The sequence below is a fragment of the Delphinus delphis genome, chromosome 1 (assembly GCF_949987515.2).
Source record: "Delphinus delphis chromosome 1, mDelDel1.2, whole genome shotgun sequence".
NCBI lineage: Eukaryota > Metazoa > Chordata > Mammalia > Artiodactyla > Delphinidae > Delphinus > Delphinus delphis.
This window is the reverse complement of record NC_082683.1, coordinates 12,676,689-12,794,177: the sequence shown is the minus strand read 5'-3', so window position 1 is coordinate 12,794,177 and position 117,489 is coordinate 12,676,689. Positions and strand designations below refer to the sequence as shown.

Sequence of the window (117,489 nt, the reverse complement as noted above, 5' to 3'; positions counted from 1 at the left end):
GATGTGGAGATTACATGAGCTATGTGTAGGAGGGTTAGCACAGTGCCTGGCACCTAGTATTCACTAGAAGAAAGCCTGGCAACTATTACTAGTCTCCTCATTTTACAGGAAGAGTCTGTATGAGGGGACAGAGTCCCCACCTCCAGAAATGCCCAGACTGATTAGGGAGATGGGAAACACACAAATGGCATAGACGTTTACTTGGTTACTTTTGATTTCGAAGATCTTCCTGGAATGATCCTTCTTACTGCCAACATACCTGATTGCAAGTGTTCTTGATCTGCAAAGTTCATTACACCCAAAAGCACTGAGGCAGAGTCTAGATTTGCCACATGGATACGGAACCCAGCAAAACAGCACTTCAAGGATGCTCAATGATTTTGTTTCCATCACTCTCACCCCTCCCCATTAACCAGGACCTGAGCCATTTTGTTTATCTGTAATGTAATGTGGAGTGTATAAAACAGGTTCCTGAAGAGCATGTGGGGATATTCCCATTAGAGAAGGATGGATGGATGGGTGGATGGATGGATGGGTGGGTGGATGGATGGGTGGATGGATGGGTGGATGGATGGGTGGATGGATGGATGGGTGGGTGGATGGATGGATGGGTGGGTGGATGGATGGGTGGGTGGATGGATGGGTGGGTGGATGGATGGGTGGATGGATGGGTGGGTGGATGGATGGATGGGTGGATGGATGGATGGGTGGATGGATGGATGGGTGGGTGGATGGATTGATGGGTGGGTGGATGGATGGGTGGGTGGATGGATGGGTGGGTGGATGGATGGGTGGATGGATGGGTGGGTGGATGGATGGGTGAGTGGATGGATGGGTGGATGGATGGATGGATGGGTGGGTGGATGGATGGGTGGATGGATGGATGGGTGGATGGATGGGTGGGTGGATGGATGGGTGGGTGGGTGGATGGGTGGGTGGAGATATTGGAAAGAGGGAGGAAGGCAGGTTGGTGCATAAAGAGCTGTCTGCAAAGACGATGATGATAACGGTGAGGCCAATGGTGATGATGATGATGGTGATGACGATGACAGGTGATGATGAGATGCTAGCAAACGCATCCATAGCCCTCACTGTGTGCCAAGCACAGTTCTAAGCCCCTTCCATGGATCTACTTATCTAATCCTCACGACAATACTGGTTGACAGGTACTGATTAGGCCTGGAATCCCAAGTTCAAACAGACCACAGCCTGGGTGTGCAGGATGTGTCCTTTATGGGTTGTGGGCAGGGTAGGGGCCTGGGCAGATCGTGGTGTCTTAAAAAGAAATGTACTCAGAGCTGGAGGAAAGGAGGAGGCAATAGCAGAGAGTGGGCAGAGAGGCTGAGAGGAGCACAAATATCCCCATTTTACAAGAAGAAATCGAGGCACCGACAAGTAAAGACCCTCTCAAGATCCATAGCTGGAAAGTGGTCATGCCAGGACTTGAGCCCAGGCCATCTGACCCTAGAGGGGCTTATACTGTGGAGGCCTCTACCTGGGAGGAAGAAGAGCGTGTCCTTTTTACCTTTTCTTCGTGCTCAGTTTTTATAAGCAAATATTTTTACCTTTGAAAAAAATAAAGTCTCTCTTGGAAGAAAAATAAGAAGAGTTTCCTGCTCCCAGTCTCCCTGCCCACCCTCTGCAATTTGCTCCCTTCCTCTAGTTTCTTCTGGTTCTGAGAACACTTAAGACACCAAGACCTGCCCAGACCCTTGCCCTGCCCACAACCCACAAAAGGTACCTCCTGCACACCCAGGCTGTGGTCTATGTGTACTTGGGATTCCAGGCATGATTCGTCAGGTCTGGGAGGAGGAGGGGTGGGGGAGCCAGATGACGTCATGGCCCCTCTCCCTTCTGGCAGGTAGGACACAGCTGGGTTTGCCTCCAAACACAGCGCTGTGCAGGGGCAGAGGCCTGGGGGTTGCTGGGTGACCATGAGACTCCAGCACAACTCCAGGACGTCCCTGGAACCACCCAGGGAAACTGTAGCAGGGAGGGGTTCCGGGGCTGGTGCTACCATGCCTAGCGCCTCATTTTCCCCATTCTTCAACAATTTTTTTGAGCACCTACCATGCGCCGGCATTATTCTGGCACTAGGGATACAACAGTGAAACCAAGTCCCTGCCCTCATGGGGCACACAGAGTAGCAAGAGGAACAGAGAATAAACTGGGAGGCTAGAGAGGGGGATGTCAGGAGGTGATGAGGACAAACAGAGCAGGGTACGGGACAGAGAGGATAGGGGTGCTGCTTTGATCAGGAAAGGTCTCCAAAGAAATGATACTGGGACAGAGATCTGAAAATGAGACCTTTGTGATCTCAAGGGCTCTTCCAACCTCTAGGTCATCTAGGATTCCATTCTCCCTGCTCCAGTCTCCCTGTCCACAAAGCAGGGCTGTTGATCGAGCTCAGAGTTTCCAAATGCCTTCAGGGGTCAGGCAGATAACATGTGTGAAGCTACCAAGTACAAGACGATAGGGACAAGTGACGACTGTGGCAAAGGGAATAGAGCCTGCTTTGCCCAATGTATTGAAATTCAATGTTTCTTAAAAACAGAACACTATGGCTCAAGAAAACTAACTCATTTGTAAGTCAGACCTGACCCTTGGGCCTTTAGTTAGAGACCCCAGCACTGACTGTTTATGAATTGCTGGGTAAGGAGGGTATAACTCTGGTTGGGGAAGTCATATGATGCCCACAGGGATAAGCTACCTGGGCCCAGGTGAGCCTTGGCACCATCGGGGCCTGGAACCTGCCTGTCTCGGGCCTTGTGACCAGTCAGAGTGGGCTCTGAGCTGTTCCCATGATAGCTGACACCAGCTGTGGGCTCTTCCACTCTGGGGGAGCCCCCCCCCCAACACACACACACAGAGTCTGTACCTGAGCTTTCCTAGGACAACAGTGGAGGGAGGGAGGGAGGGAGGACCTGCAGAGCTGAGCTCCTAGACACCCTGCCCTGTGGCCTTTCTCCATGCCCCACACCCCTGAGCACCACGGGAACAGTTCCCTCTGCTTTCCAGAATCCTCAGCTTCAAGCTGGAAGGGTTCCTGGAGACCATCAGACCAACTCCTCCATTTTCCAGTTGGGTGAGCCAAGGCTCAGAGAAAAGCAATGACATCCCTGAGATGACATAGCAGTCACTGGATCCAAGGTTTTCCTTCCTTCCTTCATTTCTTCATTGATAAAACACCTATTGGGCACTTTCTGTATATAGGTGTTGTTCTAGAAATCAGAGTTCTCACCACCTGTTGAGTCCTCTCAGTTTCTTATATGGACACACCCCTCTGGGACCTCCCAGGTCACCCCCAACACCCTTCTGTGCCCCTGATACCCAGAGCAGGATCCTGGACCCCCAGGTGGATGGAGGAAGGGCCCCGAGGGCTCTCGAAACCAGTAGGTGGCATTTTGGGGGTGCTTTGAGAAGCCCCGGTTCTTTATGTCTCAGAGCAGAAAGAATTCAGCGAAAGGCAAAGTGATAGATAAGAAGTGATTTATTAGAATAGGACGCTTGTGAAGCTGACAAGCGAATGGGCAAGAGGGTGCCACGCCCCAAGAAGTTAGTGGGCTACAGTTTTATAATCAAAGGAAAAGTGGGGAGGAGGAAATAACCACCTTCTTCCTCATTCTTGAGCAGATGTCATGCTTCCATCATCAGCTCCTCCTCCAAGTTGGGCCAGGGAGTTTTCTTGTCCCTATGTGGTCAAGCCACGACTGTAAATGATTGATTTTTATGTGTGCAGAGAGCACGTCCTAGGGGTCATTAACTTACTGAGCTCACTGGGCAGGATGTGGGACTCATGCCACCATTGTTTTATTGTTTTGGGGCATGTCTCGTGCTTCTGTTGAATTGTTTCACTGTTAAGCAAGCTTGCTTGCTTTTGTGGCTAAGCAAACCTGTTTTCTTGAGTGATCATTAACTTACAGGGGTCTCCCATACTTTTTTCTTTACTTACAATCCCCCAGTGGGATTAACTGTTTAATTTGTCCCTTTACTCTCTCCCTATTACTCTGACTTAGCCATAGTGAGAAGGCAGGATTCCCACCAATTCCTGCAGGGCCAGAGTGCCTGGGGCTAGCGGCTCTAAAGGCAGGAAGTGGAGGGGGCCATGAGTCACCCAACTGGATCCACACTGTCCCCTCAGAGCCCCGAAACCCCAGCCCAGGTCACCAGGGACCTTCAGGAATCACCAACTCCTTCCTCGGCTCTGGGACATCTATGGCTCCGCCGCGTGGGGGGACTGGACTGGGCAAGGTCTAGGCCTGCGGGGCTGTGGTCAGGTAAGATCAGCCCCATCTCCGCAGGTGGCCGACTCAGCTGCCTCCGCAGCACATCTTCTCCTTCCCCACCGCCAGCATCGAAAGTCACACCACCTGACTCGTCTGCTCTCCCTCCCAAATCTCTCTTGACCCCACCCCATCCTCTCTGTCCCCACCCTCATCCCCGTTGCTACCCTGGTCCCAGCCACCATCATCTCTCAGCAGAGACCTGAGCTGCCTCCTGGTCCCCCAGACCCCAGACTGACTTGCATTCCACGCTGCAGGCAGCAGTGATCTGTTTGAAACCTACATCTGATGACATCATCCCCTGAGAAGCCTTCCACAGCTCCATATGGTCCCAGGATAAAGGAAGGTGGGCAAAGCCTACAGCTGGGGGCTGCTGTCTGGGGTTCCAGCCTGGGCTCTGCCATTTCTTAGATTTCAGGACCCTGGGCAAATGATTTACCTTCTCTGAGGCTCAGTCTCCTAATTCATAAAGCCTGGAATAATGTAGAAATTATTAAGGACATATGTAAAGTGCCTGGGGCAGAATGGATCCTCAAAAAATAGAAATTTAGGAATTCCCTGGCAGTCCAGTGGTTAGGACTCGGTGGTCTCACTGCCAGGGTCCTGGGTTTGATACCTGGTCGGGGAACTAAAAGCCCATAAGCCACGCGGTGCGGCCAAAAAAAATTAGAAACGTAGCCTGGCATTCAAGGCTCCCAGACCAGGCCCCTGACGAGCCTCCTTCACTCAGTACCTGGCCCCTGTCTTGATCATTTTCCTCTGGGCTGCACTCCTTCCCTTCCTGGGGGTTGCTCCCTGACCTGGGCTTTTCCATGAACCTCTGGCCATCAGCAGCCTTCCTGCTCTCCCTTCCCCGTTTCCACGTCTCTTCCTCCAGCATCCACTCCACAGGAAGACTCAATGCTTCCACTTCTTTCATGGATTCATAGCCCACATCCTAACAGAAAGGATTTGAGACAGCTTACAAAATACATCCAGGATGTGACTGATCTTTTTAAGTGAGAAAATGAAGTCAAAGAGTGGGAAAGAAAGAAAAAGACAGGGAGAGATGTTCTATCTGGTTGGCAGACTTAGCTGTGAGTTTCCTGGTGGCCCAGGAAAAAAAGGAAATGCAATCAATTCTGTGAATCATGGTGCTCAGAAGTTAAAACTAAACCAGTTGAGGAATAGAAGCCTGGCTCTTCCAGGCCCTGAGAACTGCGAGAAATGCCCCCACCACTGGGTGTAGTTTAATAAATGGGGCAAGGGTGGAATATTAAACTAAGTGATTCACAACATCGCTATGGCTGGGTTTGGCTTGATTCACAGGTAGATTGGGGAAGGGACTGTCTACAGAAATATGTGCTTTGTATCCTTCCAACTCTCCTCTATGAGCATCCTTATTTTATCCAAACCTTTGATTAAATAGGGAGTGGCAGAGGATTTGGGGGTATCCTCTTTGATATTGGCTCCTCCTTGTGCTGAGAAAGCAGAGATTCAATACCTTTGAATGTCAGCCAACCTGGCAACCACCAACATCCCACTGTGAGAATAAGCCTGGATTCAACACCTTCTACCGGCTTACCCAGAGCTGGAGAATCATTCCTGGAAAGGGGCTTGGGGACAGCAATGTGTTAGGGGGCGTCCCCTAATGCTGAACTCCACATCTAGGCAGGCCCTTCCAGAAAACATGGTCTGCGGGCCTCACAGAACACACAGAGACTGAGAGGTCCAGAGAAGGGGAGTGACTTGCCTCTAAAGACACAGCCGGGTGGAGGCAATGTGGAGTAAGAGAGAATCAACCTCAGAGCTAGACACTTGGATTCTCAAGTCGTCGGACACTCCATCTGCATCTGACCTGTGCAACTGCTGTTCTCACCAGCTATGTTACTGACGAGACGCCATCAGCCAAGACTCCCACTGGAGAAACCACTGTACAGAAGGGTTCAGCATCTTGCCAAAATCAATCACCCATTTATTCAACAAACATTTCTTGGGCATCTACCATGGGCCGGGCCAAGAATAGATGAGAAAGACCAGATCCCAATTTGCCTTATAGGAAAGCATGGTTTATGGGGAACGTGGACGTGTGAACGCGTTGTCACGAGGACGTTTTGTAAAAGCCACAATAAGGGGATGTGCTGAGGACCAGGGATGCATGCACGGAGGGAAGGGAGTGTAAGAATGCGAGCCAGCGCTGACTGAGCACTTATGACGTGCCAACTAAGCGCTTTGCAGGCATCATCTTTTCTTCTTGCATCAAACCTAGGAGACAAGCGCTGTTGTTGCCTCTGCTTTGCAGAGAAGGAAGTCTAGTCTCAGGGAGTTTAAGCAACACGTCCAAGGTGTCCTGCTAATGAGGACAGAGGCAGAGCTGCAGCCCCATCCATGGGACTCAGAGACTGTGTATTGATCACCATGTTCCGCTGCCTCCAAGGAGGATGAAGCCAGGGCAGCTCTTGTGTTGTTATAGGCTGCAGGGGCCACTGGCCTCAGCCTCTCCTGTTACGTCACATGCACCCCCAGCTTCTGCCCTGGGAAGGGCGAGACTGTCCTGTGTCTGGCCTGCTGGTCCCAGAGCAGCCCCGATCCCAGACCCCTGCACAGAGGCCTGATGGCAGGAGGACCCAAGAGATACCAGTTCCCAGACACCTCACACCATTAAGGTCCTTTGGACACCGGCCACCCAACTCTGGCAGCCCTTCAAGCCCTGGAGCCTCCCAGGACAGGGACCCAGGCCATCCAGTCCCTGCTGGCCTTGGCCTGGCCTGAGTTCTGGGGTCGGGGGCTAGCTTGGGGGCAGGGGGGGCCCTGATGGCTGGGGTAGAGGAGTGGGGGGTACATACGATCCTAGAAATTCAGGGAAATAGGAGGCTTTACAGAGAACCTGGAAGTTCAGGAGGCCACAGTTAAAACAGATTAAAGAGCAGACCCTCGGGACCAAGCAAGGTAGGGGCTCAAAGCCCACATGCTCACCTCCTTCCCCCTCCAATAGGTCCTGCAGCCCTAGTATGGGGGCCTGGGGCTCCTCAGGCCCTCTCAGAAAGCCACTGGTCTGATTTGTCCCAGGTGATACACCAGAGAGGGCCAGCAATTGATCCAAGGCCACACAACCCATTCTCTTTACCCCACGTCCAGGGAGGGAAGAAGGGGCGCTGCGGATCCAGGGGCATCAGCAGCTGGGGAGGCAGTACCAGCACTGCACAGAGCATGGGTCCAGCCCTGGCCCACCGTTCGCTGGCCGCATGGCCACGGGCAGCCACTTGACCCCTCTGGGGATGCTTTGGCCTCATCTGCAAAAAGGGACTCGTTATGTACACACCTGGTCCAGGTGCTGGGTTTTACAACACACTCTCCTCGACATCTTCCAGGTGGTGGCTGTGCTTATCCCCACCCGGCAGAAGAAGAAACCAGGGAGGTTTCTAAAGCACCTAGCACAGTGGACATCCCTGGTGGTCCAGTGGGTGAAACTCCAAGCTCCCAACGCAGGGGGCCCGGGTTCGATCCCTGGTCAGGGAACTAGATCCCACATGCTGCAACCAAGAGTTCACATGCCGCAACTGAAGATCCTGTGTGCTGCAACGAAGACTCGGTGCAGCCAAATAAATAAATAAATATTGAAAAATAAATAAATAAAGCACCTAGCACAGGCTGAGCTCCCGGGCCTATTAGGTTCCCTCCTGGTCCCTCATAGACCACCTCCTCCAGGAAGCCCTCCCAGATGGTTCTGGTTTCCAGAAGTGTTCTGTTCTCTAAGTAACCCCCACAGGCTCTGCCCTGGGAAACCACCTGCTTCAACCACATTCTTCTCCTCGTCCCTCTGACAAGACGTCACCTTTCAGAGGGACAGGGAATGGCCAGGCCTTTGGCTCTGGGGGATCAGGAAGCTGGCTTAAATGAAAATATCTAGACTCACAGTGGTACAAGGGTTCTCAGCCACCCATCCCATAGATTCCGTAGCCAGTCAGAAGCCCCCACGTTCCCCAGGCAGAGGTTCCAGCCATCCCTTAACAGAGCTCTGGGGCTGTCTGGCCTTTATCTCCTTGACCCTGGCACTGAACTGAGCATGCTCAGGGACCCCAGTGTCACCTGAGAGCAGAGCTTCGGCCTTCTCCCCACCCCACCTGGCCCAGCAGTTCAATGAAGCCAGAGGACCTCCAGAGAGGAGAGAGAGTGGGAAAGGGAAGGAGAAAAACAGAAGGAAACAGTCTGAAAAACAGAGACAGAGACAAAGAAGGCCCAAAACAGAGAACAAAAGGGAGAGAGTGAGGAGGAGAGACACAGAGAAAAGCAGGGACAGAGACAGAGCGAGATGCAGAGAGAGACCGAGACGGAGAGAGACAGGCTGAAAGTCAGAGCGAGGGACCGAAACCAAGAGAGAATGAAAGGCACAGAGACACTGAGGAGAGAGGAGGAGGGAGTCCTAGAGCCCACAAGATCCTCTCTCGGCTTCCTGCTCCCCCAGGGTCTGTTCCTCCAAGCCCCCTGCTCCCTGCACTCGGACAGGTACTGATCACCTACTGTGTCCCTGGACTGGGTGCTGAGGGGACAACCCCTTTCACATCTCCCAGGTGGTAGCTGTGTGTATCCCCACTATGCAGATGAAGAAACTGAGGCTGGGAGCCATCGGGCGACTCAGCCAAATAAACTGGATCCAGCAGCACTAGGGAGCAGGCAGGAAGGTCATGGACGGGGAGACTGAGGCCCAGAGATGGGTGGTGACTGGCTCTGGATCACAAAGCAGCCAGCCACAAAGCCGAGGCTGGAAACCAGCTCACCTGGCACCTTACCTGGCTCCAAAGATAACAAATAAATCTCATGAAGTCTTTGGCAAGGAAGCTACAGGGCTTATCAGATGGCCAACGCCCTAGAAGCTGTCAACACCTCCCGCCACATCCGTCTTGCCCACTCACCTCCCACTGCCTTTTCTGGGACCAGCTGCCCAAGCTCGGGACCTGGGACCCTTTGCTGCAGTGCTGGCACACAGACAAATGTCTCCTTGAGCAACAAAATACAAAGTAACTATAAGGGACTAAAATAACTGCGTGCATGTGCAGTTGGGGCAAATGATGGACAGCAAGATACAAAAAGACCAAAAACCCAACTGCCACTTCTGAAGAGCCAGGAGCAAAAGCAGGGTACCGCGCATGCCCTCTGCACACACCACCACCAAAGGGGAGGGCAGACCCCCTAAGCCACCCCTCCGGCCTGACCCCTGGACACACCCCTACCCAGCTCACCCCTCCTCAGTGAGCCAGCAAGTGTTCTCGCTCCCTCCTGCTGCAGCAGGAGCCCCAGTAAAGCCTTGCCTGAATTTCTTGTCTGTCTTCTTATCAATTTCTATTGATTGGGGAAGGCCAAGAATGCTGATTGGTAACGCCAAGAGCCAGGTCCCTGGCTGTGGCAACTCCAGCTCCCCAACCCCTGCCCTCCAACCTAGCCTCCCATGCAGACAAGAGGCAGGGTGGCTGTCCCTACACCCCTCACTTTTGCTGACATCAGCAAAGTGTGTCCTGAGGCTCCCCCAAAGTGCCCGGTCCCCCTGGAGGAGGGGAGGGAGGACACACACTGAGACTCTGCTCTAAGCACTCACCACAGCTCACCGTGGTCCCTTGCACCCCAGAAGGGCGGTTACAGGTGAACAGAGCATGGCTCAGAGAGGAGCAGCTGCCTCCCAGAGTCATACAACTCATTCGGGACAGTTGTGACTCTGAGCTCGTGCTCCTGCCATCACCCTGGCCCCCAAGGCTGATGACTCTTATGTGCTCTGCATCCGTCCCTGTCCTGGGGTACCTGGGCTGAGAAGGGGGAAACACCCTCAGACTGGTCAGAGCCCTGATTGGGTTTTCCTATCTGCGTGTGTCAGGGGGCAGGGGATGGTTTGATGGTCTCTGAGGGTCCGCAGGCTTGCCTTTCATGAACCTCACCTTGCCCACGTGCCGTCTGGGGCCCGAGGTCCTTGCTCCCCCTCTCCAAAGTGGCTGTGATTCCTCATAAGCTGATCCCAGGATTCCCAAGTCTTCAGGACACAGCACCCACGGTTTCTGGGGGCAGGGGGCATATAGACACGAGTGTGGTCGTCTGCCTGGTCCCCCTGCCCCTGCCTCCTGACCCAGGGAGGCAGAGAGTGCGGGGGCAATAGCTCAGGGGCTCGAGGCTGCTCACAGGGGCACCACACACCCCCATAGTGCTGCCCCGCCGTCTGTGCTGGGGTGGGACACAGCCCGTGCCCTCACGGAGCTCTGGGGGCCTGGGACAGTCTCAGGCAGATGCAGAGTTGACAACACAGGTCTTACAAACAAGCAGAAAGAGATGCCCCCAATTCGACGGGCTCCTGGTCCAGCGCGGGGTCCGGAGCCTTCCGGTCAGAGGTATTGCTGGAGCCTCCTGTGCCGGGACTGGGTTTTCCCTCGCTGATTCAGAGATGCCTCTTGCTTCTCTGTCTTTCCTCCAGGCTCCCCAAGGAGGGAACATGATCCAGCGTGTTCACGGTCCCTCCTTCTCAGTCACGCTTCAGAGAACGTCAGAGCCGTGGAGGCCACTTCACAGATAAGAGAACTGAGGCCTCTTAGATAAGAGGGGAGTTGGCTGTTGGCACGTGGCAGGCCAGGAACAGGGCCCGGGCTGGAACCCAGGCCTCTCTGCCCTCCTCTGCCTACCGTCACACTTCGGACACCCTGCCCCCAGCCCGCCAAGGCCCCACCATCCGTGCACTGGAGGGCCGTGGACGTCTCCGTGGCCTGGGCTCCACTTCCGTGCCAGGCCCATCCGACCAGCCTCGTCCTGCCCCCTTTGCTCCAAGGGTTGGCCTCTGCCTCCGTCCTGCTCGCAGCCTCCCGAGTCCCCTTCAGGGCTGGCAGCCCAAGGGTGGGAGTAGAGTCTGGCTCGGCCTGACATGGTACTCACAGACCCCAGGACAGGTGAGGAGTCCTAAACTGGACCCAACTTTGCAGAATATTCATCGGGCCTGACCCCACCCACGCTTCAGACACTCCCAGGCCGCTTGACTCACGTCCCCTGAGCACAAAGAACCGGGTTCCAGGGTTAAGAATTCGACCACGTCCTGGTGAAGCCACCCAAAACCAGGGCAGAAACCAGGCAAGAGGTCAGGGGCTCAGTACACGTTCAGCCAATGGGGCTTGTGGAGTCAAGGAAGCTTCTAGAAGCAGCGCTCAGTGCACAGGATTTAAAGACCCAGCCCAGAAAACACGGGGAAACCTCTCTTTTCACCCTGCCTGGACTCTGAAGAAAGTTTTGATAAAACTTTTGTAAAGAAAATCATGTTAGCTTGGTGAGAGAAACTGGCCTTTCTTTCTTCCTCATTCTAAATGTCTCTCCTCCAGAGATGTGCTCCGTTTGAGGGCAGGGACCACATCACATGCACCTCAGAACCCCAGCACCCAGCACAAACAGGGTCTGGCCCATTCATTATTTTTTTTCCTTATTTTTTTTAATTGAAGTATAGTTGATTTACACTGTTGTGTTAATTACTGCTATACAGCAAAGTGATTTAGGTATACATATATATATATTCTTTTCCATTATCATAGGATATTGAATAGAGTTCCCTGTGCTATACAGTAGGACCTTGTTGTTTATCCATTCTATATATAATAGCTTACATCAGCTAACCCCAGCCTCCCACTCCACCCCTCAACATGCTCCCCCTTGGAGCATGTCTGTTCTCTATGTCTGTAAGCCTGTTTCTGTTTCATAGATAGGTTCATTTGTGTCATATTTTAGATTCCACATATAAGTGATATCATATGGTATTTGTCTTTCTCTTTCTGACTTACTTCACTTAGTATGATAATCTCTAGTTGCATCCATGTTGCTGCAAATGGCATTATTTTGTTCTTTTTTATGGCTGAGTAGTATTCCATTGTATATATGCACCACATCTTCTTTATCCATTCATCTGTTGATGGACATTTAGGTTGTTTCCATGTCTTGCCAGTCTGTTCATTATTGATGCTCCTGGAATGAGCTGATGACTTAATATTCCACGTAGAAGAGAAGATACTCGTAATCTGTGTCTCTGACAAAGGACTCACATCCAGAATACATAAGGAACGTCTACAAATCAGCATGAAAAAGATAAACCACCAGCCCTGCACAGTAGAGCAGAACTCAAAACTCACACACTGCAACTATTAAGCAGGAACGTTCAAGGAGTTTCTGTGCTCACAGCTAGCTTCCCCGGCTGCAACCCCAGAGTCCCTCCAAGGTGTGTATCTGGTTGTGCCTTTACTCAGGGGTAAATTCTGGAAAGTATCAGGCTCAGTGTCCTGGGTAAGAGGGGCTGGGAAGTCTTCCAGACAGCACCCAGATTTGTCTCTGGGTTATCCGGGCTCAGTGCTAACAGTGAGGTTGTCAGGGGCGGGGGGTTCTATCCACCCTCAGATGGGAGGAGAGGCTCCCTAAGAGCACAAGCTGAGTCTCCCCAAGAAGCAGGCAGGCAGAGTGGAAGGGGCACTGGGCCAGGAGTCAGAGCCTTGGGTTCCAGGCTCAACACCCTGCAGACTGGCTGGGTGGCATGGGCACCCTCTGTATGACCTTGGTCTTTACAGCTGCACAAGGAGAGGACTGAGTAGCTCTGATCCGCGGAGAGCTGTCCAGCACTGACTCGGTGACACTAGGCCAGGTCTGCACCACCTGCTACCCCTCTCTCATCTCCTCCCCAACAGCACCCCAGTGCCCCCAGCCTCAGCGACCCACTCCCACTCCAAATAAGCAGGTGAGGCCAGGTGGGGTTGGACTGAGTCTGGGCAGGCCTGAATCACCCAGCCCGACCCTGGCCCTCTGTCCTGAGCTCTCAGTGCCCTCGTGGCCCGGCAGCCTCGTTCCGAGCCGCTGCTTTGCTTTAATACGCACTTCCCTCTCCACTTCCCCTCGGTCCACGTGTGGCCTCCTTTCTCCCTGACGTTCAGCGCTGGTCCCCAAGGGCCAGCCCCGCACCCAGCAGCAGTTCACAACACAGGTGTCCTGGGCCCTGGCTGGGAAGGAGAAACACAGAGGAGGACAGTGGGGCCCCAGTCTGAAGGGGGAGGCACAGCCCACGCTCTGCAGAACCCCCAGACTGAGAGGAGAGACACACTGCCCGTCCTCAGGAGATTCCTCTCTGAGAGGAGAGGACAGGCCCTACCCTCGGGAAACTTCCCATCTGCTGGGGAGGTATAGCCCCTGACGACACGGATCACCTAGTCTGATGGGGGAAAGACAGCCCCTACCTTACAGGAGTTAAGGGTTAGGCAACGCCCCTCTCTCTCTCTTTTTGAAACTTCTGATCTAACAAGGGAGGCACAGACACTATCCTGGAGGAATCTCCAGTCTGACGGAGGAGCCCTCAGGAAACTGTCTTCCTGTCTCTTCCTGGAAGGGAACTGCTCTGTCGTGAGGGTCACTCTTACGCAGCACATTTGCTCAGTTCTGGCAAAGGGCTTTCACACGCTGTCTCCCTTAAGTCTCAACACCATCCAGGAGCAAGGCCAGCCAGAGATTGGCCCCCCTGTTTGACAAATGGGGAAACTGAGGCCCAGAAGGAGAAGTGACAGGCCCAAGGCCACACAGGAAGGCAGGACTAGAGTCCAAGTTTATATCCAAAGGGAAGGAGGGAAGGAGAGAGGCCGCAGACAGGGTGCATGACTAAGGGAGCTGGTTCCGCACACCCTTGGGCTGGGAGGGCTGGGCAGCTGGATGCCCTCTGCACCACTGCCCCTGTTACAGTCTGACTCAGGGCTGCCCAGAGCCAGCCTTTCTCAACTCTGCTTGGAAAACACTTTTTATCTGAGGGAGGCCTGCTGCCTTGCCAGACATTTACGAGCCCTGTTTATTGGTCTGGCCCAGGGAGCCTGGGCGCAGCTCCTGCATGAGCCAAGGAAAATGCCTGCTGGGGTGCAGCCCTGGCCCAGGCCACTTCTCTGAAAGTCACAGCTGGGTGGAGGCTGGAAATCAACAATCAGAGCCAGAGGGACCCCAGGGCTGAGTTGGCCCAATACCTGCCTTTTATAGGAGGGAACAGTGAGGACCAGAGGAAGGGCAATGACTTGCCCAAGGTCACACAGCACAACAGCAGCAGAGGCTGGACCTGCCACTGGTCCCCTGACCCTTGGCCGTGGCTCTAGCCTGCACTGGGGCCAGGTGGAGCAGCTCTACACCTCAAGCTGTCCTTGGGGGGACAACTCAGGTGTCAGAAAGATTGCCTGTATTTGGGGTATTCAGGGATCACCTTGGGACTGGATCCCCCCTCCTGGCTCTGCACCCTTGCCCCTGAGCATCCCCTAAGGAGGCCATCTCAGGTCCTGGCCGTGGTAGGAATTTGCCACTATGGAGGTCGTGGGGCTTGGAGGGTCACCTCACCGCTCTGCCCACCACTACGCGGTCAGCTGGCAGAATGCCCTGAGCAGGGGAAAGGCCCGGCTGAGATAGCTGCAGGAGGAGAGGGACTTGCTGTTTATTGAGCACCTGCTGTATGCCAGCCCAGAGAAAGCTCTTGAATATTACCTCATTCGAGCCTCATGCCATTGAACTGGACATCTTTATTAGAGGAAACAGAGGTTCAAAGATGTTGAGACACTTTGCCCAAGGTCATGCAGCACGTACATGGGGAACTGGATTGCCCGCCCGGCTCTGAGCGCTTCTGAAGCCCAAGCTTTATTTCTCCATTGTACCCGCAGCCTCTGGAAGGGCCCCAGGGGATGCCCACCTCCTCTGGGGAGTGTCCAGAACCTCCTGGAAACCTCACCCTGCTGACTTGGGCCTGTGGGGGATGGGCTCTCCCCATGGCTCAAAGCTGGCCTTGCTGACCCCCACCCCCAGTTGTAGCCCTGCTCACGGGGCTCCCTAGGCTTCCCGAGGAGAAGCAGTGAAGACAGCCAGACCTGGCCTTGGTGTATGCATGATCCCATTGGCATCCCCAGGCCAGCACAGGGCAGCACGAGATGCCCAGGGGCCCAGCTGAAGAGGATTCATGGGCCAGACTCAAATTTGCACAGTTCCAAGACTGGGATGGGAGGCTTAACTCCCAGCTGAACTCTGCCATATGCTGCTGTGTGACCTTGGACACGTTGCTGGCCCTCTCTGAGCTGCAATTGCCAGGAGCTGGTCACGGACATTCTGTGATGCATGAGTCTACACATGCCTGGTTAGGTTCAAAGATTCAGACAGGACCATTGCTCAGTCACAGTCCGCAGAAAGAGAGCCAGGCCAGGAGTGGGTGTGAGTTCCTGGGCCGCCCCTCTCTGGCGGGACCCTGCCAAGATCATCCCTCGCTAGCGGCAACATCAGCAGCTACCAGAGTGGAGGGTGGAGGGTGTCTTGCTCATCTGCAGCAAGACATGGCAGGTTTCCATTTCTTGTGTGAGAACTCAGCAGTGTGCTGGTGGCTGCCTCTGCACTCAGTGATGCCATATTGGTAGCTTGAAACTGGCTGTGGTGGGAAAATTTACACCACAGAAATTGGTAAACGCTACAAATGAGCAGATTTTGTTTGTGTGTGTATGTGTTTGGTTGGTTTGGGAAGCCAACTGTTAAGCATTTACCAGCACGCTGCTGGTTGTGTGGATGTTATCTTTCTCTAGAAATTTGTCCATTTCATTCACCTATATTTTCTTTTCATTTAAATTTAGTTTTGGGGCTTCCCTGGTGATGCGGTGGTTAAGACTCGCCTGCCAATGCAGGGGACACGGGTTCAATTCCTGGTCCGGGAAGATCCCACATGCCGCGGAGCAACTAAGCCCATGTGCCACAGCTACTGAGCCTGCGCTCTAGGGCCCGTGAGACACAACTACTGAAGCCCACATGTCTAGACCCATGCCCTGCAACAAGAGAAGCCACCGCAATGAGAAGCCCACGCATTGCAATGAAGAGTAGCCCCCGTTTGCTGCAACTAGAGAAACTCCGCGCGCGGCAGTGAAGACCCGACGCAGCCAAAAATAAATAAATAAAATAGATAATTTTTAAAAAAATAATAAATAAATAAATTTAGTTTTAGCAACTAAAGAAAAAATAAATTTGATTTCATCAAAGTTTTAAACTTTTGTGGGACTTCCCTGGTGGTGCGGTGGTTAAGAATCCGCCTACCAATGCAGGGGACATGGGTTCTAGCCCTGGTCCGGGAAGATCCCACATGCTGCGGAGCCACTAAGCCCGTGTGCCACAACTACTGAGCCTGAACTCTAGAGCCCACGAGCCAAAACTACTGAGCCCCTGTGGCACAACTACTGAAGCCTGCGTGCCCAGAGTCCGTGTTCCACAACGAGAAGCCACTGCAATGAGAAGCCCGCACACTACGATAAAGAGTAGCCCCTGCTCGCCACAACTAGAGAAAGCCCGCTCACAGCAAGGAAGACCCAATGCAGCCAAAGATAAATAAATAAATTAATTTTTTAAAAAAAGTTTTAAACTTTTGTGATTCAGAGGACAAGAGAGTGAAAAAACAATCCACAGAATGGGAGGAAATATTTGCAAATCTTATATCTGATAAAGGTCTAATATTCAGACTATATGAAGAGCTCTTACAACTCAACATTAAAAAGAAAACCCTATTACAAAATGGACAAAGGATTTGAGTAGACAGTTCTCCAAAGAAGAGACACAAATGATCAATAGCACACGAAAAGATGTTCAACATTATTGGTCAGTAGAGAAATGCAAATCAAAACCACAGTGAGGGGCTTCCCTAGTGGCACAGTGGTTGAGAGTCCGCCTGCCGATGCAGGGGACACGGGTTCGTGCCCCAGTCCGGGAAGATCTCACATGCCGCGGAGCAGCTGGACCTGTGAGCCATGGCCATTGAGCCTGCGCGTCCGGAGCCTGTGCTCCACAATGGGAGAGGCCACAACAGTGAGAGGCCCACATACTGCAAAAAAACCCCACAGTGAGATGTCACCTCATACCCATTAGGATGACTACTACCAAAAAACAGATTATGGCAAGCGCTGGTGAGGATGTGGAGAAACTGGAGCCCTCATGTGTAGCTGGTGGGGATGTAAAATGGTGCAGCAGCTTGGAAATGCAGCTTGGTGCAGCCCCGTGATAGTCTGAGAGTTCCTTTACCTCTCAGGACGAGGCGAGTGAGGAAGGAGGTATGAGAGGAAGGGACTGTGACCCTGGAGACTCTCTTTGGAGAGGTAGCAGACACCTCTCTGGAGGCCTGGGCTCCTGTGTGTTTGCATGTAGGAGTGTGAAGGTTGGCTCCACAAGCTTGGCTCCCAGAAAGATCATAGGACATGGGTGTCTCCCCTCTTGGGGTCATTCAAAGGCCAGTAGATCTAAGATGGTCTCTATCTTCCCATTCCAGGCACCAAGGGGGTTTCCTTGGGTTTTCTACGTACAGCTTCATCCTCTCCTGTGCCTGCCTCATTAAGTCCCTTTGTTTATGCCTTTCTCTTTTCCCCCAATGAATCGCGTCAGAAGTTTACCAGTTTAATTAATCTTTCCAAAGAACCAACTTTTGGAATTTTAAAACTCCCATTTTTTTTTTTTTTTTTTTTTTTTACCATCTCTCACTTTTACATTTACCTTTCCTTTCTTTGGGTCTATCTTATTTTTCTAACTTCTCAAACTGGGTGCTTAATTCATTGATTTCTTGCCTTTCTTATTTTCTACCCCAAACGTTTAAGACTATGTTTTTGTTCTAAGAACCAATTTAGCTGAGTCCCTGAGTTTCCATATGTTGTCTTTTTCACTATTGCTCAGTTCATAATTTCCATCAATGTCTTTGATCAGTAAGTTCTCTAAAAGACTTCTTAAAATTTTCAAACAAATAGGATTTTCTTATTATCCTGACTGAGTTCTCAGTTAATTGCATTAGAGTCAGAGGATGTGGTCCGGATGATACAATTTATTTTGATTCTGTTGAGACTTGCTTTGTGGCTGGTACCCATATAGTCAGTTTTCACAGGTGTTCCCTGTGCTTGAGAAGAATGAGTATTTGTCCATGCTTGATGCCCGGTTACGTGTATGTTGATTGGATGGAGTTGTTATTTTTTTTATTATTATTTTTTTTTCTTTTTTTTGCGGTATGCGGGCCTCTCACTGTTGTGGCCTCTCCCGTTGCGGAGCACAGGCTCCGGATGCGCAGGCTCAGCGGCCATGGCTCACGGGCCCAGTCTCTCCGCGGCATGTGGGATCCTTCCGGACCGGGGCACGAACCCGTGTCCCGTGCATCGGCAGGCGGACTCTCAACCACTGCGCCACCAGGGAAGCCCCTCCCTTTTTTTTTAATGTCAGCATTTAGTGCTATAGATTTCCCTCTCCACATTGCTTTCATTGTGTCCCATGTATTTTGGTATGATGTACTTCTATTTTCAGTTTAATGTACTTTTTATTTCCCTGAGACTTCCTCTTTGACCCATGTATCATTTAGAAGTATATTATTTAATTTCCAAGCTTTTGGATATTTTCCTATTATCTTTCTGCTATTGATTTTTGTTTACATCTCCCTGTGGTCAGAGATCACACTCTGTAAGTTTTCAATTTTACATTTTTTGAGATTTGTTTTATGACCCAGGATATGGTCTGTCTCGGCATATGGCCCATTGGTCCTTGAAAAGAATGTATATTCTGCTGTTGTTGGGTGGGGTGTTCTATGCATGTTAAAATAGATACTGTTGGTTGGTAGTGTAGTTGAGTTCTTCTATAACTGCTGATTTCTGTCTAGTTTTTCTATCACTTGTTGAGAGAGTTAAAGTCCCCAACTGTAATTGTGGATTTGTCTATTCTCTTTTCAGTTCTGTCAGTTCTTGCTTCATGTATTTTGTAGCTCTGTTGATTGGTGCATGCACATTTAGGATTTCTATGTCTTCTTAGTGAAATGATTCTTTCATCATTATGTAATGTCTCTCTCTGTCCCTGGTAATTTCTTTGCTTTGAAATCTATGTTACCTCATTATTAATGCAGCCACTTATGCCTTCTTTTATTACTGTGGGCATATTATATCTTTTTCCATCCTTTCATCTCAGCATTGGTGTATGGTGATTGTCTTTTCTCATTCAAGTTGAGATCGTCCTAGTTCTTGGTATAACAAATAATTTCCTACTGAAACCTGGACATTTTGGGTGTTATGTTATGAAACTCTGGATCTTATTTAAACATTACATTATAGCAGGGCCCCTCTGACACTGCTGTAGTCAGGAAACAGGGATGCCACCTCACGGCTGCCAGGTGGAAGTGTGAGCGCAGTTTCCCTGTTTAGCTTCTATTGACAACTGCCGGGAAGGGTCTCCTGATTACTGTTGTGTGTGAATAGCATCTTAGGCTCCCCAGTAGGCTGGGAGAGTCAGGGGTGAATTGTTACTGCTCCCTATGTGGTCTCTACTGCTACCACGGGGGTGGGGGGTTGGCCTCCTTACCCTGGATGGTAGTGAAAGTCCTGACCCTCTTCTAGACCTCCTCTGACACCACGTCAGTGAGAAGGAGCCCCTCATTACTTCAGGGTGGTGGGAGACCAGGCCCCCTCACGTGGTCTCCACTAATACCACAGCATCGGGGAGGCACCTCATTAATACCCAGTAAGAATGAAAAGCCCAGCTCCTCAGTTTCCTCTGATACCAGCACAGCGGAGCAGTTGGGGCACCTCCTTATTGCCTGACAAAGATGGAAGTCAATGTCCCCTACTCATCCTTCGCTGGCAAGGTAAGCCTGGGGTCACAGTCTTTCCTACACCGTTTGGCCAAAATAGGCGGTTATTGTCTAGAAGCTTCCAGTCTTGTTCAGCTGACCTTTTCCTGGTCATTTGGCTAAAGACAGCAGGCTTTAGTGGGGTTTTTTTGTCTGTGTTTTTGTCTGATGTTTCTGGGTTGCTGGCTTCTCTGGTACCTGGTCTGGGATATACAGGCATAAAGAAAACTCAGGAAACTCAGCTTTGTATATTTTGAATTTATGTTATTAAACCATCCAAGTTCAGAAGTATTCTAGCTTTCCAATGTATTGAACGTTTTAACATTATCTGGTAACTGCTTTATTATATTTATTAATAATGTATGTTTTCTATATTTATATACAATTATATTTATTAATTATATATTGTATTTATACATTAATATATAATTATATATATTAATCATATATAGTTATATATATCAATCATATATAATTATATATCAATCATATATAATTATATATGATTAATATATATAATTATATATTAATATATAATTATATATATTAATAATATATTGCATATATAATATATACATACATTATATATATATATATATGAAATAAAAATTCATATTCTAAGGCAAGTCAAGGAAAATTTAAACATAAAAATGTTTCTCTGCCCCTTGGCCTCCTCTCTCCCCTGGGCTGTGCATCGCATAGCTGCATTATGCATTGATGAGACCTCCCCACCGGCAGAAATACTTTATGCTCAACCATAAAGAACATTCTCCCAGCACCAACAAGACAACTCCTTAAAAGACAACATTCTTCCTTAATCTTGTAAGGGCTCATCATGACCTACCTCTCTGTACCTGTAGATCTGGATTGTGCAAATTACCTACATCATTTAATGTACAGTCCTCTGTCTCCAAGGCACATATAACGGTGCTTTGACCTCTAATGGGCAGATTAGAGGAGATTTCCAAGAACTGTTCCTCAACGTGGCTCAGGTAGAGTTTTCCATTTCTTTCTTAGATGGACTGATTTTTTTCGTCGATAGTATATATACATACACAATATATAAACATAATTATATGATTGTTCCCTAATAATATTTTATGCACAATTTCTAACGCCACGCCAGCTTCCTTCGGGTTGGCTTTTCTTTTCGTATGTCTTTTTCTATTCCTTTACTTTTCAAACTTCCTGTGATTTAGTATCTTGGGACTTTCTCTGGTACAAAGGTGTGCTTTTTTCACCCATTCTGACAGTATATGTCTTTAAACTAGATAATATAATCCATTTCTAATTATTGTCGTTGCTGTCTCATTATCTTGTTCATCCAAATATTCAGCTGCCTACTATGTGCCCAGGTGCTGGGTTCTAGGTGCTAGGATTTGGCAGTGAACCAGAGAGCTGACATCCATGGCCTCGGGAGAGTCCGAGTCTGGTTGGGGGAAACAGGCAATAAACAAATGACTAAAACACGCATTGTTTTAGTCATGCATGAGAATTCCAAGTAGTTTATGTAGATACTCTCCCCTCAAGGAGGTAGAGCTTAAGTGTGGGCTGCACATAATGACTTCCTTCCAATGCATAGAAGATGGCAATGGGGAAAAGAGCGACTTTACAGCAGTGTGTTGATTTCCTAGGGCCACCCAACAAAGCACCACAAACAGCGGAGATTTATTACCTCAAGTCTGGGAGGCTAGAAGGCCACCATTAAGATAGCAGCAGGGTTGGTTGCTTCTGAGGGTTGTGAGGAAGAGAGCTCTCCCAGGCTTCTTTCCCTGGCTTGCAAATGGCCGTCTTCATGCTCACATGGTATTCTCCCTGTATGTGTGTCTGTCTCCAAACCGCCCCATTTATTATTAGGTCACCAGTCATATTGGATTAGGGCCTACCCTAATGACCACGTTCTAACCTGATTACCTCTGTAAAGCCCTTATCTCTAGATAAGGTCACGTCCTGGGGTCCCGAGGACTTCAACATGGGAATCGGGGTGGGGTACACATTCTACCCATAACAAGTGGAGAAAACTAACCGGTTGGTCAGCCGGGTGATCAAAGCCAACGTCAACAGTGAAAAGATGTGGTGATCAACACCATAGATCAGGGCAAGTTCGCTGCTTTATACAGGGGCCGGGAAGCCTCTCTAGCAGAGTAACACTCTAGCGGGAACTTGAAGGAAGTGAGGGAACAAGCAATGGGTGTATCTGGGGAATCCGAGTGCCAGGAAGGGGAACAGGATGTGCAAAGCCCTGATACAGGTGCTTGGTTGGCACATTCAAGGACCTTCTGGGAGACCAGCATGGCCAGGGGGTGGAGGGAATGGGCCAGGGTACTAGGAGATGAGGTCAGAAAGGTAGAAGGTAGAATCGTGTTGACCTTGAGGCCAAAGGAGAGGTCCCACTCATCTGAGTGAGATGAGGAATTATTGGAAGAATTTAGACAGAATCCCTCTGGATACCTTTCTGACCACAGATTATAGGGAGGCCGAGTGGAAGCAGAGAAAGCAGCTGGAGACGGTGTTAATAATCCCAACCAGAAACAGGCAGTGGAGCGGGGAAAAGTGGTCAGATTGAAATTATTTTTTGGAGGCAGATCCGACAGGGTTCACTGATGAATCAAACGTGGGGTGTGAAAGAAAGAGAGGAGCCAGAGATGACTCCAAGTTTGACTCCAAGTGTAAGTAACCGAAAGCATGGAGCTGGGACTGAGAATCTGGGGAAGGCACAGGTTTGTAGGGCTGCAAAGCAGGAGGACAGTTTTGCAGGTGTTGAGACTGAGGTCCCAATTAGACCCTCAAGAAGTGAACCGCAGGAGGGGACTGGGCAATCTCGCTGGAGTTCAGAGGCAAGGGCTAGTTTGGAGATATGAATGTGCGCGTTGTCTGCAGTTTTGAGCCAGGAGACTGGGTGAAAGCTCCTAGGGGGTGTAGATGGAAGAGAGGCGAGGCCCAAGGACCACATCGTGGAACCCTCCAATGATTAGAGGTTGGGGAGAGGAAAGGAGCTGGGAAGGAGTAGCCAGGGAGGTAGGAGGAAAACCGAGGAAGAGTGGGCACGTCCCAGAAGAGGAAGTGTCTCCTGAAGGGGCATGATGAGCTCTGGAATGCTGCAGACGAGTCTAAGAAAGGGATTGAAGATGGACCTTAACCAAGCCTCCCAACATTTTCCAAGTTACGGCACACACAGAAAACACCAGTATTTGTGTGACCCCCAGGGAAACCGACAAGGCTGTCGAGGATGAAGGTGACTAACTTGGGACCTCTGGCCACCCAAGGCTCTGTCCAATGCCCCAAGAGTGAAGAGAACCCACATCTGGGCATGTGAGACCCTTCCGTGCATGGGACTCCAGATGGAACACTCTGGACAACTGGGCTCAGCAATGTGGATGTCGCTGGTACCCTTGACCAGAGCTGGGACAGTGGGCCATGGGAACAAGTACCTTATTGCAGGATTTGGGGAAGACGTGAGAGGCAAGGTATGGAGACTGTTCATGCAGCCACCTCTGCAGTGCTTTGCTGAAATGGAAGCAGAGAATCAGGCAGTGGCTAGAAGCATTTGGACTTCTGGCGGGGGGGGCATTAGTTTCCTCCTCATGCTTTTCTCCCTCTCTGTTTGTTTAAATATTATATCCTCTATTTCTGTTTTTTCAGTAGTTAAAAACTTAAAAGCAGTTGTTGGCAAACATTTTCTACAAAGTGCCCAATAGTAAATATTTTAGGCTTTGTGATAAAATATTTTAGCCATACTGTTTCTGTAGCAACCACTCATGAAAACAGCCATAGAGAACACATAAAGGAGTGGGCATAGCTGTATGCCAATAAAACTTTATTTGTAAAAACAGGCACCGGTCCTAATTTGGCCCAAGGGTCATATTTTGCAGACCTCCGTCCTAACGCATATGTAAAAAATCTCTATATTTACTCTCCTCCAAAATCATAGAGCAGCCTTAGAAAGCTTTAAACCTGATCACCCCTCTTGGCTTCCCATGCTACCGTTGTCTGGTATTTTCACTCTACTCTATTTTTTTAAGCTCTCAAAAAAGACATTATCACCACTAATTACAGATTCGCCTTTTCATTCGATTTACTCACATGTTTGGCATGTTTATTATTCACATTTCCATCTGTTTAGACTTTTCTTCTAAAATTATTTTCTTTCCTTTTGCATCATAAAGGATGTACTTTATGATTTCCTCTAATGTGTCTCATTTGGAGCTAAACTCTCAGCTTTTCTTGATCTGAAACTGCCTGAAACTCCCCCTCACTTCTCAGAGATAATTTCACTAAGTATCCAGTTCTGGCCAATAGCTAGTTTTCTCAGCACTTTGAAGGTATCATTCTACTGCCTCTGATACAAAGTGAGTTATCAGCCGAATTGTTATTCCTTTGTAGGTGATCTGACTTTTCTAACTGCTTTAAAGGCCTTCTCTATCCTTGGTGTTCTGCAATTTCAATATAACTGTCAAGATGTGTATTTCTTTTACGTGTTCCTGGTTGAGTTTCTGAATTTGAGGATTCGTCTCTCATTAATTTTGGAAAATTCTCAGCCATTATCCCTTTGAAAAATGTTTCTCCTTCTTCTCCCTATTGTCCCTATCTAGAATTCTGAATCCGTTTTAGACTTCTTCATGTCATTCTCTTAAACTCCCTTCCATAATTTTCATCTCTTTGTCTTTCTCTGTTGCAGTTTGGAGATTTCATTCAGCAATCTGTCAGTTCACTAATTCTCTTTCCAACTGTGTTTAATCTACACTCAACCTATCCATTGTCTTTTCTATTTCAGTTTTATGTATTTCATCTCTAAGAAGTTCAGTCTAAGTCTTTTTCAAACTGCCTGATAAGTGCATTTTAGTTTTGAAATTAACTTTACGGAGGTATAATTTACTGAGATGTAATTATATTGTCTAAATTTGCATACAATAAATGCATCACTTATAAGTATACAGTTTGATGAGTTTTGACAAATGTGTACACTTATGTATAACCACCACCACGATCAAAGCATAGAGCCTTTTCATTATCCCAAAAAGTCCCCTTGTGTCCTTTTGCCATCAATCCCCTTCTCCACTCTTGGCCCCAAGCAACCGTTAATCTGCCTTCTGTCACTATAGATTAGTTTCTGCCAGTTCAAAGAGTTCATATAAATCAAATCGTACAGTGCATACTCTTTTGTACCTAGCTCCTCTCTCTCCACATAATGTTTTTGAGATTAATTCAGGTAGTTGAAAGTATCCATAGTTCATTCCTTCTTATTGCTAAGTAGTATTCCATTATAGACCACAATTTGTTTCTCCGTCTACGTGTTGATGGACATTTGTGTTGTTTCCATGTTTTGAATATTATAAACTGTTATAAACATTCATATACAAATCTTTTCCAGGACATATGTTTTCATTTCTCTTTGGCAAATACCTAAGTGTGGAATTGGACTCCTACGGTAAATATATGCCTAATTATATAAGAAACTGTTCCTGATCATTCTTAATAGTCTCTTGTACCATGGTGATGCTCCCAATACTTCCTTTTATTTGTTTAAATTATTTAGCACCCTTATTTCCCAGTATGAATGCTCTAATTCATATTAGAGCTCAGGTGTTTGCCAGTCTGATTCTGCTGCTTGTTTCTATTAAAACTTGCTCATGGAATCTTGGGTTTTGTGTGTTTTTAAAATTGTTCATTGTAAGCTCATGATCATTAGAACTCTATCTGGAAATTTTATAAGGCTTTGATTGACACGTTTTCCTCCAGAAAGGATTTCCTCCAGTTTGTTTTTGCTGGACACCTGAGAGCATTACTCCCTAGGAACTACTTTAAATTCTCAGCTTGAAGTTTCCAGACTAAGCAAGAAGCAGGAATTTGGGCTCTGATCTCACCTGAGGGTTGATCCAGGAAGTAGTTTATTTCCCCTTCCATCCTGAGTCAAAGCCAAGGCCAGTCATTTTTCCTGCCATCTCCTTTTGGAAGACAGGTATTTTTCAAGTGTACCCTTTCACTAAAGATGTTGTCTACAGAGGTTCTGACTTTATGAGGGATCTCAGATCCCACTACCTGGTCAGCTCTTGGGTTTTGTCTCCTGCCTCGTGCACACCTGTTAAAAGCAAAGGTCCACTTGCTGGCCCTGGAGGGGATGCAAAACGGCACAGCCACTTTGGAAAACAGTTTGGCAGATCCTTATAAAGTCAAGCATGTACATACCATACACCTCAACAATCTCACCCCTAACTCTTTACTTAAGTGAAATAAAAACCTACAGTTAAACCATAACCTGTACACAAACGTTTCCAACAGCTTTATTCGTAATCACTAAAAACTGCAAACAACCCAGATGTCCTTCAACAGGTTAATGGTTAAACAAACTGTGGTACAGCCGTACAATGGCATAAACTGCTGATATACACGACACCGAGGAATCTCGAATACATTATGCTAAGTAGAAAGAGCCAGACACAACAGGTGACCTAGTGTTTGATTCCATTTATATGACATCCTGGAAAAGGCAAAACTAGAGGGACAGAAAGGAGATCAGTGTTTGCCAGAGGCTGTAGATGAGAAAAATGGTTAGAGGGACACAGGGAAATTTGAGGGGAGGTGAAATGACTCTGTATCTTGATTGTGGTGGTGAGTACACAACTATATGCATTTGTCAAAACTCGGAGAACTGTACACTAAAAAAAGGCGGATTTTACTCTATGGAAACTTGGCCTTCATTTGAAAACCAGCAAAGCTCTAGTTTACAAGAATTTTGCAGGGAGCTGCAGTTCAGGGCTCACATAACTCTCCTGACTTCTGCACACATTCTTTTCTATTTATTATTTTTTAATTTTTAAAACTTATTTATCTATTTTTTGCTTTGGAGTGCTTCTAATTTCTTGCCAGCTCAGTCACGCGTTTTAAAACATTCTCTTAGATCTTTTGTCCAGAGGACCAGCCCAGTGAGGGAGATATCATCTTTATCCTCAGAGGATAAAGGCAATGGAGGAAGACAGAGCAGGCTAGCAAGGAAGAGCCTCCTCCCAAGCTTCATCCATGGATAGCAGCCCCCCCGGGCCTCTCGGGGCTTCCTGGACCTGTGAGATCACATACATTTTTCATGATGACAGTAATGGCTATAATTAACTGGCAGAAAAATGTGACGCACAGCAGGCAGCTGGCTGGGCTCACGGACAGGGAAGTGGCGCTGCATGACTTACGGCACTGCTCTGGGTACCAGCAGGGCAGGCCAGAGGGACAAGTGGCCTGACCAGGCTCCAGAGAGAGATCTGGAGAAGTGCAGACATTCCCTCGCACAGGCAGGCATCAAGGTACAGAACGCTGAGGATGGGCCTGACTCAGTCCTAGTCAGCGAGTTCCAGAGCCTGTGCTCCCTCCACAAGGGAAATAAATGCCCACAGTTATCAATTTCACTGGCAACTCTTAGAGCTGAGTGCTCACCGGGGCCAGACATGTAGCCTAGCCTTTCGCCAGCATTACTGCGTGGAATTCTTCGGTGCCCCTGTTTCAATAGCACCTGTCTCATGCGGTGGCTGTGAGGATCCAGTTAGCTGCATTTGTAAAGCACTTAGCATTGGGGCTGTGACTCAGTGAATGCTGGCCATTGGTATCACCATCCCCATTAAAAAGACAAGGTAACTGAGGCCCACTACTGTTAAGGGACTTGCCCATGGCCACACAGCTACTAGGTTGCAGAATTGGGAGTACGTGGCTCTAAAGCCTCACAAGACAGCCTTCCAGGAGCCAGGTCACAGCTAGACAGAAGTTTTCTGGCCTCAAGTGGGGCTTTCGTTAAAATATTCCAAAGAGGGCAAAATGGTTCCCCTGGGCCTTCTCCACCCAGCTCTTTGCATCTCTACCCTGTCCTCACTGCCAACCACCTATCCCTGCCTTGCATTTGTTTCCCAGCTCTAAACACCTCCTCCAGGGAGCCTTCCTTGATTTCCCCACCTTCCTTCTCTCAAAGCACAGGATGGATTCTGTGTCATTTAATGAGGGCCTATTTGATGCCAGGTACTGCCTGAGGCTCTGGGGATGTGAAAATGAAAGAGAGAGACAAGTCCCTGCCCTTGTGGAGCTGACATTCTAGTGGAGAGAAGGGATAATAAACAAATTTTAGGACAGTAAAGGTAATTGCAGATTGTGATTAGGTCTATGAAGGAATCAAATAAGGAAGTCTGAGAAAGCTTCAGAAACAAGGAAACATTTAAGCTGAAACCTCAGGGATGAGAAGGCCCCAGACATTGTCAGGAATAGAGTGTTCCAGGCAGCAGGAAAACAAAGGCCCCGGTGTGGAAAACAGCCTGGAGGGTTTAGGAAACTGCAAGGAGACATCTGTGACTGGAAGGTGAGGGAGGGAAGGGTTAGGGTAGAAGATGGAAGTGACAGGCGGGGGTTGGGTCATGCCAGGGCCTCCATGGTTTTGACTGAATAAGGTGGGAATCACTGCAGGGTTCTGAGTGGAGGATGCCAGGCAGGGAGTGGATTCTATGGAGGCAGGATAGGAAGAAGGAAGTTGCAGCGGTCCAGGCGGGGCTGATGGGGAGGCCTGCACCAGAGCAGCGGCAGTGAGGTAGCGAAAGGTCAACAGGTTGAATGCCTGAGGACCCAGGGCTCGCTCCTCTTCAACGCTGCTGACCACTGGTGCCACCCATCCCTCCTCTGGATTTATTTCCCAACTGCAAACACCTCTTCCAGGAAGCCCTCCCTAATTCTCCCACCTCCTCAGCTTGTATCCCAGGGACCCCTTCCCTATCCGCATTGCTGGCTGTTGAGAAGACCGTCCTGGAGCCGCACGCACCTCCATGCCCAGGGCCACCACATATCTATGGGATCAACAGCTTCAGCTCAGGACGGAGTCCAAGACTGGAGACAGTTCCTGAGACTGGAAGTTTAGGACGAGCTGTCTTCGGAGGGAATCTCTTTTCCCCAAATCCTTCTTAATACCCTTCTGCTCCAACAGAGGCTGCAGCTCTGGATCCAAAGGTTTGGGAATGGATCTGCAGAGGACAGAGCCTCCCAGCGCTGGCGGGTATTAACATGAGCCTCCCATGTCAATACCCGCCTAGCACTTTCCCCTATACTACCCCACTCCCTGCGCGACCCCCGCCATTAGGGCTGGTCCTGACGACTCTCCCTCCAGAACCTCACTCATAACTTTCCCCTCCTCATCAGCCCCAGGCCGGGGCCCTGCCTTCTTCATTCTCCCAAGAAACACTTACCGAGCACCTGTTGTGTTCCTGCTTCTGAGCTGGCCACCGGGATCAAAAGTAGCCAGGGCACAGCCGCGCCTCACAGTCTGGGGGAGGCAGATGGCAAACTGACGATGACAGTGATGGTGGTAATGAAGTGACAGTGGGGATGATGGGTCTGATTTGTTGAGGGCTCACTATGTGCCCAGCACGGTGCTAAGCACGTAACGTGTGTTAACTCACCTGGTCCTCATAACAGCCTTATGAGGTGACAGTAATTCTTTTAATAATGGGTAACGTTTACCACCTACTAGTAAAGTGCCAGGCACTGTTCTAAACGCTTCACAGGTGTCAACGCATTCGAAGTGGTACTAATATTACCCCTATTTTACAAGTGAGGAAACTGAGGCACGCAGATGTTTAATAACTAGCCCAAGGTCACATGGCCAGTTATCGTCAGAGCAAAATGCATTTGCTATGGCGGCTGAAGGTAGGGGGTGCTGTGGGGCACAGAGGAGAAAGAAGTCCATTCCTCCTGGGCAGATCAAGGAAGGCTTCACAGAGGAGGTGACTTTTAAGTCTTAAGGAAGTAGCAGGGGTTTGACAGGTGGGTGTGAGGGAAAGAGCATTCCAGGCAGAAGGTCAGTGGAGCAAAGGCCAGAAGCATGTTTAGGGGCAGGGTACGGTTCAGCTTGGCGAGAGTGTCGGGTGGGGAGGCTTGGGTTGGAGAGATGGGGAGAAGCCAGGTCACAAAGGGCCCTGGGGGTCAGGCTGAGAGGCCTAGACTGATCCTGCAGTCCCCTCCTTTCTCTCCTGACCTGATAAAACTAACTCCCAACACTGCTGGGCACAGAAGAGATAAGACTTCCTTGAATCAGACCCACGCAGCAACCTCCACCTGCCACCGGAAGACTGTGGGCCCTGCTTCCCACCCTGTTCTTGTTACACCCCAAAAGTGTTCTTGGTAGCCCTCAGGCCACTTCACTGCCACCCCTAATACCGTACCCAGATTCAGTGTATGGGTTTCACTCCACCACCACACTTCCCTGTACCTCCTTCCTCTGCCCGAATGCCCTCCATTCTCCTAGCCATCTGTGCACATCCTGTTCCTCCCCTGGGCTCAGCTGAGGAAGCCCCTCCTCCAGAAAGCCCTCCTGGATCACTGTAACCCAGGTGAGTTTCCGTCTTAACTCTTCCCCCCTACTTGCCCATCACTTGGGACCCACATCATGGCTGGAACTATGGACTCTCAGCTTGCTTCTTACCAGTGCTGTGTCCTCAGCTGGAATGTGACGTCCCCAAGGGTCAAGACCATATCCTATAATTATGTATAAAAGGTAGGCTCTGTTTTCTGAACGCTGCACACTGCGCCCAGCAGCAGGACCATATGAGGCTGTGCTCCGTGCTCACTTGACCCCACAGTCATCCTGCATCTTGAGGAAACAGGCTCAGTGGGATGAAGGGGTTCCTCCACAGGCACCCTAAGTCTGTCTGACTCCACACTCCATGTAAGCAGCTGCCTCTCACATCTGACCCACGTCACACACTCCTTACAGCAGATGCTCCGTAGAGAGTCAGAGACTGATCAAAGGCTGCTCCAACCCCAGGAGTCACCTTCTGTGCCATATCCTGCTTCAGCTCTGTTCTTTCAGATGCGATTCTCCCGCAGGGCTCCTGGCGGCCCTCCCTGGTACTGCTACGGGCACTGGCCGACGACAGTGGGGTCTGGGTGGCTGGAGGCTGAGACTCAGAGGTTCTGAGTTCCTCCATCAGATGCTGGCCTGGACTCACTCCAAAAGGCCACGGGCGGGACTCTGAATTGAGGCCCCAAGGAATCCAGCTGGGTGACAGGTGCAAGCGCTCATCGCTTTGCTCTACCAAATTGCAGCCAGATGATAATAGTCACAGGTGGCGTGCGTTGGGCACTTGCTGTGTGCCAGGCACCGTGCTAAGCCCCTCGCAGGCATTTCTCATTTCTGCTCCCAGCAACCTTGAGAAGTCAGTACTGTGACCACCCCCATTGCACAGGTGAGGATGCTTCATGCATTTATTCCACCATCCGGTCACCCGCCAAGTCTACAAATATTTACTGAACACCTACTACACACCAGGCATGGAGCCCAGAACTGGGATACAAAAATGTGCAAGGTGGGCTTCCCTGGTGGCGCAGTGGTTGGGAGTCCGCCTGCCGACGCAGGGGAACACGGATTCGTGCCCCGGTCTGGGAAGATCCCACATGCCGCGGAGAGGCTGGGCCTGTGAGCCATGGCCGCTGAGCCTGTGCATACGGAGCCTGTGCTCCGCAACGGGAGGGGCCACAACAGTAAGAGGCCCGCGTACCGCAAAAAAAAAAAAAAAAAAAAAATGTGCAAGATAACACACAATCCCGGCTCTGTAAAGCATACTGCTTTGGGTTGCAGGTACGAACCCTCCTGGGGGCAGGAGATGCAAAGGTTTCACTAATTGCTAATGGTGGGGAACTTAGCGTGTCCACAACAGAGCACGGGGAATTGCAGTGAGCCTGAAATCGTGCATCCTGTCGGGTTGCACTGGGCACCCACCCAGAGGGAACGCCCTGGGAGTTGCTCTCACAGAGGGACGGCTGAGCCTTGCTGAGTGTCCCCATCTCCTGCACCCTGCCAAGGGTGGGGGAAAGGAGGTGACAGTCGGGGCAGCCAGAGGGGAACCAGGAACCTGCCACGTTACCCAACCCAGGGAGGGTGCAGGTCATGAAATCAAAGCTGCCGTGCGGTCAAGGACTGACATTTGGCTTTGGCAGTGAGGACTTCCTTAGAAGGGGCTCTTCTGGGGGCACTGGGGGCTGAGAAGGACTGCGGAATGGAGCAGGCCAGGCCAGGAATCAGGGGTGGAGGGGGTTCAGGACCACATTTCCCAGACTGAGGGCTCCTGTGGGTCTGTGGCCTGAAGGGACTGAGCCATGGAGGGACAAAGGCTGTCCAGGGCTATTCCTCCCATTGGCAGATGGAGAAACTGAGGCCCAGAGAGGACAAGGAGTGGTCCGGGCCACACAGCAAGTGGGAGAGGGCAGACGGCCCGGGCAGGCCACACACCACCCTGCAGGGTAGCTCCTGAGTCACCAGGTCCTCCACACGGGGCTCTGTGGCTTCCTCATGAGGCCCCATCATGTCCTCATGCCTGGTTTCCTGGCCCCGGGGCAGTTACTCACAGGCTTGTTACAGAGGCCCCAACAGACAGGGGGAGGGGTGAGGCAGGAGAGACTGGCCTTGGCCTTGGCCTTGGCCGCTGGCCAACTCCCTGCTCCAGCTTCTCCCCTTCCTTAGGCCCTTCTCACCGCTGTTTCTTCCTTCCTGGGGCCTCTGTTGGTATCCAAGCTCCCCAAAGTGGGGAGCAAGGGCCGGGGCTAAGCCTCCCTCATTAGATTGGGGTCTCCTGCAAGGCAGGGCCTGTGTCTCTCCAGCCACACCAGCAGCTCCCCCAGGACTTCCCTCCTCAGACTAGTGGCTCTGCCTGGACAGAAGCTTCTCCAGAGTGGACCTGTGTCTCTCCCATGCCCTGGAAACTGCCAGGATGCCCTGCTCTGGGAGACCGGCCAGCCCCGGTAAACTAATCCCTTTTCTATTTGGGGTCAGTAACTAGAATCCAAGAAGTGGCTGTTTGGGCAGCCGCTTCAGGACCTCATCCTGCTAACGGCCTTGGGGAGAGGGTTTACCTCCAGACTCAGCACGACCTGGGTTTGCATCCCGCACAGCCATCTCCTCACCCTGGGACCTAAGGCAATTTACTAAACCTCCCCGAGCCTCCTTGCCTCACCGGTAAAACACAGACAGTAGCAGCCACCTGCCTCGTGGGGTTGGTGAGGATCAATGACATAATGCTTGCCAAGTGTCTCAAGCAGGGCCGGCACACCACAAATGGGTGTTATCATCATCGTTATAAAGAGAACCACGAGAGATGACCACACCTCAGAGGTGCCCGGTGCACGACTGTTTACAAAGCACTTCCATCTGTGGTCGCGCGGGAGTCTCAAAGGAGCCAGTGTGGTGACTTGGATGGAGGTTCTCAGCAGAGGCTCCAAAGATCCAGACTCCTTTCCTGGAGTCACAGAGTCCATCCTCCTGGCTCTGGGCTCGTAATCCTGACCCAGCAGTTGCTCGGTATCTGTACTGCATCTGAATATTTACAAGCTGGTTGCCTGGAGCACATTACTTCACCTCTCTAAGCCTCGGTTTCCACATCTGTAAAATGGGGACAAGAGTAGTACTTCTCTCATAGGCTTGTTGTGAAGAGTAAACAACATTATGCATCATCAAAGAGCACAGAACAGGGTCTTGCAGAGTTAGTGATATCTACTTTTTTTTTTTGGCCGTGCCTCTCAGCTTGTGGGATCTTAGTTCCCCGACCAGGGGTCGAACCAGTGCCCCCTGCAGTGGAAGTGTGGAGTCCTAACCACAGGACCACCAGGGAGTTCCCAGTGTTATCTACTTAAGCGTTCATTAGTATCATTATTTACCGAGCACCTGCTACGTGCTTGGTGTCTCACTTAAAATATCACATCTAATCCTCATAACCATATTGTTTCATTTTTACAGATGGAGGCAACTGGCTTAGAGTGCATTTGAGGTCGGGTTCCCTGGGAAGCAAACTCTGAGATGGAGATTTGCATGCAGACAGTTAACTGAGAAGTGCTCCCAGGATCAACACCTGTAGTGGGGAGGGGGGTGGGAAGCTGGCTTGGGTGAAGGGAGAAGCTGGGCTGTGATGCACTCACAACAGGGCCTCAACCGACCCTACCAGAGGCTCTGGAGCTGCAATGTCCCTGAGAGATGACCTACGTCGAGCCGAGGGGTGGGGCTTTGTACCCCACATTGAGGAATCACTAGATATGGGCTGCCCAAGGAAAGGGGCGTGGTCTTGGGCGAGGCAGCTCCCTTTGGTTAAGGGCAATTCCTGGAGAGGGACTCGTCCGAGAGCAGTCAGCCACCGATATTCCCCAGAGCTGGGGCACGTGTTCTTCAAGGATCTTCTGTTTTAGTGGAGGCAGTGAGGGAAGTATGTAGGCAACACGAACCACACAGAATTTAAATGACTTGCCCTACGTTTCCCAGCTAGAAAATGGCAGATCCAGAATTTAAACCCAGGTCAGATCCTCATTCTTCCTTCTACGTCACACTGCCTCCCATCAAATAGGGAAGGAAAAAACACAGAAAAATGAAATCAGTAATACAGGGCAGGATGATTTCACTAAGTATGGAAATATAAAGAGGGATACTGAAAACCATCCATGTGGCAGACTGCGAGATGCCCCTCCCCAGATCCACCCTCCCCTTCTTTAACAGTAAAAGCTGTAGCTGAGCACACGGCCACCCAGCTAAAGACTCCGTTTCCCAGCATCCCTTGCAGCTGGTGTGACCATGTGACAAAGATAGGTCCAAGCCATGTGATAGGAAGTGATAAGTGCAACTTTTGGATTGTGCCCTTAAAAAACAAAAGAAAGAAAGAATCCTGCCCTCCCTTTCCCGTTTCTCCCTTCTCAGTAGGTAGAATATAAATGTAATGCAGGGACCAGGGGCAGCCAGATTAGATCATGAGGTCGAAGCCAAGTATTTAGGAAGACAGAGCAACAAAATAGAAAGAGTCCGGGACCCAACATATCAGTCAGCTCCCATATCACTCCTAGACTGTGTATGTTCTGCCCGTTCCTCTCCTCTCTTGTGAAAGCCACTGCTTTTCTGGCCTTTGTTACAACTACAAAACCTAAATGCCAGATGATACAAAGCAGGGTAGCCCCATCAAAAGGGAACCTATGTTAACATTCGATTCTTTTTTCCTCGTATATCAATATATACATGAATACTCGTCTATGTATGTGGGCACATGTATTTGATATGCAAAGGGTGTGGATTTCCCAGCCTACAAACTCACGTACGAAAGAAATGCAACTTTATTTTCCTGCAATTGAACATAGTTTATGTCTCAACCTCCTTGTTTCCTGCTGGTGGAAACCCGAACAGGCCAATGGATAACCTCAGTCATTTCAGATTAATTTCAGTTAAGGATTCATCTGCCTTGAGCAAATCAGGGTGAGTTCCATCAATTTAGGGTTCTTCCTCCTCATCCCTCACCCCTTCCTCTTTCCTCAGTAGCATTTAAGTTCCAGTTAATAACTGAAATAGAGCATCACAATATCATTGACCAGAGCCAGGCCATCTGGCATTTGGGTAGAATCAGAGGTGGACATCATGCCCTGTGGCTAGTGGCCGTTCTGAGGAATCTACATCCCTTTCTGGTTTCCAGCTGTGGAGTCTCAGCTGCTTCGGCCCAGCGCCACCTTGTCATGACCCCACAGTGCCACTGCACAACTTGCTTGGAAGTTTCATAGCCTCTACACCCCACTTGAGGTTGGAGAACTCAGGCTGCTGCTGGGCAATCCTCCCACATCTCTGTTTCCTGGGCTCCAGGCTTATGTTCTCTCTCTTCTCAGATTCCCAAACTTCTGTGGCTTCATCCCCTGCCCTCTGAGCTCCTCTCAAGGGAATGGGGGAGGGGTGCAGTCTGTCTGTTTTCTTCTGAATCTCTTTGCCGTATACAGTGTGGCAGTTTCGCTGCTTTTGCCCTGATCCCCAGGGCCAGCTCCCCTGCCTTGGGCCAGGGAGGTCTCATGTCTAGGCCCGAATGCAGGACGGTCGGTGGGTTGAAAGGAAGTACATTGCAGGACAAGCTCCCTTTTAAGAGTTGCTGCTCACCCACATTCCTGCCGGCACAGAGGACACAATCATGGGAAAACATAGTTCCCAGCAAGTCTGAGTTGAAAAACGACTCAGAAAAGTGGGATTCTGAATGGGAAGATGTTTGAGGAACATCTTAACTAATACATTTCACTTATATTTTCCTCTTAATGTGTGTAAAGACTGACAAATATAAAGAACATTGCCTAAAAGAGCTCTTTTGGTAAGAATAAAATAAAACCTGAGAGATAAGGGAGCATCCTGTCCTAGTTTAATTGGTGGGTTCTTTTCTTTATTTATGGTCCATAAAATATTGGTGTTGGACAATTGGTGGGAGTCTTAGATTTGATGAACTTTGGTTGCTTCTAATACTCTCCCCAAATTGCAGATGAGCAAACTGAGGCCCAGAGAGGTGAAGTCAAGGTCATGCGGCTAGTAAGCAGGGGAGCTGGGACTTGAACAGAGGCAGTCTCACCCTAGCCATGAGGCCATTCTGCCTACTTGAGGCATCCTTCCCTTTCCCCTGTCCAGTTTTGTCCTCATGGTCTCATTTGCTGTTCACAAACATCTCATAAGGAAGACAAGGACTAAGGTGGGGATGACCCCTGCTTTTACAGTTAGGGAAACTAAGGCCCACTGAGAAAACATGACTTGGCCTTAGTGACCCAGCTGAGGGAGAGTGGAACCAGGTCTAGCCCCAGGTCTCCTCTGGAGAGGACCCTGCCGTTCCCCAACACTTGCAGACCCTCCTCTGCCACACATGCGCAACACATATGCCCAAATACACGTATGCACCCAGAAATACACACACACAGAACAGGGCTGGCTTGACCTCCTCCCGGTGGCTTCATCCCAGGACAAAATCATAATCCGGCACGTGTGCTCTGCCTCCTGCTTAGGGCAGCCGTGCCGGGCTGCCGGCAGGGAAAGTGGAACCACTAAGCTGTGATTGGCTCTCCATCCCAGTTACCAGGAATAGTTTGGGAAGGGCCTGTTGGCTCCTGGAACCAGGAAGAGCAACATGAAACACGGCCCCTAAGTGCACCAGAAGGAAGTCTGGTTCATTAGCCAGGAGGTGGCTACCGCGTGGGGAGGGCAGAGGCCATGAGTCTCAGCAGAGAGAACTGGAGGCTCGGGGTTCAAGTCCCAGCTCCACCAACGTGTGGCATTGGGAATGTCACTCCCCACCCATGACTGGCTGGCGAGGCCCCTCTGGCATTAGAATCTTTTAATAATAATAACAACAACTTCTATACTTGGGAAACTCTGGGCCCCTTGTGTCAGGGATCACGTCTGTCTTGCTCATCATTAGAGCCCCAGAATTGGTCCTGGCACATGGTAGGTGCTTAATAAACGGTTGTTGAATGATTGGATGGCCACCTCTTTCTATTCACACAAACTTTTACAAACCTCCTCTCATTTGATTTCATGCTGGGGTTGGTATTCCCATTTTATAGATGAGGAAACTAAGGCTCAGAGAGATTGAGACTAAGTACAAGCTGTGACGTTAATTTCTGTGTGCTACTTCTCCCCAGCTTTATACTATTTGACGTTCATTTCCTCTTCCCCCTAACTTCTTTGTCATTTGAACACCCCTACACACACACACACACACACACACACACACACATCATGGTGTCCATAGGTAGAAATATGCCCATTGCTCAGATTGTCATACATTACAAAGCTGTATGTCTTTACCAGGGGGACATGACGATGACGAGGAGGGTAATGCCATAGACTCCCCAGGATCCATTCTCCCTTCCTAATGGGACCCTGAATTTGCCAACCTGATGCTTTGGGAGGAATTAACCCCACCCTCAGCTTCAGAGGCAAGTGTCAATTAACTTAAGCCACTTAGCATGTCCCATTCTTCTGGCCACAGTTATTGACAGGGAGGTGGACAGATGACCCAAGGCAGATCAATCAAGACCAACAAGACCCCCTTCCAGAACTTTTTTGAGCCACCAGGTAGCTTTCTCTTTTCTACTGCATTTGAATCTAGAAACACAGAGTCACAGAAACGACTTCAGCCATCTTAGGAACACAAGGGGAGAGTCTGACTGAGCACGGAGCTAATGTTGAGGCAGTATTGAGCATGTATGAGCTGCTGGATCAAGCTGTACCTGAAGGTCAACCTACCTTTGGCTTTTCAGTACCATGCGCCAATAAATTGTTTGAGTTGGGTTTTCTACAACTTGTAGCTGCAGAAAAGTATCCTAACAACTATAAACAGTTTCAATAACATCCCCACAATAAACACAGTGACTGCTTTTATAGGTTCTCATAACCCCACTTGTTATTAAGGTAGATTGTAGGAGAACAGGAAGGGGGGCACGGCTCCTCCAGCTCCATCCATACTGCCACTTCTCTCCACAGTTTTGTTAAATAATGACCTCAAGGTTATACCCCCAGATGCAAATCTAGGGTGAAGCCCCAGAAGCTGCTGGATAAGCATGGAGGCAGAGCTTAAGAGCCCACAGCAGAGGACACTGGCCAGAGCCAGGCCAGTCTCCCCAGCTCCATCTGAAAGGAGCCGCAGCTCTCACAAACAAGTTCCTGTCTCTCAGGCAGCCTTGGTAGAAAGATCAACTTTCCATGGGCAGCAGTGACACTTAGGTAGTCCCACTCCTCCATCCCATCTTTCCATTTCTGTCCTCAACTAATCTTATCTACTGAGCAATTACCTACTGAGACCTCTTAGTTTCTCAAATGATTTATTAATTTAGAAGTTCCCTGAAACCTTCAAACAAACTTCACCCAGACAATAGAAGTTAGAACTAGAGCGGCAGAAGAACACGGTGAGAGAGGTCACTGGGATTTGGGATTTGGGGTTTGGGTTCAAGTCCTGGCCCTGCTGCTTCCAGGATGTGTGACTTTGGGGAGCTCACGTCACCCCTCGGTGAGAGACAAAATAACGTCCCTTCAAACATGTCCACATCCTAATCCCCAGAACCTGTGAAGATGGCGAAAGCTACTTTGCAGACGTGATTAAAGTGAAGGATTCTGAGATTAGGACAATCAGGAGGTTATCCTGGATTATCTAGGTGGGCCCAATCTAACCACACGAGTCCTTAAAAGTGGAGAACCTTTCCCGGCTGTGATCAGAGGGAGACGGGACTACAGAAGGGTCAGAAAGACACAGCATCGTTGACTCTGAAGCTGGAGGAAGGAGGCTGTGAGCCAACGCCAGTGGGTGGCCTCGAGATGCTGGACAAGGCAAGTAAACACACTCTCCCCTTAGGGCCTCCAGAAAGGAAGGCAGCTCTGTCGACATTTTGAATTTAGCGAGGCTCATGTCGGAATTCTGACCTCCAGAACTCCACGAAGATAAATTGGTATTGTTCAGCCACTGAGCTTGTGGTAACGTGTTACAGCAGCCATAGGAAACTAATACAGACACTGAGCCTCAGTTTGCTCATTTGGGAAATAGGCAACAGCACCGACCTCCATGGAATCCTGGGAGAACTGGAGGTTGAGAGCTCAGTCCTGAAATCCCAAAGTCCAGGGTTCAAATCCAGACCTACGCGGGGGTTTCACCTCTCCACCCAAGTGGCCCAGCCCTGGGAAATCTGTCCCCCACCTCAGCAAGGCACAGCCCCTACACTTGCCTCACCTGGCAAGGCCAGAGCAGTACAGATTAAGGGAGAATCTTGGGAGGGGCCAGAAGAAACAGGGGCGGGACCCAGGTCCTGGCCCAGATGCCAGGTGCATCCTGGATGTTGGAGAGAAACGGCCCCCAGAGTCTCAGTCCCTCCCTCCTTCTATCCAGCCCACGGCTGACACTTTCTCCAGGGAGCAAGCAAAGGAGAACCTCTAAACCCCCACCTCAAGCCAGATCCAGGTTAGACTCCCTTCTCCCCAGTTCTTTCACTGACCATTGTCCCCAGAGACTTAATAAAGAAGAAACAGGGTCACACAGTGGGCCAGAAAGATAAAACCAAATCCCAGGTCAGCCACCTACCGGCTGTGAGAACTGGAACCAATGACTTTGTCTCTGAGCCTCCTCATTTTCCTCATCATAAAAATGGGATAATAAGGGCTTCCCTGGTGGTGCAATGGTTGAGAGTCCGCCTGCCAATGCAGGGGACACGGGTTCGTGCCCTGGTCTGGGAAGATCCCACATGCCGCGGAGCGGCTGGGCCTGTGAGCCATGGCCGCTGAGCCTGCGCGTCCGGAGCCTGTGCTCCGCAACGGGAGAGGCCACAACTGTGAGAGGCCTGCGTACCGCAAAAAAAAAAAAAAGAAAGGGATAATAAGAGTGCCTAGCTCACTCACAGAGCTGTTTATTGAGCACTACATGAATAAGCACGTATTAGGAAGGATTAGAAACATAGTGTTTAATAAAGGTTATCATTAAATTCCCTTTAAGTATCTCCCCTGCACACACACAAACACACTCTCACACACACAGAGAAAGAAATAATAGCAGGGTCAGACCTCACAAGCCTCACAAGCAGGTATTAATGACTTACTGTGGGTAAGGCCCAAGCAAACCCTGGTAGAAAACTGGAGGACTTATGTCCTTTCCCTGCTGGGGGGCTTGGCCTTAGGGAAAGAGGGACACCAGGATTCCCAGCCCAGAGGGGTGGGGCGAGGGCCAGAGCTGCTTTCTGGGAAAAGAGAGCAGACAGCAGCCTGCAGTTGGAGAGGCAGCGAAGGTGGGATGTGGGAACCCCTCGTGCTTGGCTGTCGTTTATGGAGTCTTTAAGTCTGTCCCAGGCACTTTTCAGTTTTTGAATGTTTAGGTTGTTTAATCCTCACAACAGCTCTGGAAAGCACGCTATTATTATCCCCATTTTATAGACAAGGAAACTGCACCCCAGAGTAACCTTCCCAGCTGGCAGGGGGCACACGGGGTCTGCGGGCAGGTCCTGGCACTCCAGCGCTCCCCAGACTTCAGCCTGAGCAGGAGTCTCATGGGGATCTTGTTAACACGCGGTCTGGCTCAGGTCTGACCGGAGGTCCAGCCGCCGTATTTCTAACAAGCTCCACAGACCATACCTGGAGCTTCCAGAGTCCATATTGACGAGATTAGGATAAGTGTTCAGTATTGTTGTTATTATTAATAATGAGTTTTGCTACAGTCCTTTAAGGAAAGTGGGGGCTTGGAGAGCTTAATTTGTCAAAGCCATAGAGCCAGCAAACAGCAAAAGTGGGATTTGAACCCAGGGCCCTTGATCACACCAACACACCAGGTCGACGTGAAACAGAAGGATGCCTGGGACGAAGGATGCCTGAAACTACCGACGAAGAGGGACTCTTTTTGGGGTCTCCGGTGTTTCTTCAGCATCTGGAGGGCGGTGAGACGAGCCCTGTGATTGGAGGAGCGCCCCCCACCCTCCGCGCGCCTCTGGTCCTCTCGAGCTGGGATGCCCCCGGCGCTGGCTCCAGCTGCGAACCCGGGCTTAGTCACTAATGAGCTCGCCGCCCGCCCTAATCCTGGGCGGAAAGGCGCTAAACCCTTGCTCCAGGCTCATTCCAGGGCCGGGTCGGGCCGTCATGGGTCGGGGCTTGGCCGGGCGCGCCTCTCTTGCCCCGCTCACGCCACGTGGTTCACCCCTCCCCAGCCCGGGCCCCCCAGCATCACCACGGAGGGCCAGAGGAAGGGCTCTGGCAGCTCTTCTGGTCCAGGCCGACATCCCCGTGTCACAGATGGGAAAACTGAGGCCCAGCAGGAAGTAACTTACCGAGAGTCAGCAGAGCTGGTCTCTGTGGAATTCTGGTCACCCGACTGTCGTCACCTGTTCCCGTCTAGACTAAACTAGTGGCTTAGTGCTTAGGTCAGACCCTGGCACATAGTAGGTGTTGAGTGAACCTGGGCCTTTGGGGTCATCCCAGAATTCCACAATGAACAGGTGAAAAAGACAAGACTGTGGCTGAAGACTTAGTGGGAGAAGTGAGGGGGTGGAATATTCTAGAAAGTGCAGAATAGACCAGTAAAATGTGCCTATTTTATACGAATATCTGCTAGAAACACCAACATTACTGTCTTTGGAAACAGAATTTGCCCATTTTTCTTTGCTTTTGCCTTCACTTTGTAAAATGTAAACTCAAGCCCTGGGCTGACAATTTGCTTGCGTATTTCATTTAATCCTTTTAGCTGGAGATTATATTATCCTTGTTTTACAGATGTGGAAACTAGTTGGAATCAGAGATATTAGATCACTTGCCCAAGATCACGTAGCTGGAAAGAGAACTGGAAAAAAAAATTATTTTTATACAGCAGGTTCTTATTGGTTATCTGTTTTATACACATTAGTGTATATAGGTCAATCCCAATCTCCCAGGTCATACCACCACCACCACCTCCCCCCAACCCCGCGTTCCCCCCTTGGTGTCCATACATTTGTTATCTATATCTGTGTCTCTATTTCTGCCTTGCAAACCTGTTCATCTGCACCATTTTTCTAGATTCCACATATATGCGTTAATATATGATATTTGGGGACATCCCTGGTGGTGCAGTAGTTAAGAACCTGCCTGCCAATGCAGGGAACACAGGTTCAAGCCCTGGTCCGGAAAGATCCCACATGCCGCGGAGCAGCTAAGCCTGTGTGCAAAAAGCTACTGAGCCTACACGCCTAGAGCCCGTGCTCTGAAACAAGACAAGAAACCACAACGAGAAGCCTGCGCACCGCAATGAAGAGCAGCCCCCGCTTGCTGCAACTAAAGAAAGCCCGCGCGCAGCAACGAACACCCAATGCAGCCAAAAATAAAAGTAAATAAAAAATAAATAAATTTATTATTTAAAAAAATATATATATGATATTTGTTTTTCTCTTTTTGATTTGCTTCACTCTGTATGACAGTCTCTAGGTCCATCCACGTCTCTACAAATGACCCACTTTCGTTCCTTTTCATGGCTGAGTAATATTCCATTGTATATATGTACCACACCTTCTTTATCCATTTCATCTGTCAATGGGCATTTAGGTTGCTTCCATGACCTGGCTACTGTAAATAGTGTTGCAATGAACATTGGGGTGCATGTGTCTTTTTGAATTATGGTTTTCTCAGAGTATATGCCCAGTAGTGGGATTGCTGGGTCATATGGTAATTCTATTTTTAGTTTTTAAGAAACCTCCATACTGTAGAACTGAGATTTAAACCCAGGTCTGTGTTTTTTTTCCAACTGAATTGAACTAAAAGTCTGTTGAGAGCTTTCAGACTTGAAGTTCTGTGGTTCTGCTGGTTATTTAAGATTTTTGAATTGATCTTTTTGCAAAGGACAAAGTCAGCTCTTCTGCAGCCTGGTACCTGAGTCTGTTCCCAGCCTCTCTGCCCTGGTCATCCCACAGCTGCCAAGAGGAAGCACCACTCTGATTCCCCAGCCTCCTCTGGAGGCTGGGTCTTGATGGAAAATATCCCAGGAAACATGCAAGTTTTTGTGCAGCAAACAGCCACTTGGCCAGTTATAGCAGAGAGAACCTGAAACTGGAACTCAGGAGAACTGGGCTATTAGTCTCATACAAGTCAATTCCACAGATCTTTCCTAATGTTGAGTGACAGATACTGTCCTGGGATTGGAGATAGAACAACAAATAAGACACTTCCACACTCTGCCCCTCAGTCTCCCCATCTGTAAAATGAGAGCATATGACTGGGTCAGAGATGGCAACATACATAGCACACAGGCCTCTTCTCTCCCTTCCAGCTCTCATGGCAGACATTGCTAATTGATCCCAGTGTGCTTTCCTGCTGAAACACATCTCAGCCTCAGCTACGTAACTCCCAACAGCCACCAAACACCAAGGATAGAAGTGCCAGAGAAGATGAAATATTTTGCCTTCCCACGACTAAGGCAGCTCAGGTTCTGCCCAGCTCTGCCAGTTCAGCCAATATCTTCCAATTCTCCCAGAGCCCCCAGCCCTGTGATTTGTCTGCTCCTGGAAAGGATCCTCCATCATGATGGGTAAGACCGCTGGGCCAAGCCAGAGAGCCACAGGGCAGCCTCCTGCTGCCTCTTTCCTGGTGGTGAGAGGAAGGAGACTTAGCAAGCCCCCTAAAGACCTGATCCCCAAAGCAGCAGCTCCTAGCAGTGCTGCTTCCCAACCCTCCCCAGGGAGGCTTAGCACTCCTGCAATCATACATCGTCCACCTGCCCCCCAAGACCACATTGGCTCAGACCAAAGTTGCGAAAGGAAAGAAGTAGGAAGTAGGAGCCAGGGAGGAATCCCACAGAATTGTAGCTTTTCCATATTCATCGTGTTGTTGCATACCTCCAAGCCTTTACACATGCAGTTCCCTCTACTCTGACTGCTCTGCCCCCTTGTCTGCCTGAGGAACTCTCATTCATTCCTTGAAACTCTATTCACCTATCCTCTCCTTTGGGAGGCCTTCCTTGCCCTCCCTCTTAGCAGTCACCCACTTCTTCTTGGGTATGATGTCTGTGCACTGTGCACACACTTATCATTTCTGCTCGCCCTTGTAGTGATTTGCACACTTGTCTATCTCTCTCTCTGAACTGCAAACTCCTTGAAGGCAGAACTATGTCTTATTCCATCAGGGCCTTGGCACAGAGCGCAAACTCACTAAATATTTGTGGGTCTGTTGATCCAACCCCAAACCCTACCACCTGAAACGTTTAAAATACCCCAAGCTGATGAGACGGGGACAAGTATCATTAACCCCAATTTGCAAGTGACTCAGCTCAGGTAAAGAGGCATGCCAAAAAGCCACCTGCTCATGCCACTAGCTAAGTCAGGGCAAGGATCTGGGTGTCCAAGTTCCCCAACATTCCAAGGAGGGGAAGTGTTCCCTCCCTTTAATGCTGCATAAGAGTTGACCAACCCTGAGTGTCCATTCGTGTTTTTTCACTGTTTATATTCTGAGGCTGGAGCAGTTAATCCAAGGGGTAGGAGCTACACACTCATGCTACCATAGTCAAAAGTTTACACCATTTGTCCCAGCAAATGCCTTTCAAGAAATCAAAAACACAAAGTGCTAATATCTTTAATAAGCAAAAAGCGGTTACAATTAGATAAAAATAATAACTCAGTAGAAAAAATAGATAAAAGTCACAAACAGGCAAGCCTCGTGATTTCAGATCATTTCAACAATTATTCATTGAGCAACTACTGCATGCCAAGCACTGTTCAAGACATTGCAGGTGCATAGTGAACAAGACAAGGTCCCTGCTCTCATGGAATAACCTAGTGAGAAGGAGACAGGCAATAAGGTACAAATAAACATATATATCTCATACAGCAGGCAGTGATAAGTACTATGTAGCAAAGTAAAATACGGTGTTATGGGGACTTCCCTGGAGGTCCAGTGGTTAAGACTCTGCTCTTCCACTGCAGGAGGTGCGGGTTTGATCTCTGGTCGGGAACTAAGATCCTACATACTGCGTGGCACGGCCAAAAACAAAATTTTTTTTTAAGCTTTGGTTAAAAAAAAAAATACGGTGATACGATGAAGGTGATAGAGCTACTCTAGTTGGGATGGTCAGGAAAGATCTCTCAAGAAGGTGCTGAGCTATTTACAATAGCCAAGACATGGAAGCAACAAAAGTTTGCTTCCATCAACAAATGAATGGATAAAGAAGATGTGGTATATATACACAATGGAGTACTACTCAGCCATAAAAAAGAATGAAATAATGCCATTTGCAGCAACATGGACGGACCTAGAGATTATCATATTAAGTGAAGTCAGACAGAGAAAGACATATCATATGATATCATTTATATGTGGAATCTTAAAAACATGATATAAATGAACTTATTTACAAAACAGAAATAGACTGGGAATTCCCTGGTGGTCCAGTGGTTAGGACTTCGTGCTTCCACTGCAGAGGGCACGGATTTGATCCCTGGTGGGGAGACTAAGATCCCACATGCTGTGCAGCATGGTCAAAAAACCCAAACAAACAGCAATAGACTCACAGACATAGAAAACAAACTACTTATGTTTACCAAAGGGGACAGCAGCGTAGGGGGAGAGATAAATTAGGAGTTTGGGATTAACAAATACACATTACAATATATAGAATAGATAAATAACAAGGACCTACTGTATAGCACAGGGAACCATGTTCAATATCTTGTAATGAACTATAATGGAAAATAATCTGAAAAAGAATATATATGTATACATATATATGTATGTATGTACGTATGTATAACTGAATCACCTTGCTGTATACATGACACTAACACGACATTGTAAATTAACTATACTTCAATTTTTTTTAATGGTTTAAAAAAAAAGAAAGTGCTGATATCTGAATGATAAAAACACTCCAGAGGAGGGACCAGTGAGGTAGTACAAGGTCTCTAAGTAGGAATGAGCTCAATGTTCAGGACGCCAAAAGAAGGCCCGTGTGGCCAGAGAGAAGTGGGCAATGAGGGGAGTGTAGAGTACAAGAGGGGTCAAACGTGCAGGGCTCAGTAAGCTGGAGGGAGAGTTCAGATATGAGGGAGGGGGGAAACCACCAGAAGCAGGAGAAGGACATGATCTGGTTGCATTCTTTTTTTTTTAAATCACTTTGGCTGCTGTGTGGGAAGTTGACAAAAGTGGGGCCAGAGGGGAAGCAGGGAGCACAGTTAGGAGGCGCCCATGTCAGTCCAGGGGAGACGTGACGAGGACTTGGAATCAGGTGAATGTCTGGAGGTGAGGGTGGTAAGGATTCAGGATGTTTTGGGGAGAAATTGACAGGATTTGCTGATACCGGACTGGATTTGGGGATGAGGGGGAAAGAGGAATCAAGGATACTGTATATATTTTACCTGGGGTAGGTGGTGGTATTTTTCTTGGATGGGAAAAATGGCAGAAGCGGGGGCAGGGGGCGGGTGGCAGGAGCTGGTTTGGACAGAAGTTTGGATCTTAGTTCCCCGACCAGGGATCAAACCCATGCCTCCTGCAGTGGAAGCACACAGTCTAAACCACTGGATGGCCAGGGAAGTCCCCAGAAGTTTTATTTTTTTATTTTATTTTTGTTTATTCATTTTATTTCCTGGCCTACAAGTAAAATTAACCAGTTAGTCACTATACAGAAATACATTCTTATTTTACAAGAAATACAAATGGATGACATCCCTGATTTTGCAAGCTCAGTAAGTGTATTGAGTGGCTCTGGATTTCCCTATTTCCCTATGTCACCTGGTGACAGCCACCAGTGGAAAGACCAAAAAGGTAAAATTACTGGGCTTCCTAGAACTCTAATTTTAACTATTTTTAGGATTTCAAAGTGGGAGAAAGTGTCATCATTATTAATGCTGTGCCTATGCTAACATAACCTTTCAAGATTTAGAAGATAGCTGAAATATTGTGCATGTTTCAGTGTGAAAATTAATTTTTTAAAGTATAAATCAGGGAATTCCCTGGTGGTCCAGTGGTTAGGACTCAGCGCTTTCACTGCTGGGGCTGGATTCCATCCCTGGTCTGGGAACCAAAAGGTCCCGCAAGCTGCGAGGCAATAAATAAATAAATAAATATGTGATTCTCCCTGGGGGTGGGCAATAATAGTATTAGCTAACATTTGTTGAGCTTTTCGTCTGTGCCTGGAACGCTTTACATCAGGGGTTTGAGGTCAGATAATTCTTTGTCATGGGGCTGTCTTGAACACTGTAGGATGTTTAGCAACATCCCTGGCCTGTGCCCACTAAATGCCCGTAGCGCCCATGCACACGCACACGCACACGCACACACTCAGTTAGACAACCAAAAATGTCTCCAGACATTGCCTAATCATCCCCTGGGGTAAAATCACTCCTGGTTGGGAACGCTGCTCTACATAGATTCTCTCATATAATCCTCGCAAACACCCTATGAATTTGGTCATCATCCCCAATTTACAGATGAGGAAAACTGAGGCCCAGAATAGTTAAGTTCTTTTTTGGCCAGGGTAGGCTGGAGTGCCCATTGACCATCCATGGAAAGATACTGAGCAGGCAGGTATATGGATGCAGCTGGAGTTCGGAGGGGCAGTTAGGGTGAAAAGAGAGAGCCTGCAATTTGTAGTCACTGGGGTCTAGAAGGAATTGACACCAGGGGCTGGGGGAGGTCACCTGAGAAGGTAATGTCCCCTCTCTTATTTTTCTTTTTGGCCATGCCACACAGCTTGCAGGATCAGTTCCCTGACCAGGGATTGAACCCAGGCCACGGCAGTGAAAGCCCGGAATCCTAACCACTATGCCACCAGGGAAGTCCCCCCTCTCTTCTTTTGAAACACTTCATTCCTCCTGTTATCTCTGCTGTCTCCTGCATCACCAGTTTCTCTTTCTTTTCTGAATCATCCCCATAAGCAAACACAGAAAGTGTCACCCTCCCTTGATCTCACCTCCCCCTCCAGCTCACTGCCAGGGAGGGGGCAGGCTCCCCACCCCTCCTTGATGCTCAGGATGAGACATGCCCTCCAAGAGGGGTGCTGGTCCCAGGGAGGGGCATAGGAGGCTTCTGGGAGCTATTACTTACAGGGTTCATGGGACTGAAGCAGCAGCTCGTGTGTGAGACCTCGGTGTGGGAGTGAAGAGAGATCGTGTGTGTGTGTGTGTGTGTGTGTGCACGCACGTGTGCGTCTGGGCTGGCCTGGGTGAGCATCAGCCTCATCTGTGCACGTGGAGTCTGGTTAATGGGGGCAGAGGCCGAGGCTTCGACCCCTCACAGGCCCCTCTTAATCCAGGCCTGACCACCCCAGCCAGGAGCCATGCGTCCCAGCCCCATGGGGGCCCCAGGGCTCCACCTTACATCCCATGGCTTGTGAGGGCAGGAGGGTCACCCACCTGGCCCCAGGACAGAGGACACTCCTGCAGGCCACATGTGTGACTCCTGTCTTCTCTCTTGGGCACACAGAGGCCACACCCACAGTGGGACTAGAGGGTGACTGAGCTCCTCCTCGGGGTGTGGGATGCACTCAGCCCTGCTCTCGGTACCATCTCCCAGCCTCGCGATGGTGGAGCAGATGGAATGTCATGGTCCCTCAGTCACACCCTGAGGTGTGGAACTCCTGTTGGGAAAAGTCAAACCTGCCCCGCTGCAGCACTCGCCCCCACTTGGTCCTGGCTCTCCCCACCTGGCCAGCCTGAACTGATACTGTTACCAAACCAAACCCATTCACAGTAAAGCCAATCTACTGACACTGGTTGCAGTGAAGGAAAGGGCAGTGTTTATTGCAGGTGTCAAGCAAGGAGTACAGGTAGCTAATGCTCAAAAGACCCGAACTCCCCAGTGGATTTCAGAGAAGGGGTTTTAAAGACAGGGTGAGGGAGAGAGTTGCAGGGTCACAGTCAGCTCATGGACATTCTTCTGATTGGTTGGTGGTCACATAATCGGGAGTCAGCGTCATCAACCTTCTAGTTCCAGCCAGTCTGGGGTCTAAGTGGTCAGCATACAATTAACCTCTTCCACCTGGTGGGGGTTTCAGTATCTGCAAAACAGCTCAAAGGACGTGTCTCACAATATTATCTATAGCCCATAAGGAGGGACTAAAGATCCTTGCTTTGTTTTATGGTTAAACTATTATTTTGCCTTGCTTGGCTGTTTTCCTTTGTTTCTGCGTTTTTTCATTTCTCTGATTAAATTTGCTCTTTGGACCTCAGGGAAGGTCTAGGAGGCTAAAGCTTTTCTACAGAAAAGAGGCAGGGGACATGGCAGGGTTCTGCTCAGTTATGATACCTCTGTCAGCTCCTGCATTCATTCACTCATTCATTCATTCAGCACCTACCATGAGTTGGATCCTGTCCTGGGAACAGGAGCACAGCAGTGAACAAGACAGAGGGAATGACCCCTCCAGGCTCGCAGGGAGATGGTGCAGGACAGGCAATTACCAACACAAATAAGTAGGGCTGCCAGATAAACTACAGGACACCCAGTTAAATCTGAATTTCGGGTAAACAACAAATCAGTTTCCATGTCCCAAGCAATACTTGGAACCTGGGATAATTATCCATTGTTTATCTGAAATTCAGATTTAACTGGGTGTCCTGTGGTTTTTTGCCTACATAAGGTATTTTCAGCTGGTAACAAACAATCTGAGGAAACTAAGCTAGGGCGATTTTTGTGATAGAGAGTGATGGGGGCGGGGTCTACGTTAGCCAGGATGATGAGGGGGGATGGACCTGAATAAGGAGGAAGATCCCACCCACTTCCAATTTCTTCAGCTGTATCCTGGCTTCTAAGATTACACTCATTATCACTATAAAAACCTTAGAATTGTCCTGAGGAGCCAGGCAAAAGCGGAGAGATTCAGTGGATGTGATTCAGACGCCTGTAACAGGGTGGCCCCAAAAGGACGTCTTTGAACAGAGCTGAGAATAGAATCAAGGAGTAAATCCATCAGTTGAACCCAAACCCAAACCCAGACACTGAGCCTCAAATCTGACTTGAGAAATGGGGAGTATGTAAACTGAGCTCACAAGAGCCAGGCTACATAACCACTCCCTTTTTAGATGATGGGAGATCCTTTTCAAGTGATGATAAGGGGGACGCAAGTCCCATCAAGGTCATGGGCAAAAACCTAGGTCTAAGCCTGAGGTTTCTGTGGACGTTAGGGAAGCTTAGAGGAGATGATCACCCCAAAATGGCTTGGGAAGTCAACCCCAAAAGTTGCTTGAGGTGGAAAAGTCCTTGACTCAGTGAGCCCACCTCTCTTAAGCATGAAAAGAATTGAGTAAAAAAAAAATTTAAGAGAATCAAACATATAGTAGTTACATGTTTGTGTTAAAAAAAATAACGGGCACATGTTTGGAATTTTAAGTATTTGTAATATTTAAAAGAATGTGCTCTATGGGAATAACAGATCAGCCTTAAGTTTCTAATTTAAACTGCATAAACAAATCATTGATTGATTTAGACTTGTGATTTTTAAGTCAAAATCTTACTAAATTTGTCAACAGTATTAAAATAGTTATAAGAATTTAAATTCACCATATTTATAAACGTAATTATTAGATTTCTAAGATCTATTTAAGTGCTTGAGAGAGTTTTGTCATTAAAGCAAGTGAAGTATTTTAAAAAGAAACTGAATATATTAAATTTATAAGTGTAGTTTAAGATGTTTAAGCCTGTTTAATTAACCAAGATTATAGAAAAAACATTCATCCAATGCCCCCTTAAAATTATTTTAAAAGTTGCTATATTCGTAAAAGAAGATTTTTAAGCTAACTCAAAGACTAAAGTGAGATTGTTGAATTTATAAATATAATAAATTGAACATCATAAATTAACAATTTTTGAAAACCAAAGGAGAGTCCGAATACTTTTTTCTACTCAGAAAAGCCACCCTCAAGGACACCAAAAACTCACGTTGACACTCATGTAACAATAGCTGTGGAAATTAAAATCAGGTCACCTGCTCCCACTTTCCCAGTGATTTGAGGTCCTCGCAGGCGTCGCCAGACTGTCCAGATGGACTGGGCACTCTCTGGCGAGGCCCAGGGTCTCTGGACTGCTCATGTCACCTTCTACAGACAGCCAGCCTCTTGGCTTCAACCCTCATAGGCAATGCTGTATCCAGACCCCGCCCACCAGTAACAGCAGCACCTACTATGTACCAGGGGCTTTATGTGCTTTATCTCCTTTCATCGTTTCAACAATCATGTGAAGAAGATACTTTCAATCATCCGCATTATACAGGTGGCAACATGGAAAGGTGAAGATACAGAAAGGTAGAGCAGCACCAGAATTCAAATCCACGCTGCCCAGCTCCAGGGTTCTCCTGGCTGTGTCACCGCAAACTTCCCCCTAAAGAATGGAATCCGTCTAATTAACTAACGGAACGAGCCCCTTCTTTCTTCCTTCTTTGAGCGCTGAGGCTGAGGGTTCCTTGTGTCATTGGTGCCCCCTGCTGGAAGCTGGGCATATGGCACAGCCGTTGACAGCCACTCAGAAAGGAGCTCACCTGAGGTTTCTACCCAGCAGAGGGAAAGAAAGGGCTCCAAGGGCTACCCTGGTGGCGCAGTGGTTGAGAGTCCGCCTGCCGATGCAGGCGACACGGGTTCGTGCCCCGGTCCGGGAAGATCCCACATGCCGCGGAGCCCCTGGGCCCGTGAGCCATGGCTGCTGAGCCTGCGCATCCGGAGCCTGTGCTCCGCCCTCCAGTTTGCCCCTAAGGTCAGTTCCACTGTCCCATCTGAGCCCTCATCACTTGTCACTTGGAGTACAGCCTCCCACCTGCTCTCAGAAGTCCCTCCCACCTATCCTCACCTGCAGCAGAGAGAGATCCTACTTTCCATGGCTCCCTACTGCCCAAAGAATCCAGCGAGAATGCTCTCTGGCCTGGCAATTGAGGCCTCCATGGCTTATCCCGGGACTGTTTTCCTGGCTTTGCCCCCAAAATATCCCCCCACAATTTACCCTGCCCCTCCACATTTCCTTTCCTTGGCTGTGCTCTGCCTCCTGCCAGGAATACCCTTCCCTCATCTCTGCTTGTCAAACTCCTACCCAACCTTCAAAGGTGAGTTCAAAGGCCACCTCTTCCATGAAGCCTTCCCTTCTTTCCTCAACTTGAATTAACTTCTCCCTTCTCTTTTGAAACAGAGGCTGTGCATACCAGCCAGACTACCAGCAGCACCTGTATCTCTGCCTGAAGGCTTTCTCTTTGAGCAGACAACAAACCAGGAGTGCTGGGGAATTACCCCAGCCCCCACCCAGGCGCAGCCCTCCACCCATGGTACAGTTGGAGGATGGAGGATGAACACCCCAGCTCCCTCGCCCCTCGCTGGGATAACTGAGTTAGTGCTCCACAAGCAGCAGTTGCCCACCAAGGTAAATCGCTTTATTCCCTAACCTTTACCGCTGTAATTCCTCGCTCCCTTACTGGTGTTTCCTGGCACTGCCTCTCAAATAAACAACTTGCACTGAATTCCTGCCACGGGATCTTCTTCCCGGGGAACGCTTACTAAGCTGTCAGTGCATTCCCTTTATGGAACTTAGCTGATGCCTTTGCTGTAGCCCTGGTCAGCAGAGGCCTTGACTGATGACTATTAAAACCACAGACAAGGTGAATCAAGCACTTTCTACCTGCCTGGCCCTTTATATGTACTATCTCATTTAATCTTATGACAACCTGGGAAGTAGGGGTCATTGTTACCCCATTACACAGATGAGAAAATCAAGACTCAAGTAAAATGGCTTGTCCAAGGTCTCAAAAGCTAGCAAGTGTCAGAGCTGGGGTTTAAATCTAAGAAGACTTCTTCTAGAGATGGAGAATTTAACCATCTCGTGGGGTGTAACAAGAATAATTATAGCACCTATGTCCAGGTAGTTATAAATGCCTAAGATGCATTCTTATAAAAGGGTATATGTGCGTATGTTTACACACATGTCTTATAGATCACACACCTTCTCCTGCCCAGCCCAGTGCCTGGCACATACTCAGTGGTTATTTATTAAGCTTGTTAGAGTGAATCAACAACCCAGGCTCAAGGGACCAAGGCATTAAGGCAACAGGACAGCCATAAAGGATGAGGCTCAAAGGACCTGGCTCTGCTACCAATAGGCTTGGGCAGGTCACTGCCCCTCTTCAGGCCTCACTCCCCCTTCTCTGGGCCTCAGTTGCCCCTCTGTCCAGGGAGGGGACCCTACTTTAAGGGACTGGACGTCACACAGAGTCCCTGAACCCTGACCCCAAATGCCTGTGGGGGAGAGGGTTCCAAAAGCTAAAGGAAGGAGCTGAGTGAGGCTGTAGAGAGACAGGAGGCATCCTTAATCTCTCAGATTCTCGCTGGCTAGTACCTTTTCTCAGGTGAGAAAAACCTCCCTCCTCCCGGCTTCTAAAATGGGGATCTGGCGCCACCTTGTGGTCACTAACCTCTGCCATCCTCCACCACATTTTCTTTTCCGTATCTTCTTGTCACAGACCTCACTGATGCCCTCTGGGAACTCCAGAGCAATTCCACTCTCTCCACCAAATATGTATGTACTATGCCCAGGCACCAAGGCTCAACCCAGGAGGGATGATCACAAACAAGGTGGCCACAGTTCCTGCCTAACAGTTCAGAAGAGTCTGGACCAGCACCGCCAATAGAAATATAATACAAGCCACAAGTGCACAATTTCACATGTAGTTTTCAATTTTCTAGTAGCCACATTTTTTTAATTAAAAGAAATAGGTGAAGTTAATTTGAATAATATTTTTATGTAACCCAATACATCCAGAATATTATCATTTCAATAGGTAGTCAATATATTTTTGATTATCTTTTTTATTTTATTTTTTTTGCACACTAAGTCTTTGAAGTCTGTGTATTTTACACTTCCAGTGCATCTAAATTTGGACTAGCCACATTTCAAGCGCTCAGTAGCCCCAGGTGGCAACAACTACCTACCATGTTGGAAAGCACAGGTCTACACAGACCGGTCAGCTTAATCCGGCCCCATGGCAGCTCTTCAGAGGTTTGACCCATTACATCTTATTCAAGGTCCACATTCGTAGCTCTGCTTTAGGGACGTGGAGGGATTAAGAATCCAAGTTCTGTCCTCCCACTGAGCTGGGTTTGAATTTCAGTGACTACGATAGGATGATGGGCAAGTCAATTTACCCTTTGGAATGTAAAGTGAGGGTGCCTCTGGGGTCGCAGCAGGAATGCCTGGCAAGCATAGGCACATGAAAAAGATGCTCAACATCACTAGTCATTAGAGAGATGCAAATCAAAGCTACCATGAGGTATCACCTCACCGCAGTCAGAACGGCCATCATTAAAAAGTCTACAAATAACAAATGCTGGAGAGGGTGTGGAGAAAAGGGAACCCTCTTGCACTGCTGGTGGGAATGTAAGTTGGTGTAGCCACTATGGAAAACAGTATGGAGGGTCCTCAGAAAACTAAAAATAGAATTACCATATGATCCAGCAATCCCACTCCTGGGCATATACTCAGACAAAACCATAATTCAAAAAGATACATGCACCCCTATGTTCATAGCAGCACTGTTCACAATAGCCAAGACATGGAAACAACCTAAATGTCCACTGACAGATGAGTGGATAAAGAAGATATAGTACATATGTACAATGGAATATTACTCAGCCGTGAAAATGGATGAAATAATGCCATCTGTGGCAACGTGGATGCAACTAGAGATTATCATACTAAGTGAAGTAAGTCAGAAAGAGAAAGACAAATACCATATGATATCACTTGTATGTGGAATCTAAAATATGACACAAATGAGCCTATCTATGAAACAGAAACAAACTCACAGACATAGAGAACAGACTGGTGGTTGCCAAGGGGGAGGGGTTGAGGGAGGAATGGAGTGGGAGGCTGGGGTTAGCAGATGTAAACAATTATATATGGAATGGGTAAACAGTAAGGTCCTACTGTATAGCACAGGGAACTATGTTCAGTATCCTGTGATAAACCATAATGGAAAAGGATATTTTAAAAAGAATGTATATATATGTATAACTGAATCACTTTGCTGTGCAGCAGAAATTAATACAACATTGTAAATCAAATATACCTGAATAAGAAAAAAAAGAATGCCTGGTAAGAAGTCAGTGCTCCGTAAATAATGACCTTGTGAATCAGAGCGTTAGCCCACTTTTTGGCACCATGAAGGGTACTTTTAAGTGTCAGATTGACTTGGCTCTGGCTCCCCAGTTGTTTTAGTCAGACACCAGACTAGGTGTTGCTATGAAGGTTTTGGTTTTTTTGTTTTTATTTTTTTGTGGTACGCGGGCCTCTCACTGTTGTGGCCTCTCCCGTTGCGGAGCACAGGCTCCGGACGCGCAGGCTCAGCGGCCATGACTCACGGGCCAAGCCGCTCCACAGCATGTGGGATCTTCCTGGACCGGGGCACGAACCCGGGTCCCCTTCATCGGCAGGCGGACTCTCAACCACTGCGCCACCAGCCCTATGAAGGTATTTTTTATTTAGTTGTTATTAACATTTAAATTAATAGACTTTGGGAATTCCCTGGTGGTCCAGTGGTTAGGACACAGAGCTTTCACTGCTGAGGGCCTGGGTTCAATCCCTGGTTGGGGAACTGAGATCCCACAGGCCGCCTGGCATGGCCAAAAAAATAAAATAAAATAAATCAATGGACTTTGTGTAAAGCAAGTCACCGCCCCCCCCCCCATAGTGTGGATGGGTCTCAAGAGCAAAGACTGAGGTTTCCAGAAGAAGAAGAAATTCTGCCTCAAGTATACATCATAAGAAACCCTGCCTGAGTTTCCGGCCGGCAAATTTCAGACTCAAGACTGCAGCATCAACTCTTCCCAAATTCCGGCCAGCCTGCTGGCCTGCTCTGCAAACTTCAGCAATGCCAACACGAACCATGGCATGAAGCAGTTCCTTAAAATAACTTTCTGTAGGTGACAAGAGCCCCGGAAGGATCTGAAGGGTGAGTATAGAGCAGGACACACGTCCCTCATTCTGAATACCTATGGTATTAGCGGCTGAATAACCGCCTGGCTCCAGTCACTGCATAAATATAACAATGTAACACCCCAGCTCTGCCCTCCTCCTGAGTGGAATATCTGGCAGGACCAAGGGCAGGAACAGGAGCAAAATTAATGCCCCATACCAGAGCCCATCCTTCACTGGCTGGCCAGGGAACCCTTCCAAAGGAGTGGGATGAGAGAGTGGGCTTTGCTGGGGAAAAGGGGATGTGAGGGACCAAGGAAAGGCCCAGGGTATGGGGAGCTGCTCTTGAGGGCAGAGTTGGGGGGTGAGGAGGTCCCTGGGCACAGAGTAGCTGCCTTGGGGGTGATGGCCCAGGCCCCATCACCTTACCACTCTGGCCTCCTGTCAAAGTTCCTGTCGAACTCAGCTCCACATGGCAGCCAGAGTGATTTGCCTAAAGCACGCATCGTGTCATTGCCATGTTTCAAGGTCCTTCCTAGGCTTTCCTGTGACCTTAAGATAAAGCCAAAAGTACTCTTCACGACCTATAAAATAAGGCATTGTGTGACATGGCCATGGCCAGGCCAGACTCTCCCCATCCCCGGCCCTGGCCAGATGGAACTCACCAAGCCTTGCATGTGTACTTCCCTCCGTCAGGAACACTCTTTCTTCTTCCCCTCCCTATGTCCAGCCCACCCTCCTGGTCTCACCTTGGACACCCAGCTCCATCCCCTTATTTGACATGGTAGCCCTGCTTCCCCTCCTCTGGGCCCCCAGGGCCCTGGCTCAGTGGCCCCTCCAGAGCTTCTGTATTTGAGGATCTTAGACACAGCCATCTGCTTGGGTGGCTTCGGGGGGGCCTAAAGGTGATCACAGGGCACCCGCCTGTTCCTGCCTTCCCACTCCCTCGAGGCCACAGCTGTACTGTTTTCACATCTCAGACCACCTGGTACCCGGTACAGCCTGGCACACAGTGGTTCACTGAATAATGTCCACTCTGTGCCCTGGGTTCCTTCATTTGCTATCTGGCTGGAGGACCTTGCACCATCCCTGTCCCTCTCTGAGTCTCCTCGGCTAATTAGAACCTTGCTCTGATTTGCAGACTCTGAAGTTCTGGACATGATGAAGGGGAATGAATGTATGCTTGTGACACATTGCAGAGGCCTTTAAAGTGTGATATCAAATAGCATGTACAGTCAGAAGCCTATTTTTACAAAAAGTTAACTATATACAGGCATAGAAAATAATTTCCATCTCCTAGGACTTGAGTCTGTAGTCCTAACGCACTAAGCCTTTTGCTGTGTATCCGCTGGTTATTCCTTACAACCCTGTGGGCTGGGTATTGCTAGTATCTCCCATACAGAGGTAGAAACCGAGGCCCAGAGAGGTCCCCAAGCTATTGAGGGGCTGAGCTGGACTTGACCTCAGGTTTGCCAAGTCCAAAGGTCATGCATGCTCTTCACCGCCAGGCTGGTCGATGTCTCTGTGCAAATTGGGGATAATAATAGCTCCCAGCTCTTAGGGTCATTGGGAGGATTAAATGAGCTAAGAGATGTGAAGCCCTTAGAGCAGCTCTTGGCCCAGCCTAGGACTCAGTTAGCGCAGTCACCCACAGCAGCATCAGACTGCTTCTGCGTGGGCCCTGTGAGATCACATGCCAAAGTGTTCACAATGCTCATCTCTAGCCCTGGGGTCATGGGAGACCTTTTTTAAAATTATTTTTCCAAAATGATCAGATAGAGGAGTTCCCTGGCAGTCCAGTGGTTAAGACTTTGCCCTTCCACTGCAGGGGGCACAGGTTCGATCCCTGGTCGGGGAACTAAGATCTCACCAGCCAAGCGAAGAGGCCAAAAAAAAAAAGAAAATGATCAGGTATTACTTGTGTATTTCTTCCTTTTTAAATTCTTGCATGTATGATGCCATCAGTGAACCTGAGCACAAGGCAGGCCCGTGAATTATCTGGGTCATCTCCCCCGTCCCCTCAAGGCCTGGCACAGCGAGAGACAGCTCAGACGAGCTTCTCCCAGCCCAGCTTCTCTGGCCACTTGCTTGGCGGGAGCCAGACTGAGCTGGGGGTGTGAGGTGCATGTCGGTGTCAGAACTGACCCAAGCTAAGCCTGCCCTTTGCTGGCCTTCCCCAAAAGGCACAATGAGATGCCGCGTGGGTCTTCTGGGCCCCAGGGGAGCAGCCGTGATGGCTGAGACCTCCGGCCCTGAATCCACCAACAGCTGTGACCACTTCAGCTATTTTAAACCCTTGGGCACCCGGAGGCTCCCATCCCACCAACCAGGCGCCGTGACCCAACACTGCAGGCCCCGAGCCAGGGACAGGAGCCTTGGAGCACGTGTCAGCGGGCCTGGGTGGGATTTTTTTTCTTTTAAGAAGAGGGAGTTTCATTTCTTGAGTGCTCGCCTGTGCCAGAGACTGTGCTAGTGTTTTCTGTACATCGTCTCATGTCATGTCATCCTTACATCTGGGCGGAGAGATCACTTCATTCGCAGATGAGGAAAATGGGGCTCCAAATGGCAGGCTGGGTGAATTGTCCAAGGTTCCACAAAGGCGGGGCTGGGATTAGAACTTGGGATTCGTCTTCTGCCAGTTAAGAGACAACATTCCTTCCCGGCTCTTACCTGCTTTGCCCCTGCCGTCCACCCCCAACCCTCCCACCGCACCCCTGCAAGTTCCTATCCTGGCTCTGCCGCTCTTAGGCGCTATGAGACCAGACCGAGGGCGAATTCTTGAACCTTTTTGCGGCTCGCTTTCTTCATCTGTAAAGTGGTGGGGTTATTGGGAGGGTATAATGATCTAATTCCAATGCATGAAAGGTGCCGCTGGAACAGCCCCTGGCACGCAGAAAGAACGCATTAAGGGCCCACTGTTATTCGCTCTCTCCTGGCAATCACCACCTCTGCCTGATGTTATCACTCCCCTGCTCCTGGGATGACCTGCCCAGGCCCGGGTCCGGGTGCGGTGCTTCTTCCCCCACCCTGGGCCCCAGTGGGTGAAATGAGGGTGCTGTGTTCTATGATGTCCAGGAAGGTGGGGACCCTGGCATACGCCCCATATCTGCCGCATAGTAGGGGCTCAAAAGTAACTCTGGTAGAGGGATGCCGGGATAAGAGCCCACCTCGGAGGCCTCGAAGTCAGCTCTGAGCTGCACAAGTTTTTTACCTCTTTGGCAGGTGGTCACCCTGCCTCCTGATTGGACGGTGCACCCAGGGGCCATGGGAGCCTATCAAAAACTACCAGCATCTCCCTGGGTCTGTGCACCTTGAGGACGGATGCCCCCTTAGCCCGATTCAGGCCTTCCTCCTTCCCCACCCACATTCCTCCTAGGTGCCGGCTACCCAGGAACAGCTGGGGTCTTGGCTATCTCCTAATTTGGGCTGCCTCAAGGAGGCTGCTGGGGTCAGGAGTCTGGGTGTGTCTCAGCCTTGAGCCCTTGTGAGCCCCGACCCTCTTATTCAGACGCACCCCGTCCCAGGGTTCCCATCCCCCTAGCAGACATACCCCCTTCCCAAACACGCATCCCCTCCAGCCTGCCACGTCCTTCTTAGAACCTCCGCCCTGTCAGGAACACATCAGTTCCTGCCCCTTCTACCAAGGACCACTCAGTCTTATGTGAATTATCTGAACAGGCCCTGGCTTGGCTTCAGAGCTGAAAGGGTCTGGGATTCGGTGGGGGCTGCTTCAGGCTCCCAGTGGGTGTCATTCTGAACCTCAGCCTCCACAAGACACGAACTGACCTCTGCAGGGGCACCGTCCTTCGCCCAGTGGCCCGGGCCAGAACGGTGCCCCCTCACTATCCCTCCACGGGAACATCAATATTTCAGTCCACCAACAGGGGTCAGATCAATCCCCTTCTCTCCAGCACTCTCAGCAGCCCCAGCAGGGGTCTTCATGGACCCTGCCCAGGGGCACCTCCATCCAGGGCAGCCAGATGGCCTCCTTCACTTCCACCGGCAACCGTTCCTCGCTGAGGAAGCCATGGCAAGGCTCCCGTCGCCGCCCACCAGTGCCTTGGCTTGGCGTTCTGGCCCTGCAGCCTGTCGAGTTCCCCACTCCCACCCCTCTCCCCTTTCCCTCTGTAATACTGATCTGATTGTTGGGGGCCTAACGGGGAGAGGGGGCAGGCTGCATCCGGCTTTCCGGTTTGGTCAGGAAGTTCCCTCTCCTCCTTTCCCCTTAGTTTGCAAACCCCTCCTTTAAGAAGGTTCAGGTCCGGGACCCTGGGCTGGTTTAGCGCATCCGCTCGCTCTGAGCCACCGCCTCCTGTCCCCGCCCCTATGACAACTCCACATTTGCATTATCTGCCCCGCAGGGCCGGGGGGCGCCCGGAGGGGCGGCTGGCCCTGTGTCCTGGCGCCGGCCAGCTGGGGGCCCACCGAAAGTATGTTGAATGAAAGAATGAGCAAATCAACCAGTGAAAGTAGGAAATTGGCAACTGCTGACATCACCCAGACCATGGGGGGGGGAGGGTTGGGGTGGGCCTGGGGGGGAGGGGCAGGACTGGGGGGCCTGGGGGTGGGGCCCCGCGGGAAGAGTTGTGGAGGGCGTGGCCACGCTTGACGGACGGGCCCACAGCCCACTGCGAGAGGAGGCCGACAGGCCGCTCCGCCCACCGGCGGCAGGATAAAGGCAGAGCCGGGGAGCCGCGGCGCTCGCGGACTGCTGGAGGGGTTACCTGCGGCAGGTGCTCCAGGCAGACCCAGAAGAGAGAGGACTGGCACGGGGCCAGGCACTACGGGGAAGATGCTGCGCGAGCGGACGGTGCGGCTGCAGTACGGGAGCCGCGTGGAGGCGGTGTACGTGCTGGGCACGTACCTCTGGACCGATGTCTACAGGTGAGCCGGGCCTCCGCGCCGGCCCAAGACCCCCTCCGACTCCGGGCTCGGCCCGAAATCTGGGCCCAAGAAATCCTGAGACCCTCGCCAGACTCGGGGACACGGACAGCCTGCCTCCAGCCCGAGTCGTCCCTCATCCGACGCCCCCGCGCCCAGAAATCCTAAGAACCTTGCCCAGAAACCTGACAGCCCCCAAACTTTGTGTCAGCCTCCCCGGAATCCGGAGACCCTCCCAGACACCCTGACACAGCCCCAGCACCCCTACTACTCCTTTCCAGGCGCCAGACCTTTCACCAGAGTCTTCCCACCTCTCCCGCCCCTCTCCCAGGACGACCTCAGCACCCACTCAGCTTCCCCAGCATCCTTTCCTCTTTTCCTTCCCCGCTCTCCCCTCAGCACCTCCCTTACGCCCTCAGACCCTCCTGGCTCACCACCCGCCTCAGCCCAGCCCCTCCCTCCACTCCCAGATCAGCTGAGCTTCCTCCAGGATTTGCCAGGGGCTGGGGCAGGGCCAGAGGGGAGCTGCCCAAGGGCGGAATCTGGCCCTAGGGGTTGCCTAGGCTCCAGCTTCGCCCTGTGGGGGCTGCTGGTGGTTGCCTGTCGCCAGGCACTGGCCATGAGCTCCCTGTCCCCCTTCCCCTGACTTCACCCTGGGCTCGGGACCGAGGGTGTGAGGTCGAGTCTTTGTCAGAGGCGCTCTCCTGTTCAGGATGCTGTTCCCCCTGGCCCTGTTCTCCTGTCCACGAACCCTGGTGGGGTGCAGGATTTCTGAGACAGCAGGACCTGGGCTGGGGGAATTGAAGTCAGGGATCCCCTGCTACCCAAGTGCAATGCCCCGTCTCCCCACCATGCATGGGGCAGGTCTGGCGAAGGTGTGGCTGGTGTGAGTGAAGGGGTGGAGGGTCCAGGGTGGGATCCTGCAGCCCTCTGTTCCAAGCATTTGAAATGTTCCCCGCTGCTGGCGTGGGAGGGGTCAGTGCTGACAGGAGGGAGCATGCAGGACCCAGGGGTGGGGACCCCATGCTGATACCCTTGGGCAAGTCCCCTGAGCCTCTCTGTGCCTTGAGCTAAGCTGGAAGTGCCAAAGTGGCTTACTGCTCCCAAATCGTTCTGTCATCTGGAGCGCCCTGCCTCTCTCAGGCCCCCCCACCAAACCCCATCCCTGTGTCTTCCCACACATCCTCCCCAGCCCATTGTCTCTGTCGCCTCCAGTGGCCCTGGCGGCCCTGCTGGCCCCTCTCTAGCCTCTTCCTCATCAGGCACTGGTCTTCCCTGAGAGCAAAGGGCCTGGTCACCGTGCAGACCAGGGACCCTCTCCACTCATTGGCCCCTGGCTTCTGTTGTCCACATGTAAACCTCAGGGGTGGTTTCTGAAGGTCATAACACAAAACTGGAGTGTAGTCCAGGCCTCAGTGGCCTGGGAGCGCTCCCCTCCCTTCTCCACCCCCCAAGTCCGAACTAGGCACTGCCAGGGAGTGGGACGGGAGCCAGGACGCTCAGGTCTCTAAGCCTCAGCTGTCACCATACCCGCCTATTTGTTCACTGCGGCACTTTCAGTGCAGCCTGAAAGGCTGGCATGGTGCCTCCACTGAGGGGTGAGGAGTAAAGAAGGGGTTCAGGCTCAGGCCCCCTGCCCGCCCTCTGTCCTGGCAGAGAGAGGCCCAGCCCGCATAGGGGCAGGGAGCAGGGGAGATGTGGACTCTGGCAGGGGGCAGACGTGTGATGATCCCCTTTGTCCTTTCTCAAGAAACCAGCCGCAGCCCCAGCGACCCTCACCTCCCACCTGCACTTCACCTAAGACTCTCCGCCACCCCCAAGAGAAGCAGTACAGTCTAGACCAGCGCTGTCCAGCGGAAATAGAATGCAAGCCACAAATAGAGCCACATGTGTAATTTTTAATTTTCTAGTAGCCACATTTTTAAGGTTAAAATAAGCAGGTAAACTTAGTTATAATAATATATATTTTATTTAACCTAATATATCCCAAATATTAGCATTTCAGTATGTAATCAATATAAAAATTATTAATGAGCTAGTTTACATCCTCTTTTTCTTGCTAAGTGTTTGAAATTCAATGTGTGTTTTATATTTACAGCCCACCTCTATGCGGACTCACCGCATTTCAGGCACTCGAGAGCCACAGGTAGCTGGTGGCCACTGTATGTGCTGAACGGCGCAGGTCTAGAGCAGCGCTTCTTAACCTCGGCACCAGCTCATTTGGGGCTGGATAATTCTTTGTCGCCAGGAGCCGTCCTGTGCGTTGTAGGATGTTTAGCAGCATCCCTGGCTTCTAACCCCTGGATGCCAGTAGCAACTCCCCAGTTGTGACAACGCCAGCAGTCCCTGGCGGGCCAAGTCACCTCTAGCTGAGAACCACTGGTCTAGTGGACAGAGGCCCCTTCTGAAACTAAGGAGACTGGGCCATTGTTACTCCTGATAGCTGTAGTGGTAAGAGCGACTGTCAGTATTAATAGCAGGAGATATTAGTGAGCACTTACAGACCAAATGCATTATCTCCTCTCTTCGTTTCCACAGACCTTGGAGGCTGTGCTAGGATCATCCTATTGTGTAGATGAGGAAAGTGAGGCTCAGAGAGGTGAAGCCATTTGCCTGATATCACACAGGACTCAGGTCTAGTTCTGTGTGGGTCAGAACTCAGGCTCTGAATCTCCACTCCAGCCTGTGTGACCCTAAAACTAGCAGGTTGAACTGGGTGCACCTCTCAGCATGTGTCCCTCCCACCCTCCACCCAGGCCATGAGCCCACTGCCCCCGGAGACTTCACCCACTTCCAACTGACCCTCCACTTCCCACTGAGCCCGTCCCCACCCAGACATAGGTCCTGACCCAAGACCCCACATGATGCCCCAGGGGCTCCAATCTCCAAGGAGACACCAAGGGACAAGGTCTGGTGGACCCTGGGCCTAGTTAGTGAGGGAGTAGTGTCTTGACCCCTCACTCCTGAGTCACAGAGGCAAGTGAAGAGACCTCAACACCCACCCCTTTTCCCAAGGGCTCTGGGCCGCCTTTCCTGAGATGTACACACGACCTCCTTCCCCTCCAGACACACAGCAGGGGCCTCGCCTGCCCCTTCCTCAGCAGGCCCTGAGGGTCACCCTCCCTCTCCCAGCAAAACTGGTCCTTTGGGGATGATGACCTGACCCAGCCACATTCTGAGTAATGGCAAGCTATAAATAGATGCGCAGAAAGAAGGAAGTAGGATTTTTTTTCTGGAGATTTCCTTGGCGATCACTGTTGAAGATACTTGCTGTTTCCTTCTACCACCCCGAAGTGTACTTATCTTAGGTCTGGCACATGTACGCCTTGTCCCCGCACAATCTCCCCTGATGGTCCCTTTAGCTGGCAGCCGTTTCTCCACTGGGGCTGGCCGGGGTCCCCATCTGATTCTGGCTTGGAGTTGGAGAGAGGACATTGAGTGAGCGGCACCCCCATGTCGGTTTCACCCTCCCCGCTCACCTCGGCCGGACACCCCCCGAGCCTGGAGGGATTGGAGAAGGGGCAGCCTCGGAGTAAATTAACGGGGTGATCGCGCTCTGCCTGACTCTCCCGCAGACTAGGCTGTGCAGACAGCTTCTCCTATCCCTCCCTGGTTCACGTGTCTGTCCTGGGGCGTGAGAGTTCTCCATTGGGCCGGTGTCCCCTTCTCCCTGGTGGAGAGAGGTCAGGACCCATACCCTGAGGTCTGCAGGAGCTTCAGAGCAGAGACGATGGTATCAACTATCTCTTGCCTCTCCAGGGCTTTCTCCTGGTTACATTTGACTCGTGATGAGCCCATGAGGTAGGAAGTAGGGGTGATCCTGTGCCCCTTTCTCTGAGATACCCTAAGGCAGAGGCTAGCCAGCCATTTCTCCCGGCAGGGTCTTGCCCATCACTTTCTGGCAGAAGATAGGAAAGGTGGTACCAGGGCAGGAATTCCTAGACGTCAGCACAGCAAAATGCTGGAAAAACGGGGCATGGGGCAGTTCCATATCCTGCTTTGGAGAACCTGCCGAATCTAAATTCATCCCCATCTCACTCCCTCAACTCACTCAGACCCCCTCTCTCTGTCTCTTGGTTGGTCTGAGTGTTTTAGAAGGTATCCTTAGGCAAAGGCCAGGGAGGGTCAGCAGTCCGGCCTGAAGCAACGAGGACGTGGCGCCTCCCCGTAGGGTGCCAGGCCCCATCTCCTGCTGACTCCCCTGCGCGCATTCCACTCCGGCCACATTGGTTTTGTGGATGCTCTTGGCCCTGGAATGCGCCCCCCTCATCCCCACCTCAGGGCCTCTGCAGGTGCTGTTCCCTCTGCCTGGAACACTGTCCCCCAGACCTCTGCGAGCCGGGCAAGTCTCAGCTCAAGTGACCTCCTCCAAGCAGCTTTCTTGACTCCACCCCATTTCGCAGTGCCCGACCCAAAGCCCCAGTCACTCCCTACCTCCTGACTATTGTTTTTATCTTTGCAGATCTTACTATTTACTTAATATTACTAGCTAACTTATTCTGTACCAGGCAGCCTCCTGGGCACCTTGCACACGCATCTCACGTGTACTTAATAATTTACATGTGTTTAAACCTCACAACAACTTTATGAGTTAGGTACTATTTTGGGGGAAACTGAGGTAAGGGATGTTTGTCCAAGATGGCACGGCTGGTAAATGGCGGTAGTGTGGAGACCAGGCCCGTGACTCTCTGCCGGGCCGCCTGCTAGGGCTCGTGTTTTAGGCTCGTCCTCTGCCTGCTCACTGTCTTCCTTCTTCCTGTGAGCTTCCTGCCCTCAAGTCACTGAAGGGCCCCTTGGCTGGCTGAATGGATGGATGGCTGTGGCCAGGGATGCATGTGGACTGGCCTATCGTTGGCCTGTCACTGGGCTCTCCACCCCCGGCCTCAAGGGATGGATACCGTTGGACGGGCCAGTGGAAGGTCAAGGGCATGTGGCCAAGTTTGGCCAGAGCAGCACTTGCTCCTGAGAGAATGACAGGAGGTGGCATTCAGGCCAGGTCAGGTGGCCCCATAAATTAGAACAACACCCAGAGCCCTCGACTCTACAAAGGAAGCCCTGCCAGGAGCTGCTCCAGGGCCTGGGCATCAGGCTGGCTCCCGGGCAGCGGCAGGGTCCTAAGGGGCAGCTGGCACCTGTGGTTCGAGCCCACAGCCCCCTGCACGGCTGGGGTCCCTGAGAGCCTTGCCTCCCTACCCACAGGGCCTGAGCACAGTGGCAGGGGCTCACCCCAGTGCCCACCCCCGGCTGGACAGGCACACCTGTTCAACTTTGGGGGAGGCCAGTTTTCGGAGACAGCTCTGTCTTGCCCAGCCGGGCCCAACCCCATGCCTGGGGCTTTGACTGGCCCAAGCCTGCTTATGCTGGTCACTCACCCAGGAGCCCAGGGCAGGAAGCCAGCCTTTGGTCTCCCCTCTCTGGACCTCTGAGCCCCACGTGCAATATAAGTAGGGGGCTTCTCATTTGATCCTCTCCTGAGCCAGACCTGACAGTCCCCCTCCCCCGCCAGGTGTCCCTACCTGAAGGACCTTTAAGGAGGACTGTAACCTCTGGATCCTCTCCCAGGAACAGAGCAACCAGGCCCGGAGCTCAGAGCACTTGAGTTTACCCCACACCCTGCCCATCTCAGGCTGTCCCTGAGACTCAGAGCAGGTGCTTGCCCTCTGTGGGCTTCAACATGCTCATCTGTAAAATGGGATGACATTAATACAGGCCTCGTGGGGTTATCGAAAGGATGGACTGAGGTCACGTGGGCCAAGGGCATGAAACAGTGCCTGGTACATAATACTCAGTAAGTGGTTATCAGGAGTTAGTATTGGGTTTATTATAATATTATCAAAACAAATAATAATGAACTATGGCCTCAGAAAGTTTATAACGTTCATGGGAGAGAAATGTTGAACAAGTGTTAAGTGTTGTTTGAAGCACCAGCAAAGGGAGGGAGAGATGAGTCCTGGATCATAATAGGATCAGGGAAGACTCCCTGGAGGAGGTGGCAACCTAGCTGAAGGGTGGACAGGGGTTCACAGTGTGACCAGGACAGGCCATGCAGGAGCAAGTGTACCTGGCAAGAAAGTCGGGACACGTGGGGGCAGAAAGGGCATAGTTTCTGTAGCCTGGAGTGTAAGACTAGAGGGCGGATACATTTAAACTGGGGCTTTGAATGCCAGGCTCAGGTGTTAAACTTTGTTCTGCAGGCAGGAGGGAGTCATTGAAGGTGTCTGCAGAGGGAGTGACCATAGATTAGATTGTTTCTTCCCTCAGCAGAGGGACCTTGGGCAGCTGGAGGCACCAGTGCCTAGTGAGAGAGGCTGCTGAGCTTACCAGGCACAGAAGAAGGCTGGCTGAAGACAAAAGTCATGTTTCGTCTTCACCCATCCCTGTCCAGACCAGCTACCCACCCCAGGCCTCCAGCTACCACCACACCAGGCGGCTCCTGGAGGGTGCTCGCCATGGGGTTGCACGCCAGGTTGGCACCCACAGACCCCCTCCGATTCCTGCAAAGACCCAAGGACAGGGTGTTAAACCCAGCCTGCCAGGAGCTGGGCTCACTGTGGAGTAAGCCCCGCTGGTGTTAACAAGGCCCAGGGCAGGCGGACAAGCTGGGAGAGCCAGGTGCCAGCGAGCAGCAGGCACGTAATGCCCTCGAGTCCCAGGCTGAGTGAGCATCCCAGCCCCGCAAGGCCAAGCTGGTGACCCTCCCCACTGACTGAGCGAAGACCAGAGAGGCTGACTGGCTCCCTAGAGGCCACACAGCATTTGTGGGGCTGAGCAGATATTAGGTCACAACACCCAGAATTCTCTTGGGCCAGGCACAGTGAACATCCCTCTTCTATCAATACATCTGACACTACTTTCCAGTCTTGCTCAATGTTCCTTTGGTTGACTCCTGAATCCATTGCCCACCCTGCACCCTGGTGGATCTGTCTGCAGTGCAAAAATGATCACGTCTCCCCTGCTCAGAAGCCTCGGTGCCCGCAGGAGAATGGCCAGCTCCTTGCCATGATCTGGGTCCTCTCCCCCCACCCCTCTCCCTCCCCTTTGCTCCCAAACTCCAGCCACGTTTACCTCCTTCCAGTTTGTTGAACATGCTGGGCTAGCTTCCACCTCAGGCCATCACCCAGGCTGTCCTTGCTGCCTGGAAGTCCCTGCTCCTCTTCCTCTCTTCGCTTTGTCCAAATTCAGCGGTTCTCACACTGGTCCCCAGACCAGCAGCAGCAGCATCACCTGGGAGCTTGTTAGCAACGCACTTTGCTCCCACTGTATATGTGTATCAAGTCATCCTGTCATACACTTTAAATACATACAATTATATTTGTCAGTTTTTCCTCAGTAAAGTTGGGGGGGGGGGAGAGAAATGCAGTTTCTCTGGCCCCACCCACCCCATCTGCTGAATCAGAAACTCTGGGGGTAGCCCGACAACCTGTATTTTAACAGGCTCTTCAGGTGTTGCCGATGCAACTCGAATTTAAGAACCACTGATTTAACTAATTCTTAACTATCGTTTAGAGTGTAAAATTTAAACCTCAACTCAAATGTGCCATTTCCTCCACGAATCCTTTCTCGACCTCCAGGCGAGGGCTTCATGGAACCCCATACGTCTCCTTTAGAGCAATTTTCACAGCTGTAATCACATAATTGTGTAATCCGTCGGAAGTCCTTCTCTTCCACTGGAACATTTGCTCCATGGGCCCCGGGAACATATTATCTTTTTTGCTCTACCCCCCAGGACCTAGTATACGCCTGGCACATAGTAAGTGCTCAATAAATACATGTTGAGTGAATGAGTGACCACATAAGCAAGTCCTCTCTTCCAGCCCTTCCTGCAGCAAACATTTACTTACCGTGTGTCTGTGCTAAGCCAGGTGCTGGAACAAAAAGAAAATCCAATCTCTACCTTCAAGGAGATAAACTGCCACAAGGGGAAATAAACATGGATGGAGACAAATCAATTGAGTCGTCAGAGAGGGATGGGCAGTTGCCAGGCAGAGAAGTCAGGGGAAAGCACTACAGGTAGAAGGAGCAGCATATGCAAAATGCATGGTGAGATGAAACCATGCAGGGAGTTGAGAGGGTGGGAGGAGTTGCAGGAAGTGAGGCTGGGGAGTCCAGTTGAGATGCGGTGGCTAAATGCTGCTGGGCGGATACCAGGCTACAGAGTTTGGATTTATTGTTTGGTAGACACTGAAGAGCCATTGAGTATTTTCAAGCAGGCAGGTAACCTGATTTCTTTTTTTTTTTTTTAATCACTCTGGTAATACAGTTTGGGAAACCAAGAAGGGTGGGTCCATTCATTCGTTTATTCCCAGAATATATATTGAGCATGGTCACGTCCTGGGTACTGGGCTATGGGGGGCAGTGCAGATGTGGTCCTAGCCTGTCCTTCCATCTACATATCTTTAGCCTCTTTTCCATAAGCAGGAGGTCATGGCCACCACCATCCCTGCTCTAGTTCCCTCCGTAACTTCCTAGGCCCCTCCCTGCAGCATCCAGGGACAGTCAAGGTGGCGGCAGCCCCTGGCTCTTGGGTTTCTGCAGGGGATTCTGAGAGGTTCTTCCTGGGGAGGGAGGGAGGCAGCCATCCGGAGCCACGGGGGACAGCCACGGGGGACAATAGATGCCTTTGTTGCTTCTGCCAGGGCTGCTGGAAGAATAGTTGTTTGCTCAGCTCAGAGCAGGACTGGTGCTGGGGTGGGAGGGTGTGAGTCCCCAGAGCTCCAGTGTGGGTGGGGCATTAACCCCCGAGCCTCTGCAGCCTCCTCTAGTTTCTAACTGGCTCAGAGGAATGAGGGTGGCAGGAAGCATCACTTATATCTCACTATTGTCAGAATCGAGGCCCTAAAGATTTCCTGCCCTGTGAGTTTATAAAGCCATTTTTTCTAAATAGAGTTGTATGCAGAAACCCATTATATGAGACAAGATGAAATAACGTGACTCTGCTTAAAGGGAGGGTGGGGATCTGGCAGAGAGATCCCCAGCTTTTCAGCACCTCCTCCCTACCCCTTTGTCCAGGCCTGCCCGCTCTGTGCTCCCCAGACTCCAGCCACCTCTGACCTGGTCCCATTCTCTCATTTTACACTTGGTGAAATTGAGAGAGGAGAAACGCCTTGCCCAAGGCCACCAGCAGGTTGATGGTCAAACCCAGGACTTGCACTAGGGGAATGTTTCCTAGATCTGAGCCTACAACTGCCCAGACTCCCGTAATTTTTACCAAAAGCATATTCTACCTCTAGTACCATTAACTTAAAAATTTTCTTTAAACCAACTCTTATTTTTGTTATAACTTTAAGTGGAGATCTTATATGATTACCATAAATGCCCAACCTTTATCACTTGCCATAAAAGATAATACATTTAATAAATACATAAGTCTTCTTTTAAATTGTGCATCCATGTGCCACCTAAGAGCATCTCACCTGGGTACCCACACCTCCTTTTGGGATTTGCTGCCTGGAGCTGCTAAAAGGTTCACCTGTGTCCTGCTCAGCTCCACCCTCTTTGCTGAGTGTGTGTGATGTGCCAGCCGTGTGCTAGGCCCTAGAGGAGACCAGACCCTGCCCTTGCGGGCTTACAATGCAGAGGAAGACAGACACCCAGGGTAACACCATGAGGCAAAATGCAGGCACCCCGTTCCCCCGTCCCCGCCGAACAAAGAGAGACAGGAGGGATGGGCGGTCGTCCTGCATCTTATGGGTCGGCAAGTAGACACTCAGAAGGAGCGAGGGACAGACTCAAGACCCCCTCGGCAAGTCAGCGGCAAAATTGGGCTTGAACCCATATCTTTTGCACATGTGCTCCCAATCCAGTGTTTCTACCCAGACTCTGTGCCTCTCCTAATGCTGGATGTGAATGGAGGGCAGCAGACCACAGCCAACAAGTGTCCCCATGATGGGCTGAGGAGTTTAGAAGGGGACAGACAAGAAACAGAGTGGTTCTGGAGCTTCTCTTACAAGCTCCTTTCCCAGCCCTGGACACAGGCTGCCTGACCATTGCCCAGTGGTCTCTCCTGCCAATGCCCGAGACCAGTGGTCTTTGCCAGTAACTCCCACAGTCTATGGCCTGGATCGAAGAGACCCTGCCTGGGGGCCTTTGCAAACTCACACTCAGGGCCTTGGCCATCTCATCCCAGGGCTCTAAGCACCAGAGTGCGTTGCTGCACATCTAGACCAGTGGTTCTCAAAGTGTGGCCCCTGGACCAGCGGCACCAGCAGTTCCTGGACACGTGGTAGAAATGCAAACTCTCAGGCCCCACTCCAGACCTACTGAATTTCCGAAATGCTGAGAAGGGGCCAGGCAATCCGTGTTTCGACGAGCCCTCTGGGTAATGCTTTTGCTGCCACTGCTACTGCTCCTGAACCTTGAGAACCACTGGCCCAAAGCTCTCATTCAACCCTGGTCACTGTTTACAACTTCAGCTGCCCCTCAGGCATGCCAGCCAAACTCTCTGGGAATGGGATCCACAGATCTGTAGCCTTCAAAACAGTGAAGATTTAAACGGCACCCCCTGATGATCCTGATGCCCGATCACAGTGGAGGACTCTTCGGGAGCCCAGGAACACCAGACCTTCAAAATAGCAGACGTGCCTTTGAGGCAGACACTTGTACCTGTATCTTAGTCCCAAATCCCATGAGAATCCACCCAAATCCCTCTGAGCCCTTTTCAGCCTTTAGGAACCTTCAGACGGGGGGCTGGAGATTTAGCAAAACTGTCAGGCCTGGGTACCTTCCTCCTCTATCTCCCCATCCTGCCTGTTATCTCCCCTTAAGCCAGTGTCTTAATCTGCTTGAGCTGCCGAAACAAAATGCCACAGGATCAGTGGCTTAAAAACAAAATTTATTTCTCAGAGTTCTGGAGGCTGGAAGTCTGAGATCAGGGTACCAGCATGGTTGGGTTCTGGTGAGGACTCTCTTCCTGGCTTGCAGCCAGCCGCCTTCTGGCTGTGGGCTCACATGGCCCTTCCTCGGTGCACGAGAGATCACTGTCTCTCCCTCTCTCTCTCCCCCTCTCCTCCCTCTGCCTCTTCTTACAAGATGACCAATCCTATCAGATTAGGACCTTACTCTCATGACTTCATTTAACCTTAATTATCTTCTAAAGCGCTGTCTTCAACTACAATCAGATTGGGAGTTAGGACTTCATTGTCTGAATTTGGGAAGACTGAAACATTCAGTCCATAGCAAGCAGCTCAAACCAGTTCGTTTTCTGCCCTGAAATCTTGATGGCTTTTCAAGAATTCCAAAGTTATTTCCCTTTCAATAGAAAACCACTCCAGAGCCCCAAGGAATGACTCTCAGAGAGAATTCCAAGCTGTGAAAGCTGTGACAGAAAGTAGGGGTCTTTGTGAAAGAGCCAGCCCACGCTTGCCCCTTGAAGACCCGAGTTCCAGGCTTCTTCTCTGTGCAAACCCAGCGCTTTGACACCTGCCTCCTCTCTATCAGCCGAGGTCTCCTGGCCTTCAGCTCAGACGCTGGACAGGGGTTGGGAGACAGGGTTCTAGGCCTGGCACTCTCTTTGGAGCAAACTCATTCCTCTGTCTGAGCCTCAGACCTCCACCCATACAGTATCAGGTGGCTCCCAAGCTGGTTGCCTGTCAGAAACACGAGGAAGCGTGTTAAGAATTCAGATCCCCAGGCCCCACCCTGGAACATTCTGACTCAGTGGGTACAGGATTGGCCCAAGGAATCGGTAATTTTTTTTTTTAGGCCAAAAGATGTTTTCATTAGAATACAGTGATTTTTTAAAAAATTAAAGTATAGTCAATTTACTATGTTTCAGGTGTACAGCAAAGTGATTCATTTATATCAGTTATATGTACACGTATATGTGTATATATAGTCTTTTTCAAATTCTTTTCCATTGTAGCTTATTGCAAGATATTGAATATAGTTCCCTGTGCTATACAGTAAGTCGTTGTCGTTTATTTATTTTACATATAGTACTGTGTAGCGGTTAATCCCTAATTCTTAATTTATCCCTTCCCCCACTTAAGGAATCTGTAGTTTTAACAAGTGCCCTCTTCACTACCAGGTGATTACAGTATAGCTGGGTCCCTAGGGAGACCAGGCAGCCTGGGAGTGTCCTTACAGCCTCGTCCCTCCAGGAGTCTTCTCCTGAAGCCCCTTGTCCCACCTGCCCAGGAATCCCCGTGACCGCCCTCCTCTCTCCATACAGCGCGGCCCCAGCCGGGGCCCAGACCTTCAGCCTGAAGCACTCGGAGCGCGTGCAGGTGGAGGTGGTGCACGACAGGCAGCCTGAGGAGGTGGCCGCCGATGGCAAGCAGCGCTGGCCTCTCTCGCCCAGCACCACGCTGCGGCTCACCATGAGCCAGGCGAGCGCCGAGGCCAGCAGCGACAAGGTACCGTGGCCGGGGAGGCGCCCCTGCGAGGGCCGCGGGAACTGGGGACCGACGGTGCTGGCATCAAGACAGGCTGGACCAGCGCTATTGATTGAAGCAGCATGAGGGCCACACGCGTCATTTTATGTTTTCTAACAACCACATTAAAAGAGCAAAAAGAAACAGGGGGACTTAATTTTGATATTTTTTCCTTAACTCCATCATCAAAATATTATCATTTCAACATGATATCAATGTAAAAAAAGTAACTAGCTTACATTCTTTTTTCACATCAAGTCTGAATCTGCTGTGCATTTCACGACTGTAGCACATCTCAGTTCGGACTTGCTACGTTTCAAGTGCTCAATAAACATTCGCAGCTAGTGGCTATGGTATTAGACAGCCTGTTGTTAGATCATAGAATGATGACTTCATGGCAGGTTAAAATCGTGTGCTGCTGAATGACGAACTATTAGAATCATTGGAAGTTACAGCCACAAACATCCTTGGTCTCATCGTGTATCAGACGGGATGCTGAGCGCCCACGCAGCAAAATGATTTGCCCAAGTGCTGGAGCCGAGACCAGACTCTCTCTTCCCTAAGTTCTCTAATTATGAACTTCACTGTGTGCCCCGTGTCATTGATGACGCTGGGCGTTATCCAGTAAGAGCAACCTAAGCCCCGTCGTTGCTTGGCGGCAGCTAGACACACACCAAGGCAGATGTGCGGCCCCCACAAGCAGCAGAATGCACCATGCAGATGCACTCTGAGAAAGGGGAGTCCCATATCTAGTTGGATAATCTGAGAAAAACAGCCCACCAACCCAGGAGTACTTCCTGGAGGAGAGGGTTCAGATGTTTAGAGAGGGTCAGCTTGACAGGCTGTGAGGTGTGAGGGAGGGAGGTGGTCGTTGCAGATCTTCCTGCCTGTGATCTGTGATCTCTGCCCTTCTTTCCCTCCCAATGTGTCCCCTCCCTGTCAAGGTCACCGTCAACTACTATGAGGAGGATGGGGTCACCCCCATCGACCAGGCTGGGCTCTTCCTCACGGCCATTGGTGAGTTGACATGGCTATGGCCTGGGTGCCTTTGTTCCCCAGGGGCTGGCATTGCTGCTCTTCTCAGCGACACTTGGGCTGTTTTCAGTGCTGCTGACCTGGCACTCAGAGCTTCCTCTGAATAATGCAGGCCCGAAAAGTGATGCCACACGTGCCCAGGCCCTTATGTCCTGGGGTGGGGATGCTGCAGGAGGAGGCATGCCTTGGTCTGCCAGCAACTCACCCCAATGTCAGGGTCCGCATCGCAGGCTCTGGGGGCCATGGAGGAGAAAGAGCAAAGTCTGTTCCTCTCCCGCCTCTCCCCTGCAGCCTGGAGAAGAACTTGACTCTCATAGTGAGGGGAATGACCTGTCTACAAAACCTGTGCTATCCTCAACAATCCAAGCTACACACTTGCCTTCCCCAGACCCAGCCCAGGGACACAAAGATGCAGCCTGGGTCCTTAACTCACCTAGTCCAAGCCCTTCATTTGATTCACAAGGACACTGAGGCCCAGAGAGGTTAGGGAACTAGTTCAAAGTCACACAGCAACTCAGTGGCAGGTTGGGTCCAGAACTCAGGATCATTCCCCTCCTGGGTTCTTCCCATTTGCAATGCACTCCCCTGCCCTGGATGCCAGGGCACGTAGGTTGTGGTCTTCTGCAGCTTCATTCACTCGACTCCTCTGCAGTGGAGGTATTACTTTTTTAAATTTTAAATCAGATAATGTTTAAGCCAGGGCGACATTTCAGTGGGTCATTTTGTCCATCCAGCTTCAGTTTCACATTGATAGAGTGGCCGCATGTCAGGGGGAGGGAACTACCAGTTACTGAGAGTCAACTGTGTGCTGAGTGCTTTAAAAATAACAATGTCTATTTTCTGAACACCTGCTCTGTGTCCGGGACTTTGGTGAAGAGGTGGCATTTACTGAGCACCTACAGTGTGCCAGGCTTCAGTACTAAGTGGTTTACTATCATGATCTCAATCTATGCTTACATCTATTCTGAGAATGCACACTAGTATTGTCCCCATTTTACAGATGAGAAAAATCAAGGCTCCTAGAAAAAATAAAACGAACAAAAACTTACCTGAGCCCACAAACCCTGAAAGTGGTTTGTGGGACACCCCACCATTTCAATTATCTCACATCCTCCAGGGGTCTCAGAACTGTCCCCACAAAACAACTAGTTCCCAAGCCAGCCCCTCCTTCTCCAACCCTGTGTCTTTAGCCACTGAAGCAGGCTCAACAGCAGTGCTCTCCTGCTTCTGAGCTTATTCCCAAACGGGCTTCACTGCTGGCCACCTGCCCTTCTTTCCGCACCGAGGGAGTGAGTACCTGGCCTTGGGGGTGGGGGGTTCCTCAGGACAACCTCGGGGGGCCTTGGGAGATGAAACCCAAGCCTCCCGGGTCGCAGCTGAGGGCTGGCACGTGTGTCCACCTCACGGGCACACAGTGCCCCCAGATTGTCTCAGGTGACCGTCCCTGAGGAAACCTAACCCCACAGAGACAAGGACATCTGAGGACATTAGCAGGAAGGGCAGTGGCCAGAGGCCTGGCAGAGAAGGGAGATGCCCAGGGGCTGACGACACCACTAACGAGACTTCCACCCTAAAGCATGGCAGACTCGGGATGGATGGCAAAACAGTGCACTGTGAGGAGGCAGGGCTCTGCTAGGAGACTCTAAGCTTGTGCTCGGAGGCATGAGAGTCCGAAGATACCAAATCCGCACGTGATGAATGACCAGGCTCATCCTTCTGGGGTTCCGAGGCTGTGCTCTCACTGAACAATGATTTCTTTAACTGCCCCAAGTTCCAGATATTTAGGTTCCGTGGGTCAGTGAAGTGTCCCCTCTTCCCCCCCCCCGCCACCAAAAAATAGTAAACCTGACCATTTTGACACTTGGCCAGAAAGAAAAGACAGGAATAAAACCATTTACCGTCAATTATCACCATCATTTTAACACCTAAAGAGTAGGCAGGGCATAATCTCAGAACAAAAGACAGTCGTTTACATTGCAGAAATAAAGCTTTATAAAAAACTCACCCCATTGAACTTGCGTTTCCTGTTCCACCAGCAATCCTAGTGAAAATTGGGTTTCTTTTGAGACCCACTGGTCTATCTGACCCCTCCGGGTCCCATATTCCCTCAGGCATCTACCCCAGGAGCCCCTGAGCCCCATGCTCTGAGTAATCATGCAGGGGCAACACCTCAGAGGCAGGAACGCTCTGAATGTCCCAGGATGGTGGGGCTGCCCCCAAGGATGTATCTGAGTCTGTCTCACCCTAGTTCTGTGCTGAGTCCACGCTGAGCCAAAAACACCCCTGACTTCAGAGTGGACAGTGTTCTGGCTCTGCCTCGTCCAGCCACATTGTGACCACCACCCTGAGCCTGTTTCCTCATCCGCAAAATGCGATTCACGGTGAACTCCTGCACAGTGTTTACAAGGGTTCAGTGGGGTGGTGCATCCCGAGGGCCTGGCGTGGGCTAGGTGCGCAGTCGATGCTCTTTGCTTTCCTCCCTTCCTCTTGGGGCCGTCCATTTTCCCTCTGCCTGGATGAAGCTGAAGAACCTTCCCGTGCCTCAGTCTTCCTCCTGGGATTCGAGAACGAAACTATAATGCCCTTGGCCAAATCAGACTGTGGGTCTTGGTCCCAGTCCTGCCAAAAACCTGTTATGTGCCCTCCCCCTCCAGACCTCTTTTTTTTTTTTTTTTTTTTTTTTGGCTGTACCACACAGCTTGCAGGATCTTAGTTCCTCAACGAGAGATTGAACCCGGGCCCACGGCAGTGGAACTGCAGAGTCTTAACCACTGGACCCCCAGGGAATTCTCTAGACCTCCTTTTTCCCAGCTATAAAATGAGAGTTTTGAGCTCATTTGTCCCTGAGGGCCTCTGAGCCCCCAGTTAGGGCTGATTTGCCAAGCCCTCCAGGTTAAGGGGGAAAGTGGGAGGGGAGGGATCTCGGAGGGAGGAATAATCTCACCCTCTTTGCTGTGGTCCTGGCAATGAGAGCAGTACATGTACAGGAGCCTTGAGAATTTTTAGCATCAGCTAAGGCCCTCATTCCTTGCATCCCCTCCGGAGAGCTGAGGATAACTGCCCTAGTTGGCTGTTGGGGAAGAGAATCCTTCCTCCCCAAGCTGCCCAGTTAGGCAAGAAGGCCCGGCACCCTGCCACTGTCCATGGGGGGCCGGAAGCCCGCCAAAACTCTTATGCCTCTGTGTCGAAGCCGAGGCAGTGTTTTGATTCTCAGGGCAGACTGCCTTGAACCCAATCCCAGTGACATTTCCAGTTAATCTGCCCCATACCCCAGGTGCCACCTGACACCTGGGGCTATTCTGGGGAGCTGAGGTAGGATTCAGAGCCTCTGGGAAATGTCTGGACCCCAGAGGCCCTGAAACAGATGTCCTCTCCCTCCTTCCCCAGGGAAGACAGAGCCATCCCGGGAGGCCAGAGCCCTGCGCAGACCATGCCCGCCCTGCTCCCGTCCCCACAAAGACCATCCCTTGGAATCTAGATAAATTGGACATTGGGGGAAGCTTTGAAGGGGAGAAGTCCTTGAGGGATGGCTTATAGCTTGAGGGTGTTTCTGAGGGAGGGTGGAGGGGAGAGGAAGCCATTCCAGTTGACTGTGAAGTTGGGTCATGGGTCATAAGAGAGAACGTGTCGAGCACTGTGGGAGGTCGGGAGGTGGGCGATAAGGGAGCCCCATTACGCAATGCCTGAATTTCATAATGGGAAGTCAGTGAAACTTGTCTGAATTTAATAAACCCAGAAAGAGCAATAAGCACGTTATTCGGTATTATAGAGATTGCCTCAGGCAGGTGAGGGGACGGGCTGGACAAGGAACTCCTGGGTTTTTTTAGAAGCTATTTGGTACTCTTTGATTTTTTTTTGTTTTTTGCACTGTACAAATATTACATTGATTTAAAAAATTTAATTTAAGAAATTCATAGTGGGGAGTTCCCTGGCAGTCCAGTGGTTAGGGCTCGGTGCTTTCACTGCATGGCCTGGGTTTAATCCCTGGTCAGGGAACTAAGATGCCGCAACCTGCGCTGCACGGCCAAAAAAAAAAAGTAAGTAATGAAGTAAAGCACAATGAAGTGCTTCATAATTTCTCTCCTGTGCCCCACTGCTTTCACAGACCACAGGATCCGTGATGTGGAACCATCTTGCAGCCTAGAGACCAAAGCCACACGGCTGCCAGGGTGGGGAGGTGGCCAACTTCCCTGAACTTCAGGGGGGAAGTCCTGGTCTTGAAAGGCAGGCTTGGGTTTTGGAAACAGTCCAGGGTAGAGATCAGCCTCAGACAGTGGAGGGAACGGCCAAAGGCAGGAGTCTGGAGTCAGAGACCCGAGTGGGACCCCTGGCTCTGCACTCTCTGGGGACTTCATGGTCAATGCCCTGCTGGGTGTCTCTGTTTCCTCATCTGTATGGTACGAGTGGCTGGGTGGAGAGGGGGGCAATTGAAGGGAAAACACACATGGGAAGTGCTGTACCGTCCACAAAGAACTATATGCGCAGGAGAGATTGTTATCTTGAAAAGCAAAGAGTGATTCCTGGAGGAGGCTGGGTCTGCAGCCGGTCCCCAGGCAGGAGCTTCAGGAAACCAGCCTCCCCGAAAGGCAGCATTCCCTAGGGAGTGTCCCGCTGGAAAGTTCATGAAGGTCTGGGAGCCAAAATCAATATTGTTGCTCCAGGACCTTGTTGTTTATCCATCCTATATATTACAAGTTTACATCAGCCTCTTTAACAGTAGCTGGTGGTGCCGCCTTCTTGGCTTTCTCCCTAGAATTCTTATCCTGCACCAGCCTCCCAGCTCATCAGCCCAATTTGCTGACAGGTGACGTCTCCAAGTCTGGGTTTGCTCACCTGTAAAATGGGAACAATATTTATCTCATAGGACTGGGGGCTTCTTGGGAGCAGGCACGGGGCCCCGATTGCCCACCACTGGTCCCCACGACTTGTGTGGTGCGTGGAACACAGTAGATGCTCAACAGTGATTTGCTACGTGAATGGGATCAATGGGAAGAGTTTATTTAACTATTTCCTATAGCGCCTGACAGTGGGGCTGCAGAGGTGGGAGTGCTGCCTCTCCAAGGACCAGGTGCCCTTAAAGCCCCCCCGCTCCTACCTCCTTCAAAACCCAGAAGAGCCACAACCAGGGTTAAAAGGGAATCGGACTGTGGGCAAAGGGAGGCCCCGAATATAATACCCCGACTTAGGAGAGAGAGAGAAGATGTTTCTGCCTCTTCAGGGAGAGAGCACGCCTGCCAAGGGGACTGCCCAGGAATCCATTCATTCCCACCCAACTCCTACCTCGGTGCAAGTCATGCTCAGCATGAGGCCGAGCCCACTAGGCAGTTCGGGGCCCTGAACCCAGCTTAGCTCATGTGTCGCGCCCATAACCTTCCCAACAACTCCCCTGCCCCGCCCCGTCGGTCTGTAACTCAGGGAGCCATGTTGCCTTCCAAAGGACACTTGGCAATATCTGGAGACATTTCGGTTGTCATAGCTGGGGGGAGTTACTGGCATCCAGGGGGCAGAGGCCAGGGGTGCTGCTTAACACCCTGCAGTGCCCAGGACGGCTCCCACAGCAACGACAACAAAAATCCGGCTGAAAGTGGCAGTAGTGCCCACCATTGCAATTAGGGCAATTCATCTAACTGGAAAGGGCCCCACTTTTCAGATAAAGAAACTGGGGCTCAGAGAAGCTGTCTAACCTGCCCAAAGCCACACAGCTTATAAGCAGAGAACCAAGGTTGAAGCCCAGCACCGTCTGGTACTAAACCTTGGGCTCATTTCAATGCCCCACACGGTCCCCACAGCAGGCCGAGGGATAGAGAAGGTCCCTCCCCCAAGAGAAAGGATAAACAGGGACCCTGCAGTGGATCCTCTATCTGGTGGCCTGGCCTCTTGGGCACCCTCAGATCAAGAGGGGTTGAAGACCCAGTTTCCCACCCAAAGTAAAACCCTCAGTCCTTAGAGGTGGGCCCTAGACCACCAGGAGTTCTGGGAGAGAAACGCACACACGTGCACGTATGCACACACGCCTAGGGCAGACTAGGAAAGGCAGGTAGGGAATCCTATGAAAGTTTTCAAAATATGAGCTTTGATTCAGACCAGACGCAGCATGTGCTTCAGTTCTGCTCATGCGACCTGTGTGCCCCTGCGCATGTGGCTTGGCCTCTCTGAACCGAGGCTCCCAAATCTGTCCAGTGAGGCTCATCCCATCCACCACCCAGAACTGACTGAGGAACAGTAAAGGGGTGAGAGATCCCTGACCCACCTGGCAGCCCCTCCAAGAGCTGCGCAGTCTGCACGGTATCTGCTCGTGTTTCCATCCGACAGTGGGGGGTGTTGAGGTAGGGGGTTGGCTAAGATGCCCTCAGCAAGGCACTCCCCTTCTGGGAACCAAGCAAATGGGTGAGCTGCACCCTAATCCCACCCTAATCTTCCCCCTGTCCCAGGCCTACCCAGTCTGGCAGGCTCAGCAACTCACCCATGTGTCTGTCCCCAGAGATCTCCTTGGATGTGGATGCAGACCGGGATGGCGTGGTGGAAAAGAACAACCCAAAAAAGGTACCTCGCTACAAGGGCAGACTGAACGGGGGGCTTCCAGGGCCAGAGCCCCAGGCTGGGTCCTGCAGGCAGCCGTGATCCTCCCAGCAAGCTTCAACAACTGTCATTTTACAGATGAGGAGACAGGTTCCCAGACACACACTCCAATGACAGAGCCCACCAAGGAGCAAGCTCCTTAGAGGGACAGCGATGGAGCAGGTTCCCGAGTCCCAGTGGCTCCCATCCACAAGATGGGGACACCCAGTTCACAGAGTTGGTGGAAAGGATGAATGTCCTGCCACAGAGGAAGTACTGCCAAAGCATTTGCTCTTATTATTTTGCCTTTTTTTTTTTGGACCATGGGGAGCAGAAGATTGCATTAATCGTTTCCAATTCAAGGCACATCATCTGTAATGGTGCGTGCACAACCCCTCTCCCGTTTTTAGTTTTTCATTTATTCATTCATTCGTTCATTCATTCATTCATTTATTCTCTTTGATCCTGCATTCCCCACTCCCATTCTGCTCCCCTACGAAGGAGCACTTCAATGGTTTTAACACATCACTTTCTGTTCTTGTGATTCTTGCGAAACATGCGGTGTGGTTTGCGTGTGTGTATTTTTAACTTGTGCAGATAGATAGCATTGTGTTCTCCAAGTCGTTGATTCCTACTTTTTCCTCAACCCCATTTTTAAGCTCTGCTGGTTTTGCTCTATGCACATCCAGGCTTCTTTTTTCCATTTTCTGCCCTTGTATGGCATTTAAATTTTTGCCATGGCCATACATTACTTTTTTTTTTTTTTTTTTTTTTTTTTTTGCGGTACGCGGGCCTCTCGCTGTTGTGGCCTCTCCCATTGCAGAGCGCAGGCTCTGGACGCACAGGCTCAGCGGCCATGGCTCACGGGCCCAGCCACTCCGTGGCATGTGGGATCTTCCCGGACCGGGGCACGAACCCGTGTCCCCTGCATCGGCAGGCGGACTCTCAACCACTGCGCCACCAGGGAAGCCCCCATACACTTCTTTTATAATAACAACGTAAAGTCTGGTTTAAATTATATGGAGATGGATACTTTAAAAAGCTAAATAAATACAGCCCATTGAGAAGCCTGGGGCCTAGCAGCCAGCTGCAGACTCTCGGCATGTCCTCAGGCCTATAGGGGAGCCCATTCCCCCAGCCTTCTTAGGGGGCTCTGCCCCAGCCCTGCCTTCCTGAGGGCAAGGCAGCCCCACACATATGTTCTCTGTGTCCATGGCCAAGCTACGTGCCAGTAGGCACCACAGAGGCCTCTGAGGCATCCAACCTCCGCTGAGGAGCTGGGGAGTCACCCAGTCCCTGTGGGTCTGAACTTACCCAGGCTTCCTCCATCTGGGCCAGTGAAGTTTCATACGTTCTTTACTCATCCCATAAATATTTTTTTTAATTTTATTGAAGTATAGTTGATTTACAATATTGTGTTTAATTTCTGCTGTACAGCAAAGTGACTCAGTTATACATGTATATATTCTTTTTCATATTCCTTTCCATCATAGTTTATCCCAGGATATTGAACATAGTACCCTGTGCTATACAGTAGGACCTTGTTGTTTATCCATCCTATATATTACAAGTTTACATCTGCTAACCCCAAACTCCCACTCCTTCCTTCCCCCACCCCACCTCCCCCTTGGCAACCACAAGTGTATTCTCTATATTTGTGAATCTGTTTTTTGTTTCATAAATATCTTCATTTGCATCATATTTTAGATTCCACATATAAGTGATATCATATGGTATTTGTCTTTCTCTTTCTGACTTACTTAGTATGATAATCTCTAGGTCCATCCATGTTACTGCAAATGGCATTATTTCATTCTTTTTAATGGCTGAGTAATATTCCATTGTGTATATGTACCACATCTTCTTTATCCGTTCGTCTGTTGACGGACATTTAGGTCATTTCCACGTCTTGGCTATTGTGACTAGTGCTGCTATGAACATAGGGGTGCACGTATCTTTTTGAATTATGGTTTTGTCCAATATATGCCCAGGAGAGGGATTGCTGGATCATATGGTAATTCTATTCTTAGTTTTTTGAGGAACCTCCATACTGTTCTCCATAGTGGCTGCACCAGTTTACATTCCCACCAACACTGCAAGAGGGTTCCCTTTTTATTTTATTGAAGTATAGTTGATTTACAAAGTTGCGTTTAATTTCTGCTGTACAGCAAAGTGACTCAGTTTGACATATCTTATATATGTATAGTCTTTTCCATTATGGTTTATCTCAGGATATTGAATATAGTTCCCTGTGCTATACAGTAAGACCTCCTTGTTACCCATCCTATATATAACAGTTCTCACCTGCTAACCCCAAACTCCCAATCCTTCCCTCCCCCACCCTACCTCCCCGTTGGCAACCACAAGGCTGTTCTCTGTGTCTGTGTGTCTGTTTCTGGTTCATAGGTAGGTTCATTTGTGTCATACTTTAGATTCCACATATAAGTGATATCGTATTGTATTTGTCTTTCTCTTTCTGACTTACTTAGTATGATAATCTCTAGGTCCATCCATGTTGCTGCAAATGGCATTATTTCATTCTTTTTAATGGCTGAGTAATATTCCATTGTGTGTGTGTGTGTGTGTGTGTGTGTGTGTGTGTGTGTGTGTGTATTATGTTTGTTTATTTATTTATTTATTTATACCACATCTTCTTTATCCACTCATCTGTCAATGGACATTTAGGTTGTTTCCATGTCTTAGCTATTGTGCTGCTGTGAACATAGAGGTACATGTATCTTTTCGAATGATAGCTTTGTCTGGATATATGCCCAGGAGTGGGATTGCTGGATCATATGGCAACTCTATTTTTAGTTTTTTGAGGACCCTCCATATTGTTTTGCATAGTGGCTGCACCAATTTACATTCCTGGGTAGTGGCTGCAAGAGTCTCATACTGGGTCTGTCTCTCCAGTGTCCTATGGGGTCTGCGCTGGGGTTGAGAATATCTGTCAGAAGATAGAGAAGACAGCACTGACCTCTCTCCTCGCCAATGCAGGCATCCTGGACCTGGGGCCCTGAGGGGCAGGGAGCCATCCTGCTGGTGAACTGTGACCGAGACACACCCTGGTTGCCCAGAGAGGACTGCAGCGATGAGAAAGTCTACAGCAAGGAAGGTACCACAGAATCCACACTTGAGCTTGGGGTGGGGAGCAGGGAGGAGCAATGAAAGCACTTATGATAAGTCTTGGGCTGGGCCAAGGGTGAGGCAGGTGTGACCTTGGGTCTCCTGAGGATGGTGGACTCAGGTATCCACTCCTGCTAAAAAACAGACAATAAAACTATCGATATAGTTCAATTGGAACCATGTTTTTTTCTTTTAAAGTTTTTTTGTTTGTTTTGTTTTGTTTTATAAATTCTTTTATTTATTTTTGGCTGCATTGGGTCTTTGTTGCTCTGCACGAGCTTTTTCTAGTTGTGGTGAGCAGGGGCTACTCTTTGTTGAGGTGCGCAGGCTTCTCATTGCAGTGGCTTCTCTTGTTGCAGAGCACGGGCTCTAGGAGTGCGGGCTTCAGTAGTTGTGGCACGCGGGTCCAGTAGTTGTGGCTCACAGGCTCTAGAGCTCAGGCTCAGTAGTTGTGGCACACGGGCTTAGTTGCTCTGCAGTATGTGGTATCTTCCTGGACCAGGGCTCTAACCCGTGTCCCCTGCATCGGCAGGCGGACTCTCAACCACTGCGCCACCAGGGAGGCCCCTGGAACCACGTTTTCTAAGAAGTTGTACATATGTAGAAAAAGGAGCAGAAGGAAGTTCCCAAAAGGTTATAGGAAGTCATCTGTAGTGTTGGAGATAACAACTACTTCTTATGCTTTTTCATAATACGCAGGCTTGAGGTTTGCTTTGTCCTGATTATAAAAGTAACAGGCCAACATTCCAGCCACAATTCTCCTTTGTTCTTTTAATTAAGATATAATTGACACACAGCACTAAGTTTAAGGTATACAGCATAATGATTCGATTTCCACACATCATGAAGTGAGTATTACAATAAGTTTAGTAAACATCCATCATCTCATATAGGTACAAAATTAAAGAAGTAGAAAAACAAAATTGTGATAACTCTTAGGATTTACTGTCAACAACTTTCATATATAACATACAGCCGTGTTAATTATGTTAATCATGTTGTACATTACATCCCTGGTAACTTATTTATCTTACAACTGGAAGTGTGTACCTTTCGACCACCTTCATCCAGTTCCCCCACGCCCCCACCCCGCCCCAACGCAATTCTCTTAATTCTAACCTCCTCATGCATCCACCCCTCAGACCTCAAGGACATGTCCCAGATGATCCTGCGGACCAAAGGCCCCGACCACCTCCCCACCGGATACGAGATCGTTCTCTACATTTCCATGTCGGACTCGGACAAAGTGGGCGTGTTCTACGTGGAGAGTGAGTGTCCCCAGCCTGGCCCTCCTGCAGTTCCCATCCAGTCAGTGCTCTCTGAGATACCCCTCGGGGGCCCAGCTCCTCCCTTTAAGGCTCCCCAGACCCCTCCCCTTAGTAGTCACAGGTGCAGGTGACTGGAGAGGGCCAGCTTCTTGGTAATGGTAACCAGGACCACCGTTGTCCTGTGAAGTCAAGAGGACCCGTGGGATAGATCTCTCCTCCCTCAAAGGAGTTGGCAGTGACAGATTTATGTGGAACCCCGACGAGTTCCACGTGAACCAGGGGAGGAAGGGCTTTTGAGGTCCATCTTTCCCAGAATCACATCACCTTCATGATACCTGAGGCAGGTACCCACTCCCTCCCACCCCCACCAGGTGTTTTCTGCTCATCTCAGACTTTCTGAACATGAGAACTGCCCCTGACTTTTAAAGAGCCCGTGACGATGCTGTGGGCACCTTCAAGGAGCGGAGCCCTTGTCCTCTTGCCAAGGACAGGGCCTCCTGGGTCCCCAGTGAGTCAGGAACGTGCTTCTGCCATGGAGCTAATCCCCGCAGCTGCCTGCTCTGTCTCGTTCCTTCTGTGAATCGGTGTCGAGCCCCCTCAGTGCCAGGTGCTGGTCTCAGCACCGGGATCCCTGGGTGAACTCTGCCATCACACCCTGCCCTCGGGAAGGAGACGGTCTAATGAGGAAAGCACAATTGGAGGAAATGACACAGACCAAGCAGTAGAAAACGGCAGGGGCAAAGGCGAGGCACCGCTAGCCTAGATGGTCTGGCAAGGCCTCTCCAAGCAGGCGACATTTGAGTTGAGAACCAAAGCAACCATGAGAAAGAACCAGCCGTTCATGAGCTGAGGGAAGAGTGTTGTAAGCAGAGGGAACAGCGCGTACAAAGCCCGGAGGAGGGAACCAGTATTGGAGGAACAGACAGAAGACCGGAGGAGGGAGATGTGTTGGAGTCAAGGTCAGCGAACTGGGCAGGGGCCAGCGCATGCAGAGAGGGCTTGCATTTTATTCCAAGCGCACTGGAAAGCCGTTAGAAGGTTTTAAGCAAGTGACTGTCAAGGTCTGATTTATGTATTAAAAAGCTGTCTCCGCAAAATCGTTTGCTGTGGTGCAGGGTGAGGCCTCCCCCGCATGCCCAGCTCTCTGGGGGGCCCAGGGTCTCCAGGCTAGCTCTGGGGCCCTCCTCTGACCAGGCCCACTAAGAGCAGTCGCCATGAGGACTTGGTCCCAGTGGCCCTGGACCCTCACCTCAGGGAGGGATTTAGCCAGGACAGCAGTGGACCCAGCTGCCACCTGAAGCCAGTCCACCTCCTGATCCGCCCTGGGCTCGGGCAGTGACCTCACGCAGGTTGGAATGTCCCCAGAGTCAGGCCGGCTCCGCCACCTAAGCGGGCCGGAGATGTTGATGCTTACCCTGTCCAGGCCAGGGTTGCCACGGCGGATGGGGCTGCCGGCCGGACAGGAAGGGTACAAGCAGGATCTCGGCTTCTCGAGCACATTGTGTCGTATTGTGACCCTCAACCTGTTGCTGCTAGTGACACCTGGACATTATCTAGAGTGTCTTTTTGTTGATGACAGTGGATTGAGATCTGGCCCTTAATCACATCCCTCTCCCTCACTGCCATCGAGATGGGTCCTGAGCAGACAAGAGAAGGAGGAGCCACTGCTGTGAGTGCTTTGCGATGCTGTTCCCCGGTCTGTCTCATCTGGGCTGCCATCTTGCAATGTGGGGGGAGGGGCGGTGTTACTGATGCAGCGATGATCCCAGAATCGTCAGTTTCCCACAGAATTGGAATCCTGGGTGAATACTCAGTGCCACACTAACCGGGATGAAAAATAATTCATCTGTGGTACAGTTTCCTCTTCTTCCTTTTCAGTCATGCAGGCATTTGGGGGTTTTGTCAAAATCCATGTACACCTGTGGATAAGAATATGTTGTGTTACATGAACGTCATGTGTCACCTGTGTCCCTCAAGGGCAGGGGGCTTGGCTGGAGGCTGAGGGACCCTGAGAGGGAGCTCCAGAGCCCAGGAGGTTCAAATCCTGCATCTGGGCAAGTCTACTCACCAGGCCAGGCCTTGGGTTCCTCTTCTGTGATGTGACGTGGGGCTAAGGAGAGGCCTGACAGTTCCCGCTGGTGACAGAGATTAGATAAGGAACATGTGTCAGCACTCAGTAGCCGGCCCGTGGAACACTCTCTCTTGCTTTTGGGGGGTTATTATTATGAGTATTAATTACAGTAAGTCCCCTACATACAGACGAGTTCCGTTCCAAGAGAGCGTTCGTAGGTCCAATTTGTTCCTAAGTCCAGCAAAGTTAACCTAGGTACCTAGGTACCCAGCTAACACAATCCAAGGGCAAGCTGCAGTTTCACTTACGCCGGATATTGATGGAACGCACGTTCGCATCTTTGAAATTTCGCAACTTGAAGGTTCTTATGTAGGGGACTTACTGTATAATGATTGCAGTGGACAGGTGTCTCCAGTGCTGTTAGGAGGACCCAGGTGTCTGTGCTCCAGCCTCAGATTCTGCCTCAGGATCCCAAAGTTGGGACCTGACCTCTTCCTACAAGGGTGCAGTGACCAACTTGTCCCAGTTTGCCCAGGATTTTCCTGGTTTTAGCTCTAAAAATCCCTCATTCCAGGAAACCCCTCAATCCCAGGCAAACCAGGACAGATGGCCACACTATCAAAGAGTCTCCTTGGGAGGTGGAATGGCTCCAAAGTGACCAGAAGGGTTATGCCACATGCCAGCCTGCGGGACCGATGCCTGGGGCTAAGGAGAAGTCAGGGTGGCTGGCGGGGCCCAGCCCGAGGCACGTGGGCTGCTCAATAGAGGGTCATTGTTGGTTCCTGCAGGGAGAGCTGGTCACACTCAGGCAGGACTGCACCCAGCTGGGACAGGGGATGGGGGAAGGAGGCTCCGCGGGACAGTGGCTGGATTGTTCCCGCTAAGTCATCAATCTACCTAGAGCTGGCCCAATACACTAGAAAGAGAGGCACATGTAAATTGCAGGCCATAGAGGGGGAAAAACTGCATGCAGATGGGCAAGAACGCATCCTTCCATCTGGCCCAGCTCCCCTGCCACACACACACACACAAAAACCACCTAGCTGCCCAGAGCCCTGGGAAAGTTTTGGAGTTTTCTGCAAAGACAAGTCAGTTTCCAGGCCTGAGGATCTCTTTCCTAGCACCAGTTCAAGTGCAGCCTGGGACAGGTGGACATTGGAGGGCCTGGGTGCCCGGGGGAGAATTTTTTTAATTATGCGGAGCCATCTGGATCTACTTAGTGATTGGGACACAAGGCATATGTTGTCTTTTCTGAATGAGAAGGACTTCACCTTCTGTCTTGAGCTGTTCCTTGGGACACCCAGTGTCTGAGTCTATATGCCTCATTTCTTGGGCCCACCTAAGGGAAGGTGAGGTGAGGTATTTTTCTTTGCCTTCTGTTCCTAAGCCATTCAATGAAAAGGTCATGAATTTTGCAGTAAGGGGTGTGCTGACACATTCATGGGCTCTCATAGTAGTAATACCAGCAAGTCCTAGCTGTGTTACCAATGGTTACCCTTGGTTACCGAGCTTACCTCAATTGCTGATGCTGTCATTTTATCTTGCAAGGACCCTGTGGCGTAAGTGTTATTATCCCCCATTTAACAGACGAGTAAACTGAGGCTCAGGGAGGTTAAGTGAATTCCCTGAGGTTTTGCAGCTTGTAAGCCAGAGAGGTACTTGAACCCGCATCTCTCTGACTCTGGAAGTAATAACCACTAAGGTAACCCACCCTTAATGAGATGTATAACCAGGGTCTAGTTGAGCACATTGTCCTACGTGAGGAACCATCCTGAGCCTGGGCTTTGCTGGTTCCTCCGTTCATTTTGCAAGTTTTAATCAAGCACCCTATTCATGCCAGGACTGTTCTAGTTACATGCTCTAGCCCTCAGGTGACTGGTCAATAATCATACCCATTGTTGTTGACAACAGTACTAAGCTGAGCCTGATTCTGCCCTTCCAGCTCTGCAGGGCATAAAGAAACTCCTTCTGGAACTGCATAGGGTCCTACCTCCATGCCTTGGGCAATGCAAGTATCTCCTCTCCTCACTGCACCCCACCTCTGCCGCCCCCAGGGGCATCTCAAAGGCTGCCTTTCTCTGCTCAAACGCCTCCCACCCCGCCTCCCTTCCCCTGTCCTCCTCACCCCAGTAACCCCACGGGCTCTCTCACCCCGTAGCTCTACTATGACGCTTCCCACATCTGTACCATCTTATCATCAGCTGAGCACTGCTCCTAGACAGAGGGGCTGCATCTTGCCCATCTCTGTGTCCCCCAGAGGTCCATGTCCACGTGGTCACAGAGTAGTAATTCAACACATGTGCTCTAAATTGGCCTGAAAATTCTCCCACGGGAAGTGGTATGGGAGCCATCGGTTCATTCAGTAGATATTTATTAAATACAACCTGCCCTGGACCGGGCCTGTCTCAGCCCCCATGCAGGTGACAGTCTCTCAGAGCCAGCAACTAAACACTGAGATCATGTCCATTTAAAGGCTGTGATGGGGAAGGACGGGGGCTGCGGAAACTCCAGACAGAGCCCCTGGCTTGGTCTCTGGGGGATCTGGCTATGATTCCCAGAAGTGACACAAATCAAGGCCTGAAAGAAGGAGGGAGATAACTCTTCCAAGCAGAGGGAACAGCGCTGTGAAGAGCTGGGTGGTTTCAGTGGGGCAGGAGCGTGGGAGAAACCAGCCACAAAAACGTGCAGCCAAGGACCCACACGCCAATGTGGCTTGCATTATATGGAGGAGAATTTGGGGCACAAATGGACACTTTGGTGTTTTATTTATATAAAGGAGAGGAGAGGTCGGGGTTCAGAACTAGACAGGGATTTGAGTCCCAGCTCAGCCACTTACTGGCTATGTGACTGGCTATGTGACTCTGGACAAGCCATTTCTTATTTCTGGGACTGTTTCCTCCTCTGTAAAATGGGAACAATAATTCCCTTCCTTGACATCACTGGCTGCCCGGTCCTCAGCTGCTACATTTCGTGTCCCCTTCCTGGGAGAGTTAGCTCACTTTATAGGCAAGGAAGCCAGAAGCCAGGAAGGGTGTCTGGTTGAGTGCCACATGGCTGGGGCCCTGCAGGGCTGGGAAGATGACCAGGCCACGGCCCTTCTGGTGGCATTTTCTGCTTGTGCTTTTCTCTCTGTGTCTAGAGGACAGGTTACTCTGCCATCGCGTCCCCCATCAGTGACCCCGCCCCACGGACGGTTGTGGATGGGGCCTGACCTTGGTCCTTCTCCCTCCAGACCCGTTTTTCGGCCAGCGTTATATCCACATCCTGGGCCGCCGGAAGCTCTACCACGTGGTCAAGTACACGGGCGGCTCTGCTGAGCTGCTGTTCTTCGTGGAAGGCCTGCGTTTTCCCGACGAGGGCTTCTCGGGCCTGGTCTCCATCCACGTCAGCCTGCTGGAGTATATGGCCGAGGTGAGGGCTCCGGGCCTCTACCAGGAGGGGCTGCCCTGCGGGCCAGGTGGGGCTCCTTCTAGAGGGCCACTCCCGGGGGGTCCCCAGTATGCTCTACTCCCCTCAAAGCTCCAAGGGGAGGGGGTCCAGGCTTGGAGTCCCGGATGCCCCACCATCCACATGTGTCTGCCAGCGTCCTCTGAGCTATGCTCTGGGGGTTCCTCCTTACTGTACCTACTCTCCCGGATTCTCTTCAGGTGATTTTCTCTTACCTCATGCCTGTCCCTGGTCTGTCCTCCTCCCTGCAGAGAGCGGGCCTAGTTCTGAGGCACAGAGTGCCAAAGGTTAGCACAAGAAGCAAAGTAGGCCACACACATGAGCCTTCCCTCCCTGCCTGGTCCCACACCCTAGCTGTGGGTTCTACCAACTCTGACCACAGGCCGAACCCCAAATCCCAGTCGCAGGCCGTGTCCCCTCCCTGTGGCCAGACATCTCACCCACCTTTGCTCTTGGTTTTGGGAAACTGGACGAGAAGGAGAGCACCTTCCCCTCCTGAGGAGAAGCCCCCCACCCGCCAGCCTAGGATGTGTCCTGCCCACAAGGACCTCTCATCCAAAATGGCAGCCCCAGACCCCTACCCCTCAGGCCCACCCAGCTTTGTTCAGATATAGGGAGGGACTTGGTTGCCCTCTCAGACACAGGGTTTGCTCCCCAGTTTCATCCCCGGACCGCTTTGAGGCAGGAGGCCAAGGGCTCTGCCGAAGGTGAAGCTAGGTCTCGCTTAGATTTATGAGAAGGGGCTCTGGAGTCAGATGGCCCAGGTTTGAGCCCATGAGACATTGGGCAAGTGAATTTACTCCCTATGCCTTAGTTGCCTCATCTGGAAAACAGAAATGACAAATACTGCTGCTTCCCAGGGTGACTGTGAGCATACAAGCTTGTGAGATCTCACTCACAAAGCAGCCTCAAGTCGCTGGGAAAAGGGAAAGGCAGGAAAAGCAGAGCTAACAGGAGGGGGTAGGGAGAGGGCTTCTCCTGCTCCCCCAGTGCCTGGAGCAACCTGGCCATCAGGGTCTCTCAGATTGGCCCCCTCCAGCGGCCACTCAAAAGGCAGACCCTGGGGGACTTCCCTGGAGGTCCAGTGGTTAAGACTCTGTGCTTCCACTGCAGGGGGCACAGGTTCGATCCCTGGTCAGGGAACTGAGATCCTGCCTGCCGTGCAGTGTGGCGAAAAATAAATAAATAATTTTTTTAAAAAGGCAGACCCATGCAGGAAAGGCCACCTCCATCCTCCCCACCAAGGGCAAGGGCCCAGTTTCCTGTAGCTTTCCAAAGCCAGCCATGCAAAGGAATCATCTCATCTTCCTTCAAGTTGCAGGCAAGCTTCCCGAACCTTTCCTTAAAGAGCAATGTGGACATATCAAAATTTCCCCCAATAACATTATAACACTCACACATAGAAAAGGGCAAGGTGCCCAGAGCAAAAACAGAGGAAGGCTGGGGCTGGTTCAGCCATCATGTGAGCCGATTTCAGGAAGAGAACTTTGATGCAGCAAGATCAGACAGTGGTTGAGAGTATGGGCTTGGCAGCCAGACTGCCCGGGCTTATCTACAGGCTCTACCACTTACTAACCGTGTGACCTTGGACAGCTATGTGACTTGGTTTCCCCATCTATAAAACAAGGATTATAATACTATCTACCCTCTGGGGTTATTGTAAGGCAGAAGTGAAATCTCACATGTAAAAATAGGACCTGGCGCACCGTAAGCGCTCCCTGAGGTACTACTGTTATTGGTTTCACCCACTTTGTTAGGCAGGAGTGAAAAGCACCCTGACAAGACTTTTTGATCCCCTCCTCTTCTCCCCCACGCCCAGGAGGTCCCCCTGACACCCATCTTCACGGACACCGTGACATTCCGGGTCGCTCCGTGGATCATGACCCCCAACACCCTGCCTCCTTTGTCGGTGTTTGTGTGCTGGTAAGCATTAGGCGCAGCGCAGAGAGTGGCTAAAGCTGGGGCTTCAGGGGCAGACAGACCTGAGTTCAGATCATGCTCTGTTACTTAACAGCTGTGTGACCTCGAGCAACTCACTTGGCCTCTCTGTGCCTCTGTTTCTCTGAGACGCTCACATCACAGAGTCACTGTGATGATTAAGTGAGATGAAGCAGGTGAAGTATTCATCCAAGGTCCTGGCACAGAGTTTTTGTGCTCTAAAAAATAATAGCTAGCGGGCTTCCCTGGTGGCGCAGTGGTTGGGAGTCCGCCTGCCGATGCAGGGGACACGGGTTCGTGCCCCGGTCTGGGAGGATCCCACGTGCCGCGGAGCGGCTGGGCCCGTGAGCCGTGGCCACTGGGCCTGCGCTTCCGGAGCCTGTGCTCTGCAGGGGGAGAGGCCACAACAGTGAGAGGCCCGCGTATCACAAAAATAATAATAATAATAATAGCTAGCATTTCTTTCCCATATCTACTTGGCCCATACGATGTAGTCAGGAACCTTTCTCTACAATGGATATTCAACTCATCTTATTCATCCAGCAAGTCTTTAACTGAGCATCTATTATGTGCTAGACAGCTACAGCGAGATGAGAAGCAGGGGAAAGAAGTGCCTGCAGGTGATACTGGCCACACCACCTGGCCACACACCCCTGCTGTCCTGGACCCATCCCCTACCTCCATGCTAGGCATAGCTCTTCCTTGGAAATCTGGGGAGTCAGAGATGTAAGGCTTTGGGGCAGGTGAGGGTGAGAATTCCCCTCCTCGTTTTGTTTGTTCATGACTTTGGTAAACACTGCATGAGGGGATGAGTTTGCTTGGCCCTTGACTCCAGTGGCCTTTGCAAAGGTGCCTTTGAACACAGATGTGGCCTCATCTGCCCAGCACAGCCCAGAGATGCCAACTGCTGTTGCCACCTCAGTGGGCTGGCCCTCATCCCTCCTCACCCTCCCTCTTGGCCTCCCCCTCTTCCTACACTTCTCAGCATGAAGGACAATTACCTGTTCCTGAAAGAGGTGAAGAACCTGGTTGAGAAAACCAACTGTGAACTGAAGGTCTGCTTCCAGTACATGAACCGGGGAGATCGCTGGATCCAGGTAAGGAACCCTAAGCTGGGAAGGACGTGGTCCAGGGCTCAGGCAAGAAGAGGCAGCTTAATGTCAATGCCCTGGCGCCCAGCTGCTCCACGTATGCGAGTTCTGTCCTCAGATCACACATGCACGTGTACACAGGGACAGAAATGTACAAGGTAATTCACTGCAGCTTCTTAGGGTAGCAGAAGACTGTAAAACAACCTAAATGTCCATCCACAGGGCAAGGGGGTGACCATATGATTGGACAGCCTTTCTGTGGAGTACTATACATCAGCTTAAAAGAAGCCAATCTATAAATAAAGAATGCACTTCCAGTTAAGGTATTACTTGCAGGAAAATGTATACAGATGTTACCAGTTATGTTTTTTAAAATGGGGTCAGTATGAGTACAAACATGCTGGGGATGTGCAGAGACTATCTGAGGGATATGTAAGAAACCACTGCTGTTATGTGCTTGGGAGAATTGGGGAGGCTGGCTAGTATTCACTGGTGGCCCCCTGGGCTCGTCTGATAGCTCTTCCCGGTGTCCCCACAGGATGAAATTGAGTTTGGCTACATCGAGGCCCCCCACAAAGGCTTCCCTGTGGTTCTGGACTCCCCCAGAGATGGAAACCTGAAGGATTTCCCAGTGAAACAGCTCCTGGTGAGATGCTGAGGACCACCTTGGGGGATGAGGGAGGGCACAATCCTGGGACTCTTACAGGACAGAGTGGTCGGGAGGCCTTGGGCACGCTTGGAAAATCAGTTTACTGCAAATTAGTCTGTTGCCTTCATCTTCTCATCTGCAAAATGGGTCAGTTGGGATAGTAATCTCTAACATCCTTTCCTGCTCTGATAACTGATGCTTTTCCAAAACATGGAGAGTTCTCTCATGGGAAATGAGAGCTATGGGAGACAGAGGCCTGACTCCTGACACTGCCCCACCTCCAACTTACAGCAAAATAAGTTTCAGAGAGGAAAATTATAGTCAAGCAATTGTCGAAAAGCATGGTTCCAACTTCAAAGCTCATTAAATCTGTGATTTTTTTCAGTTCATGAGTTTTTTAAAAAGCAATCTGACCCCCACCCTCGATTCTAGAGGTCATTACCACTCTCTTTTTATGCCCTCAACAACCAACTGAATGAGGACAGAACCAAAATTAGTCATCTTTGTCCTCACCTTCCACCCTGAACAGGCAGGACGAGGCTTGAACAGAACACAAAACAGAGACTGGGTAGATCAGGTGGCTTTGCCAAGGTCACACACAGGGCAGCCTCCCGTGAGACGTCAGGGCTGCTCAGAGGCAACCCTTTGCCAGGTCCACACCTGCTTCTTGAGAACATTCACTAACCTAGTCCCTTCATCACAGGGAGATGGCACAGCCAGTGGTGTGAGCACAAAGCTCTGGAATGCCAGACAGATCTGGCCTTGAGTCCCAGTTCCACCCCTTAGCAGCAATGTGACCTTGGGCAAACACCTTAACCTCCTCAAGCCTCAGTTTGCTCATCTGTAAAGTGGGGATAGAAACAGTATCCATCTCACAGGCTTATTGTGAAGATTGAAAGCATTATATAAGGCATCCGTTCTGCTCCTGATACAATGACTATTATTAGCTGCTGTTCTGGCTCTCATTCCACAGCCCTGGACACTGTCCTCGGTGAGGACTGTCCACTTCCTCTAACATGAGGGATAGTCAAACCAGCCAGCAGGAAGGAGAACCAAGGCCTCTCAGATCCTTCTCTTACTCTTTCTTCCCGGGTCACCACCTGCCTTCAGTGTTCCAGGCTGGCCTAGTACCAAGGCCCCCAGACTGCATTATTCCTGGAGGCCTGGGCCAAGCCCAACTTTGTGCTGCATGCCTGCCTGCCCATGTGAGGCTGTAAAGCCCCAGCTGCCCCAGCCTCTGGCGAGTCTCACCTTGCCATCTGGGGCTCATAGGCGAGAAAGCACTAAGCTGCAGCCATTCACCCTACTGGGCACAGCTGTCTCTTGAGCCTCTAAGCTGGGCCAGGATAAGCCACATCTTCTCACTCTTTGGTTTTTATTAGCAAGGATTTGTGCCAGACAAGCTTAGTTCCAGCCCCAGTGCAACCTCCCAAGCAAGATCCCTACTTTTTTACCAAAAAATCATGAAAGGAAACTTAAAATTCAGGGGGTGTCACTGGGGTTATATCATGTAACTGCAGTCTGTTGGAGCTCTGTGCTAAGAAGGATTCTGAGGCTATATCTGGGCTCCAGATATAAATATGAATAAATAGGATTAGTTGGGAATGGGTTGGGATGGTATATATGTTACATATCTGCCATTCCTGCATGTATTGGTCAGCTTTCACTTGGTAAGACTGTAGTAACAAGCAGCCCCCATATCTCAATAGCTGACAACAGCAAAGGTCCATTTCTTGCTCACATTAAGAGATGAGTGGGGATGTCAATAGCACAAAATGAGGACCAAACCAGAAATCACCGATATGTCTCCGTGTTTAAGCAATAGAGGCACACCCAGAGACCCAGATGTATACACACACAGACACTCGTATATTCACATTCATTCTCACGCTCATACTGACATACTCACAAACTCAGCCTCCCCATGCCAGGGTCCTGCTCATCAGTGGGAATGAGAAGAGCATGGGTGACCCCCCTAGAAGCTAAGTGCTCACAGAACCAGACCAAAGGTAGTGAAAAGTGGTCATCAGAGGGTGGCTGGGTTGGGGCTAAGGGCTCCTGGCCGCAAGAGACTAATGACGGGTATCTCTTGCCCAGGGCCCAGATTTTGGCTACGTCACCCGGGAGCCCCTCTTTGAGCCTGTCACCAGCCTTGATTCCTTTGGGAACCTAGAGGTCAGTCCGCCAGTGACCGTGAATGGCAAGACATACCCCCTGGGCCGGATCCTCATCGGGACCAGCTTTCCTCTGTAAGAGAAGCCAGGGTGGGCCTGCGGGCAGGTGCGGGGGAGGCAGGGGGAGTTATTGTTTCCCTTTAGGAGCAGACTGGGTTGCTCGTACATGGAGTGATTGGCTGGGAGAATTAACCTCTCCCCTGACTCTCTGACAAGATACAGACACTCTTGGAAAGAAAACCAAGTTAGCCTTTACATCTTAGTATGAATTAGGACCTAATACAAAACTAAATAAATAACCCTCCTCCCAAAATGGGAGGGAATATAATGGGATTATAAAGAAAGTGGGGAAGGGATGAAGGAGTTCAGAGAAGGAGTACTGAAAGAGGATCAGTGCACACCAACAAATCCTCGGGGGTGCCCATTCACAAAAGACACATGAGAAGACATGGCTCTGCCCCAAAGCCTGAGTCCCTGGCTCCCTGGCCTGTCAACAACACCTTCACTCCCTCCCCAGGTCACCCACCAGTTGATGAGAAGGCAGAGTCTTCCTTAGAGCAGTTGCTGGGGAGAGAGTGAGTACTGTGGGTCCTCACTTCACAAAAGGGCTGCCAGGAACCCGCACATGTGGGACCAGCCAGGATTTGGGCACCAAGTCCCTATAAGCCACATGGGATTCTCTACCTTCTGCAGCAGGCCACTGACACAGACAGTGACCATTTGCTCACCCTGCCCTCCTTCTCCCTCCACTCAACAGTCACTCATCCATTCAGCAGGTATTTCCCAGGCACCAGCCAAGCACCAGGCCCTATGTCAGACATGGGGTTCTAAACATGAAGCCCAGCCCCCACCTTCCAGGAGATGGTGGAGATCACAGACATGAAACAGAGGGTGTGTACAGTGATAGAATGATACAGAGTCAGAGAAACCCAAGGAGGGGTCCCTAACCCCCTTAGGGGAGATCACAGGGGCTCTTCTTAGAGACAAATATCTATTGAGAGTCTTCTCTGTGCCAGGTATTGTTCTGGGCTGCGGGGAGACAACAGTGAGCAAAACAGACAAAGTCCCAGCTCTCAGGAAGTTTTCCATTAGGGATGGAGGCAGTATAGACAATAAACATGGAATTAAGCAAATAAATAAGATACTTCTGAGTGCTAATAGGTGCAATGAAGAAGATAAAATAGGGTACATGATAAAGAGCGATGAGGCAGGGGCACTTTGGCTTTTGTGGTTTTGAGGAAGTGACTTTGGGATTGAGGCTCAGATGATGAGAAGGAAGCAGCCATGGGAAGATCAAAGGGAAGGAGCATTCCAGATAGAAGGAACAGAAAGGACAAAACCTTGGTAACAAGTTTAGCATGTGGCTAGGGCAAACAGAACAAGGAGGAAGGGAGGAAGATGAGGTAGGAGGGACAGGCAGGGGCCAGATCACAGAGGCATTTGTTGGCCACTGTGAGGTTTTGGGGTTATATTATAAGGGTAATGGGGAGATTGAAGACCTCAGGGAGTGTGGAAGTCAGGAAGGGCTTCCTGGAAGAGGTGTCACTTGAAATGATTGAAGTTGAGAAGTTAACAGCGAAGAGGTACATAGGCTAGGGAAGATTTTGGAATCATGCCTGTGTCCTAGCCCCCTCCAGCAGTCCATGAGGGATCCCTGAGCAGAGAAGCTGGCTTCTTACACCTACTGACACCCTCAGTGGCCAAAGAATGGGCTCTATGCTCTTCACACAGACCATGGCTACAGCTAACTCCTCCTTTTTCCCCTTGGGCTCAAACACCTTTCTGCCTGTGCCAGGGTCTCTGCAACTCAGGCTCCTTCCCATGACTTTTCCACCAATGCTATTCTGGGTCCAGGCTAGATTCTAGAGTCTGAACTCCTCCTGCAGACCCTCTGGTGAGACAGGCACAGTGGGCAACCTTCTGAAGAACTGTCTCCTCCCCAACCCCACCCCAGGTCTGGTGGTCGGAGGATGACCAAGGTGGTGAGGGACTTCCTGCAGGCCCAGCAGGTGCAGGCACCCGTGGAGCTCTACTCGGACTGGCTGACCGTGGGCCATGTAGATGAGTTCATGACATTCGTCCCCATCCCAGGCACAAAGGTGAGCTGGCCCCTGAGGCTGGAGTGAATAGGATAGTGCAGAATCCCTGTACTACCAGCTCTTGTCAACAGAGAGGGGTATCTAGAGGAAGACAACCGCAGAGAGGAAGAAGGAAGTAGGCTGAAGCTGGTTTGTACGTTGTTGCTGTGGCAGGTAAATGTTTAACCCAATAAATCCAAAATATTAGCGCCTTAGCATGTAGTCATTATAAAAATTATTCATGAGAGATTTTACATTCTTTTTTATATAAGTGTTCAGAATCAGGTGTGTATTTTACTCTTAGCACATCTCAACTCAGACCAGCCACAAGTCAAGTGTCCAATAATCCCACAGGGCTGGTGGCCACTGCGCTGGCCATAATGCTCTAGAGAGCAATGGGGTATGGGCTTAGGGCTCTGGAAAGGGGTTCTTTCATTTCCCAAGAAGTGAAAAGAAACAACTGCAACTTCAAACCCTGGAAATTTGGTGCAAATGGCCTGGCCTCTTGGCCACTTGGAGAAGCTCTTCCTCTCTGTCCAAGGTCACCTTTGACTCTGAGCTTTGACTCGATGGCGTTGCTGAGGTGGAGGAATTTCTATAGCAGGAAGGGTGAGAAATATTCCTCTGAAGTAGAGAAAACCCTACCAGGCGGCCTTTGCTTGGCAGAGAGTGGCTTGAGGCAATATGCAGGTGGGACCCCGGGGGCTGAGAGCGGGGGCTTCTTCACGTTTCTTGGCCACCTCCTCTCTGCTGACACTGGCCCTCTGAATGGTCTCTCACAGGAATTCCGGATGCTCATGGCCAGCACCTCGGCCTGCTACAAGCTCTTCCGAGAGAAGCAGAAGGAGGGCCATGGGGAGGCCATTATGTTCAAAGGTGAGTGCCCTCAGGGCCTTGGCAGGGAGCAGGGAGCTGAGCCCCCAGAGAGACCCTTGGGAGGACAGGGCAGATGAGTGCCTTGTCCCTGAATACCCAGCTCCACTTCCTGGACATCCGGCCCGCTCCGGGGCTGTGAGGTCACCGTGGTGGGAAGCAGCCCTGGCCTCTGTGACCCTCGCTGTGGCCAGCGGGACCATCGAGCTGCCCACTGCCCCTTATGACCACCAGCAGTGCCTAGTGCTTCTTCAGGACCTAGTGTATACTTCAAATGGCACCAGACCCCAAGGAGAGTTAAATGGTTCAAAACTGACACGCAATCTGTGTTCAAGGAGCTTGTGTTTTCGAAAGGGAGATAGAGAAGAATATACATAATGCACTTGAGGGGTAGGAAGAAAAGTGGGAGTCGACAGACGTGACGTACAGTCAGACGTCATCACCGTCAGTCCCGGAGTGAGAAATCATCTGCTTAATTTAGATATCCACGTAACTGGGATAGACAGACTGGGATGAGCTTTGCTCTTAAACTAATCATGGAAAGAGACAGAGCTGATCAGGTACAGACGGTGAGCCAGGTCAGAGAGGCCATGACAATGTCTTATGTGCTCTTCCTACATTCCCTGTTGACACCTTTCAGGCTGGCGTCTCTAATCCACCTGCTCCCAAAAGTCTGCACCCCTAAGGCTGATTGATACTTACATACATTACCACCCTCCATGTCGAAAGGCAGTGTTCCTGATAGTGACTGGTGTCTGGGATGGACAAGACCAACTTAAGACCACTGTCATTTTTTAATTCCCACTGATAGGAAATTTTTTTAGATTGGCAGGCATGAGTCTTGACTTCCTGGAGGCTTCTTTCTATATGAACCCCTCAAAGCTACCCATAAGGATATAGGAACTATTATCTTTGTACAAATAGGTCCAAGGGGTGGTGTGGAGACAGCTCAGGTACAGGGTGCAACAGCACCGATCTCTTTGCCACTAACAAGCTACGGGACTAGGAAACACAGAGGACCAGCATCAGGTAGGGAAAAAAAGAGTTAATAGCTTAGGCTCTGGAATCAGACTGCCTGGTCTGCTTACGGGCTCTTCCACTAGCTGTAAGACCTTGGACGAGTCATGTAGCTTCTCTGTGCCTCCATTTCTTCATCCTTAATGCTGGAAGCTACCTTATAGAAATGTGGGGAGGATTATTGAGTTAATCCATGTAAATATCTGGAAGACTACCTGCCACATAGCAGGCGCTCCTTGAGCATTAGCTATCACTAATCAAGCCAGAAGCCACGGGGGCCATCATGATGGAATAGGAGGCAGACGCAGGCATAGACCAGGACAAGGGCCAAGCATGAGGCAGGTCTGGAAAACAGGAAGGGTGACGCCCCTTGGCATCCTGCTTCTGCCACACTCCCTCTGGTCTGCTGCTCATCCTTAGAAGCAGGCTTCTTGTGCCACCCTACCCTCTGGCCAGAGAGAGAGCAAGACAGCTGCCACCCCTTCCCTGGCCCAGGTGACGTGGCCAACCCTGGGGAAAGGAGTTACCCCTGGGGTTGCCCTTCTGTGCCCCACCCTGTCCCAGCCCCTCTCCCTCATCCTAAGAGTTAGCCCAGAAGCTGGGGGCCTTGGCAAAGGGAAGCGCCCAGGCTGGACACCTAAAACTAGACTGTCCCCTGTCCTCTGACCCCCACAGGCTTGGGCGGGATGAGCAGCAAGCGAATCACCATCAACAAGATTCTGTCCAACGAGAGCCTCGTGCAGGAGAACCAGTACTTCCAGGTGAGGGCGGGGCAGGGGCCTGTGGGAGGGACAAGGCTATGACCAATGGCACCTGTCACATCCTCGGGGCTTCCATAGGGAATGGCCAAGGGTTCAGGGCACATGACAGAGGGAAGGACCTCAATAAGCATTCGGTCCAGCCTTTCTGGTTTACGCCTCTAAACTGGAGGCTGAATGGGGTGACAAAGCAGGTCAGTGGAGGCTAGAAGCAGACAGGAGACCTGGGAAGAAAGGTGTATCAGGCAGTACTAAAGACCAAGGGCTCTGTAAGGCTACAGCCCACAGCATTTGGGGGAGACCCACACTCATTAAAATATGACAACAACTACAGACCTGCTCGCCAGAAAATTTCATATGTAAACACATGCCATGAATTTTTATTTGTTTTAGGGGATCAGAGATCCCTGAAGTTTTCTATCTATGGATGAATCCCACCTTTGGAGTCCCTAAATCTCAAAGATTGTATCCAGAAGTAGATACCAGTCAAAAGGGTCATATTTAGTTGAATTAGATCTCTCTTTATTTGCATGGGCATATTTATTTATTTACTTACTTACTATTTATTTAGCTGCTTTGGGTCTTGTTGCTGCGTGCGGGTTTTCTCTAACTGCGGCGAGCAGGGGCTACTCTTCATTGTGGTGCGTGGGCTTCTCACTGCGGTGGCTTCTCTTGTTGCAGAGCACGGGCTCTAGGTGCACGGGCTTCAGTAGCTGTGGCACTCAGGCTCAGTAGTTGTGGCGCACGGGCTTAGTTGCTCCGTGGCATGGGGGATCTTCCCGGACCAGGGCTCAAACCCATGTCCCCTGAATTAGCAGGTGGATTCTCAACCACTGTGCCACCGAGGAAGCCCTGCATGGGCACATTTAGAGTATCAAGTTTAAATTTAAAAACTCAAACTGATTTTTTTAAATGGCTTAATTGACTCATATGAGTAGGAAGTCCAGCAGTGATATGGATTTCAGGCACAGGTTGATCAGGGCTCCAGCTCTATTTCTCTGCACTTCTTGGGCTCTACAGGTGCCCTCATGACAGGAGTATAGCTGCAACAGTTCAAGGTCTCATATCCATCCAGCACACCATCCACAAAGAGGGAGGTCTGTGCCCCCAACAATTAAACAAAAGTTTTGCATTTCACTCTGATTGTGCCAACCTGAACCAATTATTGTAGCCAGGGGAATTCCATATACTGATTCCCTTAATCCTGGTTTATTGCCCATCCTTGAACCAATCACTGGAGCAAAGAGGCAGGGGCAAGGGTCCACGAATTAGCTGTCACCAGGAGGGGAGGATGGAGTCAACCCAACCCAATAACGGGCTGCTACATTTCAGGGGGAGGGGTGGAGTGGAAGCTGCAGAAGCAACTGCAGAGTTTCCCAAAGTTCATATAATGCCTCACTGGCTATTTGAAAGCTGACTTTATTGTAACTCCCCTCCGTGGACATTTTTTGGCTTCGGGTAAATCTGAGGTCAAATCCTGGCCCCTCGTTTTGGCAGTTGGACCTTGGGCAACTCACTAAGGACTCTACATTTTGGGTAGAGTCTCTAATAAGGGGCTAATAATAGTGTCTACCTCATGAGGTTGAGGCTTAAATGAGTAATGTATGTAAAGCACTTAGAACAGTACACTTAGGGTTCTTGTACATATTAGTTTTAATTATTATTAATCAAAATCATTGTCACTGTTATTCTCACCACACGGGACAGCCTAAGGATTCAATGAGATACTGCATAGCAAGAACTTACCACAGCGTCTGGCTTGTAGTAGGTGGTGCTCAGTAAATGAGCCCTCACTAGTGTTATTTCTGTGATTTTCTAGTATTATTTCTGTAATCTTCTCTCTCGTTCTCTTTATTACTACCATGACTGGTGGGAGGGGCACCAGAGAGGTCGGCGCGTGCTGGAGTGCCGGGGTGAGGTTGACACTCTCCCTGGAGTGCCGGGTCCCCTGCAGGCAGGGGTGAGGTTGACAAAGGTGGCAGGGGTGTCCCCTCACTTGCCTGCCCTCCCTTCTTCCCCATCGCCCAGCGCTGCCTGGACTGGAACCGTGACATCCTCAAGAAGGAGCTGGGGCTGACGGAGCAGGACATCATCGACCTGCCTGCCCTCTTCAAGATGGACGAGGACCGCCAGGCCAGAGCCTTCTTCCCAAACATGGTGAGGTGCTCTGGACCCCAAACCTCATCCAGGCCAGTCAGGGGCAGCCAGATCCAGAGGGACCCCTCGGCTGAGGCTGTCCCATCAGGAGGCCCGGGTCCCAGTCCCGGCTGAGTTGCTGTGTGGCCTCCCACCCACCCCAGGCACTCACCCTCTCTGGGCCTCATTCCCTTCTGGGGTGATATCCTTATTCTAGCTGCCCCCTGGGGTCCTGGGGGATCCTTTAACAGATTGGAGAGTGTCTTGTAAATTAAAAAGGCCTTTATAGACAGGAGGGATTCTTGTTATCATAAAGCAGAGTCTTCTATGTGATAGAAGGAGGTTAGAACACACATACACACACACATAGATACATATATACACACATGTACACATGAAAACACACATACACGCATGCGTGCAATGCACACGCTGATGCGTACATATATAGCCGCACGGACATACACATAACACAGGGGTGGGTTGCCTCGTTTTCCACTCAGCTCTGCCATGTATGAGTTGCTTAGCCCCCCCGAGCCTCAGTTCCTCATCTGTAAAATGGGGATAATCACAATCCCTACTTCATAGGGTTGTTGGGAGGGTTCAGTGAGCTTAGAACAGGGCGGGGCATAGTAGGTGCTCACTAAACGGAGCTGTGACCCCCCCCCCCCCCCCGCCGCTTCCTTGTTGCAGGTGAACATGATTGTGCTCAGCAAGGACCTGGGCATCCCCAAGCCATTTGGGCCCCAGGTTGAGGAGGTGTGCTGCCTGGAGACACATGTGCGCTCCCTGCTGGAGCCCCTGGGCCTCTGCTGCACCTTCGTGGATGACATCTCCGCCTACCACAAATTTCTGGGGGAGGTGCACTGCGGCACCAACGTACGCAGGAAGCCCTTCACCTTCAAGTGGTGGCACATGGTACCCTGACCTGCAGGGGGCTGTTGTGTGCCTGCCACAGCCCATCAACAACCAGTGTTGAGGCTGGACCAACCCTTGTGGGTTTTATTATGATTGCAAAATGCGCTTCAGCAATAACTATCAGGAAACTTGGGGGGAAACGTTTATTACTTTTCATTTTATTTTTACTTACAGGACCTAGAAATAACCTGGCACACCTGGGGCCACACAGTGAGGTCATGGGGAGAGAGAGAGAGAACCCACGGAACTGGGGTTCTGCTTTTATGGGAGTTGAGGGTGAGGGCCTAGGATTTCGAGGACTCACTCTTTATTGGTGAATTTAAAGCATAAGAGTGGGAATTTAAAGCGAGGAACGAGGAAAAAGGCAGGTGGCCCAAATGGTCAGTTATCAAAAGCAATCAAGATCTCTAAAGGAAAGGAGCCTCAGTGGGGGGAGGCGGCCTGGCTCTTCATCTAGTTGTGTGGCTGGCAACGTGTTTACTCAAGATCGCCGTGTTCGAAGTGGATGTTCAGCAATCAGAGCTGAGTCAGGCCCTCGTATTAGAAGAAGGAGAAAATCTGACTGTCAGGGTTCACACTACAGGGGCCTGGGCACCTCCCTCCTTCCTTGAGTTCTCCAGACTCTTCACACCCCCAGAGAATCCCCCTGCCTGACATGGACTGGAGGCCGCGTCCTCCAGACGCGGGGAGGGGATTTGAGATATCTGTGCCTTGCCTTCCCTCAGAAGGGCCTCAGGGTCCACGAAGTCACCCCCTGAGCCTCCATGCTCTCCTTCCCGAAAATAGCTGGACATTTGGCCAGTGTCTGTATAGCCCTGACATGAAAAACAAAACAAAACAAAAACCGCTTTACCCAAACCCTTCCCCAAAGAATCTTTAGTCTCTTGTCCAAAACTGAATGAGGGGAGAAGGGAAGGAGGTTCTGGGATGACCAGTTGTCCCTGTAGCCATGCCTTGTGGGTCAAGGTAGATGGCATGGAAAGGGATTCTGGAACCCCAGATGTACCTTGAACTGTCATCATCCTTTGAAATTCACCTCCCTTGGCCACCTGGACACCCCCAATTATTCATTCCTTAACAGCCTCTGTCAAATCCCCTTGGCTTTCCCTCTGCCGTGTAGACACCGTTGGCTAGCCTCCTTAGACTTGGACTCCCTGAGGGTCCAGTAATTGAGCTTACAACCTTCCCTGGAAGTGGACTTTATCAGAGCAGCCTTCCCTGTTTACAAGATTCTTATGCTTCTTCTTTCTCATGGACCCAGGCTCTCCCAGATGCTTGGGGGTTGCTCCCCACACCAGCATCCTTGTGGCCTGAGAGTTCACTGTATCAAGATGCTCCAGGGTGAGCCAGATCCATCTTCTCTTGCTGGGTCCTTGATTCTCTGGCCAGTGCCTGACCTCCCTCCTCTCACAGCCTCCACTTCCTATTCCAATGCCGTCTCTCCAGACGGCTAGACAAGGACTTCTTCCCCACCAGCCAGGCTCAGACCTTCCCCCAGGACACAGTGAAAGACCTGCCTCTCCTCTCCAGACCTCAGATCCAACACATAAAGACCCTGTCCTAACCTCCAGCCTGAACAGCCAGTTCTGGGCCAGCTGCTGGCCTTAGAGACGGATTGATTATCCCATTGAAGTTTCTCAGTGCATTTGCTGAAGACCCTCTCATTTGGACATAATCAGATTCATTCTCTGGCTCCAACTGAAAAGACTCAGTTTCAGCTAAAAAAAAATTCCTTTAAGGCCAGCTGATTGAGGAGAATAAGTGAATTATAATTCCACTTTGAGGGTTAGAGAGGAACTGATATATAACCAATGAAAAGGTGGTAAATGTGTATTCTTAGAGAATGGGATTTTCTTCTTGGATTATTCAGTCATTCAGCAAACATATACTGTATGCCTCCTTAAGTGCCAGGCGCAGTGGTGGGCCCCGAGGACACAGTGCTTAGTAGCAAACTGCATCTGGCCCCTGCCTCACGGAGCCGGTCAGTTCCCAACCTGAGATGCCCACACTTAAATGGCCAGCATTTGCCCTTTCAGGGATGTGCTCTTGAGAAATACCAATTCGCTATATTCAGGAAATGCACAGGACACAGAGCTTCCAGCAAGTCACTATCTCAGTGAAATGAGGGGATTGGGTCTTCTTTAAACAGGCCTCCTTCCCATCCAGCTGGGCCAGTACCACCTAACAGATTAGACCCCAGGGCCTTCAGAAGCTGTTGTCCCCCCCTTTGGGGACAGTGGCTCCTGCTTTTGGGGGCCAAAGCCCCAGATCTCTCCAACCCCAGAGCTGAAGACACCAAGTGCCTATTTGTGGATGTTTATCTGCAGACTTAGACTTTGTTGTGTGTGTGTGTGTGTGTGTGTGTGTGTGTGTGTTTGGTTAATATGGGTTTTGGGGCTTTCTTTCATTTTTTTCTAGTCTGCCTTAAAGGGAAGTGAGTGCTTCCCAGGTGGAGACAGTGTGTGTTTCTAGATTTTTCTAAGGCTCTCCCCATCAATAAGTCAGTAACTTCTGATGATTCTGGAGCCCCCAGGACTCACTCATTCCCATCTTGCTTGCCCACTCATGTGACTACCCTTGGCACGGACATCTCCCCCAGTCCCCCCTGGACTCATCAGTCTTCCCCACCCACCACTTTCTATAAATGTAGACCTAGAATACACTTCTGTGTTGCAAAACTCAGCTAAGTTCCTGTTTCAATCTTTATTTTGAAATATTTTGTATAAGAGAGCAGGGGGTATCATGAAGATGGCAAGAAGTGGGGCACAGTTTCAGCTTTCTGGACGAGAGGCCATGCTGGAGATCAAAAGACGTTTGGGGAAGAACTTGAGTAAACAGCAAGAAAATAAATGGTCAGATGGGAAGTCATGTGGCTTTTGGTGTGATGTTCATGGTTGCTTCACGGCCACGGCCTGGAAGGAGGCAGGCCATACGCGGGCCCTCTCCTGGTCCTCCAGCCCCTGCCCCTCTGCACACAGGGTCAGGGCTCTCAGCAAGGGTATCTCAAGGGTTTGGAATCCCACACGCATTCAGTAGGTGTATATTAAATGGCCACCACCCAAGGTCAAGACCAGCACCCACAGTAAAGTCTGACAGTGTTTCTGGTGGGGCTCCCCAAAAGCAGACCCCGAGGTGAGCGTTTGGGAACAAGTGACTTATTAAGGAAGAGCCTCCAGGAGAAACCAGGAAGGGAGTGGAGGGAGCAGGGCCAGGAACGGGAAGAAGCCAAGAGCGTGATTTCAGATGTAGCCTCAGCCTGGTCACAGGAGAGCTCTAGAGCGTAAGTGGCAGCTCAGTTCCTCCATCTGGAGGCCGAGTTTCGTGTACCTACACGAGTCGGTCATTAGCTATGGGGACTTCGGCTCTCTGAACAGGCAACGGGGGCGCCCGTAGCCTACGGGCAATCATCCAGCTGTAGTTTTGTTTTGTTTTGTTTTTCCCACACCGTATGGCTTGCAGGATCTTAGTTCCCTGATCAAAGATTGAACCCGCGCCCTTGGCGGCAGTGATAGCGCAGAGTCCTAACCACTGGACCACCAGGGAACTCTCCACAGCTGTAGTTTTTAGCAGCAGAGTCACAAGAGCTGGGGAATGGGCCCGAAAAGGATCTGGGCAGAGCACTGACTGTGTCCACTGCTCTGAGTAGTATCATGTTCTCGTAATATGGAATTGTTGCACGTGGGTATTTATGATTTGACCCATGGTATAAAATCCATACAACATAGCCACGATCTAACAGGGTTTTTGTGAACAAACCCCCGAGGCTCTAAAATAGAACCACCTAGTTGGTTGCTACACCTAGAAGCCACTTCCAAGCACTTTGGAATGCACCTGGGGGGTTCTTACCCCTCAACCCCATCTTGGGTTTCTGGACAGATGTTCTGACGCAGCCATTTACAAAGGCCACTGCAAAATGAAAATCACTAGTTCGCTTATTCCTGGACTTAGTCCGGGGGTCATTCTTCCCTTTTATACCCAACTAATGTGGCCCAAGCCAATCTTCTATGGGGTTTTCCTGACGCACCTATTTCTGAGACTCCCCAAGGGATGCTGGTGTGTTAAACCCATCCTGCTGGTGTTTTCACATCTTGGCCACTCACTCACCTCAGGATTGCTGAAAGTCACCCTGAGACGTCTAGAACAGCACCTTCCAATAGAAATACAATGCAAGGGGCTTCCCTGGTGGCACAGTGGTTAAGAATCCGCCTGCCAATGCAGGGGACACGGGTTCAAGCCCTGGTCCAGGAAGATCCCACATGCTGCGGAGCAACTAAGCCCGTGTGCCGCAACCACTGAGCCTGTGCTCTAGAGCCTGTGAGCCGCAACTACTGAGCCTGCGTGCCACAACTACTGAAGCCCACGCGCCTAGAGCCCATGCTCCGCAATAAGAGAAGCCACCGGAATGAGAAACCAGCGCACCGCAATGAAGAGTAGTCCTGGCTCGCCGCAACTAGAGAAAGCCCGTGCGCAGCAATGAAGACCCAACGCAGCCAAAAATAAATAAATAAATTTATAAAACAAAACAAGAGTTCCCAGAGAGCTCCCCATCCCCTTAAAAAAAAGAAAAGAAAAGAAATACAGTGCAAGCCCCATATGTAATTTTAAATTTCCTGGTAGCCACATTTTAAAAAGTGAAAAACAGGTGAAGTTAATTTAATAATGTCTTCTTTATTGCAGTATATCCAAATTATCATTTTGACAGGTAACCAAAATTTTTAAATATTAATGAAATATTTCACGTTCTCTTCTTTGGTAGTAAGTCTTTGAAAGCTGATATATGTTATATACTTATATCACATCTCTCTTAAGACTAGCCACATTTTAAGTGTTCGATAGCCACAAGCGGATCATACTGGAAGGCGCAGTTGTAGAATCCTGTCTACCAGGCTGAGTCCCAGTTATAGAAATAGGCACGTTCCTTAAATCCCCAGAATCCAGCTAGGCCAACTGCAACGCTAACAAAAGCTGACTGTGGGTTTTTTTGTTTTTGATTTTGGCTGTACCACATAGCTTGCGGAATCTTAGTTCCCCGACCAGCGATCGAACCCGCGCTCGCAGCAGTGAAATTGCAGAGTCCTATCCACTGGACTGCCAGGGAATTCCTAAAAGTTGATTGTTATAATACCAGAGAGAGAGACAGAAGATAGACATCGGCCCTCCCTGGCCCTGGTGTACAGAGCCTTGTCCCTTCAGAAGGTCCTCTTGCCTGAACCGTGGCTGCTGCCACGTTACCAGGACTGGCCTCTCTCTTGGCAAGGGGAGTGCCTTTGGCCAAGTCCCCTCTGCCCACTTTAGGAAGCGAATCCCCACCAGCCCCATGGAAAGGGAAAACATAATTCCCTCACCTCTAGCCTCTTTTCCCTCATCGTTCCCCGGGATACAACTTGATTCTGCATCTTAATGTAAGATGTCTTTAGTTCCCAGGTGAGGGGAGCTCGGGTCCCCATTATCTCAGCCCCTTCATTCCAGATAGGATCTGATCCAGACCCTGACATAGCCAAAAGCCTGTGGGAATGGGATCCCTCCCCCCTAAACAAAAGAGCAGCCAGGGATGAGCTCTGCCTGCCCAGTGGGACTCATCCGGGATCCTTGCCCAAGTGGCATCAGCTCCAGGGGACTGACGGCAATGTTATTGGTAACTCAATACAGTGCGGTGACACCAAATGGCAGCATGTGGAATCTTTTCTCTAGCCGGACAACCAGAAAAAGACATGTCCAGGCAGAGAGCTCAGTTCTGCAGCCGTGCCTCAAGCCCGACTGATGTGGCAATCTGGTTTTTTACCTATGCCTCACCCCCCAGCCAGCTGGGCTCCGGTTCAGCCCTGACTTCTGAGAAAGCAAAGGCCTGGTCTCTAGCTAGTCTCTAAGCAAACTACCCAGTTCAGTTTGCTTTTGCCTCAGCCCCTCACAGTCTGCAAGCTAAGGCCCCTTTATCACAGTCACGGGTAAACCCCATGATGACCCTTTAAGGACAGTCTCTGACTGGCATTCTAGGGCCCTACTCATAAGCTTCTCTGCCACTGAAGTGTTAAAAGACACCTTTAAAAGGACTGCTTTGTTTTCCTCCCGATGGCAGTTCCTGGCACATAGTCAGTGCTCAGCAAATATGTTTTGAATAAAACAATGAAACGCCTCTTCAGCTAGGCAATGGAAGCAGAAATAGCCCAATCAGATGAGGTAATAATAGCCACCATTTCTCAAACACTGACTACCTGTCAGGCACCTGCCAGGTTGAACTATATGAAATGCCATTTTTAAAGGTCACAAGGGTCAAATAGAGATGATTTCATATAGTTCAGCCTAATAGTTTACATTCATCATCTCATCTAATTCTCACAACAAAGATGTGAGAATTATCCCCACTTTATAGATGAGGAAACTGAGGCTCAGAGAGGAAGTGACTTGCTCCAGTTTACACAGCAGGAAGCAGCAGAACCTGGATTTGTTGTACCCAAGTGGTCTGATTCCAGAGCTCGCCCGCTGAACCCCTGCTCTTGACTACCTCATCTTAGGAACAACTTTCTAACCCGAGTTCAATGAGTCATCATTCTTTTCTTCATAAATGCTGCCTTTGCACTTGTCATTTTTTAGCATACTGGATGAACTATTTCGAATCTTATAACGAGAACACCTGCCACCTGCAAGCAAGTGTCTGGAGATTATAGGATTCCTGTAAACCCTTCAAAGGCAATAGAGCCCAAAGTGAAATAACTTCTACATAATACAGAATATGCTTTCAAGTCTTCCGCTCAGAGTCAGATGGCATCTCACAATCATGAAATGTAAATTATAGTCATTCATCCACCCATTCATTCTTTTTTGTTAATATTACTGTAAGCATCTATTGTGTGTAAAACTGGAGCGATCATATAATCTTTCATCTAAACCAGAATGAAAGGGGGCACTACTAATAATTTTACCAGTTTAACAGATGAAAACTGGGACCATGCTGAGCAAACCAGGATGTCTCTTCTCCCTGAAAACCCTGTGTCTGAGACATGATCTCATCCCTCAAGGAACTGAGAGAGTCAGGGAGACAGGAGAACAAAGAGGCAAACAGATGGAATAGACACTTGATAAATATTTGCTGAATGGAGGAATGAATAAGGCACAAAAGCTGTGGAATCATACATACACGCGTGCGCACACACACACACACAATTATTTCCAGCCAGGAGAGTGACCAAGGGTGGCCTTAGTGTTCAACTGGGCTAGACTGTTGAATGAACGCAGGAACGCATGACTGGGCAGAGAAGGGAAGAAAGGCTGCCGAGCTGAGCAAGGACACAAAGGGGTGTAAGTATATGACAAGCTTGACAAGCTTGAGAAATGGTGAGTATAGGGAATGGCAAAGATATAGACTGAAGTCATACTGGAAATACTAGGTTTTGAGCAACGGGAACCCCCTGAAGGTTTGGGGCTGCTGCAGTCACATGACCAATCCTGTATTTTAGAAAGAGGACAGTAACATATATTCCTTTGTTGCTATTAAGAAACTACCTGAGGAGGGATTTCCCTGGTGGCACAGTGGTTATGACTCCGTGCTCCCAATACAGAGGGCCCAGATTTGATCCCTGGCCAGGGAACTAGATCCCACATGCATGTGCAACTAAGAGTTCGCATGCCACAACTAAGGAGCCTGCCTGCCGCAACTAAATAAATAAGTAAATAAATAAAATATTTTTTAAAAATACACATAACATAAAATATTTTAAAAAAAGAAACTACCTGAGGAATGATCAAACCATGGTACATCCCATTTATATATTTTGTAGCATGTAAGATGAAATAGATCTATGTGTACTGACATGGAAAGAGCTCCAAGACAGAGCACTTGATATATAAAAAAAACGTCAAGCAAAGCCATGGATTTCCGTAGACACATATATGTGTATACACACGCAAAGAAAAAGGTATGGGAGCAATCCCATGAAACTGACAATAGTAATCACCTCTGGGAAAAGAAGCGTGACTGAGGGGATTTAAAATTTATCTGTGTTGCTTGAAATTTTTACACAGTGAGAATTTAATTACATATGTACTTTTAAATAAGTTTTAAAGTCGCCTGAAACCCTTGGCATCTTATTTATGCTGAAGTCTTTCCATCCTGATTAGCATAATCTCTTTCTCCTAATAATTCACAGTTCTCTTTTACCTTTTTTCTCCCCCCAGCTGGGCTTCCCACCACCAGTTGAAAATTGATAGCTCCTTACAGATACTAATTCATTTTCTCCTCCTCCCTGTGAGGTGACTATGATTTTTTTTCCCCCATTTTACACAATAGGAAACTAAGGCACAGAGAGGTTAAGTAACTTGCTGAAGGTCACGTAATAAATGGCTGTCCTCTCTCCGCCCCGGGTCGCTGCAGCCTCCGCCGCTTTCGGGCCTAGCAGCCTGAAAAAAAAAAGAGAAAAGGATTAAAAAAAAAAAAAACCAAAACGCTTTAAAATCCATCAGGGACTTCCCTGGTGGCGCAGTGGTTAAGAATCCGCCTGCCAATGAAAGGGACACAGGTTCGAGCCCTGGTCTGGGAGATCCCACATGCCACGGAGCAACTAAGCCCATGCGCCACAACTACTGAGCCTGCGAGCCACAACTACTGAAGCCCGTGCGCCTAGAGCCTGTGCTCCACAAGAGAAGCCACCGCAACGAGAAGCCCACGCGCCGCAACTAGAGAAGCCTGCGCGCAGCTACGAAGACCCACCACAGCCAAAAATAAATAAATTAAATAAATAAAAAATTTTTTAATCTTAAAAGAAAAGAAAGAAAAAAAAGAGCGAATCCTCCTCGTAGGACCCGCGGGGCAGTCACTTTTGCACGCTTCCGGCCTGCCCACTGCCGCCGCACCTAGGCGTCCGTGGGTCCCCGTCCGTTGGTGCAATGGTGAGCTGCTCGCGCGCCCGTGTTCACGCGCCTCCGCCCGCCCCCGGCGCGCCGGCCTCCGCGCTCCATGTGTCCGCGCAGCCCTTCTCCCGCCCGGCGTGGGAGGCGGCTGCGCGCTCCAGCCGCCCCGGGCTTGCCAAGTGGGCACCAACAAGTATTTGGTTTCCCTCTTCTCCGGGCTGCTATAATCTTAAACGGCCGGGAGCCCGAGGCCTATATTTATAGAGAAACGCACGTTCCGGAGGCCGCCGTGGGCACCACTGGGTTGCCTCTGGAAGAATTTTTGTAATTTGGAGGGCAGTCCCCGTTTTAATTTTTTTCATTTTTTGAAATTGGGAGCTTCCAGACCAGGACAGCTGAAACTTACAAACTCCCAGGGAGCGCCGTATTGTTTTTGAGAGCCTTTTGTCTGCGGTTTGACATTCTCATCTGGACTGTCCCCGAACTCCTCTCAGGCCCTCCCCTCGGAGCCGACTCCAGCTTCTCTGAGCTTCACGGCCACCTGTGAGCCGCGGCACGGGCCACGGCTCGGAGGGGAGCCCCCTTTGTCCTGTGTGGTCCCTCTAAGAAGTCCTCCTGGCGGGGCTCGGGGTGGTGGGGAGATGAACGCTGCGGCCAGCAGCTACCCCAGGGCCCCCCTGTACGTGGGTGACCTGTACTCGGACGTCACCGAGGCCACGCTGAACGAAAAGTTCAGTCCTGCGGGGCCTGCGCTGTCCATCTGGGTCTGCCGCGATATGCTCACCCGCCACTCCCTGGATTATGCCTACATCAACTTCCAGCACACAGCTTTCGCGGAGCGGGCCTTGGATACCGTGAACTTTGATGTGATTAAGGCAAAGCCAAGACGTATCATGTGGGCTCAGAGGGATCCCTCTTTGAGAAAATTTGGTGTGGGAAATACCTTCACCAAGAACCTGGACATACAGATAACAAGGCACCGTATGATACTTTTTCTGCTTTTGGAAACATTGTCCTGCAAGGTGGTGTGTGATGAGAACGGCTCTGAGAGTTATGCCTTTGTCCACTTTGAGACCCAGGAGGCTGCCGACAAGGTCATCGCGAGGATGAACGGCATGCTCCTCAATGACTGCAGAGTGTTTGTGGGCAGATTCAAGTATCGAAAAGAGTGGGAAGCTGAGCTTGGAGCCAAAGCCAAGGAATTCACCAATGTTTATATCAAAAACTTTGGGGAAGAGGTGGATGATGAGAGTCTGAAAGAGCTATTCAGCCAGTTTGGTAAGACTCTGAGTGTCAAGGTGATGAGAGATCCTAGTGGGAAATCCAAAGGGTTTGGCTTTGTGAGTTACAAAAAACACGAGGATGCCAATAAGGCCGTGGAAGAGATGAATGGAAAAGAAATCAGTGGGAAAGTCATTTTCGTCGGCCGTGCACAGAAGAAAGTGGAACAGCAGGCCGAGTTAAAGCGAAAATTTGAACAGCTCAAACAGGAGAGAATTAGTTGCTATCAGGGGGTGAATCTCTAAATTAAGAACTTGGATGACACCATTGATGGTGAGAAGTTAAGGAAAAAATTCTCTCCTTTTGGATCAATCAGCAGTGCTAAGGTGATGCTGGAGGATGGGAGAAGCAAAGGGTTTGCCTTTGTCTGCTTCTGATCCCCTGAAGAGGCAACCAAAGCAGTCACGGAGATGAACGGATGCATCGTGGGCTTCAAGCCACTGTATGTCGCCCTGGCCCAGAGAAAGGAAGAGAGAAAGGCTCAGCTGACCAACCAGTATATGCAGCGGGTGACCAGGATGAGAGCAGTCCCTGCCAATGCCATCTTAAATCATTTCCAGCAGCTGGGGGCTACTTTGTGCCAGCAGTTCCACAGGCCCAGGGAAGACCTCCGTATTACCTAACGAGTTAGCACAGATGAGGCCTAAGCCACGCTGCAGCAAGGTGGGAGACCTCAAAGCTTCCAAGGAATGCCAAGTGCTATACGCCAGTCTGGGCCTCGTCCAGCTCTTCGCCATCTGGCTCCAACTGGTAATGCTCTGGCCTCTCACGGCCTCCCTACTACCGCTCAGAGAGTCGGATCTGAGTGCCCAGACCGCTTGGCTATGGACTTTGGTGGGGCTGGCGCCGCCCAGCAAGGGCCGACTGACAGCTGCCAGTCTGGAGGTGTTCCCACAGCTGGGCAGAACCTAGCGCCTCGTGCTGCTGTTGCTGCCGCTGCTGCTCGGGCTGTTGCACCTTACAAATACGCCTCCAGTGTCCACAGCCCTCACCCTGCCATCCAGCCCCTGCAGGCACCCCAGCCTGCGGTCCATGTGCAGGGGCAGGAGCCGCTGACCGCCTCCATGCTGGCCGCAGCACCCCCCCCCGCCCCCAAGGAGCAGAAGCAGATGCTGGGTGAACGTTCGTTCCTCCTCATCCAGACGATGCACTCAAACCTGGCCGGGAAGATTACGGGGATGCTGCTGGAGGTTGACAGCTCGGAGCTGCTGCACGTGCTGGAGTCCCCGAGTCTCTCCGCTCCCACATGGATGAAGCTGTGGCGGTCCTACAGGCTCATCATGCCAAGAAAGAAGGTGCCCAGAAGGTGGGCGCTGTCGCTGCTGCTACCTCGTAGACAAGGACAAAGCAATTCACAAGCCAAATAAACCCTCATGGAATTCAGCTCGAGGTTTGCAGACTTCCTAGCTCGTGCTATGGACCTCAACACCAAGAACCACAAATTGCGCATTTAGTAGGTCATGTATCAAAAGGTCAATTATGACGTGCCTAGAATTTTTCAATTAAAAGAATATATTCTCTGGGTTCTGATATGGCCCAGACAGTGTTAACTTTTTTTTTCTATTGTGAGTTTTGATTTTTTCCCCCCAGAAATTGGTTTTGTTTGATGTACCCAAGTCTTAAGTTTCTCAATAAAGAAAAAAATCTCCATAATAAATAAATAAAAATGACTGATATAACAGGATCTGAACCTCCCAAAGGACTGCATACTTAACCATTCCATCTCCCTGCCTCTCTGGAAAGTCAACTTGCTTTTAATATTCTGCATCCCTCTGACTTCTTTTGCTTTCACTGAGCCGATATCTAGCCATTACAAATGAAATTTACCACCATTCCCTTTTTGCATTTCATTTACATGGTTCTGTCTCTGATACAAAGGGGTGTTCAAAATTCATACTCAGCTGGAAAGGGAGTTTTATCACATACTGTGTTTAAAAAGCACACACCCACACACATCCAGAAGACCAAATTAACTGCTAATTTGAGAGTATGCTGGTGATGTGGCAGGCAGATGAGAGCGGGACAGAGGTTGGCAGTGTGGGTGAGCTCTGATTTGTGTGTGTGTGTGTGTGTGTGTGTGTGTGTGTGTGTGTGTGGTGCTATAGGGTCCACCAACGTGACAGTCCCCAGAAGGCCTCAGGCCACTTGCTAAGTCCAGCAGCTGAGCTGACTTCAGCTGTGTGAAACGCAGCCCCATCTGGAATGGGGGTGGCTTGTGACTTTTTGGCTCCGGGAGTTCATAGAGACTGCTCATGAAATTGGAGAAGTCTGTAGCATATGATTGTCCCCATCCCACTCAGACAGAATATTTTGAGAAGTCTAATTATATAGTGAGGGTGGAAGGGAGCGGGTTTAGATAAGCCCTTTCTAAGGGCAGGTTGGAAAGGGCCTATAGGGAGCCCTGGGCAGTTCTGCGAGGCAGGGGTGCCCTCTGCAGGTAAACCAGAGGGGCTGCAACCACTGTGTTCCCATGGGCCTTGGGGGCATGTCCGTAGCCCAGCCATCCCCCTAACAGAAGATGCTCACCTCCTCGCTGTGTGACTTAGGGTGAGTGGTTGACCCTCTCTGAGCCTCAGTTTCCCCAACCGTAAAGGACAAAAACCCCTACCTCATGAAGTTGCTGTAATGATCAGAGAGAGAAAATGCACCCAAACTGCTCTGCAGAGGGCCTGGTACACAGTAAGTCTTCCAAATGTGGCAGCTACTACCAGCAGAGGCAGTAGCAGCAACAGCCCCATTATCACTGTCACTGGCATCTTGAACAATAGTAAAGATGACGACGGAGTGATCTAGCAGAGGGAGAAGGGCTTCTCTGAGAGCAAGCACAGGCAGGGCTGGGGCAGGGGCTGGAGGAAATCGGGGCCAGGCAGCCCGAAAGCATTTTGATTTACCAACTATGTCTATTCCAATTCTGGGAGACAGTTTTCGCCTCCTCTTCTCCCTAGAGCCCCACGGTGC

The 117,489-nt window shown here is 50.4% G+C and overlaps 1 protein-coding gene and 1 pseudogene across 1 annotated transcript; both read left to right on the top strand.

Annotated features, from left to right (window-relative positions):
• Positions 1-60,766: 60,766 nt before the first annotated feature.
• LOC132439796 (protein-arginine deiminase type-2) lies at positions 60,767-104,602 on the top strand. The gene is made up of 16 exons (XM_060034503.1): positions 60,767-60,901; positions 73,068-73,251; positions 74,214-74,286; positions 80,786-80,847; positions 83,860-83,977; positions 85,131-85,256; positions 90,560-90,738; positions 92,594-92,697; positions 93,698-93,809; positions 94,342-94,449; positions 96,550-96,701; positions 98,581-98,725; positions 99,487-99,580; positions 101,270-101,355; positions 103,381-103,509; positions 104,182-104,602. Exons 1-16 carry the CDS (start codon positions 60,810-60,812, stop codon positions 104,413-104,415), a joined length of 1,998 nt encoding a protein of 665 aa, XP_059890486.1. The 5' UTR covers positions 60,767-60,809; the 3' UTR covers positions 104,416-104,602.
• Positions 104,603-113,891: 9,289 nt separating this feature from the next.
• Positions 113,892-115,867, top strand: LOC132439738 (polyadenylate-binding protein 4 pseudogene; annotated as a pseudogene).
• The last annotated feature ends 1,622 nt before the right edge of the window (positions 115,868-117,489 follow it).

Excerpts from the sequence above, each read along its gene's own strand:
- LOC132439796 (XM_060034503.1), top strand. The coding sequence starts at position 60,810 with ATGCTGCGCGAGCGGACGGTGCGGCTGCAGTACGGGAGCCGCGTGGAG. Across the intron at positions 73,252-74,213 it reads CCGAGGCCAGCAGCGACAAG|GTCACCGTCAACTACTATGA; the intron begins GTACCGTGGCCG and ends CTCCCTGTCAAG. Across the intron at positions 99,581-101,269 it reads GGAGGCCATTATGTTCAAAG|GCTTGGGCGGGATGAGCAGC; the intron begins GTGAGTGCCCTC and ends TGACCCCCACAG.